Source organism: Suricata suricatta, chromosome 12, assembly GCF_006229205.1.
Source record: "Suricata suricatta isolate VVHF042 chromosome 12, meerkat_22Aug2017_6uvM2_HiC, whole genome shotgun sequence".
NCBI classification, from domain to species: domain Eukaryota; kingdom Metazoa; phylum Chordata; class Mammalia; order Carnivora; family Herpestidae; genus Suricata; species Suricata suricatta.
Genome location: NC_043711.1, coordinates 60,501,023 through 60,645,201, shown reverse-complemented (window position 1 = coordinate 60,645,201; position 144,179 = coordinate 60,501,023). Strand labels below are relative to the sequence as shown.

At 42.0% G+C, this 144,179-nt stretch overlaps 1 protein-coding gene, 1 long non-coding RNA gene and 1 pseudogene across 5 annotated transcripts; all 3 read right to left on the bottom strand.

The window, feature by feature from the left end:
• Positions 1 to 27,214: 27,214 nt before the first annotated feature.
• Positions 27,215 to 69,696, bottom strand: LOC115275222. 3 transcript variants are annotated; one of them, XR_003901430.1, is made up of 3 exons: positions 69,621 to 69,696; positions 38,819 to 38,911; positions 27,215 to 27,434 (listed from the first exon to the last, which is right to left on the bottom strand). It is a non-coding gene; the product is annotated as an uncharacterized LOC115275222 (long non-coding RNA). The 3 variants fall into 3 exon arrangements; XR_003901431.1 differs by lacking the exon at positions 69,621 to 69,696 and adding an exon at positions 51,308 to 51,381; XR_003901432.1 differs by lacking the exon at positions 69,621 to 69,696 and adding an exon at positions 48,079 to 48,131.
• A 2,851-nt stretch (positions 69,697 to 72,547) lies between these two features.
• Positions 72,548 to 75,783, bottom strand: FOXA2 (forkhead box A2). 2 transcript variants are annotated; one of them, XM_029917726.1, is made up of 2 exons: positions 75,632 to 75,783; positions 72,548 to 74,633 (listed from the first exon to the last, which is right to left on the bottom strand). In XM_029917726.1, exons 1-2 carry the CDS (start codon positions 75,716 to 75,718, stop codon positions 73,329 to 73,331), a joined length of 1,392 nt encoding a protein of 463 aa, XP_029773586.1. In that variant the 5' UTR covers positions 75,719 to 75,783; the 3' UTR covers positions 72,548 to 73,328. The 2 variants fall into 2 exon arrangements, with proteins under 2 accessions (XP_029773586.1, XP_029773587.1); XM_029917727.1 differs by lacking the exon at positions 75,632 to 75,783 and adding an exon at positions 75,020 to 75,082.
• A 54,985-nt stretch (positions 75,784 to 130,768) lies between these two features.
• Positions 130,769 to 131,287, bottom strand: LOC115274251 (annotated as a pseudogene).
• Positions 131,288 to 144,179: the final 12,892 nt, after the last annotated feature.

Below are 144,179 nucleotides of genomic sequence, written 5' to 3'. Positions count from 1 at the left end.
CCTTCTGTATGCTCAGCAGATGTTTTACCAATGCTGTTTTCACAGTGACAGCTCCTTTCTTTTTCTTCCTTCCTTCCTTCCTTCCTTCCTTCCTTCCTTCCTTCCTTACCTCTGTCTCTTTCTTTCTTTCTTTCTTTCTTTCTTTCTTTCTTTCTTTCTTTCTTTCTTTCTTTCTTTCTTTCTTTCTCTTTTGTTCTGTCTTCCTCAGATCAAGGACTTCTAAATAGCTGTCCAATGGGATGCTTGCTTTTAAGAATACATTTCTTTTTCAAACAACAGCTTCAATTGGAACAACCCTCAGACCTAATAGCCTCTCTCAATGCCTGATCCCATTTTTTGCTTGTCAAAAGTTTCTCCAGAGGAACACCAGAGAAAGTAAAGTTAAAATGTGTTTTTGATAGTGACTAAGTTCTGCATCCCCCGGAAGCTCAGTAGTACTCTTTGAGAAGCTCCAACCAACCCAGCATGGGGAGCCTCTATCTTCCTCTCCACGTGGTGATCTTGGTGACTGAAATGGTCATCCTTGCCACTGAAGGAAACTGAAATAAACTCCAGGAACCTTGAATGACCTTAATTTAATATTTTTGTCATATATTTACAGTTGTCTATTTTACCCACAAAAACTCTGCCTGTCTCTAAGGGTGTAGAGATGCTCATGAGGGGCCCCAAACCATGAATCCTCCCTACATTGTCCTTTGAAATGGCTGCCACTTTCCTCCTGCACCTTGAACAAGCCTTCTTCTCCATTCACTCTTTGGAGTTGTTGCTTCTTTCCATCACTACTTATCTTACACTGACCCAGGGACTCAATGCTCTCCACTTAGGAGACCCAAGAGGCTGTGCTATACATAGTCTTTGTCTTGATCTCTTATGGGAGACAATTAATTCAGCCCCAAAAGGCCTTCTGTTACTTTTGTGGTTGCAACATTGGCCAATCTATAATGGGCATTATAAGAAAAATATGGATGAGATCATAATAATCCATTCTCAGGAAAACCAACTCCAAAATCATGCTCCCTATACTGGGTGTTTATAGATTATTGAATACATATTAAATAAATATTGTTGCTTTGGGATACAGCAGACAGAAGACAATAATTGCTAAGTCCTTGTACCTAGTGAAATGAACAGAGCATTAGACTTTGAATCACAACACATAAGTTCGAGTTCCAGCTTTGCTAATGGCCAATGTCTTGGGAAAGTCACTGAGCTTTCCTCTTTAACCACCTCAAAAATAATAGACATAATCATAATAACCACCTATGCATTTTAGTTGGGAGTTAGGTATCTGTATTTCAAATGTAGACATTAAGGGACCCAAAGTTGGGGAGTAGAGAATGGGATTATTAGAATCTGCTATTCCTATGGGGATTTCTCCATAGCCACACCTCCAGAAGACCATGGATTTGTCTTACAAAAGAAACCACCTATGGTCAGCTCAAGTCACTTGCCTTCAAGCTGTCACCTTCATTGGTGTCCCATGCTCCATTTGAAACATAAAGACACACACTTATGGCCTTGGCTTTGCACTACTCTTCTCAGACCCAAACTCCTTCCTGTTTTTGTCTGCCTTCCCTGCACTCCCAGCTGGTGCTCTGCATCATGTTCTCACCTTTTCCAGTGGCTCCTCTCAGCCACAGTTCTTTTTCCATTACAGCTCTGCTGTTCAGGGCAAGCAGGTCTCCTGATTCAACACAGCTGTAGTGGTTTACACTGTGTCAACCTGCTCACCTTGGGAGTTATTTTCTCCAGAATCCCTTTCCCTGTATTGCTATGGGTTAGCATTGACAAAAAGAGGGATTAATACAGGTCTGAGGCTGCAGAAGCAAAGCAAATCCCTCAGGGGATTGCCAAGAGTGGCATACAAGGGTGGACAGAGGCAGAAGTGCCTGGTGGGGTTTGATTTGTCCTGGTTCTTCTCTGCTCTGTGTCCAGTTCATCTTCCAAACACTTAGCCCTGCTGACCAAGAACTGAATTGGACACCCAAAGTGGTAGCTACGCAGAGGGAACAGCTTCCCACAGACCAATCTCCAAGCTGCCCCATCACAGTCTCTCTTCGAGGGCAGGTTGTGCTTGTCTCCTTGGATTGACTGGCTGGTGATATTCCTCTGATCTTCCAATTTCCTCTTCCAAATTTTCACTCCCCCAGGTATGGTCAGTAATATAAACAGTCCACTTCTTTTCATAAATCCCTTTTTCCTTAAGATTCATCATATGCTTTTTTCCTGCTCAAATACCACATTCTTGTGGCATTCATACTTCAGGTTTCCCAGGACCATGAAATGCAAAATGAGTAAAGAACATCTTGGGAGCCTGTGGGTACCAAAAATCATTTTATTCAGCTACATGATTTTTATAATAGAAAGCCTTATCTTGAATTCTTTGTCACTAAATTTTTTTAATGCAGGAATCCTTTCCCAAGAATGGCAGAGGCATTTATTAGCACCTTATTTTCTGAAACCGTCAGGGTGATCAGTCATAGCAAACAAAACAAAACAAAACGAAACAAAATGAAAACAAAAAAAAAAAAACAAAACAAAAAACTCAGAATGGGTGTCTAAAGCCTAAATCAGGGACTCCCAGAAGGGGTTAATGATTTCTGACACCCCTGTGGATCTCCATAAACGTGAAGTCATGTTTCTAAATTCTCATATGACAAGTACCATAAGTCTACCCTAAACACAAAAAGTCGGGAAAAGAGATGGCCAATGGGAAATGAAGCACGAGTCATTACAAAGTCAAATGATCAAGAATTTAACCTTTCCTGGGAGGTTATGAGGTGGGTTATGGAAAAGGTGGGATTACTCTCTAGAAGTGTTGCTAGAAGCAACGCCCAGGATCTGGATGGCCAGCACCCAGGCTGTCATGGCTATAAAGATAGCGTGTCAGGTGACAGATGGGCTCCAACACTCCTTGGTGACATTACCTGGTGCCTGGGGAGAGACCTGTGCAGAGGGGCCTTGAGGAGCAAGGATCAGCAAACAGGAAGGAATTAAAATGTCTCCTACCAGCAGCAAAGATAAGCCTTTTATAGGGGGCAGGCAGAGCAAGATTAAAAAAAAAAATTTGCCCTAGCAGAACAAAGAAATCATTCTTTTCCTTTGTTAGGTGGTGGGGAGGGTGTAGGGGCAGAGGAAGGAAACTTCTACTCAAAGCCTTTCAGGAAACTAAGGCAACCTTTGAAATTCCCATTTTGAATTTAACAACCAACATTTGATGCCTGCTTAGTGTTCTAGCTGGGAGACAGAGGAACCCAAAATTGGACCTCTGGGAAACATAGGATGGAGCCACGAATTGGGTGTCCAGGGAGTGGGCAGACTGACAGCAAATGCTGAGTGGGGGGCAAATAAGGTTCTGAACCAAGAGGAGGCATTGAATAAGGAAAGGGAGCCCAGCCCAGCCAGATGACACAACAGAGGGGCAGCATTTCTGGGGAAACAATAGTTTGGTTTGCCCAGTGCAAGGTGACAGAATGCAACCACTGATTTGTTGTAGACTCTGGGGGTCCCTTATCAGAAATGGATCTGCAGGGCTATATTACATGAGCCTAACAAATGCATGATTTAAAACAATCATTGTCGGGTGTCTGGATGGCTCAGTAGGTTAATCAACTGACTCTTGGTTTCAACTCAGGTCATGATTTCATGGTTTGTAAGTTCAAGCCCCACATCAGGCTCCACAGCTGGCAGTGTGGAACCTGCTTGGGATTCTCTCTCTCTCTCTCTCTCTCTCTCTCTTTCTGCCCCTCCCCTGCCTACACTGTCTCTGCCTCTCTCAAAATAAATTTTAAAAACTTAAAAAAAAAAAAAAACACTGTCTTGGTGCACCTAGGTAGCTCCATCAGTTGAATGTTCAACTCTTGATTTGGGTTCAGACCACGACCCCAGGGTTGTGGGATCCAGCCCTGCATCAGGCTCCACACTAAGCATGGAGCCTGCATGAGATTCCCACTCTCTCTCTCTCTTTTTCAAATAATAATAATAAATAATAAATAAGTAAATATATTAAAGATTTTTTAAAAGTCACTGTCTTAATGCTTTCTACATAGTGTATAAAGTACCAATGTCAAAATATTTTCATATTTCCATCCAGATGTTTGCTGTCTAGATCAGTTTTTAAGGGCAGCTCAGGAGGTTAATAATCTTCTGTTTATCTTGCTTTCCTAGCATGTGTTTTAGGGGCCAGAAGACATTTGCTTGGGTGTTTTCTTTATATTCTTTCTTTTATATTCTGAGAATGATTTTGAGATTGGAATTAAAAATGGCATGCATATTCCACTGACTTGGAGCTCACTGGAGTCACCACCTAATGAAGACATATTGGCACCAGCCTCAGAATACAGCTTCACCTGCTCTTTCCTGCCACTGAGGAAGACATGGAGATTGCAGACAGATTGTTCTTTGAAAGGTATTACTTACAACTGTCCAGTGCTGTGAACCAAAATTTCATGCAGGCTGTGAAACCAATAAAGTTGTTTTTAAAAATAGAGCACTAAATTTGCTATGATATAACTTTTTATAAAATAAAAGCTATATGTTTATATGTTAACCATAAATCATCATAGTTGACTTTAGGATAAGCAAATGTTACCAATTTAAACGAATAATCTGTATACCAGTTAGTTATTAAACTAATAAACTATCTCCATTTTGAATTTTATAGATTGAGATCTGTGGCATAAGAATTTATTTGAAAATAGAGCCAGTTATTTTTCTGAAACAAGCTCAAGAACCATAAGGATCATCCAAGCTCCCCATAGTACAGGAGAGAAAAATGATGCCCAGAGCGGTGAATTAGTAAGTCATGGACCAATTTATCAGCAGATATGAGAAAAGTGTGGTATCTTCTCTTCTAGATCCACTAAAGTTTTTATTTTAATTTACTGCTTCTCTCCCCTCAACAAGCTCAAAAATAAATTGGAATTTCCAATTCACTTCTGAAGTAAAAGTACACAGAGAAGCTCTGTGGTATGGCTAACCACTGGTAAATATAGTTTTTAAAATAAAATAAAATAAAATAATGTTTTCAAAAATTATAAAAGCTAATTGAGATCCCAGCTCTTCAAACAGCATGTGAACAGCTGGCCATGTCTCTTGCCAGCACAGGTAAATCACCCTGGGGACAGCCACCCAGCAGGCTCAGAGTACACATTTGTGACTGGCCTCTGATAGAATGGATCTAGGCTGGCAGGCAGGGGTCAATGTCCCCAGTTTCCTCACCAACTTACTGGCCACCTAAGTCCACCCAAACATATTTTGATCTAGATTTATTAACAACATAAAGCAGAATGGGCCATGAGGGAAAAGGTCATTTGGCCTCTGAACAGGAGAAGGGGTGTCTGGGAGTAGGAGAGGGAAATAAGAAGAGAAATTAAAATGGCAGCAGTGGCTAATAACGCTGTGTATATAAGTGGTCCTTCTACACCCTTGCAGAAATCTCATACCTACTGGTTCCCACCATGTGTGAGAGGTGTCAGGGTGCTGTGACCACAGCCCTCCTGGAGTTAGTACACCCAGCCTGTGGGCTGGCTCTGGGACAAAGGGACCTGTGGACCCCCAGCCCATTAAGTAACAGGAGGCTAAGAATTTAAAAGGTTTAAAAGATGCCTTTTAGGGCAGTGATTCCATCTTGCTGTATGTGTTCAGCCACCAGGCAAGGAAGGCAAAAGAGAAATAGCTGTTTGCTCTACAGGCCAGAGAAGCTATGGAAATTTGCTAAGGTCATCTGGATAGTTTTCAATAAAACAAGACAAGCCCCCAGCTCTCCAGAATCCTATTAGTGCTCTTTCCACCACAATCACCATTTCTGAGGAGGAAGCTCTAATTGACAAGGAGCTTGAAGCTTATCAACCTACTGAATTTATCTGTAGGCCAGAGTGCATGGGGGAACTTTTGCCAAACAAGCAAAGAAGCAAACAATCAACAGAAAAACTCCACAAGTGAGAGGCAGTTTTCCCCATGCTCACTGATTTCTCTATGACCATCCAGGTGGGCTCTAGATACCACTGGCAACCTGTCTCGTTGGCTTATGTTCTGTCCCTGCTTACCTGTTTTATGAAGAAGGAGGCAGTGTGTCAGTGACTTACAGGGCATTAATAAAGATAAGAGAGCCCCTAACTACCAAACAGAGTTTTCAAAAACCGTCCCCAGTTTCCCTGGCTGCAGGGCTGCGTGCACAGACACACAGAGCCACTGATGCAGGAACTATTATTGCCATCTGATTATTGTCATTGTAATGCCTATTCAACTGCCCCTTTGTAAGTTCCTAGAGGGCAGGGACCGTGTCTTGGGCGGCTTTTCATGAATTCATGCCTTCCTGCTTCCATTCACGCATCCTACAAACATTTATTGAGTGCAGCCCTCACTGTGCCCACACAGTGCTGTGGACACAGAAAATACATCACATCCTGTGTGTCCTCAGCAACACAGCCCTGCCCTGGCTGCCAGCCCTCATACACCCTTCTAGGAATGGAGACCCAGGAATGTAGCACGGGCTGCACCATCTACAGTAGCCTCAAGGCCACAGAAAACCAGATGGCATCTTCCCCCAGCATCTTTGTTCCATCCAAACTTCTACAGTGTGCCCATATTCCTTTAATAATAGAAACAGCAATCTAATAAAGTCTATTTTTATACCTACTATTTTTAAGCCTACTATTTTAAACCTAAAATTCTAGTTTTCTCATCCTTGGCTACCCATTTGAATCACCTGAAGAATGTTGAAATCCTGGTGGGATTTCATAAATCATAGTGGGTCTGATTTCTTGGCCTGGGCTTTGGGGGTTTTCAAAGCTTCCCAGGTGATTCTAATGTGTGGCCAAATTGAGAAATATCATTCAAATCCTAAAGAGTGGAAAGAAAGCTACACGATCATACACAAAGATTGCTCTTGGGTTTGTTTCCCTGTGAACCTGCCATGTGTTTTGGACCCCAAGATCCTGACTTTTTCTGTCCTGATCCCACACTACTGACCTGCCCCTCTGTACTTGAGATGTCACTGGGCTCCATGCCTTCCTGTCTGCTCTGGAATCAGGATGCCCCCCATTTGCCTGGTAACTCAGGACACACTCTGGGCTCTCTGGTCCAGATAAGGTTCCAGGACTCTGGCCCAAAATAGGGTTGTCTGCCTCACAACATGCTCTGGCTCTCAAAAGTCTGCTCACCTCCACTCCATGGACTCCAGGACTCCACTCCATCTCAGCCTGGAATGAAGACCCCTTTTGATCCCCCTCAAGGTCAGGTACATACCACTCTGCCTCCTGGTGGCAATGATGTCTTTTGGGAGGGGGGATCCCATTGAAGTATCAGCACAGGCAGCCATTTGTTGGTTTCAGGAGATGCCAGGAGGGCCTGTGGAGGGCTCCAAAGGGCAGTTCTGACAAATGCCAGAAGGTCGTTCCCTTCCTTGTGCTTGAAGTCTTTCCAAAGGTTGTGCACACAAAGATGACTCCTTGAATGTGGAAATCAAAACCACCATAAGATCCACTTCACACCCCCTAGGAAAGCCATAATTGTTTTTTAGAAAAAGGAAAACAAGTATTGATGAGGATGTGGAAAAATTGGAACTCTTGTACACGGCTTCTGGGAAAGTAAAATAGTGTCGCCGCCATGGAGGGCAGTTTGGTGGCTCCTCAAAAAAAAATTTAACATGGAATTCCCATATGACTCAGCAATTTCACTAAGGCTATATACCCCCAAAACTGAAAACATGTACTCAAATACATGTACCAGTAAATAATAGCAGCATTATTTACCACAGCCAAAAGGTGAAAACAGCCCAGATGTCAGATGAATAGATACAATCATGAATGAGTATTATATAGAGAGAGATAGATGGGGCCTACCAATCTTCTAGACCACTCCCACAATTGTTTCCTTTTGCTAAGATATTCCAGAAGTTAAAATCTGAAGAGAATTCCCACCCTCCATCTCTGCTTTCTGTCCTAGCTTGAAGATTTAGATTTAAGGACAAGACTGGTTATGCAGCTGTTTTTAAGGTAACTTTCGTTTTCCAAATTTTTTTCTGGAAAGACAGTTTCCTTCAATTTGATCTGTCTGCTCTAAAGACAAAACTGTGTTTGAGATGTGCCCATGGACATGATGAAATAAAGATGGGGAGGTCTGGTGCTAGAATATGAGTACAAACACATACATTTGAAGATCTCCAAACCCATAGCTGTTTTTAACTTCATACTCTATGCTTCTTAAAGCACCATGTGCATCTAACTTGGTGTTTACCTCTTATCAAATCCAGTCCCTTTGGTAGATAACAAGCTTGCTTGAGTCTTGAGAGTCCAAGTTAGGGCTAGAGATAAGGCAGCTGGGTGGTGACTGGCATCCAGGCCTGAGGTCTCCACCCGCTGGCGTGAGGGCTTGAAGGGTGAGTTTCAAGGACGGCATCACAGTGAACCTGATTCCTACTGCTGCCATTGTGAAGATGTGCCTGAGACAGTTGTAATTACAGTTGACCCTTGAAAAAAACAGGGGTTAGGGTGTGAGTCCCCCACTTACAGTGCTGACTCCCCCAGAACTTAGCCTGTTACCAGAAAACTTTCTGATAACCAAACTGTTGATTAACACACATCATGTATGTTGTATGTATTACGCACTGTGTTCTTACAATAGAGTAAGCTAGGGTAAGAAAGTGTTATTAAGCAAATCATAAGGAAGAGAAAATACATTTACAGTCCTCTACTGCTTTCATCAGAAAAAAAAATCCACATAGAAGTGTATCCACACAGTTCAAATCATGTTGTTCAGGGGTCTATTGTATGTCTACATTGTGATATCTGGAAAATTAACATGGAAACACATTACCTCTGAGCAGTGCAAGGCAGAACAGGAGAAATCAATTCTGAAAGGAGAATTTTGCTTGATTAAAAAATTTTGTTTACAAAATAAAATCCACAAACTGCTTTAATTATCTTCTTACACATCTACTCTAAAGCACAGTGGAAAAGTTAAAAAGGAAATCTATATACATTGAACCATATGAAGATCCCAGTATCTGACTCTTCTAGACCTACAAAAGCACAAAGTTCAAATAGTTCAATCTAACTCTTAGGTAACATAATCAGTAGTGTGATATTTAAGCAGAAAATCTTCTACTGGGTTATAAAAAGTATATCTGGGAGGGGGAGAGGTTCTAATTTATGAACAATTAACCAAGGAAGAACATTAAATCAGCAATAGTTACATTTGAACAAATATGGAAATTCCTCTTAAAAGAAGAAAAACCAGGGGAAAATCAAATGGGCAAGTAAAGCTTTTACAGACATTGTGATATGTAAAGTGGTAAGTGAACAGACAGAAAATCCATACCCCCTTTCAAAACTATTCTCTGGCAGGAGCCACTCTATAGAAGGAAAAACCATCATCAAGAGCATTGGGAAACTGATTTAATGCACCGAGAAGGTGCAGTGTCACTTGCTTGTGAGCAGACAGCAGACATGCTGGATGGGGCCAGGATTCAGACAAAGGCTCCTGTTCCTGTGCGGTGGGAACAGGTACAAGACAGATGGTTTGTTAAACATTGCCAGCATACTTGAGCAGTGCCATTCGGCGGTCAGAGCCTGGATAATGGTCACAAGGACATTGTGTAGCCGCCCGTTGGCTAATTTCAACCCAGCTAAAGCTATTGCTTATCTTTGTTGGTTTTGCAAAGATTAAGGCAGTTTCTCTGCTTTGAATGCACCACAGCTGCCTGGCAAAGCATTCCTGAAGTTTTGTCTGGATTCCTGCTAAGAGGGGTCAAGCAGAACTTGGCACATGCAGAGACATGTTTTGCTAGCTGTTGAAGTTGCTTCTCCAAAGATCTGGCCTGGTCTTTACACTTCTGGGGGGCGATACTCTGGAATAACTGTGGTTTCCTCTGAAATCTCCCCTGTGGGCCTAGAAATGCATCTGCTATAGATTTATATTTCCTATTAGGACTGATTCATTGGCTACTTTTATGGAAAATAGTAAACACTATCGTAAATTCCATCCGGCAAATCAAGGGGAGGCGGGGGTTCAAATTTACCATGTTTGCTTTCGGAAGGGGGCCCTTGGCTTCTTATCTTTATGTACAGAAGAAAATAGAGCTCACCCTGGCCCCTGCAGCCAATGGAAATGCACCTGGCTTGGTCAGCTGGTGAGGTTGGACCTCTAACCTGCTGTTCCTCTGTGCTGTTTGCAAAGGATGTAATGCAGAGGGGCTGGCCAGGTGGCTGTGCCAACAGCCCCAAACCCAAGAGATTATGGCCATTATCCGAGTATGTTAGGAGAAAGCGGTGCCTTCAACAGTTGAGCATTTCTGACAACTCAGATGGTTTTATCTTCTTTTATAGATGGTGTGTGGACACCCCACCTCACTGAATAAGTGTTGTATTTACTTTAGGCAGCCTCTTTGGAATAAATCAGATTGTTTCCAGCTATAAAAGTGAGATACTGTGCCCAGCAGATAAGCCCTAAAATTAACCTTTTTGACTACATTTACAGAATGAAAGAGAAAGCCAAGAAAAGTTATCCTCCTTCTCAATCTCTCTGTCTCTGTCTCTGTCTCACATACACACATACACACACTCACATACACACTTGGGTAGGTATCTACACTTAGCGTCAGGTACTGTAATGAAGACTCAATCACCTCACCGGCAGCAAAGCACTACTGATCTTGTGATCATTTCTAATGAGCTTTCCATTTGGAAACAGCGGAACAGGAGATCCCAGTAGGAAACAATGTGCTAAATTTTGTATTGCCTTATTTTTGGAATTCAAGAAAGAAGGAGAGAAGCATGGGGTGAGAAGGACACCTCAAAATTCTTCACAACATTTAAAGGAGCTTTGTACATCTCCTTAAGTACAAAGAATTGAAATAATAATCATAGCACATGATGTTCACATGAGACACCTCTTTTGATTTATTTTATTTTGTCCTTTCCCCATAACCCTCCCTTTGTATTCTGGCTCCCAAAACCACTGGTCACAAAGGCACCACACAAATGCATTTCATCTGCAATTTGGGAGACCCTGGAAGAATGTGTGGGGCCCTCTGTGCTAACAGTGTTTGTCTGAGAGTGGAAGCACCTCTGTTGATTTCATGTCAACTTTGTTCCTTGGATTCCTCCAGTAAAGGATTGCTATTTTCCCCTTTATTATTGTCCATTTTTACTTAGTTTCTTTAATTTTTTCAAATGTATATATATTTTTGAGATAGAAAGAGAGAGAGTATGTGAGGGGGAGAGGGCCTGAGAGAGGGAGACAGAATCCAAAGCAGCATCCAGGCTCCACAGAGCCCAATGTGGGGCTTGAGCTCACAAATGGAAGATCATGGCCTGAACTGAAGTCAGAGGGCTTAACAGACTGAACCAGCCAGGTGCACCTCCTTTTTTAAAAAATGTTTTTCACATTTATTTATTTTTTAGAAATACAAAGAAAGAGCATGAATGGGGAGGGACACAGAGAGAGAAACACAGACTCTGAAGCAGCTCCAGGCTCTGAGCTTCAGCACAGAGTCCAATGCAGGGTTTGAACACACAAGCCATGGAATCATGACCTGAGCCAAAGTCAGATGCTTAATGAATTGAGCCCCCGAGTCACCACCCAGGTGCCCCTTTTTAACCTAGTTTCAATATGCATTGGTGTATAGAATGTTGCATCCATCTTTTTGTCATATCACTTTTCAAAGAATCACGTTTTAGTAGGGATTTGGGGCTGTCTTGTTGATTTCTCTTCTTACCTCTTTTATGTTCTTGCTTCTTATTGTTTTGGCTTTATAGTTTTAGTCTTTTCTCTTTTTTTCTAATATGCTTAATAATGCATGTAGGTCTTTAGTTTTCAGTATATCTTGCTGTTAATGTATTCAAAATTATACAGGACTTTAAGTGCTACTTTAGCTATGGGCCACAACATTTGACATTTGACACTGTCATTCTTGTTGGATTCTTAGATATGTTGTAATACCTTCTAAAATCTCCTTTAAACTAATACAGTTTGGTGGTTCAGTTGGTTAAGCACCCGACTTCAGCTCAGGCCATGATCTTATGGCTTGTGAGTTCAAGCCCCACAGCATGCTCTGTGGTAACATGTAAGAGCCTGGAGCCTGCTTCAGATTCTGTGTCTCCCTCTCTCTCTGTCCCTCCCCACTCATACTCTGTCTCTCTCTCTTAAAAATAAACATTAAAAAGAATTAAAAAACATCCTTTTAACCAACCATTGTGTGGTATGTGTAAAGTTTTATACATATATATATATTTTTATTTTTTGAGAGAGAACAAGTGCAATCAGAGGAAGGGCAGAGGGAGAGGAAGGGAGAGGGGCGTGGAGCCTGAGACAGTGCTCGATCCCATGACCTGAGCCCAAATCAAGAATCTGATGCTGACCTGGCTGAGCCACCCAAGTGCTCCAGCATATGTTGTTTTATGGGCCTAGAAGACATTTGAAGTTTCTCGTTGTTATTCATTTTTATTTATTTTGTTATGATCAGGAAGCACAATCTGTGTATATTGATTATTTCTTATTTATTGAATCTTCCTTTGTTCTGTAAGAATTGAAATGAATACTCTGTGGGTATATGTTCAATGTATACCTATTAAGTCAGTGTTGTCAATAGAGATATAATGCAAGCCATATATATAATTTCTTTTATTTTCTAACAGGAATATTACAAGGTAAACATATGTAGGTGAAATTAATTTTAATTATATACTTCATTTAACCCAATAGATCAAAAACAGCATAATTTCAACATATAACCAACATAAGAGTATTAGTGAGATATTTTACATTATTTTTTCTATATTAAGTATTAGAAATCTGGAGTGAATTTTACACTTAGGGTATATCTCAATATAAATACTAAATTCACATCAGATACACTTGATCTTTATTTAGATTTCAACTTGCAATTGAGAGCATGGATTCATATACCCAAGTTGTTCCAAACACTCTTAAAATTTTTCTAATACTTGAATCAAATATCTTTTTAATTTAAATTTAAATCACTTAAAATTACATAAGACCTGAAATCACAAAGCTCCTAAGAGAAAACATAGGCAATAATCTGTTGAACATTTGCCTTACACTTATTGATATGTCTCCTAAAACAAGAGAAACAAAAGCAAAAATAAACTACCAGGACTACATCAAAAAAAATTTTTTTCTACAAAAACAAAAACCATCAACAAAGCCAAAAGGCAATGGGATTGAAAGGGAGAGTAAATGGGAGAAAATATTTGTAAATGATGTATCTGATAAGGGGTAGCATCCAAAATATATAAAGAACTCATACAACTCAATACCAAAAACAAACAAAAAACACTAGACAATCTGATTTTACAATGGGCAGAGAAGCTGAATAGACATTTTCCCAAAGAAGACATATAGAGAGCCAACAGACACACAAAAAGGTCTTCAACATCACTCATCATCAAGGAAATGCAAATTAAAACCACAATGAATTATCACCCCACCTGTCAGAATGGCTAATATCAAAAAGACAAGAAATAACAGGTGTTGGTGAGGATGTGGAGAAAAATGAAGAACCCTTGTGCACAGTTGATAGGAATGCAAACTGGTGCAAACACTGTGGAAAACAGTATGGAGGTTCCCCAAAAATTAAAAATAGAAATGACACATGACCCCATAATGCCACTATTGGATATTTACCCAAAGAGAATGAAAACACTTTATCAAAAAAAGATATTTGGATCCCTACATTTATTGTAACATTATTTACAATAACAAAGATATGGAAGCAACCCAAGTGTCCAACTATAGAAAAATGGATAAAGAAGGTGTGGTGTATATATACAATGGAACATTACTCAGTCATAAAAAAGAATAAAATCTTGCCATTTGAGACAACATGGGTGGACCTAGAAGATGTTAGGCTAAGTGAAGTAAGTTAAACAGAGAAAGACAAATACCACATGATTTCACTTACACGTGAAATCTAAAAATAAAACAAAAGAACAAACAAACAAAAAACAGACTTACATACACAGAACAAACTGGTGGTTGCCAGAGGGGAGATAGGTGGGTATTTAGGAGAAATAGGTAAAGGGGATTAAGAGGTACAAACTTCCAGTTATGAAATAAATAAGGGACAGAGATGGAAAGTATACCAAAGAGAATATAGTTAATAATATTGTAATAATATTATATGCTGACATATGGTGACTACACTTACCATGGTGAGCTATGAATAATGTATAGAATGGTAGAATCTCTATGTTGTACATCTGAAACTAAAATAACATTATATGTCAGTTATACTTCAATTTAAATATATTTTCAAGAATAGTGAAAATTAAATAGAATTAAAATTCTGTGCCTCACTGTATTACCATCTTTCAAATACTGAAGAACCACATGTGGTTTCCCACTACCATATTGGAGAACACAGCATTAAATTATGGTTATTACTGCTTTTTGCACATTTCATGCTTTTGCTAATTTTTGTCTCCTTGATCATATAGTTTTATTTTAAGACATCTCCTGCTATAATTGACTATCTATGAAACCTTACATATATTTTCACCTCTGTTTATTTTTTCTCTTTCTGGTGTTCTTGTTATATGGAGAGTGACACTTCCATTCTTCATGTTCTTTTCTTTTGTATTTTCATCTTTTTAACTTCCTGTGGTTCTCAGAGGTTCTTAATGTGACCTTCTGCTCCCTAATTTGTTCTTCCACTGTATCCCTCCTGCTATTCAGTCCCTCTATTGAGCTCTTTATTTCAACAATTGAAGTTTGTGTCTGTGTGTTCCTGTTTTGTGTTTCCTGGTTTCTTTAAGGTTATTTATTAAGCTTTTGACCTACCAATCCTGTGTTATCCAGTGGATGTCACTCACTTATCAGGGATGCTCCCAATAAATCCTTTTATTTTCCTAGTGAGCCCACCAGCACTTGGCAGCTGCGTTGTGGATCAGGTCTCCCTTGATAGTGGAACAAGACCCAAGCCCAGACTCTCCCTGCTTCCTGGTGAGGACACAAGGCAGGCATGATGTCAAGATGGAGGATTTCAGTGCTTATAGTCAGCTAGACCACTCCCAGAGTTACCTACCTTGTGCCAGGGGCCTGAGTCACTCTGGAGAGCTCCTGGGGCCCTATGCTTTTTTTTTTTTTTTTTTTTTACAGCTGTCTCCTTTAAAAATTATCACCCACCTGGCCTAGTTGGGAACTGGAGAAAAGAGTGGCTCAAGGACCAGCCAGTGTGCTGCTGCCTGTTATTGTCTCTGCATCCTGGCTGGCCCTGTGCTAACACCAGGCTGGTGGAATTAGTTCCCCGGCAAGGTGGTGGGGTAGCCATGGTCCTCTCCGAGGAAGTGTGAAGAAAGAAAACAACATAATGGGGAAACCTCAACCAACCTCCCTTTGGTACCTGGCCCTCTGCTCCTCTGTTGCTGTTTCCTTGATTCACTGAAAGAACCAACCACCTTCTGCTTCCTGTCTGTGGCTCACCATGTTTAAGACCCATCTACATTTTGTTAGCTCTCCATTTGTCCAGAATCTTGGAAAATAATGTTTTAAAATGAACATAAAAATATTGGTGAAAATGATCAACTTGATATTATTGCATAATTTTGCTATATTTCCTTTCACCATGATTTCCAACAAATTCTGGAAATTGAAGTCAAGATCAGAGAGATCTTGCTAAGTTCTTTAACCTTCCCAAACCTCATCAGTGGAATGAGAAAAAGAAAGGACTCTCCCTCTTTGAGTTTGGGGAGGGTCAATAAAATAATGCACTACGGGGCCCAGCACATAGTAAATCCTCATTAAATAAGGAAGAAGATCCCAATTCTCTGAGCCTCAAATTCCATTGACCCATTGACTTGTTGAACGGTTAAATGCCTAGCACCATGACCAGTTCAGCAATGCTTCCCTGAGTGTGATGGGGTGGAGGTGGGGGGGAATCTCAGGTAATCAATGTATCAAGTTCTTAAAGTCAAGGTAACACATGACCTCTCATGGTTCAACTTTATTGCTAACAATTTGACAATGCAGAATAATTATGGGAAAATGATACAATTGTTTGACTCGAGGCTCTCAGGATATTTTCCAGGCTAACACCAGCAGTCCTGAATCAATTAACCATGCACACTTACAAATGGGTAGGAGGGAAGAGTCATCAAGGAAAACCCTTCTCCTCACACATTGCTTCTCAACTTTGAAACCATGGTGCCAGGGGAATAGGGTTCCCGGCCTAGCCAGATGAGTTCTTATGCAAAATCTCTGCTACTAAGGCCTGCTATAAGCCTGGACTCTGGTGTTGAAAGCAATAGGCATCACCTTGACAGCAGTAGTTAGATGTAATGAAGAATTAACAGTCAGATGTATGAGTCACTAACAGGATTTATGTAAGCTGCTCTAAAAACTACCTCATTTATGGCACTAGTATTTACAATTTATTTCCAGTCATTTATTCATTACAAAAGCAAGCAAACAAAGTCAATCTTTCAGACAAGACCTTTTCCAAAACTGGGAACTGTTTAGAGCTATGATGTTCAGTATGGTAGCCATGACCCATATGTGGCTCTTAAGCATTTGAAAGGCACTTGTCCAAATTGAGATGTGCTTTGAGTGTAAAATACACACTAGAGTTTGATGACTTAATATGCAAAAAATAATGTAAATTATCTCATTAATATGTTTATATTTGATTAACTGCTGACATAATGTTGGGATATATTAGGTTAAGTAAAATATTATTATAGTTTTACCTGTTTTATTTTCTATGATTATATTTTTATAATTTGGCTGGTTGTATAAATCTATCCTTATCAAATAAGTATCAAATGTTTACTCTTATTTGATCAGTGTAAAGGCCATTTTAACCAGGATTCTAACAAGAGACCTTGTTTCTGAGTCATATCATTTGCAATTGGTTCTTAGACACCTAACATGACATTTAGGCTTTTTCAAAGAGATTGTATCCATTCATTGATTTATTCAGTTGGTAAAAGCTACTGACCACCTTCTGAGTGCCAGACACTACTCCCAGCAGTCAGTTCTCTGCCACTCTGAGTTATATTTTCTCATGAGCTAAGGCAGTAAGTAAGCAATAGAAGTAAGAAATTAAGTGAATTTTAGATCATTCTCAATGCTCCAGAAAGTCATATGGACCAGAGGTCCATGGGACAGGAGAAGATGACCAAGGAGGAGAGCAGTACATGGTCTCAGTGTGGGAGTGGGGCTGAGCCTGTAGGAACTTCTACTTTAATCTCAGGGAAATGGAGAGGTCATTGGTAACTGTTAAGGTGATCAGTGGCTTAAACCACCTTACATTTTTAGAGAATGGCTCTTCCTGCTTTGTTGAAAATAATCTATAGACAGGCAGTGTGAACCTGGTAAGGTGGCTCCTGCAATAATCCAGAAGCAAGGTTGTAGAGAGTCACATTGGTAATAGTGCAGGTGGTGGGAAGTGGTAGTATCTTCTATGTATAATCCTGCACTTTTGAGGTAGAACTAACAGGATGTCTTGATGGTTGAGTCTGTGAAGTATAAAAAAAGAGGAATCAAGGATGAATAGGATGAATACCAGCTTTTGACCTAAGCACCTGGAAGGACACAACTATTGTGTATCCACTTCTTGTGTCAGGCAGTAATTATGCAGGAACTACAAGAAACCAAATGTTCTCTGCACTGAAAGAACCCACAGCAGAGTGGAAAAACAAGCACATGCATGTGAGAATACACTGCCACCCCCAAATGATAGTGCATGTATGACAGGAAAGAAAGACCACCACTTTAATGCAGCTGTCAGGGGCAAGCAGGTAAGGTTTCAAATTGGTTATTTGGGGATGTATCAAAATCCATCAAACCAAAAAAAGAAGTGAACAGGCATTCTAAGGTCAAGAAATAGCATGGGCAAAGCCCAATGTTGACCAAGAAGGTGCATTATTTGGGGACTTGTAAGTAGAGCGTGGGTGGTAGGTTGGTCATGCAAAGCAGACCAGCTAGAGAAGAGAGATCTAGAACAGGGGCTTTTATGGTGAGGATGTGTGCAAATTTGGGAGCTAGGACCTTCTGTAAGCAGTGTGAGAGATCAGAATTTTTAGCACAGTATAGCACATGTTCAAATTTGGGTTTTCAAAGGATAAGTCATGAAAATCTATGAAGAATGCATTAGAGAGAAGATAAAGATACACAGAACTGTAAAAAAAAAAAACTATTAAAATTGCCCAAGGTTTTGTGAAAGGCTTTAACTAAAGGTAATTGGAAGTAAAAAAGGTACTGATTGAGGGGCTTTTTCGAGGTTTAATTCATAGAAATTAGTGACCAATTAAAAGGTAGGCTTTCCAATATGGAAGAATGAGAATAAAAATGAGCTCTTAGGGTGTTGTTACCAACTGGGAAGGAAACACTACAAGGAAGAGAACGATGTTTCAAGCATGTTGAGTTTGAAGTACATCTTAGTTTGGGTTCTCCCAAAAACTGGCTCTGAAAAAGGGATTCATTTATAAGCATTGTTTGGAAGGTAACCTTGTGAAAAACTGTAGGGCAGTGGGGAAGCAAACCAGGGAAGGGACGACACCAACACAAGGTTGTGGAGAGTCCTGCTGTGTCTGTGGGGGTTTGTCCTGCTGGGAGAAGCCAAGAACAAGCCTCAGAATCCTCCACCTGGGCTAGAAGAAGCTGGAGTATTTATTCACCAGTTCTCAGAGAAGCCTTGATTCCTGACATCTGTGTAATGCCAGAAGCTAGAGAGCCCTGTGAGCAGAAAGGAAAGTGCACTGGGGAGGAAGCTCCCATGCTTTGTGCATGCCAAATGGAAGCCAAGTGCAGAGAGGAAACCTGTGGGAAACAGAAAGCAGAAGTGAAAAGGTGCCCATTGAGTGAGATATTTAGAAGGATCTGCATGAGGAGATGCCAACCATACAGAATACAAATCTGAAGTTCCAATAAGAAGTCAAACAAGAGACAGTGGTTTGGGAACTCCAATGTATTTGGCTAATATTAACATAAGCTTTTTCAAAGTAGCTTATTTTTCTTCTATTTTTTAAGTCTTTAATTATTTAAGTAACTTCTATGCCCCATGTGGGGCTCAAATTTATGACCCTGAGATCAAGAGTGGCCTACTCCTCTGACTGAGCCAGGTGGTCACCCCAAAGTAGCTTCTTTCCCAAAAATCCCTTCCAGGGAAGACACCCCTCTCTGTAAGACTTACTGGCGCATGCTCCGTCTGCTAGGCCCCAGCAGCAGTGACCTGGGTGAGAGGCTGGATCCAATTTGGAACTCTGCCTCCCCTCCAGTGATAAAATTTCACTCTGTTGGACAAGCAGCCATGAGATTTTATTCCTAACTCTTCTGAGAGGAATATTTTTCTCAGATTCCATGTCTTAAAAGTGATTTTACTCTATTACACAAGTAGGTGTTCAATAAATGAGGCCAGCAACTGTTTCATGGACTAGTGTTATAAGCATTCCTGAATTGGAGCTGGAATTTTAGTTTTAGAAGAAAAGCTAAAGACTTGACAATAGAAAAAAAAAAGAATAAAGAAAGGAAAGTCAGAACTCCCCTTTATAGCAGGACAGGAGTACTGTGTAGAAATAAACATATCTTCATGTTCCTTTTTGAAAGGAAAGTTCCCTCCTGGAGCAGGGAGCTTTCAGAGTGTTTAAAGCATACACATTGAATTCCCAGTCTGTCTTCCATAGCCATAAGATCCCACATGTATAAGAACTACCTTTCAAAGATTATGAGTAGAACCTTGGAACCATGTTAGATGCTAGCCTAAGTTCAAATTCCATCTCCTTCCCATCAATAGTGGGCCCTTGGATGGGTCATTTGGTCTTTCAAAGTTCCAACTTCCTCATTTGTGCAGTGACAATAGACCCATCACACAAATTTTTCAGGGTTGGATGGGAATGGGAAACTGCAAAAAATACTTAAAAACTCTCAACAGTATTAAATTTTTGGTTTAGAATGACATTTACTGCTATCACAACTCTGAATCACCCTTAGTCTTCCTATGGCTCTGGTTGTAGAATGACGCTCAAGAATAAAAGACAGACACCCACCTCCAGGATCCCCCAGCTCCTGGCTCAGAGTGACTCAAACATTAGAGGCCCTGCTGGGTTCTGTCTTATGAAAAGCACTGGACCATTGAGAGACCCTGAGCTCCCTTAGTCATATGACCTTAGGTAGGTGACTCTGTCCCTCTGCATAAAGGAAAGGAATGAATTGGATGGGTCTAACTCCTCTAGCTCAAGGCTTCTAAGCCTACATTTAAGACTCTGTCCTTGGGGCACCTGGGTGTTTCAGTTGGTTGAGGTCCAACTTCAGCTCAGGTCATGACCTCACGGTTTGTGGGTTTGAGCCCTGCATCAGGCTTTGTGCTGACAGCTCAGAGCTTGGAGCCTGTTTCCCATTCTGTGTGTGTCTCTCTCTCTGCCCCTCCCTTCCTCATGATATGTCTCTCTCTGTCTCTCAAAAATAAATAAATGTTAAGAAAAAAAAAAGGACTCTGTCCTTAACTAGTCCATACTTCCATCATTCTGCTTGACTAAGACACTGAGGTAAAGGGAGCTTCATTAGCCATTATTTTCCTAATGAGTGCTAAGTGTCCATCCTCAGGAACTTCCCAGTTTTCTCAGCCCCTGAGCATGTAACTCTATGCCTCATCCTCACCCTTTCCCTTCAGGCTCTCTTGCCTGGGGGGTTAAAAGAAAGGGGCACCCTTTTGGATGCACCTCCAAGTCACAGCAGGAAATCTTTAAACTAAACTAGGATTGACTTCATTTTCAACTCAGAGGGAACTTGCAGACTGGTAAACAAAGAATATGGATTAAAAATGTAACCCTTTGTTTAAATTCATATCCCTGAGGGCCTGTGAGGACGAGCACTGTGCAGGACCCTAGAAGAAGTGATTGGAGTTGAATATGGTCTAGTAAAACAAAGTACATTTTTTAAAAATGTCATTTGGATATGACTAACAGATGCACACTCCCTATATATGGTTTTATGTTTTTAATCATTCTGCTTTGAACTGTAAGACAAGTTTCCTCTGACCTACCCCTACCTTGGCCCCGGAAAGCATATGTTATGTAGAATGATGGTGATTCCGGCAAGCACGATGAGTCAGGAACATATGGCTTCCCCAAGCTCTCTGTTTACTCTTGTACCTGAGATTAGTCAGCCAGAGGCACAGAATCAGCCTGAATGCCATCTGGCCATTCCCTGATGTAGGCTGAAGGTGACAAGTCACCCCTACATACCTGGATCGTTGGACATGGATCATTCCAAGTGAGAACTTGATATTGCAGCCCTGAACTGAAAGCAAAGCTTATGTCAGACCCACTGTCAGACCATGATTTCTTTTGCAAGACAAGAACCGCATTCTGGAGAAAAAAGCCTACCCTTCAGTGGTGGTTCCAGTTCATTTGGGGTTCCGGTGTGGACCTCTTCCCAGCCCCAAAACACTAGGTGGCTACCATCACACCTTCCCCCTGGTGGTCTACAGGCCTTAGGAGTTGGTCTAAGAGTTATAGGTATTCTGTATTGAAGCTAGAGCTTTGTAAGTGGAATGATTCTAGACTTTGGCCCTGCTGGTCTTGAGGCGTTGGGTAACTTTTCCAACCCCCTTAAATCTTTCTTTGTTGAATGACAATTGTCATAGGGCTGTTGCCTAGGATGAACTTATCTGAGATAAACTATGTAAAGTATCTGGATTTAGGAAGAGTGCAATAAAAGTGAGTGCCCTCCCCTGCCCTGGGATTATTGGGTTTGATTCCCCTCTGGCAGAGAGTCCTTGGTGAGCAGAAAGTTCTTACATTATTTGCCTGTGATCCTCATGATGAAATTAAATTCTCATCAAAATGATGTTGACATCTCATTGTGTGTCTGGGACATAAAAATAATGATGTGATAATGAAGTTGAAGTCATTGGCTGAAGAAAGAGGTTAGCAAGTCACAGTGTGAACAGAAAGAGGCTGGCACTCAGGGCTCCTGGATCCTTCTCTGTGAAGAGTAAAATCACACCTGACCTTCTAAGAAAGTTCTGGACTTTCTGTGGGCTTTCACAAGAGTTGCTTTAAACAAAATCCTCCACAGGCTCTCATATTCCATGTTCATCATGGGGACTCCTTGAATCTGTAGAATTGATGGCATTTTCCAACCAACCCACCCACTCCAAAGTAAGACCAACTTGGCAGTGAATTTCCTTACCAATCCCAAATGGAGAGCTTCTCCATCATATAGCTTGGAACTATTGAGTGAGGAATTTCCAAATTTTGAAGGCACCACCACTGGATTTCTATGGTGTGATGGCTTTTGTTACAGAATTTCCATTTGTTTCTAAGAAGAGACGTGTTGTCTCTAAAAAAAAAAATCTCTGCATGGAATAACCCCTCACTGCTTATTCATTCAAGCTCCTGGGTGCTATTATCACTGTTAGAACTTCCCCAGTGCTGCTATGGTAAATTGTGACAACATCGGGCCAGCTTCAGAGAAATTGATTAGGGCTGGAAGGGTGGACCTTGCTCACTCATGGTGTTCCCCAATGAATATTTTCAAGCTTAAGGAACTGACTGTCCAAAAATCAAATTCACTGATTTTTTTCCAAAGGGCAAGTCCAAGCAGATGCCCCCCCCATTAAAAAAGGTCTCCCCAATGGTTTTCTAGAACTTGGTCTTTATTCTTTATGTTGAACAGACGCTCTTATGGAAACTGAAAAGAAACACACACAAACACCCCTAAGTTTGGCTGCTATGGAATATGCAAAGAGCAGAGGGCATTTTCTGTAGAAAAAGCTGACTGGTTATAGACAACCAGTTTGCAAAGCTCATGCCAATTTCAGCCTCTCTTGGGGCTCCCACACCTGGTGGACCTTGTGATTGCAACTTCTGGTATATATTTCCACACCAGCACAAGACCACTATGACCAGGACAGCTCTGTCCCCATTAGATGAGAGCAGGTCCTGGAGTCTGGCTAAAGGAGTGCTTAACTGCAAAAGCACAGAAGTTCCTCATATGCACAAAGTGGGACCCGTGGCCCATCAAAGAAGAAAGGACTTCACAGCAGAAAGAATGGGTTTAGGCCTAGCTAGAGATGAGTTGATCTTTTCTGAGATGGTCACACTTCATTTTACCCAGGCTCAGTTTCTTCATCCATAAAAGGGACTAATGGTGCCTCTGTTGGCAGTGGGCTTTCAGTGTGTGAAATATGTTATTTAAGCAAGGATGGAGCAGCCTGTGAGATCCAGTGACAATTCCTCCTGCTCCAACCTCAGGGTACTTTGCTATATCAGAGGGAAGCAGCAGATCCAACGTCTAGCTGTGTTCTTAAACACTGATCCTTTTGTCCCTAAGGTGGAAGGAATATTGAAACCCAAAGCATTGAGTTGCCCCAGAGAAATCCCCACTAATGGTAAAAACCTACATTTGAGCTGCAGGCAAGGACATTGGTCTTTGCTAGTCTCTGCACAAAACTTGGATGGACAGTGTTGGTATTTATTTTCCCAGAATGAACCCCTGACCTCCCAAACTATCCAGATTCTTCTTGGATTCTTCTCTCCAAGGGAGAAACACAGCATATGCATACACTTGCTTTTTAGGTCTAATTGCTGTCCAAATTAACCCTACTTGTATAGACAAAGAGAAATTATATCTTTAGAAAAGTGTTGGCATCGGTGGAGCTTTTGAACTCCCTTTGTAGCTGGTACGTAATCCTCATATTGGCATTTCTGGTGGCTGGACTACTGTGAATACATGCCCCTGCCTTTATAGCTTAAAAAGATTTAAAGCCACAGATAAGCAAAATCAGAGAGCTAAGAAGGCCATAGAAAACTTGTAATCAATTAATTGATTAATTAAGGGGAAGCATTTCTGTAAGAGTATGGTTCAACTGAGAGCAAAAAACTGGTATTTCAGTGAACCTCTCCTATTGTGTGACCTTGGGCAGTCCCCCTAACCTGTCTGATGAAGTTTCCTCATCTATTGATATACAAATGACATCTGGCAACAACTGTCTTGGCTATACCTTAAGGATGTTGAGGATCCAGCAAAAAAATGGACCAGAAGCTATTTTGAAAAATACTAAAGACTATAAAATATTATAATAAATTGACATAATTATTAAGTCCAAAGACCACTAGCTGGAAGATGATACACATTTCTCTGTATGCTGTTTAATTTCTGCTCATCATCTTCAAAGTCATGTATTTATGCTCAAAAGTGACCCTGAATTAGAATATGGATATCCATTATAAAATTCTATTAACTTTTTGTATGTTTGAAATTTATCATAATAAATGTTGACAAAGGTCCCTGAATGGCTCAGTCAGTTAAGCATCCAATTTCTGATTTTGGCTCAGGTCATGATTTCACTGTCATGAGATTAAGCCCCACATTGGGCTCTGTGCTGAGCATGGAGCCTCCTTGAGATTCTCTCTCCCTCTTTCCCTCCTCTTTTTGTGTGTGCATGCTCTCTCCCTCTCTAAAATAATAATTTTTAAAATGTTGACAGATTAAAAATAAAAACTGTCTTAACTGAAAACTGCAGTCTCACACATGTTTAAAGGCAATGAGTTTAGAGTTTCCATTTTGGGGAAAAGAGAAAAGAAAAGAAAAGAAGAGAAGAGAAAAGAAAGGAAGGAAAGGAAAGAAAAAGAGAAGAGTAAAGGAAAGAAGAATAGAAAAGAGAGAAAGGAAGAGAAAGAGGAAAGGAAAGGAAAAGAAATAAAAGAAAGCAAAGGAAGAAAAGAGCAAAGGAGGGGGAGGAAGGAATGAAGGAAGGAAACTGGTGGTATGATTAAATGCAGTTAAAACAAAAAAGCCATCAATTCTGATCTAGCAAGACATGCTATAGTTTCTGGATATTTATTACAATCTTATTTATAAAAGCATATCATTCTCAAAAAAAAAGAAATGTTTGAATTTGCTATGGCACAGTACTTGAAGGGAATGCTCTACACCCACTAAAACAATAAAAAAATGATACAGCAGCTTTCTGCCTATTATAGTGCTATGTAAAACAAGCAACAGAAAGGCAAATTCTTACATGCTGATTACTACCAGATTAAATAAAAAAGAAAACAGAAAGACTAGAAGTAGAAGCACCCAAAAGATCGTGGTGATTAGATAAAAGGACTAAGAATTCTAGGAAGATTTTTCTTTTAAGTATTTTTTCCTTTGACATGGTGATATTACATTTATTTTTTTAAAAAAAGAAAAGGAAGAATTTTTTTTATTAATGTCATTTAGTATAACTCTTTGATTTTGAAAAAAAAGGAAATGGAGGTTTTTGTACCAGAGCCCTCTGCTTGGCATGGCTGGCAAGAAGAATTTTGTTTTGAAAGAAGACCTTATTGGGTTGCCAAATGCATTGTTCACCTGTAGCTGCATCAATGACTTTGAACACAATAGTTGCCAGGTTAAGGGGCCCCCGCTGGGCAGCCCTACCCAGTGCTGGTTCAAGTCCATTGTTGCTTCCAGTACTCCTGCGAGGAGATCCTGTCACCAAGCTTTGAAGTTAGGTTCACAGAGCCTGTTTTCTCAGAGCTTGAAGTTTACCATGGAGCCAGATTTGGGGATGTGGGACAAGATGTTTCAAAATGATCCTGAAGATCAGCATGATCCCCCTGAAATGTGTCAGGAAGAACTGGGGGGAATGGGTGGGATGTTACTGATAAGGACACAACACAGGCAAGACCTTTATTTCAGAAATAGAGCCCTTGTTAAGGGCAGCCTTTGGTGAACCAGCCCCTTGGCTTCCACTTAAACTGCTTCTCACAAAAGAGCCATAATTGCCCTTTGTTTTTAGGCAGCATGAATCAGGGTCACATCTCAGAAGATCACCTCTAAAGCTCCTGGTTTCCCAACCGGGGCTGGACAAGGCTGAAAGGTCATAATTCAAGGGCAGCGTTGCTCTGTGCACTTTGTCCAGGTCGCAGACCTGGGATCCCACTTCTGTTCTGTTCCCAGGTGCGTTGCCTGTCGTCTCAAATTCTCAGTCTCGGCTCTGGCGCCAGCCACTGTGGGAAAAGGTCTTAGGTGCCCATTTTGTTTTAGAGAATCTTAGATTTTTTTTTCCAGGCCATTGAGCTCAATGAGGCAACAACAGTATTTCTTGAAGAATTTCTATGTATAAAGGAGCTACAGTGGTGAATATAAATAGGACCCATTCTGGCCCTCAAGGAATTCATAGAGATTTATGCTGTTGGGTTTCACTACTTACTTGACTTTGCTTCTAGGAACTTTGCCTGTATTAACTCATTTAATCCCCACAACAGTCCTGTGACGTTGTTATGACAGCTCTATGGTATTGTGATTACGTACATTTTACAAAGAAGGAAACTGAGGCATGGGGACACAAACACAAGCATTCTGGCTCCAGAGCCTGGGGTCATAGCCACATGTACTTCCAAGGCTACCTCTCTTTGACATCTCTCAGTGACAGATGCCACATGTGTCATTAACTTGGGAAGGGGAGTCAATAGCACCTACCCACATGTTTGGAAAGTTTGCTACTCCAATGTGGGCTTTTCAGTATTGTCAGATCAAGGATTCAAAGAGTTAAGGTCTTATATATTCAAATTTTCACACTATACATACATATATATGTATTTTGTTTTACACAAATATAAATATTTCTTCATCATTATTAAAATGATATAAATAAGGGTGCCTGGGTGGCTCAGTCTGTTAAGCATCTGACTCATGATGTCAGCTGGAGTCATGATCTCGAGGTTTGTAAGTTCAAGCTCTGAGTCAGGATCTGTGCTGACAGCACAGAGTCTGCTTGAGATCCTCTCTCTGTCTGCCCCTCCCTCTATTTGCGTGCACTCTACCTCTCTCTCAAAATAAGTAAATAAACTTTTAAAAAATAATATAAACTACCTACAGAATGTTTCTTAATTCAAGAAAAAGCATCTTCCTTTAATCTCAGTATCCCAACCCATTTAGAGTGATGTTTCAGGGCTTTTTCTTTGCCTTTTTCCCACCACTTAGCAGGTGCAATAATGCAACAAATAACAGTTTTCCTCCTTTGTGTTCCTGTTACGTAAATGTGCAGCAGGCACAAAGTTGCTCCATCATTTTTATATTTATTTCTTTAACATATTCCTCCTAGTGGGTGGTCAATAATTGACCATTATCTTATTTTGTAGAACATTCCTCATTGTTCTACCACAAATAACATTGTGATGGGCATCTCTAGGTCTAAAGCATGTTTCACATACTGTATATTACTTCCCTCACCTGAGTTCTCAGAGGTAGATTTACAGAATCAAAAGGTAGAAACATTTTTATTTATTTTGATTCACACTGCATATTATCCACCCAATTGTACCACAAGGCTGAATGTTTCTCTTGTCAACATTTGAATACTTGTGAAGCAGAATTCTGAAGAATGAATTAAGCATATGTGTGGACAAGGATATAGGAGAGTCCAGGCTGAAGGAAGGGAGAGTTTGAAGCTCACGGAGCCACTGGCAGGTGGTCAGGATGGCCTGGAAGAGAACACAGGGGGAGGCAGAGGTGGGTTTGATTCTGGAGATATGGGGAATCCCTCCAGAAGTGCTAAACAGGATCTCTAGGGTTAGATTTGCATGTGTGAAGCTCTCTGTGGAAGGAAGCAACAGGGGAGATGGGCAGGGTCTTTGGTGATGAGAAAGCAGAGCTCACAGAGGCCAGACAGAAAGGTGGGTGTGCTATCTAATAACAAAAGAAAAGTAAGACTTGAAGAAGGGTCTAGAAAGAGGTGTTCAGTGTAGCTTGAACATGAGGCACTGAGTGTCCCGGGAGGGCTATTGAAAAACTAGGGTTTGAGCCCAGGAAAGGGGTCTGGAGGAGAGGGGCTGGACTTGAATATCCCCACTGCTCAGAGTAAGCTGAAGCTGTCTGAGTGATGTGATCATTCAGGGAGGAGTGCCAAAGCGGGAAAAGACTGGAAGAAATGCAGACATTTCTGGGAAAAGATGGATGACAAAGATTCAGAAAAAGGGGATGAGAATGAGGAGTGGTCTGGAAAATGGAAAGGGACCATGACATGGTGCAGCCAGGTCACAGGAGGATTTATTTTATTTTGTTTTATTTTATTTATTTTATTTTATTATTTTATATGTTATTTTGTCTTACTTTATTTTTAAATAATTTAAAAATATGTATCTCCTCTGATCCTGGGAAAAGATTTTTAAAAAAAGGAAAAGAGGGAGGGAGGGAGGAGTGAAGGAAGGAAAGAAGGAAAGAAGGAAAGAAGGAAAGAAGAGGAAAGAAAGGAGGGAGTGAGGGTTAACTACATCAGATATTGCAGACATCCAAAGATTAATACTATTTACTATTAATATTATTTGATGATAATTTTACAAACTCCCCGACTCTCAGTTTTCCTATCTGTAAAATGGAAAATGTCACTCTGTCATTACAAAATTGTTGTGAAGTGTGGTTGAAAAAATACAACTGTGACAATTTCCTGTAAGCCAGCATTCCCCAAGGCATATTTTGTAGAGCGTTCTGGGGTTGTGAGCTGTGAGATGGAAAATAAGTGTGTTCACAGTCTGATGGAAGAAGGACACATGATGTTAGAGAACATTCAACTGGCTTCCCTGGTGCAATTCCTCTCTCCCTTTAATGGACTCACGTGCATAGTGAGTTTCCAAGACAGTGGTACAGTTTTCCCAAATGTTAAATACTTTTCACAGAGCACCTTGAGAGATCAGTGCCTGCAAAACCCACTCTAGGAAAGCCAGTGACTTAGGTACAAGGACACCTACTCTACCAAGCTGGGAGGATTGGGAGTGCGAATGTGTGCAGAGTCCCTGGCAAAGTTGGTGGTCAGTGAGCACCAGTTCCTTCCCCACATCAGGCAGGGAAAGCAGGGAAATCATTCTAGAAAACTGGAGCTAAAATTCATAAAGGCGCCTCTGGGTGGCTCAGTCGGTTAAAGCATCCAACTTCAGCTCATATCATGACCTCACAGCTCATAAGTTCGAGCCCTGTGTCAGGCTCTGTGCTGACAGCTAGAAGCCTGGATCCAGCTTTGGAATCTATGTTTCCCTCTCTCTGCCCCTTCCCCAATTGTATGCTCTCTCTTGCTCTCTCTGCTTCTTTCCCTCTCTCTCTCTCTCAAATAAATAAACATTAAAAAATGCAAAAAGGGAAGCATAGAAGACAATCTGGGGCACTACATTCTGCAATCTCTTCTGAGAAGTAATGATGAGGTAGGTTCAGTTACCAGGTCTACTACTTCCTAGCTTTGTGATCTGGCAGGTGTGACTTCACCTTTCTTAGAAATGATGTAAAGAAGTCAGATAACTTGGTGTGTGTTATTAGTTACCTCCTGCTGTGTAATGAATTATCCAAAAGCTTAGTGGCTTACTCAGCACAGATTTATCCCAAGTTTCTGCTGGTAGGAAAGCAGATATGGTGTAGCTGGTTCTCTGCTTCAGAGTCTCTCGTAAGACATTGACTAGGTTTGTGGTCTCATCTGAAAGCTCAACTGGAACAAGATCTTCTTCCAAGCTCACGTGTGTGGTGTTTGATAGGATTCAGTTTCTATAGGGCCTCGGTTCCTCTCCAGCTAGTGGCGTGAAGGCCACCCTCAGATTCCTTACCGTGAGGCCCTCTCCAACATGGTAGCAGCTTGCCCCACCAAAGCAGACAGACAGAGAGGCTACTGACAAGATGGAGTCACAGTCTGGTGTAACTTAGTCATGGAAGAGACATACCCTCCTTGCACCCATGCTCTGTTAGTCAGGGGCAAGTTACTCAAGGATAGCTATAACAAAGGGACATGAATGCCAGGAGCTGAGTCACTAGCAGTCATCTTAGAGACTGCATGCCACATACTCAGGAGCATTTGTATATTGTAAGTTCATATATAATGTTTAGTTATTTGTACTCATTTAAAAAAATTTTTTGTAATGTTTGTTTATTTCTGAGAAAGAGAGAGAGAAAGTCAGAGTATGAGTAGGGGAGGAGCAGAAAAAGAGGGAGACACAGAATTGAACGCAGGCACCAGCCTCTGAGCTGTCAGTACAGAGCCCCATGCAAGGCTTGAACTCATGAGCTGTGAGATCATGACCTGAGTCAAAGTTGGACGCTTGACCAACTGAGCCACTCAGGTGCCCCTGGTTATTTGTACTCTTCTAAAAAAAAAATCCTGTTAAAATTGAATAGTCAGTGATATTAGCTGATTACCACCTTAGAGAGATAAAACAGCTAGGAAACATGCTAGTGAAGAAATACAAAGGAAAACAACATAGAACACAAGATTCTCACACAGCCAGCTGTGGTAATGGTAACCTGCACTCTAAAATGACCTTAGAAGTCAAAGGGTCCAGAAAGTCACTGCTCCACAGTTTGGATGCTTGGGAATGAAAATTCTTAGAATTATACCACTAACCACTTTTTTGTTTGTCTATCTTTTGAAAGGCAAAGATAATGAAAATTTATTTTTTTACACATAGTAACTCATTTAGTCCACAGGACAACCATGCAAATTAGGTTCTTTTATCTCTATTTATAGATGAGGAAAGTGAGGCACAAAATAGGTCACTGGATGGAGGCCATCATGCTGCAGCTAGTGAGAGTTAAGTGGGGATTCCCAGCCATCTGTGTGATGGAGGTATGGGCACCTCCATCCTAACCTCCACAGCTAATGGCCTTGTAAGAATGGGCCTGCAGTGACTCTGGTCACTCAGTGCAAATTAATTTAGGAGAAATCAGGCTCCAGACAAACACTACAGATTAGGTGGAGGTGGGTGAAGGATGAGAGGCGGCTGGGCAACAGACATATTCACTCCTGCATGGATTTGCCTAAGGTTCTTGTATTGGTTCTGCATATCTGTGAGTGTCAGTTGGCCCAAACTGGCTGGGTTCCTGCAATAAATCACAGGCGATCAGGGTCCTGGTTGCTCTGCTGTGAGCTCTGATGAGTTTTTTGGCTTTCCTGAACCACAAGGTAAGAAAGGAAGATACTTAAACTAAAAAAAAAAAAATCTCTAAGAGCCTTTCCTATTATCAAAAGTCCACAAATAAATAGGCTGAAGTGACCTAGAGAGGCAGCATTGGGGAAAGGGCCATGCCCCAGCTGGTAAAGATCACAATGGACCTTTTTCAGACTGATGATTTGTGTAAGTATAGCACAAAGCTTGGAAGCCTGACAACATGAGTGCATGTTCTGCACTTGGACAAACTGGGGCCCCACCACATGAGCTTCTGGGATTCTTATGAGATAAAGGATGTTATTGTGGGGTATCTGGTAGACCCTGCTGGTCCCCAGAGAAAGGCAGTTTCCCTTCCCAGAAAAAAAGAACAAAAAGTTTAGTTTTCTCACAAAGGAATCCTGGTGGTCACAGGGACAGCCCATGGCCATACTGAGACTATCAAAGCACTGACAGGTAAGTTCAGAAGGAGCAGTTAGCAATCACCATGTGATTGAGGAAATTGCTTGGAAGAGGGGCTGAGAAAGTGAGACCCCCCCACCACCACAGCTACAATTACTCACCTCCTAAAAAATGAGAAGGCAGAAAGGGAGGAAACCACTGGTACCTCTGCCATTGTTCTCCTTAACTTTGGGGCCTGCTAATTAACCACTGAGCCAAATTAGCTGGGCCAGGAACAAAGACTGGTGGAGGCAGGGAGTAAAGAACAAGGTACTCTCCAGGGACGTGAGTTCATTCTCCAGGCCCTATGCCTGGAAAGCTAACCGGAGAGGCGCCTGCTGCCTGCAGCACTGGCATCGGGCTCCCACGAGGATCCTGCCATAAGATGCTCTCCAAACTCATCCCAGGAAAAATTCTCCAGAGCACCCTTGGAGAATAATGCAGCCAGCACAAATACTCACAGGTACACACATATCACCTTCACCACCACCCTGCCATTTTGAGTCACAGTCCCTCAGTGATTCCAAACATTGCTCTAACTTCTGGGAATAATTCCAATCACACCCAGAGATGCAGAGATTATTAGAATCTGATCAAGGAACAAGATCCAAGAGATAAAAACTTTCTTCCCCTCCAGCTGAGTTCCCCAGCAACAAAAACACTCCCTTGATTATAAATCAATATATTTTCTCTGGTGTTGCTTTCTCTGTGGACAAAAGGAGAGTTTTAAATTTTATGACCTGAGAAACTTTCCTCTCTTTTCTTGCCAGTAGGAGGAATTTATGCAAGCTCCCTGTTTCTGAGCTGTGAGATCCCAGACTAAATGTTCAACCTCTTGGGGCTTCACAATCATTCATGAAAGTCAGAATCATCACAGAGATTTGGCGTGTTTGCTGTGAGCACTGAGTCATATAATGTAGAAGACGAGCTTTGTTTTTGACCCTTCATTTTCAAAGCATTTCTGAGATGATTCTCAATGGTGCCCTTGTCTTACCTTGTCCAGTTAGATGTTAAGGTAGATGTTTCTAGTCATCCCTGTGTTGAGCCTTTACTCCCCGCATCCACATTTCCCTCTGGTTCTTGTCCCTGAACTGGACTCCTGGCCTTGTGCCCCTACCCTGCTCTTCCTTGTCTTGCTGGTGACTGCTTGGCTCCCATTTCCAGGCTCCAGAGCTGACTCCTGTTGGAGATTTCATAATTGCAGCTCAGAAAACTCAGAAACTCAGACCAGGAAAGGGTCTCAGAGCACAGATACCATGTCTAACATCTTAGCATAAGAAGTTGTTCTAAAACGAGCTGGCTGGCACACCTTACTGAGTTCCCATTATATTCCAGGCTCTATAGCAAGTCAGGATATATTTTTAAAAATTAACAGACCTTCAAGAAAATCATCCTCCAGTGAGGGATACAAGCACATAGACACATTATTACAACATGAAGTAGTTGTTCCTTCTGGAGGCTATTCATTCAGGCTATGACAGAACGTCCCATGTCAGGGACCTCCCTACTTTGTGATAGGGCTTAGTGCATCATTGGGTATTTGTAATTACTAAAATGTTCTTTCTAATTTTGAGCCCATGTCTCCTCTTTTCTACCTTCACCTACTGGATTTAGCATTTGAGCCAAGTCAGTCTGAGATCAGACTCCATTCTTACCAGCTGTGTGACCCTGAGCAAGTCTCACAACCTCTTTGAACCTCAGTTTGCTCCACTGTAAAGTGAGTATGATGATACCCATCTGGATGTGCTATATCACATGAGATGGGATGTTTTGCCCTATAGCCTTGTTTTAAATAGTTATCAGTACAGATATCATCTTCTCTGTCTTGTCTGAGCTAAGAATTCATTTGACTGTACTCCTTCAGTTCTCCTTCCCCAACTCCAGCCTCTGCCACCAGGCTCCCTACCCCACTAGAGATGCCAATGGCCTCCTGGTTGTCTAACCCAGTGGACTCTTCTCAGCTTCTCTCTGGAGCTTTGGAAATGGAGCCTCTCTTTCATCAAAGAGTCTACTCACATGGTTTCTATATCACCATGTTCTGAAGTCTCTCTCTCTCTCTCTCTCTCTCTCTCTCTCTCTCTCTCTCTCTCTCCTGGAAGACTACTCTTCTCAGTATCTGTCACATACTCTCTTCCTCAGCCTTTCCTTTATCACTCATGGCTGCTCCTTGGCCCTTCCCTCAGCCCTCTGCCTTTCTTGTAAAAATTGTAGCAGTGAAGACTATCGAATGCTTTGTGTCAGATGCTGCTCTGAACACCTTGCATACATGTATCCATTTCATTCCCAAATAAGGCCACACATACTTGACTTTCAGTTTATAGGTGAGGAGCCTGAGGCTTGGAGTAATTAAGAAATGTGTCCAAGATAGGTCAGTCTGACCTCACATGCAGAAGTGGGCTGCCTGGCTGTCTCCTGACTAGTCTGTCTCTGAGTGAGTCTGTTTCTGCTAAAAGCTCTGTCTGCCAACCTGTTGGCATCTGCCATGTGGGAATCTCTAGGACAGATCCTTCTTTTGGGCTCTAGACTTAAATGCTAGCTCTTCACATGCTATCCCATTTAAGGGCTTGCAGCTACCTCAATATGACTCACTTTTTCCCCTACAAACCCATTCTATCCCATCTTCTCTCATTTCACCCAAGTCAGACACCAAGAAGTCACCTGCCCCTCTGCCTCTTACTTGCCTCTTGCAGCCAACTAGGCTACTAGTGCTGTGTCTTGCAAACTCCTCACCTCTGCCCTCCACTCCATCCCCTCTGCCATTCCCTCACTTTTTGAAGCCTTCATTCCTTCCCTGGATTTCTGTAAAGTTTCTCCAACTCTTCTCCCAGTCTCCTGTTTGATCTCCTGCAATTTGTTGTCCTCCCTGTTGCCCAAGTGCCTCTTCTAAAATTCCCTACTCCTGGCTTGCGACCCTTCCCTGGCTAATCATTACATTGGAGATAACATCCACATTCCTTAGCATGCAATCCCAGCCATCTCATTCTCTGTTCCACTGCCTCGCCACCAGCCCCTGCTACACCCCTGGTTCCTGGCTCACTGGATAGCTTGAGCTTTGAGGAAACCTGTGAAAACAGTGCAGAGCAGAAACATCAATGTTTCTTGTAATCCTTGAAACTAACTGGGATGAAGAAATTATTGATGCCTCACAAGTGAGGCCACTGGAGTTCAAGAAGGCTAAGTCACTTACCCAGAATTTTCAAAATTAGGTCTGTCTAGCTCCAAAGTCCATGATCTTCACCACCATGCTCTAGCAAACTAGCTGATTGCTCAGTGTGGATCACCTTCTATGTCCTCCCTGCATGCCCCCTCCCTGCAATTCCAGATTGGCCTATTCTTTTAGGTCTTAATTCAAGGGTCAGCCTTCTGGAAATCCATGGTTGGCCTCTGGTCCCAGCTGACACCTTTATGTATTATAGTCCTTTAAATTAAAGATTCCATTAGGGACACCTGAGTGGTTCAGTGGGTTGAGAATCTGACTCTTGGTTTTGGTTCTGGTCATGATCTCAAGGTTTCATGAGTTCAAACCCCGTGTTGGGCTCTGTGCTGGCAGCATGAAGCCTTCTTGGGATTCTCAATCTCTTTCCCTCTTTCTCTCTGCCCCGCCCCCACTCATGTTGTCTCTGTCTCTCTCAAATTAAATAAATAAACTTAAAAAAATAGATTCCATTATTTATAAGATCCATCCTTGGCTTACTATTATCTTTTTTGGAAAAGAAAAATCCCACCATGGTGAATGTACACATCCTCAATCATATCTCACACGGTATACACCATATACACACATACAAGATAACTCCCATGCAAACACCTGGCTCATCTCTACTAGGCTGTTTACCCCCTCCATTTCCAATTCTAGTAGGCTAAGCCTCTTTAGGGCTTGTTAATGCATTGTGATACCCCAATAATGGATACAAGGTGAAGCTCAGTGAAGGAGACATGAGTAGATAAATAGTAAGTGGCAAGAAAAATGGCTAGCATTTTCTAAGCACACACAATACCAGGCATTGATATAGATATTTGGCATGGATTGTCTTATTTTATTTACTCCCACTAAAAACTGTGAAGTGCAGAGTTTTCTTGTCCACATTTTATGAATGTGGAAACAAAAGTCAGAGAAGTTAAGCAAGTCACTTAAAATCCACAGCTGGAGTGAAAAAAAAATAGAGATTTTAAACTAGTTTGGTTGATGTCAAAGTTTGAATTCCTAACCCTAGCCTGACTTTTCAAAGACTGAAGACTCTTATTTTTCCTCAGAAGTGATGTTCATTTAGTTTCTTACTCTCTCACCTTTGGGCCCATCCCCAACACCCACCCACCTGAAACCAAACCCACCAAGATCATTCTCATCCTTTATTCTTATGTCAGTACCCCTCTTTTGAAAATGAGACAAAAATTTAAGAACAATTCAAACATAGCTTGACCTATATGAAAAACAATAAGATTAATGACTCTTTTGACCTGGTTATCATGATTTCCACTTATTTTAGCAGCTGAGGCACAGTGTCCATTGTTAGAGAAGCATGTGGTTCATCTTCACATCTAGATCTTTCTCCCAAAAATTAAGCCAGGCTGCATCAACCTTCCATTTATTTCCATTGATCACTTTATTACTGGTAAAATACATCTTTCACTTAATATTATCTTTGCAAAACAAACAAAAAAGTCACCATACCAAATATACACAATGTCAATCCATATCTCATGCCATATATAAAAGGAAACTCAAGAAAAACCATAGACCTAAATGTAAAATTATAACACTTCTAGAATAAAACATAGCAAAAACTCATTGTGACCTTGGATAGGCAAATTCTTCTTACCTTTGACACCAAAAATAAACACATGAAAGGAGAAATTAAAAAATTGGAATTCACCAAAATGAAAAACTGTTCTTAAAAAGGTACTGTTAATAAAATGAAAAGAAGTGTGCCTGGCAGGCTCAGTCAGTGGAGTGTGTGTGACTCTTGGTCTCGAGGTTGCAGGTTCAAGCTTTATGTTGAGTGTAGAAATTACTTAAAATAAAGTCTTTAAAAAATAGAAAGAAAATTAAAATAGAAGCCACAAATCAGAGGTTGGGGCCAATATTTGAAAAACACATAAAGAACTTACTCATAATTCATAAAACAAAAAAACAAAAACAAAAACAAAATACTTTCAAATGTAATATAAAGAAAACACATAATCCAACACATTTCAAAGAGGATGATTTATGGGCAAATTAGCATCTGATAAAATGCCCAACATCATTTGTCACTAAAGATTTGCAAATTTAAACAACCAATATGCTCATATTAGAATCTGTAAAACATGCCAGCAACACCAAAATGTGCAGCATTTGTGTATTGTTGTTGGAGTGCCAACCAGTACAGCAACTTTAGAAAACAGTTTCCTAAAACATTAAACACATACTTATATGACTATTTACAGAAGAAATGAAAATACATGCTCACACAAAAACCTGTATGTGAATGTTTATAATGGCGTTATTCATAATAACCAAGACTTGGAAACAACATAAAGGTTCTTTAAATGTTGAATGGGTGAACATTGTATGGGACATCCCTGCAATGGAATACAACTCAACAATAAAAAGGAGAGGACTATTAATACATACAAAAACACGGTTTAATTTCAAATACATTCCCTAAGCAAAAGAGGCCAGACTCAGAAAGTCTACATAAAAGTAATTTCATTTATATAACCTAGGCATAACTATATGAATACAAAACCAATTGCAGAGGAGAGGTTTGACTACAAAGGGGCACAAAGGAACTTTTTTGAAGGTGGTGCCTTTCTGTGCCTTGATTTTGTTGTCTATTACATGACTGCATGTATTTGTTGATACTCCTGGAACTGTAGAGTAAAAAGGACACAATTTTTTAAATTTTTATTTATTTTAAGATAGACAGAGAGAGTGAGTGGAGCTGCGGAAGAGAGAGAGGGAAAGAGAGAATCCCAAACAAGTTCTGCACTGTCAGCACAGAGCCTGAGAGGCCCTCGAACTCACAAAGTGTGAGATCATGACCTGAGTCAAAGTTGGATGCTTAAACTGACCGAACCACACAGGCATCCCACCTTGATAAAAAATTTATTTCTGTGTGGTGTAACCAATGGTGGAGAAAAACCTAGGAGGCAATTAGGTGGACCTTCATTGACATACAAGTAAGTTTTCTATTTACAATTGTCTTACCTATTAAAAAGCTAGTTGCCTCTGACATAGATTTTAAGGGGTATCTGAAGTTCAGAAACAATAAGAGGTAGAGAGAAGTGTCTTAGAACCAAGGATAATAATACAGTAGTAATCTTATGATTTTATAATATACATTATCTATTTAATCTGGTAAAGGTCCAGTTTATCAAGATCTTTTCTGACCCAAAGACTATGTTAGCCACCCCTTCCCAATCAGTATCCCTGACTGTGGAGTGAACATCTCTTCTGTTTCTTTAGCAAAGCAGAAAGTAAAAATATTAGACAAGGCAACACCCAGGGCAAGACAGCAGACATCCCTCTATGTCCATCTATGTGGGCATGTTTCAGCCAACATTCCTCTTCAGGAATATCTTAATTGCTGGAGAATAAATGCAGAACCATCCATCTCCTAAAGCTTAGCATCAGATGTTGAGCCTCCCCCTGTGTCTAAGACCCAAGCTTGGGGTGCGTTTAGGAGGAAATAAGAAATATTTAGGAGGAAAGAATTATGATATGTGCACCTACCTTTCTCTAAAATGGTTCAGGAAATAAATATTACTTTTTGAAATTATCATTATTATTGTCAAAATTATTTGCAAGTAAAAAGTTTTCTAAAATGCAGTCCTGAAAGCATATCATTTTAAACATACATTCAACACTGTGAACATTGTTTAATTAAGGACAATAGGAAGGAAGAAGAATGAAAAATGTGGTTTTCCAAGCCCTGTGAAAACCCTCTACAGACTGGATCCTTATGAAAATGTCAGCTCTAAATATCACTTAACAGACATTTTTCCCCGGCTTCTCATTAGGAAGGACGTCAGGCACCCTGTCTCCTCCAGACACAGTGTTCCGTGGTGTGGTAGACCCCGGCAGACACTCACCTGCCACTCATCTCCAACACAACACTCTCCCTTCTCTCCAAGATCCTCCAAAGAAAGATGGAATATTTATCGCATTCATGTTAACATTTCACCCTTTCCACTGTTTGTCTTGGCTAAGACCGTTTTGGATATGGCCAGTGATCCTGTTGTTCAATGATCTAGGCAGTCCCATGATCTCCTTCTTTGTTTTCCCAGTCATTTTACTACTCACTACAACTTGGAGTGGGGGTAGGTGCACATACAACAAGGTGGAAGAAGAAACTAATCCCAGGTCCCTACTTACATCATGGATGTGTGGTTCTGATGGATGTGCTGGTAAGATAAGAAGAGGAATATATTGGCTCAGATGAACTTTGAGGCTATAGTTAAAATTCTTACAGGAATCACCAAATTTCAGAGGATTAATACACTAAAAGTTTAACCATCACACTTACAAACGTTGATATGGGTTGGGTAGTCCTTCTTGACTTTTCTATCACTGCCATTTTCAGTATGGATGAAGTTGCCACTGCATGGCACAGTTCCCACTGCATGGAAGGAAAGAGTGAGTGGCATGTGAATATTTATGCATAGGTCCAGAAGTGGCTTACATCACTTTAGCCCATATGATAAAATCGATGATCAATAGCAGACATTGACACTCCTCAACTGAGAAGTGGGGCCTACATCCCTTCCTTTGAAATGAAGTGGACCTTTAAAACTGCCTCTACCAGTTGATCATGGTGGAAGTGACACTGTAAGACTCCCAAGGTTGGATTGTAAAGGACAATATGGCTTTGTCTTGGTTCATTCTCTGTCTCTGAATGTTCACTCTTTTGACTCTACCACCATGTTGTCAGGAGGCCCAAGTCAAAAGGCAATGACTTCTGTGTGTTCCAGCTGACAACCCCAAATAATTCCCCAGTCAACAGCCAGGGGCAACTGCCAGACCTATAAGTGAGAGGGGTTTCAGCCTTCTAAGGCTGGCCCTAGACATCATAGAGTAGAATTTAGCTGTCCTGCTATAACTGGGTGAATTCCTGATCTACAAAAATGATAAGAAATGGGGGCACGTGGGTGGCTCTGTTGCCTGAGCATCTGAATCTTGGTTTCAGCTCTGGTCATGATCTTACGGTTTGTGAGATTGAGCCCCACATCATGCTCTTCACTGTCAGTGCAGAGCTTTTTTGGAATTCTCTCCCTCCCCACTCATTGTCTTTCTCTCTCTCTTTCTTTCTCTAATAAACCTTAAAAATGATAAGAAATAATAAATTATGGTTATTATTTTAATCCACTAGTTTTGAGAGTGACTTATGCAGCAATACAGTGAACATCATGCTAGTGTCTGCCATGATTCTCTAACTTCTCTGCATACAGTTACTCATTAGGACTTTCAGACAACCAGCTGGGAGAATAAAATCATCACAACCACTATCACTACGGCCATCCCCATCAGTTATTGTCTAGTTAAGGTCTTCTCAAGAAATGAAGATGCCATGCTGAAAAGAAATTATAGAGAGTTTTTAAAGGTGGTTAGGGCAGAGTTAAGGGAAGTTATTAGTGACACTCAGAACTGCCAACAATGGGGGGACACTGCCATCCTAGGCTTCAAAGGACAAGTTGGGGAGTGGTGACTAGAGTCTGGCAGGAGCACAAATTACAAGCTGGAGGACTACCTGAAAGGGATTGTGACCTTAGAATGGCACCACTGTCACACTGAGACCCAGCAAAGACAACCAGCACAATAAATACACAAACTCCCCTCTCACTCTGATTTTCCATTCATATTTCTTGTTTGCTGAACCCAACAAAAAATCTAAGGGCAAGGGAACCTGGCTGATGCACTCCATAAGAGTCAGTCTCCGAGGGGACATAGTGGGATGATAAAGGTGGAGAGTAGACCTGAAGGCGGAAGGCAAATGTCCTGAACATTCACCTTCATCAACACCAACTTCACCATCATCATCATGCTTATACTCTTCAAATGGGTATACTGCTTCTGAAATTTACAGGATAATTCCTCATACTTTCTCTTGTATGGTCCTGAGAAGGTCACCCTTGCAGTATCCTCTGAATCTGACAGAAGGCTTGGTACATAATTGGTGCTGAGTTCAGTCCCACAAATATTTAGAATGCTGACTCTATTCAAGGCTATGGGCTTATAAACATGGGTACAGATAATAAAATTCCAAGATAAATACGTTGAATATCATTTGAAGGACACAGAGTGTTAGGAAGGCTTAATCTGAACAGACTCGTGATGCTCAAGGTTGACCTTTGGCAATGGGCAGATCTCAACAGGTACACTTGAAAAGATGGAGAGTTTTTACATCCTGGAGTCACATGAAGAAAATGTTGAAGGTGAAAAAATAGAAAGTGTGCTCTCGGAACAGGAAATATTTCCATTTTGCTGGAGCATAGAACTTATGGAGATAAGAGGTACATTATGAGGTCAATGGCAACTCAAAAATGTTGAGTGCCAAAGAAGAGACCAAAAAAATAAAATCCCCTCTCTGTTGTCTGTACATAGTGGTGTCAGCAATGACACAGATAAGGTATTCAGTAAAAACAAGCTTTTATCTGAGAAGGAGAAGGAGAAGAAGGGGAAGAAGAAGGAGAAGAAGAGGAGAAAGTAGTACCATTTGCACAAGCAGAGCAAGTGTCCAGATATGTTGTATAAAAGAAAAAACGTTGTAGTACAGAAAGTTTTCTTTCAATTTCAGTGTTTGGCATACACATAAAATCAGTTTAGAAATTATGTTTCACAGCAGATTTGGAAAGGGGAAAGGTAGCTTAATTGAGAGATGTTGGAGAAGGGCGGGCTAAAGGGCTCAGACTTGGGTATTTATATGCAGAGATCCACACATCTTCCTATCTCCACCCACTCAGTCCTCCCTGTAGGTCCCCACACCCACCTCAAGTTGCCTAGGACAGTGAAGGATGTCATCTAGACAGTTCCAGTCCATGCAAACCAGAAGTGTGTCCCACTTAGTGATATTTTTTTAAACCAAGAAATACAAGTACACAGCACACCAAAAGATGCTCAACATCGCTTATCAGCATGGAAATGCAAATCAAAACCATGGTGATATATCATCTCACACCTGTCAGATACACTATTAGCAAAAAGACAAAAATTAACAAGTATTGGCGAGGATGTGAAGAAGAGAGAACGCTTGTGCACTGTTGATGGGAATGTATACTGGTGCAGTTATGGAAAACAGTATAAGAAGTTCCTCAAAAAATTAAAAATAGAATGATAATATGATCCAATAATTCTAGTTCTGAGTATTTATCTAAATAAAACAAAAACATCAGTCCAGAAAGATATATGGACTCCTACCTATGATCACTTCAACATTATTTACAATAGCCAAGACATGGAAACAACTCAGTGTCCATCAATAGATAAATGGATAAAGAAGATGTGTTATAAATATGCAATGGAATATTACTCAGCCATTAAAAAATGGGATCATACCATTTGCAACAACAGAGATGGACCTAGAGGGTTTTATGCTAACTGGAATCAGTTAAGCAGAAAAAGACAAATGCTATATGGCTTCACTTACAGGTAGAAACTAAAAAAAAAAAAAAAAAAAAACCAAATACACAAACAAAACAAACAGAAACAGACTCATAAATAATAGAAACAAACTGATAGTTACCAGAGGGGGAGAAGGGGGAGGGGAAGGTGACCTAGACAAAAGACATTAAGAGGTATAAACTTTGGGCTATTAAAAAAAGAAAGAAAGAAAAAGAAAAGAGAGAACTACAAGTACAGATGTGACAAGTGTACTTATTAAGGGGAAAAATGGTAGAGCATTTGAAAGTGGGCATCTCCCAGAAAATCTGCTGACATGAACAGGTTTGTAGGTAGGTATCTGTACACCAGTGACTGTGAGTAGGGGGTTGGATTTAGGATTGGGTGAGGGGGAAAAGGTCATGAATGATTGGTTTACTCAACTATCTTTATTGAACACTTTATGTTCTCAACATTGTGCCAGCCATGAGATGAACTAGACAGCCTCAACCTTAAAATGTTTGTATTCTCATCCAAGGAAAAGAAAATACCTGTAGAGAAATTAATGAGTTAGTTGTTATAAGTTCTGATGGCCCAGCACAGTATCCAACATCCTTTAGTCAGGTGGGCAACCAAGTTAGGTTTATCTTCATTTTTAAATGGGCAAGAGAAGTTGAACACCTGTTTAAGATCAAACACAGTACAGGACTAGCCAGCTTAGAGTGATCTATCCATTACATGCCAAGCTAACAATTTCAGAATATGGAGACACCATCTCTGATTTCTAGTAATTGGGTCTTAAAACATAGGTAGGACTCACCCTTGCCCTGCCTCACCCCAGGGAGGAGGGAGCTGGGAAGGTTCAGAACTGGGGGAAGATGCTGTCTGTGAGGAAGTTAGTGTAGAATCTGGTAATTGAACTAGTAATTGATATCAGATAGAGAATGTTGGAGAAATCAATTGAGAATTTCATCTTGCAGGGAACAGGAATTCTCTGATAGCCTTTGAGGGATGGGAGCAGGAACAGAAGGGCTTGGGGATGCTTTCGAGATGTGAGGCCACAGAGTGAAAGGTGCTGGGAAAACCAGAAAAAAAGTGAAACAGGTGTCTGAACATGAATGACGGAGATGAGGATGGAAACAGATATGAATGTGAGAGGTGAGGCATTATAAAGAGGAGCTGACAATAAAGCTGATACTTCAAGAAATGTGAAAGGGGAGCATGAGGGAAGGAATTTATTTTGTGGAAAGGCTGGGTATGAGGGGAATGATGTCAAGGGACGTCAGAAAAAAATGTATGACAAGAATCTGAAGAGGTAAGACTACAGAACTCAGGAGGGAGGCAAGGTTAGAGGCTGAGTGGAGATTTCTCTACACAAAGATGATGGGGAGCATGTGTGACTTCTTCGATGGAAAAGTTGAGAGAAAGAAAAAGCAGATAGCTGATGAGGAGCTTCCATGAATGAATAGGAGGAGGATGTGCAGTTAAGGAAATGATTACAACATTAGAAAAAAACCAGTAGCTGCATCATCATTGAAAAGAAGGAAAAGAATTTCAAGAAGGGAAAGCTTGGGGCACTTGGGTGACTCAGTCGATTAAGCATCCAACTCTTGGTTTTGGCTAAGGTCATGATCTCACTGTTCATGAGTCTGAGACCTACATCAGGCTCTGAGCTGACAGTTTGGAGCCTGCTTGGGATTCTCTGTCTCCCTTTCTCTCTGCCCCTACACCACTCTTTTTTTCTGAAAATAAATAAACTTTAAAAAATTTGTAATAGAAGGAAGAGCTGTCAAAGCCACACTCAGAAAGAGATGGCTGTTGGGGTTTGTGATCCCAGAGATGAACCATGGCATGTGTTCTGGTAGCAAACAAACAGGTGAGGAATTGGAAAGGACATGAGGAGCAAGCTAGTCACAGCATACCCCACAGAGAACTTCTTGGACTAGGTCAGCAGTCACCACTAAGAAGGACCTTGACAAGAGTCTAGGAGACTGGCATGTGGTCTCAGTGGCTAGGCAGATGGTTGCTCAGATTCCAGGCTGTCTCTCATATGAAATGGTTGAGTATTCTCAGGGGTCAATAGCTTCATGAACATGAACCCCATTTTTCCACTTTTTATTTTGGAAATTTTCTTTTTTTAACAATTTAAATTTTTTATCTTTATTTATTTATTTTGAGAGAGAGAGAGAGAGAGGAGAGTAAATACACGAATGGGTGAGGGGCAGAGAGAGGGGGAGAGAAGAAGATCCCAAGCAGGCTCCAAGCTCTCAGCTCAGAGCCTGACATGGGGCTTGATCTTGCCAACCATGAGATCATGACCTGAGCTAAAATCAAAAGTCAGATGCTTAACCCACTGAGACATCCAGGTGCCCCTATTTTGGAAATTTTCAAACATGTTAGAGACAACAGTGTATCATATCACTCCACATCCAGAGTTATCAACCCATAGCCAATCCTGATTTACCTTTACACCTCACACTGTGTACCCCAACTGCTTCATTTGAAAGTAAGTTCTACATATTAAATCACTCCTTCCTTCAATAATTTTTTGAATGTTACCCTAAAAGATACAGACTTGTAAAAAAAATAGCCACATGTCATTGCTACATCTAAAAAGTTGACAGTAATTCCTGAGTAGCATATATGTGTTTAAATTTTTTTCATTAAAAATCTCATACTATATTGCAAGGACTGGTAGAGGAGTGGAGGAGGGAGTTTTTTTGACATCAAGATCCAGACAATGTCCACGTGTAGCAATTAGTTAACATACATTTTCTGTGAGTTTGAATCTATAAGTTCCCTCTCTTTTTCTTAATGATTATTTGTTAAAGAAACAAGGCATTGTGTCTAATGTGTTCTGTTTCCCACCATCTGGATTTTACTGATAATACCCAAATGATACCATTCAGTTTTTTCAGTTCTCTACATTTCTGGGAGTTAGATCCAGAGGTCTGATGTTCATATTTGATTTTTGTCAAAAAAAAAAGTTGTTTTCTATTGTATCACATCAGTAGGTACAAATGTCTTGTGGCCTCTCTTTATGTGATGTCAAGATTGATGTGTGCATCCAGAGCCATCTACCCCACCCATCTATGGTGAATTGGAAAGGAATTTCCAAAACCTTTCACTATGGTGGTAGGGAAATACATGTTCTTACTTACTTACAGAAAATCTAATCTATTTTGATCAGCAGAAAATTCAAGATTCTATACATGAAAGATCAATATATATAAAAATCAGTATTTATTAAATTTAAAAATATGCATACTCATATCCATGAAAAACTATAGTCGATTTTTCTAAAATGAAAGCAACATTCAGAATGTGGTCTGTCATTGACATTAAAATAATAGGAATAGAATGTCTCATAACAAATATGATAGTTGGGTATAAGTGGCTTGTTCAAGCTTCCCCTCTCTGGAAGTATGAGCACAAACTTCTAGAATCTATTGGTCACAACACAGGTGGTATAGAAAGCTGATTTTTCTTGTCATAAAGGGCCTATATGAAGGTGCTGGCAGGGAGAATGGAAAAGCAGTGATAAATGTGACATTACGAAAGAAGAATTAACAGGAGTTGGTAAATAATTAAAGAAAGGGAGAGTTGAGATATTGCCAATACCTTGACCAACTGACTCTCAAGTAACAAAGGAATGTGATTTGGAAATTCACAAGAGCATGAAAGCTGTCCTGCTGGGTTAGGCCAATGGACATCTCAGCTGGTATTGCTCTAACTTTGCAGATAACTGGTGTTCTCAGATAACCCTAGAAATTTCCCTAAGCCATCAGAATCTACCCTTTAATCTCTAGATATTTCTTAGAAAACTACTAATAAATAACAAGTAGACCCATTGCTCAGAGATATCCTAAAGTGCTGAGTCATGTGTCAAACAGCATTTTAAGAGAATAAAATATTAAGCTATTTATCTGGAAAATACTCAATATTTCGGTTAAGCAAATACACAGGAGGTGGGGGAGCTGTTGACACCCCTGTACATAAAAAAAGTTCTGTAGAATAAGTAAGAATTATGCTTTCTGGTATGTAGTTGATGTTATTAATGATGCAGTGCATGGCAGAGCCCAAGGGGAGGGAAGCTTGAGCACTGACAAAAGAGGCAGGAGACACGGAGGAGCCCAAACCTGGGTCCTGGAAGTGAGGAAGAAGGAAAGAGGGGAACTGACAATGAAACTTAGAAAAAAGGTCTGAGAGAAACCACTCAGTCCTGGAGCTGGCCCTCCAATGCTTATTGGAAACAATGATAATAAAAATCTCAATGGTTTAATTTAGACTTTCAATGGAGAATTTTCCCAGCCCATCACTGAACCTATATATCAGTGGACATTCCCAGACCCAAAAAAAGCCTGTCTGCCAACCCATTTATACCCATGTTGGTGCATAATAACCTTTGATGCAGGGCAAGGGTCTCACCCCTCCAGCTACTCACTAAGAAGAAACCTAGCACAGACACTGGCACTTGACAAGGAACAGCCCACATGGGACTGCAGAGCTAGGTGTCCATTGGGATGACAATATAGGCCTGCCAGATTTTGGAAAGAGCCTTCTACAAACAACCAGGCCGTCTCAGTTACCTGCCTGCTGTGGACGGGCCATGGGCTCTGTCCAGGGGGCCCTTGTGGTCTGCCATAGAAGGAATCAGTGTTTCCTGGGAACAGAGAATACTTAAAGGTGACAAGAACATTTTGTCATCTCTGTTTAAGAAGAAATCAGTGGAGGGGTGCCTGGGTGGCTCAGTCAGTTAAGCATCCCACCTCAGCTCAGGTCATGATCTCACAGTTCATGAGTTTGAGCGCCATGTCAGGCTCTGTGCTGACAGCTCAGAGCCTGGAGCCTGCTTCAGATTCTGTGCCTCCTTCTCTCTATGCCCCTTCCCCACTCATGCTCTGTCTCTGTGTCTCTGTCTATCTGTCTGTCTGTCTGTCTCTCTCTCAAAAATAAATAAACATTTTTTAAAAAAACATTAAAAAAGGGGTGCCTGGGTGGCTCAGTCAATTAAGCATCCGGCTTCAGCTCAGGTCATGACCTCATAGTTCATGGGTTCGAGACCTGCATTAGGCTCTGTGCTGACAGCTAGCTCAGAGCCTGAAGCTGTGTCAGACTCTGTGTCTCCCTCTTTCTCTGACCCTCCCCTGCTCACACTCTCTTTCTCTGTCTCTCAAAAATGAATAAAAAACATTTTTAAAAGTTTTAAAAAAACATTTTAAAAAAGAAATCGGTGGAGGTTTCTGGGCACAGGGTTACATGGCAGATCCTGGCTCCTGTGAAAAAGCAAGTTTTGTGAGGCAGAGGCAGCGGTCGCAATGCAGGAGATAGGAAGGGAGAAAGGGGCGAATGTGTGCGGAGCTGAGTGAGACCTCAGCACCTTCCCCTGGCAATAGTCAAGCCTCACTTGAGACAAATTCTTAAGATAATCATAAAAAACCATAGCAACCTTGTTGGTGTTGGGATTTGCACCAGGATTCCAAATCAAGAGGTAGGGCAAGAGAAACAGGTTTGGATTTCTTTCACAGGGCAGGCAAAAGAATGTGAGTCCTTCTCTGAAGGTGTGGAGCTGACTCCTGACAGCCCACTGGCCTTGCTCACACCCAGTTGTGCCTCGTGTTTCTGTAACAAGAAATGAGTCCAACAGGCATCACTGACATCATTTATTTCCAGGAAACTTTGTGAAGCCAACTTAAAAAAAAATTTTTTTAAACAATGCTCTGTGAAATTGTTCTCTGGCAGAGAAAGAAAGACTGAGGCCAAAACAGATGGGTTGGCATTTCCAAGCCTTCACCCATGTTACCTGATGGTGAAGGTGAAAATGCCAACCATACCAGTCAATTCTGCATCAGTGCAAAAAAAGAATAAGATGCTTCTGAGAGTATATGGCAAGCAAGCTCAGAAGCAGGAGTCTCCAGATTTATGGCGAGAAGGACAAAATGCAGGAGACAGCGAGATGGTTCTCCCATATTGCTCCTCAGACATGAACCCGCTAGGCAGCCACAGCAAGCACAGGGAGATCCTGGAGGACAGCTCTCTAGGCAGCAAATGGGAGGTGTGTGCATGTGGCTTCCCAGGAAGGGGGCGTCAGGAAGCAGGAGAAAGGGACAGGGGACGAGGGGGCAGGGCGAAGGAGATGAACCACTGGGCTACCCACCGCCATCCCCATGAAAAGCTGAGCTCAACACTTACCAGAGCTGTCCCCAGAGGAACAGCTCCCATGAGTAGTGACTTTGCCACATAGGCCAAGCAGGGTGGTGCCTCCCAAGGGCAGAAATCAACACTCTGTGTCAATGCCAGGTGCTTCACAGCCCTTGGGGATTGCTCTCCAGAGTCAGAGCAGGCATCAAAGGTGAGGGGAAGAGTGTGAATCAGTCCCCAAACCTGGGAGGCCCCCAAAGTCATCACTCAGCAACTGTTTTCCTTACATCATTCTGGAAAGCACTATGACATGCCAGGCTGGCCCTGCAACACTTCTCGCCTTCCCTCCCCCGTCCCACTATGCTCTTTGCTGCTTCTCCTCCAGCAGAAGGAAAGAAGAGCCTGCTTGCTGCGTGCCCTGCACGCAGTGTGACAGCCTCAGTCCTGTGGCTGTTGAGCCACCTCTCAATCCAATTCTTCTCACCTTCTCCCAAAGTCAGAATGCCAAAGGGAGTCTGTCTGTTTTGAACCAGAGAATACGAACCCTGTTATTTTCAGAATCACCCTCCTTGCAGCTGTGAGTCACATGGATGCTTTTTCAGTTCATTGTTTTTAATTCCAGAGGGATGAAAATTACCAGCTCTCCCTTCCTCTCATAAGCATATTTAGAGGAAGGGTTTTCCTCAGGTAACATATCTGAAGTGGAGTCTTCCCAAACAATGCTGACAGTCCACTGGACCACCACAGAGGAAGAGGTAGCAGAGAAAGGGGCAGTGGCTCCTTGCGAGGGGGACATGTCCCTCATGGGGCCGAGGCCCAGGGCAGGGGACATGGGCTCCAGGCTTGGAGTGGGCTGGCTCTGCCTCACTGCCTAAGTGACCTTAACAGCATGACTTATTTGCCAGGTATAAGATCCATCACCACATAGGTGGTGCCAGCATCAAGGTCATTGTTCAGCCGTTCTCCCCAAAATTTGAATCTTCAGTTTTCCCTTACCTTATGTCCTTGCCTAAGTTGCATAAGGTGAGTGACCGTGAAAATCACTGTTAGGAGCATTTTCACAGTGCTTTACATTTGATGCCTTTTTTTCTAAATTGTTTTGTGCTCTTCTTTGGAGTAAGTATTAAAAACACACCTCTGTACAAATTCTTCCCTAGAAGATATATCATCAACATGATCTGGAACAGTCAGATTACAATTCAGAGAATTTAGGATGCCCTCACCTTCCTATCCAGTTGCCACTAGTAAAAGTGCTGAGACCCTAGGATATGCCTTAACTCATTTTTCCTTCCAAGAGCTGTGACAGAGTTCGTTGCTATTTTGTTTTGTTTCCAATACACAAGGTCTCCCCAGCCCTGGAACTGGGTAGCTGGCATTTTAATTCACATTAATGCCTGGGCTGACTACCCTCCTCCCCTAATGATTTTTTGTAAGGAAAATAAACTAGCAAACCTGAGAAAAGCCATGTATGAGTGTGTGAGTTCCGCTTGGACATTGAACGCCCCCAGAGTAGTCAGGTTTTCCTTCCCAGCTCTGACTCTGTCCTCACCACCCCAGTGAATTTGGAACATTTCAGTTGTGGCGGGGAGTGGTCCTTTGGGGGGGGGGGCGGTTGTGGAAGGTTGGAGGATATTTCTCCTTTTAATAAAATAAATACTACTTGGGACTCTGAATCAACTTAGAGTCCCCATTTTCTCATTACCAGGATCATTTTTATTCTGAGATCAATAATACCAGAATGCATTAAACCATAATTTCACAACAAAAAAAAGATACATGGCAAATGCCCTCAAATTCCTAGAATCTGGCCCTGCAATCACCTTAATATTTAAATCAGTGTGGATAACTGTTGGGTCAAAGTATAGTCACAGTTTCCCCAGAGATATTGTGTTTCTTTTATCTTTTCCAGTAAATTTCTATTTTTCCCCCCAACCTTCATGGTTAAGCATTTTATCCAGTTTAAACGACGGGGATTTAAATTGCTATTTTAGTGGAAGAGGCTTGATTAAAACCTGTGTCCTCATCAAATTATTGGACAGTGGTTCTTGGGCTCTGTTTACATTAGTGTCAACCTTAATTTAAATTCTGCATAACTATATTTGCTTCGCTAAATGCATTCACCAGGAACACACCACAATTACTTTGCATTATGAGCAGAGTCTCTTTGTCTATTGCAAAGTGTTTTGAAATTAGCACCATAAGTAACTAGCTGTAAGTGTCACTCGATCTCCTTAATGCCTCATTAATCAAACCCTGTGACAGCTGGTGTGATGTCCAAGCCCGCCTCATATAAGATCAGTATCCCTTGCTCCTTGCTTCTGACCACAGTCTTTTAAACTTGATTCATTATTTGTGCCTTTGCCCTCCATTATGGCATTCCTTCTCCCTCCGAGGCCTCCCAACACGTGCAGCTGTGTACTGCATACCAGTTGCATGTGCATTATTTGCAGAAATTGCCAATGAAAAACCATTGACCCTCTTCTGGAAATCCATGATCTCGAAAGGAGAAAAGTCATTTCCCTGAGTTATCCACAATGATTCAGTATAATTTTCAGATCACTCTTAAAATGCCAGGTGGAAAATTTTCCTTAGACAAGTTTTTCTTTATGTCAAGAGTTAGAAAGAAGAGAAGAAATATATTTACCCAAGTAGATTATGATTCCTTCACCTGGTCTCAGTTTCATAAAGGTGGTATACATTTAATCTTAGCACCTAATCAGAAAAAAATGTGTTTGTCCTTTATTATGTGGTAATGTTTCAGTACTAAATACAAAATTTTTAAACTTATGCTTGCAAAAGAAATGCAGAACATCTTGTACTTGATAGTTTTATTAAAATCTTGATAGAAAAAAAGGGTATCCATCCATGCATGTCTATACAAAATCGTAAGCGAAAAAGATATATTTTAAGGAATCTTTTTTGTCATGGTTCCATCACACATTTACAAATGTCTAAATGGAACCCTTCCCCCATATTTTATCCCGACTTCCCTGACTTCCCTGACTTCCCTACATCCTATGCTGGGCAGAACACACACACACACACACACACACACACACACACACACACACCCCTTTAAATCAAATTAAATACTCACTGACATTAACACTACTCAGCAGCTCAACTGGACAGCGGTCACACGGACATTTTACGGGATGCCTTGAACCCGCGTTGGCACATCGGTGGACGGTTCCCGGTAAAGGAGCCCGATCCTCGCCGTGTGGGTGCTGCGTAGCCATTCAGACCGCGACCCTCCACCCTCCTCACGAGCAAACCTCACCAACGAGTGGCAGAGACCGACAGGTGCTTTCATCTCCCGCGGTGGTGGCACGTGAGGTCAGCTCTCCGCAGAGCGCTGTCTCAATGGGAGGCCTTTGGCTTCGTGGCCTTTCCTTCTGACCACCCAGCAGGAAAAATATACAGAAGGTTTTTTTTTTCCCCTGGGAGTGTTGTCAGTGTGAGAAAAAACAAAACAGCCTTGAAACTTTGTACTTGCCGCAGGTGGACTTCTGGCCGGCGAACAATTAATGCAATCATAGTAAACCACGAATTTTCTTGGGTGTTAAACTTTTTGCCTTTTCACCTTATAAAACCATTCAGGCTAACTAAACCTTATTACAATAGAATTAAGCATTGTGGCCTGGCTCCCAAAACCAACATTGGTGGCAAAGCCCACTGAGTCGGAACACACACAGGACAAGGCAAACCCCTGTTAGATTTTGACTTTAAAATAAATTTAATGTAAACCATACTTTGTGCTTATTTTTATATTATTGCCATGTCTACTGTCTCTTATGGCATTTAAAATAGGCTCTGACTTTAAAAGAGCAAATGTGAGAGACCATTTTATTATATTTTAGGTGACATTTACTCTGATTAGAGGTTTAATTTATGGCAATTACAAAAGTACATTTTATGTTCATTTCCAGATCATCCTATTTTTAACTCTGATTCCAGCAACCTGTATTTGTTAAGATTCTGAACAAAATAAGTTTGGAGAGGAGGAGTCCAGTGATTTTCAGAAGCGACAGATCATCATCAAACAAAATTTTTAAATTGACAATTCAAAACTTTCCCCTCTTTCCAGCAGCCAGAGATTTTAAACCTGGTTATTTAAACAAAACTTCTGCCTCAAAATCTCCCTCTTCCCTTCCCTGGACATATACCTCCTTTGGCTCCATTCCCGAAAAGGCGATATTTTGGTCTAGCAACTGGTACAAATCACTGAACCCTTCTATTTAAATGCCCCACAAAGATTGTATCTGATCACAGCTTGGATTTAAGAAAGAAAGGGAAAAAAAATCATGAATCAGATACAAGCAATGTCACAGTCCTATCTGCCCCCCTTGCCGCCCTCCCTCCATTTGTCCATTCTCTCCTTCACCATCCCCTTGTAAAATAAAAGAGAGCCGAACCAAACCCATTACAGTAAAGGCACCCCGAGATTTAAGGGGATAAGTACAGCCTTACTTAGCCGCAATGCTGCAGCTGTGCTCTTATCTGGCCAAAGGAGACAGGGGATAACAAAAGACCCCAAAGAAGGGACGGGGGATGGATGGGAAAACCACTGCCCTAGCATTGTGGTGCCCTTCTGCTGAGCAAATAGTTCAAACTGTTCATTCCCATCTTCTATTCTCTCCCTGGTACATTGTTTGTGCCCTTGCATTTCATTCTGCAAGGAAGGTTGCTCTCTGGGCCTATAAGCAAACAGTCCAGAAAAGAGCTAGCCAGCCTCTTCTCTTCCCGGGAGAACTAGCATTTTTATTTCGGCTCCAAGCTGTCAAAGACCTGGAGAGTTTATGTCAGTGTCCTGAATTAATTGCTTTAAGCTGAAGCAAGCTCCACGGGCTACCAAATGTCCAGAAGATGTTTATTAATAACGTTTCCTCCAGGATTCTGGTTCCAAGCTGTCCCTTGGTGGTGGCCTTTATCTGACTACCACCCTCTCGCCCCTGGCCTCTTCATGCTGGGGGTGGGGGGTGGGGTGGGCAGAGAGCGCTTGCCTTTTTCAGTCATCGTGACAAAACTTAGAATTGCCTGGATTGGAAAAAATATCCACTCATCGAGAAGGACTTGTATGGTGGACATCTTTGTTCAGGCCCAGAAAGGTCCTGGAGTTACAGAAACTGTGTGTGTGACCCTGCCGTGGGAAGGTAGAGAATCTGCAAGGATACTCAGCTACAGAAGCTTATTTAGCCAATAAAATTAGCAAAGGGAGCAGAATAAATCACTTCCCTCAGCTCCCCTTCCCTACCTCCTCTTCTAAAAGAAAATTCTGTGAGGCTGACAACATGATGCATGTTGAAGTTTTCCTGGTTAAAAAAAAAAAAGCCTCTTTTAATAGAATGAAATAATAAACCAATTTATATACCGATATAAGACTAGGATCGTGAGTGCCATTGTGTAATTTTCCACTTGACTTTTCATTATCTACCTGAACAAAATCAATCTATATGTATGGGATCAACATACAATTCCGGAGATAAAAGCTGAAAATAAATGTGCTTTGCATATCCTGGAGATAAAAGACACAGTCCTTCCTACTGCCTTTTCTTTTCCAGCAGATGCATTTATAAAATAAATTGTATGTCAAGGGAAAAAATGGGACATACATAGTGGTGTATCTTGAGTGTTGGCTCCTTTGCTGGAAATATTGATCCCACAAATGAGCAGTGGTTAATAAGTACCCTGCAGATGATATCAGGTCTTTTCCCCTAGTTTACCCAGAGTGCAGTCTGGGTCAATGTTTCTCCCAAACAAAATCTCAACTTAAAAAAAAAAAAAAAAAAAAAAAAAAAAGGACTTCCCCTATTAACATGGAATTAAGGCTGAGGACTTCAAGGGCTTTCTGAAGCCTCTCTACAGAGACAAAGCACACTAAAAAATCACATTATGTTGGAAACCCCCTGCAGCAAATGGCCAGCTTGTGAAAGACACTCAGTTTCCAAAAGGACAGAAGTGTGACATGGATGGAATTGACTTTTTTAACTTGAAACAGGCTAAACTCTGTCCCTTGTATGCCTTCCTCATCCCAATATTTGAAAATGGCACTAAGAATAGTGCAAATTTCCCCATGATGGTCATACCTAAGACCTGCAATTCCCTTCCTTTTGGAATGTGTCATGGTCAGCATGGCACATGTGTGCCACAGTGGGCAGATGGCAGAGGCATTGGTGTGTGTGCCCTGGGCTGTTGATGTGCCCCTTCGGGTTCAGGGCTCCTTGGGTAAAGTGCACCTGCTCTGCCTATCTCAGGGAGGTCAGAGAACCTGTCTACATGCTGGCCCAACTTTCTATGAGGCAGGGGCCACAAAATTGTATCAGCCAGCAAAGAAAGCCCCATAAGGGATGAGTACTGTACCATGTTTCACTCCAAGCAAGTACTCTGAGTCCATGGACTCTTTCTGGTCATTGAAAAGTAATGATGTCTTAAAACTCACTTTTAAGCCAGGGATTTATAAAACATGGCCACTCATCGTTATTTACTCATGGTAAGCTTTAGTAACTTCATGGAAGGTTAAATGTCTACTTGGACAACCTGACTGTCACAACTTCAAATTACACTACAGAACAAATCAACACTTTCATATTCTTCCCATCTTTGTGTTGACAAATTCTTTTAAAAATTTTTTTAGTGTTTATTTATTTTTTAGAGAGAGAGAGAGAGAGAGAGAGTTGGGGAGGAGCAGAGAGATAGGGAGACACAAAATCTGAAGCAGCCACCAAGCTCTGAGCTATCAGCACAGAGCCCAACACAGGGCTTGAACCCACAAATTGTGTGATTATGACCTGAACTGATGTTGGACACTAAACTGACTGAACCACCCAGGCACCCCTGTGTTGACATATTCTAATGCATGTTGGTCTGGTGGTTTAATCCAAGGCTGCAAGTCTCAGTTTTCATGTGTCTCCTTCCCTTTATTCTGAAAGCTCCATATTCATGCACAACACCCATCTGGACTTGAACCATTGCCTGTCTATTAACAGTCTGTTTTTTTTGTCTCATTCCTCAGTTGATATTCATTGAAAACTCAGAGGAAAGCATCCAGGAGCAATCTGAATCTGACAGTAAAGTTAAGCCCTTTTGGGGACACTCTTGTGATGGTCCAAGTTCAGCCTGGGGAGAAGTTCATGTGCATTCTGTCACATGTTCTTAGGAAAACAACATTCTTCCTCCATCTCATCTTTTTGCTCTGGTAGCTGGAAATAAACAAATCTAGAGAAAACATAAGAATGCGACCAAGGAGAGTAAGGCAGTCATTTGAATTTTGTTTGAAAAATGAACTACATCCTGATGGCATGTTTTGAAAAGTCTCTATATTCTATTAGAAAATTGATGGCTTCCATGCCAGAACATTTCACCTCAGTGAACTCAAGCTATATTTTATATATGTTTTAATTACTCCATGATTTGGACACATGAACTTCACCCATCATACAGAAAATCCTTTAGGATTTTCCATGAGGAAAGAGAACACATCAGAACACATGCTTCTCCTTCCAAGCCGTATTTGTTCATGCTGGAAAATGTTATTGCTGAGTGACTTTATAACCACTTTCTTAGTCAGGGACAAGGCTCCATGCAAAAGCAGAATCCTAACACAGATTCAGAACACAATCCATGTTTATAAAATAAATATTTACTAAATGGAAGAAATTGAGTTTTTTAAAAGGTATTTTTAGTAATTGTGTCAGGGTTATTCTGTCCTGATGTTATTCCCAGGGAAGAAAAATGGACAGTTAGAAATCCAGCAAATATACATAAATGCATACATTCAGAGAAATAGAATAAGACAGAAAGTTATCATCAACGTTTGCTAGGTCTGGCATTTTAAAAACCATATATCAAGAGTTAAAAGCTTTAAAGGAGGTGACAAAGAATGTAAACAAATTCAGGAATGAGGGTGAAAACATGCACATGTCAGGTCTTCCCAGCTGGGGTAAAAATGGGAAAGACACCCAGGCTGTTCACAAACTGGAGTTACCAAAAGCCTACAAGGACCTGGAAAATAGAAGAAATTATATACATAAGGGCAGGCTGGCTTGATAATACATCTGCCGGTATCATAAGCTACCCTATTTTTCAACTTAGTAATTGCCTCATTTTTCCCTTCCAGTGTGTGCACAGCATCTTGAAAAATAACCAACATGAACAGTGCTGTTGAACTCCATCAATGACAAGAGGCACAGTCACAAAGCCTCACTGTGTCCCTTTATATCAGACTTAATGGAGAAATAAGAAACCCATTTTACAGATGAGGAATTAAAATGTCATTCCTGACCTCCCCCCCCTCCCATCCTACTGTACTACGGTAGGTATTTTTTAATTCTTTATAAAGGCCACTTGGGAATGCTTTTCAAAGATGTTGGTTTTACTTTTGATTTTTGGTGGGCAGGGGGAAGAGGGAATAGGAACTGGATGAAATGCGACCCTAACTCAGAATCTCTTGCACAGGCTTCTAGAACCATCTGCTTAAGCTCAGTGAAGATTAAAAAAAAAAAACAAAAAGAAAACAAAACAAAACAAAACAAACCCTCCTCCTGGCTTTCTGAATTGTCAACACAGAAATCCATTCAGAAGAGGGGAGAGATCTAGAAAGATAGCCAGGAGTGGGCTTTGCTTTGCCCTAAGGATGCTGCAAACTTGCCACAGTACTTACAATTGCCCTCAGGTGGTCCTAGATCAAGACTGTTGTTTTTTTAAGATGAAAAGAAAATAACTGTCACTTATCTGCCATGACAGTTTGGACAGTGAATTAAATTTTCATTTTGAACACACACTGTCACTGTGGAAAAATTACTATATTACAATACTATAGAATGCTAGAGAGAGTCCAGGCATGCTATGAGAAACCCATATAATTGCTTCTCTGTCTTCTTATCAACATCAAGTTGTTCCAAAAAATTTTCCAAATGTGGAGAAATAAGTGAAAAATCTATAAAATGAAATTAACATTTGGCCCGTCACAGGCTGCATTTTGCACAGGGAACTTACAGGGAGGTGGATCTCAGCTCATTTCATATGTGTTGTAACTTTTCTTGATTTGCAAATGCTTTTAAACTTTATTCCTTAAGTATGAACTTATTATTTAACAAAAAGAACATGTATCCTTACTCATTTTTTTTTGCCATGTTACTGTACACAAAAAGCACATAATACCAAAGAGGGAAATGAGTTTCTTTTGAAGAAATATGAAAGCAATTGTTTTGTTATACAACGTGAGTAATAATGGTTTTATGACAAACTCCTTTAAAATAGTACTTGTATTCTGCCAGAGATGGCGTGTCGGACCCTCTGTTTTGCACATGACTCCAAGCCGCAATGGCAGCACTGTGTTAAATGGGTCAATATAATGTGGGATCCATTAGAATCCAACTAGGTATTCAAATGCACTTTATTTCTTTTCCCCAGAAATTCTACAAAATAGAGGTGTGGATTCACACAGCCTAACAGAGAGAGGTTACTTAGTTCTCAATGAAGCCATGGTGTGTTTATTTAAAAGGAACTGTACATTCTCTGCCGAAATAATGAAATTTTTTGTTGAAAGCACCACTTAAAAGTTCAAAAGAAGCATTTGTAGCCCAGCCTGGGAATATGTTTTACTTCCCAATTTACTCACCCTTTTAAAATGGTTAATGTTGGCTGTGGACATAGTAGACAGATCAGGAAAAGCATCGGCGTATCTTGGCACAATGATTGTGACATTGTAAAACCAAAGAACATTTTCTCTGTTCTTGCTTTCCTCTAGAGGTTAAGGACAGAGTGAATGGACAGTAGAAAATACACTGGGAGTCTTTTGACTTTGAGGAAAGATAAGCAAACATTTTTAAGGAATTTGAAGACTGAAAATTCTGATCCTGAAGAATTTCAATGCCGGCTTTCCTGGAAACTTAAACCCGGTTCAAATAGCAAATACTCAGATGCAATTTCCTTACTGTTGTGAGTTTCTTTTTCCTATTGAGTAAGAAAATAATGAAATTAAGGAAAGTGAAGAAGAGGAGGAGGAGGAAAAAAAGAAGAAGAGGAGGATAGGGAGATGGGGAGAATAGGAGGAGTAGGGGGAGGAGAAAAGTGAGAAGATTATTAAACATTTTGTTTGACATCACATAAAGTAATTTCACTAATTCAAATATTACTGTCCTAGGTAAAAAGTCATGCCATGCCCCCAAACAGGCCTGAGTTGATATGAAATTTTGTAAAGATTTTAGGACAGGTAAAAGAACTTTCTGGAAACCTGTGCCATGGCTGGGGGTGGAGGAATTAAATAATGTGCTTAATTCCATGTCTATTTTGAGCTAATTTATGTTTACAACTTTCTCCTGTTTTTGCCCGCTTTCTGCAGCTCCTATATGCACACACAGATGGTTACATTCTCATACTGGGCACCCAGGGAAGGTCACATGCTTTACATCAATGGCAATTAGTTCCCTTTTTAAAATGGAAAATGTCATTAAGTTCTTGAATAATTCAAGAGTAGAGGTCACAATACAGTGTCCCTTTTGGGGGTCTTTATGGTGCAAATGGCAAAACAAGGCGATCCTATCAGTAAGAGTAGATCTAAGGTTTACAATGTAGCTCTATTTAGTGTGACAGGAAAATTAAATTACACGAGGCACTCATTCATTGTCACCCGTTAACAGGCTTGGGAAAATTGTGGATCCCCGGGGGCAAATCACTGACAATGTTGGAGGCAAATAAAAATATTTCATTTTAATTGGCTGCTGTTTCCTTTGCTTGGTTTTGAAAATAACAAACATAAGCATGCCTCCGACAACTCTCCTTGGAAATAGGATCCCGAATCTCCAAAACACGACCACAACTTATGGGAAGCTTTAAAACTCTGGGGAACATTAGTTGTTTTCTCGGCCATAGTTGAGCTAGTCTTGATCCATGGAAAGCAGTAGGTTTCAAATATAAATTGGCTTCTGCTACTCCCCATCCGCCCCACCCCCATCTGGGTTCGTGAGACTGGACTTACTGCGTTTCTGGAACCGCGTCTGTCCTTCAAATCTACAAAAACTAAGTTGGAGGCCCAGAGGGAGATTGCGTGACGCGGAGGCCACCAGTTGTCTCTGCTCCCCAGGGGAGAAAAAGCCAGACCAACCTTGGCCATCCCGGACCTGAACATTCTTGGTGGATGGATGTTCGAACTAGAGGAAGGCAGGTTGGGGGGGCGAAATGAACATCCTCGGGGGGTCACCAAATGAGATGAAAGTTTTTCAAGGCCACGCCAGCACATCCTAGCCATTGCTAGCATCCCCACAGTCCGAGTTAACGCTGTGGGCGTGGCTGCCTGGGTCCTGCTCCCACCCGAACTGGGCCCGGCAGCCACCCTTGACCCTAAACCGGGTCTGTGCAGAGCGCCGCCGGCGGTTCCGCCTGCACTTCCTGCCGCGCCACGCGTGCCCTTCGGGCTCTCTCCAGACGGGGCTGTATTTGGCACCTGCTGAAGAAAGGCTCGCGCGCTGGATTTCTCCTAAGCTGGAGAGAGATGGGGGAGGGGCAGGAGAGGAGTAAAGTTTGCAGCACCCTGGCGGCTGGGGGTGAGATTGGCCCCATCTGATGGGTTGGCAGCTTAGCGTTTGTTGCCTGCGCTTTAGAACTTGGAAAAAGACAAGAGTGACCGCCCCCGCACCCCCCTACCGTCTCTGCCTATTTCTTTTTAGACCTCTCTCTCTCTTCTAAAAAGTAGATTTTTGACACTTCCCTTTTTCGTCCTCCTCCATCAAGACCCTAGGAACTCCTGCGTTAGCGAAGTGAGCGCCTAGAAGGGGCCCAGCAAAGTGCCACGTTTCCGTATTTCAGGCTTTCCTGATGTGGGAAAGCGCAACGAATGCGCGCCGCGGCGGCTCCCGGGCTTGGCCCGCTGCTCTGCGAACGCAGCGGCTGGATAGCTCGGGTTGCGCTGACCCGGGTGTGGGGCTGGGGCCCCCAGCACCGCTGCCGGCCGCCCTCCCGGACCAGCGCCGGCGGTGCCCCGAGAGCACAGCTCGGGTGGCTTCGGCTCGGCAGCGGCACCGGGCTACCCCGCCGTTCGCCGGGAGAAAAACCTGACAGCCAACGGCTTGGGGCTCATTTCGGTATGAGGAAAGAGGGTTCCACCCGACTTTAGTGACACTAAGTGAAAAGAAACAATTAAGTTTTAAGAAAAAGTTCTGTTTCAACGTGGTTGATGCCTAGGACGAACGATTGATGGCTGAGCCTCAGTCCATTTCTGGTAGAATTAAAAAACAAATTTCATAAGGCGGGGGACGGGAGGACAGAGAGGGGCAATTTAGGGTTTTTCATTTTCTAACCGCTTCAGTTTAAGCAAACACTTGGGGTCTCCAGGCCACTGTAATTCCAAAGACAATTTCCCCTGCTTTTAATTTGATTTGCATTTTTCAACTTTGATAATATTCAATTTCATGGCTGAATACACATGTAAACACTGTTAGGTCGCGTTTTCGCCCCTTGCATCAAACAGAATGTCGCTTGTCTCAAAGAGCCAGGGGAGGTTACATACACCCTGAGTCCCAATATCTGCGAGTTTCTTTGAATTATTTTTCAAAACTTAGCACAGCTTTGCCTGGGCTCCAGAGGTGGTGAACTATTTTACAAAATACTTACAAATACAAAATACCAGGTGTGGGGAGATCTGCACAAACATTGCACAAAGGAAAGAGGCAAATAGAACAAATTCCTCTTCTACGTAGGATCTGTTCTATTTTAACCCAGAAACATTTAAAATATATTTTAACAGTCTTAATCCAGAAATGATCAATATACTCTCTAACCCCAGAAATCTTTTTAGATAAATTTCATAGTCAGAAAGCCAAACCTTGAGAAATACAAAGAAATCATCTTTGTAAGGAGAAATTTAATTAGCATCATTTAGCTATTTTATCAAGTATAAAATTTAGAAGCAGAAATGAAGTGGAATTGCGTAGTTAGCTTTCGTCATAGCCAAGCTCATATTTAACAAAATAGGACTATTGATAACAATGGAACTCGAATACTGTGAACTGAAGAGTAACACAAGTGGTGGAGGGACCGGCAGTCTGTTATTCTTTCGTTTCTTCAGGACATAGCATACATAGGCCGTACATTGTGCAGAGAAATGGTTGAGCCTCATCACATATGCAGATGGATTGGCACACAATAAATATATCAAAATTCCACATGCATTTTACCCTCCTTCCCAAAATTGAACTAGGAAAAGGGGCAGAGAAATAGCGTACTTTATTGCTTTGTACCTTGTATAATAAAATGGCAATCTAATTGCAAGAACTACCCCCCCCCTTGTTTTAAAAAAATGTATTTGCTTAATGTGCAAAATGTTGTGGAACGTTCAGAACTGTGGAATACCTCCCTACCTTAAGTCTTAAGAGTTTACACATTACAATATTTGTTTTCATTTTTTTCTGGATTTTTCTAAGATTGGGGAGGTCACAGACAAAATTAGGGACTTAAAATAAAAGATATCAGAGTTTTGGCATCTTGGGAAGAATAGAACCAGGAATTAGATTTGCAAGACTTTTAAAAAGCTTTCTGCTTGAGGCTGGCTGATATTGCAAAGATGCCCTTTAAGTTGAGGTGATCTGATTTGATTTTTTTCATGTGAAAGGCATTTTAAACAAGTAAAAGAATTCCATCTGAAATAGTACCAACTTGGAAAAAGAAAGTTTCTTAATTTTTAAACACACACCCATTGCAGGCTCCTTGTGTCTAACAGCTTCAAGGAAACTGTGCTTTATCATTTGACTCCTTTTTCTAAGAATTATTGAATTTTAAATGATCATTGTTTAGGATTTGCACTAATCTTTTATATTGTGATGACTGGCAATTATGTCTTTCTATTTATTTTACACAAATAGATGGCAGAGTACGCATGATCAACACAATCACTTCAGAGCAAACCTGCTCCTGCAGATAGAACTAAATGAAGGGGACCTAATTAAAACAAATGGTCTATTCAGAGAATGGCAAATTGTGGACAATAAGGAAGCATCTTTCTCTTTTTCTACTAGTAATTGAGGACTAACTGGGGATCTTGCTAAGAACTGCAGAAGTTTGAGCATCAGAGTAGAGTTTGCCAATTTAATTTGCCTTTACCCCCAAAGAGATCGGTATCCAGGACCCTGTAGCCCAGCCCCGAAGTAGCGCCTCAGCATTGCAGACAGGGAGTCTGTCCCTCCCTCTCAACTTCGTTGCAGCTGGGTCTGAGCTGCAGTAAGCTTCTCAAAGGCAAGCTAAGCTCAGGGAAGCACTGGGGTGAGGAAGGAAGGCCAACGAGAAATAGCCCCAGGAAGTCCCTGGCAAGTATTTTAGCCAGGTGGGGACTTTCAGAGATGGCAGTGTAAGGGGCCTAAAGGCACAGCCCTTTCTCAAGAGCTTTCCCTACAGATTTAAGAATGTGGGCGACTGTGCCTTTGGGGAGAGATGTGAGTTCTTGGAGGAAGGTATAGCACCCCTGCCCCCCACCAAAGACTCGGCAGCTGAGGGTATTCTAAAGGGACCTTGGTCTGACTGTCCCTTCCTGATTAACAGGAGCCTGAGTGAGGGGAGGAGTGTATGTCGGGTGTGTGTGTGAGTGTGTGTGTGTGTGTGTGTGTGTGTGTTTGAGAGAGAGAGAGAGAGAGAGAGAGAGAGAGGGAGAGAGAGAGAGAAAGAGAGGGATTCAACTGAATGTAAGGCAGAAATCCCGCAGTTACTTTTGGTTGTTTACTGAGTGAGGACAAAATCTAAACAGCGCTTTCCACAATCAATGAAGGGATCGCCTTGGGTTCCAGAGTTGAGCTCCCTAAATGAGTCTGGCATTCTGATAACTGCAGGTTAGCACCTGAGATCAGCTCCTTCCCACTGCTTGATGCTGGCAAGAGATAGGGAAGCATCTTGTTCGTGAGCTCTGGGAAGGGAGAGGCGAGAGGGGGATTTAATTGTTTAGCTGGGTGAACCGAAATGTCCTTTTAAAGCAGAGAAATCAAGAGAGATTGGCCTTTAATTGGCAAACTGCTGGTGGGAGGGGAGTGGTCATTAGATGGAGGGTGGACAAAATATAGATTGGATGTCGGCCCCTGCTTGTCCCCATAAGCAGCTAGAAAACTGTATTCGCCCCTTTTCAGGCAGTTTCTAGGAGGCTCAGCACTCAACCTGAGCGTGGGTAACTGTCATTCTGGATACATCATTCCCACATCAACCTAACACCGCAGTTGTCCAGTTTGGAGTGGCGAGTATGGTTCAATTTAGAACTCTGTGTTCTTCCAAGAGTCAGTTATCCCCATGCCCTACACATCATTGTGTGTGGCGCTGGTTTTAGAATCCTGTTATCCAGAGCTTACCCCCAAACCCTAAAATGGAAGATGCTAAGTCTGCAGGAAGCCCCACAAAACTAAAAACCATGGGCACCCAGGGAACTTATCTTCCAACAAGCGGAAAAGAAAAGGAGGTCTCCAGTCCAACCCTGTGTCCAGGAGGGCCCTGTTCATTCCACACTGTGTCGTGGGGCCTGGCGCAAGCAGGTGTCAGCCAGTGTCCCCTCCACATCCATGTACCATGTGCAGCTCAGATGTGAAACCTGGCCGGGGTGTGCTCTCCTGTCAGACCACAGGCCTACATCCTATCCTCCTTCTGTGACAGAAACAGGGCAGTCCTCCTGGGCCAGCATCCCCTTCAGGGGCAACCCTCTGAGGCAGAGTTTATCCAGATCTGCATTTGTATATTTGTGGGGAAGAGATGTTGGGGGGAGCTGGGGCCTTTTGCTGTTCTTGCAGCTGGGGCTGGGCAAGGGCAGCCCAGAAGCCCAGCTGTGGGTGGTGTGTGCATTCCAGCTGTGCTGTCACCTATGCAGTAGGGCCACCAGGTGTGGGTCAGAGGGAGGTCAGAAGCAGGAGTCTCTCAGAATATTTCTGCCCTCCTTGCCTCCCCCACCGCCACCGCTCCAGAATCCCCAGTAAGGTATATGGCTGGCAGGCTACATCTCAAGAAATAATTGGGTTATATGCATTGTTCAAGCCTGGATGTCAGGTCATTGTTTCTGCCCCTGAGATTTTTTTTCTTCTTCCCTGGCATTTTCTCTCCTAATCACAGGCTGCCAATTCTCTCCCTGTCTCTTTCCCTCCAGCATTAGCCAGCCGGCTGCATCAGCCTCAGTGGGGTACAGTTGTGGCCCAGTTCTGACCGAATCTCTGCCGGCTTTGAGAAACAATGGTCACATAGGAATATTGCGTTGCTCCAAAAGTGAAAATAAGAACCCAGCCTGATCCCAGAAAATGCATCCTAATCCCTTCTAAGATGGGAGGTGAAGTCTCTGCCATCCTTCTTCCTGAGATCTTTCTGGTTTCTTATCACTCAGCTTTCTCTAAATATTCAGTCTCCCGTTTACCAACAGCAACCCACAGTGAAAGTTGAGGTTCTGGAGAAAGCAGGTTTCCTACTGCATTAGAATCAAAGAGTTCTGTGCCCTGGGTCATAGGAGACCAACAGAAGTTGAAAAAACATAGAGTGGCAAGACTTGAATTCAATGCTTAGCTCTGAAATCTGAGCAGTTCCCTAACTTCTCTCCTCCCCAGGTCCATTACCCATAAATTCTGACATCTACCAGTGGGGCGTGGAACAGCTTAAATGAGGTCATTTCAATGAAGACACCTAGCACAGTGTCTGGCACATGGGGGACTTTACACAATGGTGGTTGAAGTGAATACAATTGTGATAAACAACAGAGAGGTAGAGACATGGGGGGGGGGTGCGGGAGATGAGAAACACCAAGAAGGTAGAATGAAAGGCAAAAGTTTTGCCAAGAAATTGACTCTTCTTCATAGAGGGTGCATTTTCTCAGCTAACAAGCAGTTGAAATTACAACTTCTTTCTGTGTGTGAAGAGATCAGTTAAACTGTACTAATACAGAGTTGCAGATTAAATAAAAATATATATAATGGAGTGGTCTTTTTTGTTTTAAATTCCTTAAATTAGGTTTTAGAAGACAAAGCAAGCAGAAAGTTTGAGCAGATGGTTGCATATTTTGTACCAGGGGTGTTCCACATATTGACATCTTGATTTCTTTGCCTCCATACAGAAGTTCTTATGACCCAGGTCCTGCCCTAGCTGACCTGTCACCCTGTTTCTTCACGGAAAAAGAAACATAATCATCCTCTGCCCTTCCCAGTTCCCCAGCTGCCCACTTCATGCCTTAACTCTTCTCAAGCCTTCTCCAGACACTTCTCAGTATTGTTTCCTCTTCTAAGTAATGTGCTCTTAACATCCATGTCTTGAAATTAGGAGTGTGTGCCTTTTTCACATGAGCAAAAATTTCCCAACAAAATCCAATATGTGAAAAAAGAAAGGATAATGAATGGAGATCATCTTTCTAATGAAATAATAAGTCAAAATTCACACACAACACACACACACACACACACACACACACACACACAATCTTATTTTGATTTGCTGAGGTCACTACCAACTCTGGTCCAAAAACCTTCCTGCTTACTCTTGAACTTTGTGGTTTTATTCTTTTCAGATAAATGAAACAATGGAAGAACTGATTTACCTGTGAGAGAAATATGGTCCTCAACCACTTAAGCAAGCAGAAGCAGAACCCTTTCTGCAAGGGGAACTAAACCACAGCAAAGAATTTCTCATTCCGAAGTTCTAAAGGCATTGGCATCGTACTCCAGCATTTCTTCCTCACTCATATTGGTGGTGCTGAAATTTTACCTGTCAGTTAATTTGATGTGTTAAAGTTAAATAAATATGATGTGGCTTAAATGGTGTCCTGACATCAGAGGGAATATTACTGCCTCTAATTGCTTCAAGAGAAGGGTAAACCCCAGGCAGTTACTCTAATGAGAACCTGAGACCTCTAGTTTTGCATGAATGAAAGCAACTGAATTTATATTGCTTCTGTTAGCATTCCCAGCTATCAGCTGTGTTATCTGACAGTAAAATACCCTTCCTTCTTTGGTGGGGGGAGAGGAAAAGGGGGGACAAAAGAGGAAGAGGAGGAAGAGGCAGAAGGAGGGGGAGAGTGTAAAGGGTAAGTAGTTAATGTTTTTTAATGGGAACCTGGTGAGGAGGATGGGGCATGTGTGACAGTGACATCTGACCAGTCCACATCTTGCTGGCAGTGAGCTCAGAGCTCTGAAAAACAGCCACTGATGTGAAAAATAGGCATACTGTTGTGAGTAAGTGCTGCTCTTTCCACCTGTGCAGGAGAGGGACTTGGGGGGCCATTTCTTCTGCAGAGGATGTACAAAGAATCAGGATTAGCCCCAAGGGTGCAGGGGCTGAGGGGGAGGGGAGAATAGGAATCACCTCCAGTCTGGCAATAGGGACCAGGACGGAATGACAGCTTGTAAAATAAGCCTCCATCAGTCTCCCAGGAGACAGCCGGCCTCAACTTGGGTGTTCCCCGCTTGTTAGCCTCAATCATAATTGGTCTCTCCTCCCATCCCACGTTGTTGGTTTTCTGTGTGTGGCTTTTGGTGTGAGCGTGTTAGGTCATCAACAAATACAATGGCGGGAGGGGGTGAGGGGGGACACACATGATTGTTTTAAAGAAGAAAGGAGAAAAAGGATAAGAGAGTGGGCAGGAAGGCCGTGAACAGAATGGGGAAGATGCCCCAGGATTTAGGCTTTCGAGGCAACCCCTGGAGCGTTCTGGGGTAGGGAGCTCTCTGGGAGTTTTGTCAAAGGGAGAAGCCAAGCCTGCCTGGAGGTGGGGACCCTGCTGAGCTCCACTGGGGACTCACATCTATTCTGTGCAATTTATGTTTGCTTGTCTCTGGAGGTGCCTGCAACATCCTGCCCATATCCGGTGAATCTTATCAAAAAGTAATTTTTCAAAAAAATCCCAATCTTTGTGGAATGCCCTAGAAAGGCTGTGGATATGAAGTCAAAGGCCTAAAGTTCAGCCCAGCATCCTCTGGGGACATCCGGCACACAGGCGTGTTCCAGTCACCCTTTCTCCATCTCTCTATATTTTTAAAAAGTTTTTCCCACTCTCTTCATGATTTCCCCCCACCCCCAATCCTTCATGCCTTCTATTCTCCTCTTCTAAGAGGCAAACCAGTCCGGGGGTAGAGGTTATGAGAAACTTGTGATCTGAACTCTGTAAAGCTGTGAGTGTACAGCGCACTGTTTTTGGTTTAAGGAGGCATTCAAGGTTCTGAGACCTTCAGAATTTATTTACTGTAAGAAGAACTTTCGATGGGGTTTTGGGGGTAGGAAGCAGCAGAAACCTAATTAAATCAAGCTACAAACTTTGGAAAAGTTTTCTCTTGTGTTTTTGTTTTTGTTTTAATTCCACTCCGCCACCCTTTGGTTGGCCAGGGTTGTCATGGTGCTGTGGCCAAGGCTGGTCTCCACAGCGTCCCTGACCCAGCAAAGGCATTTGGGGTCTGAAATCGTGCTCCTGTGCTAAGACAGGAACAGCTTATTGGGGATTGATGCCTCTAAGGCGTGCGTGTTGGGCGCCTCTTCTGGGCGGCAAGACTTGGTGCCTACAAGTCCGTGGGCATCACCTGGCACCCACAATTTTGCGATGTCTGCCATGTTGGGTGGGGGACTCTGATAATGTTCCCTGTCTTATCACCTCTTGCAGGGTGAAGATGCACTGCCTGAAACCGTCCTGCCGCTTTCTCCGGACGGTTTTGCTTTATACATTCCAGAAGACTTGTTCCGGCGCACCCCGCCTTGAAACCCGGCGGCCAGTACTTCCAGGTCCCTGATGTTTAGAAGGATGCGCTAGAAAACTAGTTACCCCGAAGTACCTCCAGGAACCTTCTTGAACAAACACCTGCCCTGTGCCCTATTAAGCCTCATCTTTCGCTTCTCCTCGCCCCACCCCCACATTAGAAGTCCCCAAAAGCACTGAGGACCGGCTTTTCTCTATAAAGCCGGGAGAAGGCGGGCGATAAAGATCAGGCGTTTAAATTGGCCATTTGGAAGATTACATCTCTTCAGCTAAGGTCTTTCTTTCAAAACTCGCACTGAATTGAGGGCAGCGGCTATGCCGCACCCGGCTCTTCAAGGCCGGGCACTTTTTCATTCGGCCATGAGTGGGCTTGGCTAGGTGACCGGGTGCCATCAAAGGCCCGAGGGAAGGCCGAGGGGCGACACTCGTCTAATGACAAGTAATTGACGGATTCGAGGCCGCGCATTACCAGCGGAACGGCGAGGCATTAATTATTTAAAAACGATTAGCCTAGCGGTGTGTCCTGCAGGCGTTCCATCTTGTTTAGGGAAGACAACGAGTCGCCGGTCGGAACCGCGGCTTGAAGGGCTGCGGGTGCGCTCCCCAGACGGCCTCGGGTGCTTGCACAAAGGTGCGTAACCCCGGACGCCAAGGAAGGTGGCAGGGTGTGGGGGGGCGCATGGTCCCCACACAGAGGTGCCCACCTAACAGACCGACCCTGCCAGTCACAGTCGATTTCGATTTCTGCCCTCTGGGGCCCGGGATCTGGTGACCGCGGGGCGGACGGGAAGAGCGCCTGTGTCCCCGCCTGGCGAAGTACCTAGAAGTCTGCGCGGGCTTCAAACAAGGCCGGATGCTTAGCCCTTTAAAGTAAACATTCCAGGGGAATGCTAATTTCAGGGGATACCTGGAAAATCCCCGAAGAAAGACACCTTCTCTGTACCCTGTACCCTGGCCTCGGAACCCGAGGGTCCTGCAGTTTCAACTGGCAGCTCTGGAACTTTCAGTTTTCCAAGCCAGTGCCTTCCTGCAGGCGGGAGAAAGATGCGATGGTTTCTGTGTGGTCCTCCAAATTCCTTTCCTCCCGCATCTCCGCGCGCCCCTGCCGGGCCAGCCTCTGGGAGAATGAGGACAAATTGCCTGGTGGCATGCTTCTATCACCACCCTCGTCACGCCAGGCCCCGCTTGTAACCCCCAAAGTTCCCGAAACTGTCTGCAGCCTTGAGCGTCTGTGTGTAAATGGCACCAGCCGCTTCTTGCAGTGAGAACGAAAGTGTACTCCTTTCTCGGGAAGGCCCTACCCCGCTCGAGGCGTCGACCCCCAAACTGCCCGGTCTATGGGATTCTAGGGAAACGCCTAGACCAGACTAGAGCCCCCGCGCGCCGCCGGGGATGGCGGGGAGGGCTTCGCCACTCTCGGGCCTCAGCTGATGCAGCCACGGGATACTAGCACGAAGTTTTCTGCTGCCTCCACCCCAGACCCTTGGGCCAAGGGCCTTCCCCCATCCCCTACCCCCTCACTGTCCTTGGGAAACGCGCAGCCATCGGATCGAATCCCGGTCCCGGAGGGGCTGCCGGAGCCTGTAACGACCTCCCGTAGCTTCGGCGCTCCAACCAAACTCTATGTGGCCAGAGCCCAGATTGAATCTGTTTGCAACTCTTAGCCCCCTCGTCCACCCACACCGTGTATTCTCAGAAATCTCCGCAAAAAAAAAAAAAAAAAAAAAGCCACCTTCCGAACCTCAGGGTCTTCAGCGATTTAGCTTCTCACTCCCTACCTCCCCACCCCCAACCCCTAGCGTCGGGGCCCTTGGGAAGGAAAAGGACTGGCTCGGGGAGGGGTGGCGCGCGGAAGGGAATCGGGGGCGGACGCTGCCCAGGGGACCCGGCGGGGCCCCCGAATGGGCGCGCTCCCTACCTGTGTTGCGGCAGGCTGGCGGGCGGCAGAGCGTCCAGCGCTCGGAGGGAGGTGGCCGACTGCTCCCAGCCGAGGCATCTCCGCATTTATTTGAGCTCAAACCGAGCGACTGTTGACTTTAGCACACAAAGCAAAGATTTCACTGCCCGCTAGTTTAAAAATGAATATTTTACCAAGATATCGATCAGCGTTATAAAATTCAGTTAAGTACAATGGGATCCTAGCAAAAAAAAAATAATAATAAAGGAGGGGGAGGCAATATAATATCTGTGCAAATTTGCTGAAGTGTGACGTGGCATGGAAAGTTTACCCTCCTGGAATTCGGATCTAGAATGTTTTTTTCGGTTGTTTACTGACTTTGTTTATTCACAGATCACGGTTGCTTAAACCAGCGCGCGGATGGCGCGGGGAAAAGGAAGAAAAAGAGAGAGGGGGAGGAAAAAAGAAACGCCGCACCCTACTCTACTTCGAGATGCGGAAAGCGGGCGGAGGATGCTCGGTGAGCTAGCGAGCCAGGAGCCGGGCTGGGGGAGGGGTCTGAGGCGTGGTGGGTGTGTGTGTGAAAGACACAAGAAGCGCAGAAAAGGCTCCGAAAGCGCCCCGCTCCCCGACATCCTTTTTATGTATTCGGACAGAACTATATCTTATCGGCCGGGATCAGTGGAGGGGGGAGCGCTAAGTAGTTTAAAACGACCCTCGCACAATGGGCGTGCGATACGAAACATAGCAGGTTAGGGCAGCGCTTTCAGCCTCCATTGTCCCCCACTCGGCCCCCGGCCCTGCCTCTCGGCTCCTTCGCCACGGGAGCCTTTTATGTGATAATGAAACACATTTCAGGCCGAGCTCGCGACGTGTGTGTCCTTCCCGGGGGGAGAGACGGGCCTGATTGCTGGCTGCGGCCTCCGGACCCCCTCCACCCCGCCCCAATTTCTCTTCCTTGTGTTCCTCGGGACAATGTGGTGTGTTAAAAAGGGATTTGGAGATGGGGGGGGCGGGGAGCAGGGGAGGGCAAACCCACCTCAAGCGCGTGGGAAGGCCAGGGTTTGAGGGAACAGAGACACTGCAAGGTGGCAGAGGGTGAAGTGAGGTGGGGGGGGGGTCCTAAAGGTTGGGACGAACCTGGGATATTCTACATTTGGATGGTCAAAAGACCAAAACGCTAGCCCCTAAAAACAGGGCCCTGGGCTGTAAAACTTTGAGACAAAATGTCCCCACTTAAGAAGCCCTTGGAGAACCCACAGTAAGCTAGCTGTGCATGGATCATGGATGGCATGTCCTTAAGTCTGCAGGGACACTGGATCCAGTGCCCAGCCAGCTCCTCCGCCAGCACATGCCCCAGGCAAAGCCAAAGCCGGGTCTCCATTGAGCGCCTAAGCCTTGTGTGGCCTGTGGGGTTTCCACTTCCTTTGGCTGCCTATTTAGGGTCGTCTGTGGGGAGATACAACAAGATTTGTAAGAATTTATTCTAAGTCTTTCTTGGGGCACCTGGGTGGCTCAGTCGGTTGGGCGTCCGGCTTCAGATCAGGTCATGATCTCACGGTTCATGGGTTCTAGCCCTGCGTTGGGCTCTGTACTGACAGCTAGCTCAGAGCCTGGAGCCTGCTTCAGATTCTGTGTCTCCCTTTCTCGAATTCTGTGACTCCCTCTCTCGGATTCTGTGTCTCCCTCTGTCCCTGACCTTCCCCTGCTCGTGCTGTCTCTCTCTCTGTCTCTCATAAATAAATAAAAAGACATTTAAAAATTTTGTTCTATGTCTTTCTTTATACTTTTGGATTTTCTCTTAAGGCTCACAAAACACCTCCTCATTTCCTTGGCCCTATAATCCTGGCTTGTCAACCTGGGCTACCTGGAGGCTGTCAAAGGCGTGGATGTTTGGGGCGAGGGAGGGGTAGGCAGTCTGCAGACCCTGGGATCTTACCACTGGCCAGGATCATTTGACAAGCGGCGCAGGATATCCCCCCCTTACCTGCGGTTCATCCCCCCAAATACCTTATTTTTAAAAGGAGATTTGAAATATCATCCAGAGCGATCCTTGTCAACACCAGTGTCAGGAGCAAGTCTGTTTCTCCAGATCAGGTTCCAGAAAAGGTGGGCTCAGAGGCGTTACTGCTCTCATGCTACAGCTAAGTCTACCAAGGCTATGCAGAACACCTAAGTGAAGGAGGGTGGGATAAGGTCGTGGTGTGCAGACAGAGACCTGAGGCTGTAGGATCCAGGCAGAGCTCCAATTCCACGGGAGGGTAAAAGAGGTGCCAGGGACACAGAGATGAAAGAGCTGAGCCAGAAATGTGCAGATCCAATCTGGGTTCACTGACTTGAAGGGAGGCCGAAGACTGGAAATACAGTAAAAACACATAAACTCTAGGCTTCTCCCCAGAGAAGTCAGTTCTCTGGGGCTCACAAGACATCAACACTGAATCTTCACATGGCCCAGATGGGAAATTAAGATATGTAGTTTTCTCCTTACTTTAAAGATAAACCTGCATCAAACACAGGGAATGGTCCACCTGAGATCTGTGTTTCATTGTGTGTAAACTCAAAATCCAAAATTAATAATAAACAATATTGAATTCTGTTTCCTGATGTGCTTGCTGAAGTGTTTAGGGGTAAGTGTACTGGTGTCTGCAATTTACTTTGAAATGCATCTAAGTCTATGGTCATACCACCCGGAATAGTGCCCGATCTCCTCTGACATGCATTTAGAAAAAATAACCTGAATGGACCAATAGAGCTGTAGATACATGAACAGATATGTGATGTAACAACTATAGTGAGACAATAGGATTTGGGCAATGGGTACATGTGTATTTTCTGTAAAATCTGTCCAACTTCAGTATGTCTGAAAGTTGTAATAATAAAATGTTATTAAAACCACAAACACGATGGTCCCTCCCCTTCGCCGAAATAAAATGAAGCCTGCAAACCAGTCAGGATCTCTTTCCCCCGACTTTTTAATAATTTCTGGACCTGTTTATTTTTTAAGCCAGGCAAAGGGGGAAAAAATCTTGAAGATTCAAGGGGTAAAACTGGCAATAACACTTTAATATAGATTTGTGGAACTCTGGCCCCTCCAGCCAGAACACACATTTATAAGCCATAAATAAAACACGCAGAAACCATAAATTAATCAGACCCGAGACCTGAATTTCACCGTGTCAAGAAAGGAAATGCATTTTTTTCTTTTCCTTGGTCATTTACAACAGACCCTTACAACATTTTTTTTCTTTTTGAACAATAATACAACTCTGCTTCTCTGTTAAAACTACATGGTTTTACACTGAGTCACTCACAAAAGTTTGTAGGGGTTTCTTTGTTTTTGTTTTTGTTTGTTTTGTTTTTTAATAAAGTAAGACTTCCCTGCAACAGCATCAATGGAGGAAAAAGACAACAAAAAGTCAGAACTCTCAAATGCTTAAGCAGGCGTCTACACAGTAGTGGAAACCGGAGGCTCTTTTCACTTTTCTTCCGCTTTCCCTCCCCCCCTCTTTTTTGACTGTTTATCTCTTTGCCTTCCCTCCTCATATAGAATAATAGATATCAGTGTGGCCCGTCTGTTTGGGAAGGAAGAGCTGCAGAAGGTGAGGGGAGCTGTCTTGGGGTGGGGAGTAATGGATTTCTCCCTCGGCTCCCTCCAACACCCCTTCCTCAAATTTTCCCCACTTGCTCTCTCTCATTCTTGTCCCTGGCTAGCTAGCTGCAGCCTTCTTCTTAAGAAGAGTTCATTATGGGCCTGGAGTACACCCCCTGGTAGTAGGAAGTATCTGCGGCCAGGGGCGAGGCATCTAGGCCCGCTTTGTTCGTGACCGGACCCATGGCCAGGCTACCCGGCATAGGGGAACCATAGCCAGGGTAGTGCATCACCTGTTCATAGGCCTTGAGGTCCATTTTGTGGGGCTGGTGGTGATGGTGGCTGTGGTGGTGCTGCTGCTCTGAGGACATGAGGTTGTTGATGGAGAAGGGGTGATTGAAGGCGTAGTGGTGCTCCGGCTTAAGGTGGGCTTCGGGCGGCAGGCCAGGGTGATGAGGAGGGCCCAGCAGGTGGGCCGCCGCCTGCTGCTGCTGCCCGGGCGAGGGCGCCGGCTCCGGGGGGCTCAGGGCCGAAGCCGGCGTCCCCTTCAGCTCCCCCAGGCCCCCTCGCTTGTGCTCCTGGCACGGAGAGGCGCTCGAGTGGGGCGATTCGGTGCCCGCCGGAGTCTCGGAGGCCGGCCCGGAGGCCTCCCCGAGCTGACCCTGCGAGGCTTGGGCCCCGGTGGCGGCCTTCTTGCCGCCTCCCGTGGCGCCTGAGGCTTCCTTCAGGGCCAGCTGCTTCTCGCACTTGAAGCGCTTCTGGCGGCGCAGGTAGCAGCCGTTCTCGAACATGTTGCCCGAGTCGGGGTGCAGGGTCCAGAAGGAGCCCTTGCCGGGCTTGTCGGGCGAGCGGGGCACCTTGAGGAAGCAGTCATTGAAGGACAGAGAGTGGCGGATAGAGTTCTGCCAGCGCTGCTGGTTCTGCCGGTAGAAGGGGAAGAGGTCCATGATCCACTGGTAGATCTCGCTCAGTGTCAGCATCTTGTTGGGGCTCTGCTGGATGGCCATGGTGATGAGCGAGATGTAGGAGTAGGGAGGCTTGGCGTGCGTGTAGCTGCGCCGGTACGTCTTGGGGTCGCGCGCGCGGCTCAGGCCCGCCTGCCCGTACATGGGGCTCATGGAGTTCATGTTGGCGTAGGGGGTCAGGCCGCCCATGGCCCCGGCCGCCTGCCCCCCGAGCGGGCTCAGACTGGGACTCAGGTGCGGCCCCATGCCCGCCACGCCTGCCGCCCCGGCCGAGCCGCCCATGCTAGCCATGGCGCCCGCCCCGGGGGACATGCCGGCCAGGGACGGACTCATGCCCGCGCCCACGTACGACGACATGTTCATGGAGCCGGCGCTCATGTTGCCGGAGCCGCTGCCCATGGCGGCTGCGGACATGCTCATGTACGTGTTCATGCCGTTCATCCCCAGGCCGGCGTTCATGTTGCTCACAGAAGAGTAGCCCTGCGGACAGAGCCCGGGGAGGGAGGCGCACAGCGTTAGCTTCGCGGCTCGAGCGTGCCCTGACCTCCCACCCACCCGGGCAGCCCAGGCCCCCGCCTCCGGGGAGGCCTCTGGGGAGTCCTTCCCTAGCTTGGCCCCGGCCCCCGAATACTGAGTGCGTTTCACTCGGAGCGCACCGGGATCGGCCCTAGAAGGTGGAGAGTAAGCTGCTGTTGTTTGCGTGTGGCCAGATCCTAGCCCTTCGTCTCGGTTCGATTCTAAATCAAGGGTCCTCTGGAGTACCCCTGGGCCAGGCACCCCAAATGCATCTCCTCTCCTCAACTCTCCAGCCAGCACAACGAATCGGCGCCGCGGGCTCGGACACCACCTCCGACCCTAGAAACAACCTGTGGGGCACAGCCTAAGACGCCCCAGCGGTCTCACGCGGAGATTGTCCCGCGGTTCATCCTTCCTCCTGGGACCCCATCCTTGTCCTCAGGGGAACCGAAACCCAGTGTCTGCGCAGAGTCTGGGGCCAGCTGGAGGCACTAAGAGGAGGGACAGGGAGGAGACCAAGAAGTGAACTACACGCGGCCAGTCTTTGCAGCCACAAACTTTCGTTCTCTTTGTCCCTAGTCTTTGAATCTACCTCTACCTCAGCCCCCAACTCCTTCCCACCTTCTCCTCTTCAGCTCCCCACCCCCTCGCCGGCCAACCTCCCACCCCTCCCCAGCCGCGCGCTGCCAAACATAACTCTGTTAGGATAGTGCGTGGCTCGGCCACGAAGAGGATTTGGAGGCGCCGCAAGTCAATATTTGATCACAAAGTTAATATTATCTCAAGGCTAACAGTGTGTCGTATAAAAAAGAGACCCATTTGAGTCGAAGGAGGGTGGAAAAGGCAGCTGCCCAGAGCGGCTGAGGGTGGGGGGCGGGGGCGGGCGAGGGAAGCGGTCCTGAGGTTGGGGAGCAGAGCGAACTCCGCCACCCTACTTCCCCTTGGAAAAGGCGAGTGCCTACCTCCGGCTCGGCATAGTAGCTGCTCCAGTCAGACGGCTCGTGCCCTTCCATCTTCACCGCTCCCAGCATACTGGAAGCCGAGTGCATGGCAGTTTAAAATTTAACAGCCACAACAAACGACCAGCAATCACCCCCCACCCCCACCCTCTTAAAAAAAAAAAAAGCCAAGGCACCGTCCCCTCCCTCCTTCTCTCGCGCTCCCTCTCTCCGGCTCCACTCCCTCTCTTTTCCTTGGCAGGACGGAGGCGGTAGTTGGAAAGAGTGGGAGGAGTGAGCCTCGGGAGGAGGGGACCGAGGATGGGAGGAGGCCCGGACCAGAGCCCCGCGGCAGGGAGCGCCTGCCTCCAGCCGCCGCCGCGCTCGCGGGCTGCCGGGCGGAGGCCGAGGTTGGCAGTGCTGAGCTGCCGGGAGGTGGCGGGAAGCGCGCAGCGCAGGGGCGAGGCGGGAGGGGGGAGGTAGGGAGAGGGAGGAGGAGGAGAAGGAGGAGGTGGAGAAGGTGGAGGAGGTGGAGGAGGTGGAGGAGGAGGTGGAGGAGGAGGAGGTGTGGACAGCGGAGCGGACAAGTGCCGCAGTGACGTGGGCGGCTGGTGATATAGCGCGGCGCGCCGGCGCGGGCCTCCAATCCCCAGACCCGGGGCAGCCCATTTGAATAATCAGCTCACACCTAGGTGCTAGGGAGACTCCGCCGGCGCCCGGCACCTGCCCCTCGGCGCCCGGAGCCCGCTCCTCTGCAGCCGCGCCCCGCACCAGTACCCAGCCAGGCAAACGGGCGAGTGGGCGCGCAGGCTCTCTGCTCCAGCCCCCTTTCCCCCCCACCCCCCACTCCCTCAGGGAGTACCCGCGAGCGGAGGGACCTGGGAGACAACCACCCTAGAGCGGCCCAGGGCGCTGACCCCCGCCGGGTCCCATAAAGCCCGGCTCCTGTTGCGCCTGTCGGAGCACGCGCCCTGCCTCCGCGCCCCGTTGCCCCTCTGCAGAGCAGAAATGCCGCATTTACCCATCTCGGGTTTCTTCTATCTCAGTGCTCATTCTCTGTCAAAACGACAAGACGGGGACAGAGCCAATTTGCAAAGCGCTGTCGTATTTAGAAAAACGGTGTACACACCTTGAACTTGCTTGCCGCTGCTCCTGGGAGGCCGCTCCCTGTTACAGTTAAGACCTCGAGCGGCTCCGGAAGGCGCGCGGGGTGCGCCTGGTCTGGCCGCCGGGGCTTTTGCTTCTCCGAGCCGAGCCTCCTCGGAGCCCAGCCTCCGGTGACCGACAAGGGGCGGCTGGCGGCCAAGAGCACTGTCGGATCGCCGAGGGCAGGGCGCACGCGGCCCCGCCAGCTTCAGCTGACGGTTGGGAGACTATTTGTCTCTGACATTCAGGACTCCGTGTTTCAAGGTTACTTTGCAGTCACAACCGAGGTGCCCACAGCATTTCGTAACTAAAACAAACAGGGCAGGAGGTGGGGGTTGAGGCGGGAGAAGCGAGGGGAATAAAGGAATCAATAATCGGACACATGGAATTTACTTCAGGAGGGTCTCTGTTTTCTCTGCTTTCTTGAAGGTTTGTTTTATAAGAATTAGACTCCTCAAAACGATATACTTGCTTTTTATTTTTGCTCCGGCTTCTAGGTTCAGATTATCATCCGTCCTGGGCCAGCCACCAATACCCCAGTGAGCCCAGATTGCAGGCATGGAATATTACAGGTGTTTGATGTGGACTTCTTTTCTTGGTTCTGTAAACTGGCTGGGCCATGAGGATCCAACCCTATGCCCCCCACCTCAGAGGTAAAGAAATAGGAAATCGTGGTTATCTGGCCTACCTGTCCAGAGTGATGGGTAATGGTGTCAAAAGACGGGGGGGGGGGCGGAGGGGGGGTTGGCAGGCACAGAGCACTGAAAACAGAAGGGCTGGGTGAGAGTCAGGCTAGAAGACCAGCAAGCAAGGACAATTCGTGGAGGAAAGCCACTTGCTTACTCTACCCTAGGTATTTCGGGCCTATATCGCTTTGAACCAGATACAACCGATGGCAGCACCTTTTCTGCTGAACCGTGCAAATGGTTTTACCAATGTATAGTGAGGGGTTAATGAACCTACTGAGTGAATGCGGGGATGGGATGGGGGCTGGATACCCAAAAGCTATAGTCTAACTCGCTTACAAAGCCTCAGCTGCGCTGAGGGATACTGGGAGGGACAGGCTGACCCAGTGCAACCGCATTAGGGAAGTGTGTCATGAGGTGTATACACATTTAGTGTAGGTGGGTGTGCGGTGGGAAGCCAAAGGGACCAGATCCCCAGCGTCTCTCACCAGGTCTCAGAGCATGAGGAAGCAATTTGATGTTCTGCCCAAGGCTTAGGAAAGACGGGTGCGCACTGGCGCTCAAAGATACGTTGTTTTTTCAAAGTTTTCAGCATAGGCCCAGGGCAGAAATGCAGGTACACATCACACACACACACACACACACACACACACACACACACCAAAACACACTGTCAACCTCACCCTCTGTGGGGCGCTTCTCACAATCAGTAGAAAAGTGACGCCCAGACAAACCTGCCAAACGATGACAAACAGCTTTCTGGTGTGTATGGAATTGAACATGCTGGTTAACCTAATCTCTGCGTGTATGTGTTTCACTTCCTTTTCTCTTTTTCCTACCCATTGAAAGTATGGTTCTAGAAATTATTTTACGAGCGAAAGGAGCGAGTGGCACGGGGAGAGGAGGTCCTCTGGAGAAAGGGGAGCTACCTTCCTAAAGAGCGGACCTTGCAAGTTCTTGCCACAGTTGGTGGTCGGGATCCGGGCTCACCCAGGAGCGCTCCGCACGGGCTTCCGCAGTGACAGGACGCCCCCTATCGGCCGCGCGGTCCTCGGGCCCGACCCGAGCCCTCTTTACCCCAGCGTTCCTAACCCCGAAACCCCGGCATCGGAGCGCCCGGGCACCTTTCCCTGGCCTCTCCGACATGGGGATGGCATTTCTTTGGAGTCCCCGAGGTTCTACACAAACCCAGACTGCCTCCTGCCTCCTCGGAGTCGCCGAGGGTTTGGGTCGGGTCGGAGCTGCGGGTCTGGCACCCTCCTTGCGCTCACCGTCCCTCCGAGGGAGGCGAGGGCGGGCTGCAGTGCGAGTCAGGCAGCGCGGAGCGGGGCACCGGCGGCTGCGAGGAAGCAGGAACGTTCACACAGCTCGGAGTTCGCTTGCCGTCCTCAGCGCAGAGGTCTTTGGAAGCGCCTCCCCTGCACGCTCCTGTTCCTCCCCGGCAGCTTCGTTTTCTAAAGGTTTATTCAGAGCGTCTGGCACGAAAGCCTCAGGCTGGAATGCTGTAAATTGCTCCAGGAGCTTCTCTCCAGGAAAAAGTTCTCGGGTAACTCGGGTTGAAAACAGATGTTTCCCCTGACACCCCCTTAGTTTAAACCCCTAGGACGGAGACCTGCAAATCTTTCCTTTGCCCGTGTCCTACCTGTTTCCCTTTCTTTCCGTTCGGTGCTGTCCTGTTTCCGTATAAAGCCGCCTGATAACCGAAGACTGTGTTTGGGGTTAGCACGCTGTTTTTATTCTGGATGCTGCCCCAGCGGATTTGATTTGGGCGCAAATCTGGGCCTTCGCAGCTCCTGAATTCCTCTAGCAAAACCCCTTTCACCCGGGAGCTCTCTCTGGCATATGAAACTAGCCTGTGGGGAAAGGATATCAATGAACAGAGTTCAACTTCCCTAAGAAGTAACCTGTAAAATAACAGGGGTGTAGAGTGAAGGGTGGCATTTGGTTTATTAATCCTCCAATTCCTGAAGTCCTTCACAGAATAAATGTCCAGGGCAAGCCTTGCTTTAGGGCATTATCAGGCAAATCTGCAGGTGAGGTTAAGACAGAGGAGATGGAAAGGTGATTTAGGGAAGTCTTGTGGAAATACACGTTTTACTTTTAAGTAAGCTTTTGGGTTGACAGAAATCAGGCATGCACACCTCTCTGAATATTCACAGAGTGGAACTTTCAGGGTCAGTCTCAGTTCTTCATAAAGAAAAGGCAGATAGTTATGCATAAGCATTTCACCTTCTGTGGGTAGGTTGTTATTTCTGAAATTTTATTTAAAAAAAAACCCTGACCATCAAAATTAGTCTATTTGGTACTGAACACACCCTCAGATACTCTTGCTGGCTTTCATAGTTCTTTGATGGCCCAAACACTAGTTGTTTATGGAGAGGTCAATTGGAAAGGTAATTAGCTCAGAATAAGTTATCCAGGGAGATTTATGTGAAAGACTGAAGAAAAGATTGAGCATGTCTCGGTCTTCTGAAAATACACATGCTAATAAAAGTGGAAAGAAAGCATAATACAACAGTATACATTTAATACACAATCCACCTGGATACAATGTAATTTTACTTTCCTGGGAAAGATTCACAGGAAAAGATGGGAAATAAGAAATAATAAATGATTATAAAATAAAATGAAATAAATATGATGTGAATATGATGTCTCTGAGTGGTAGAATCTTACTTTCAATCTACATCTTTTCTGCAGTACAGTGTGTCATTTTATATCATCATTATATTTTTGTTAAATAGCTTTTTTATTATTTTATGGTGAAATATGTAATAAGATTATTAGATCTGATATCATGGAAACTTTAGCAAACCAACTTACACATATTTATTCAATTCTCACACTTGAAAGGAGATGATGAAGCCATCACTCAAATAGACCAAGGGTTTGAGTTATGAAAAGCAAACTAACATTTTTTTCTCACCTGTGTCAGAAAATAGACTGTGCTCTTCCTTGTATTGAGGAAGGGAGAGAAGCGATATTCATGCCAACCACAGATCATGGCTTCCTAGCATGGAACAGGAGACGAAAGGAGACAGTCCTTGGGATACCCCTAAAATGAATTTGGCACTTGGCTCTCTCTCTGTGCACATGGAATTTGATTGCTGTTTGGGAAGTTGGTTTAGTTATGGATTGTTTATCTTTTACAGGCTTTCTCAGTGATTGGTTTGTGTGGTTGTCAACTTCACTTCCATCTGTGTGGGTCTGTGTAGAAGGTCAGTGCTTTGCCTTTTGGGTCTAGGGTTCAACAAATATTTCTGGAATATACTTAGCATCCTGTCCACCATTCTTGAGCTTTTGATTACAATTCTGGTATGTGAGACTATTATAGCAGGTAATTAACATAATTGGAAGACATAAAAATAAAGAAATGACAACTTTTAGTAGCAATAATAACATGTCAATGTGAGTGAGAATAAACTCCTTTTTGAGGGGTGCCTAAATTAGATGCATCTGCATTTGTAGCCCTGGGAGCTGTTTCATATATTTGAATGTAATTCTTGGAGCAAATCTCAGTTATTCCTGCCAAAAACACAAGTAGTAAATGTTGGTAGGGACAGGAGTCCTGAAGAGTCAGTCACAGACCTGAGGAATCAGACCCTGGGCATTTCTTCTTAGGAATCCTTTGCTACACAGGCAGATAACATTTTTTCTTTTAAGTTTTTAATTCCAGTTAGTTAACATAGTGTTGTATTAGTTTCAGGTATACAATTTAACAGTTGCATACATCACCCAGCGCTCATCACAAGTGCACTCTTTAATCTCTATCACCTATTTCACCCATCCACCTACTCCCTCCAGTCTAGTAACCATCAGTTTGTTCTGTATTTCTTGATTTGTCTTTCTTTCTTCCCTTTGCTCATTTCTTAAATTCCACATATGAGGATATCATATGGTATTTGTTTTTCTCTGACTGACTTATTTCATTTAGCACTGTACTCTATCTCCATCCATGCCATTGCATAATGGCAAGATTTCATTATTTTTTATGGCTAAGTAATATTCCATTGTATACATACACCACATCTTCTTTATCCACTCACCAGTTGGTAAACACTTGAGGTACATCCATGATTTAGCTGTTTCTTAAAGTTTATTATTTTGAGAGAGAGAGAGTGCGAGAGAGAGCATAATGGAGCAAGGTAGGGAGAGAGAGCGAGAGTGAGAGAGAGGGAGAGAGAGAGAGAGAGAGAGAGAGAGAGAGGATCCCAAGAAGGCTCTGCACTGTCAGTGCAGAGGCTGATGCAGGGCTTCAAGTCACAAACTGTGAGATCATGATCCAAGCTGAAATCAAGAGTCAGACACTCAACTGACTGAGCTACCCCTCCCATAATTTGGAAATTAGTAAATAATGCTGGTATAAACATAGGGTGCATGTATCCCTTTGAATTAGTGTTCTTGTATTCTTTGCGTAAATACTCATTACTGTAATCTAGGGCAGTTCTATTTTTAACTTTTCAAGAAATCTTATACTATCTTCCAGAGTGGCTACACCAGTTTGCATTCCCAACAGCAGTGCACAAAAGTTCCTTTTTCTCCACAACCTTGCCAATATCTTTTGTTTCTTGTATTTTTTATTTTAGCCATTCTGACAGGTGTGAGGTGATATCTCCTTGTAGTTTTGATTTGCATTTTCCTGATAATAAGTGATGTTGAGCATCTTTTAATATTCCATTGGCCATCTGGATGTCTTATTTGGAGAAATATCTGTTCATGTCTTCTGACCAGTTTTAATGGGATTATTTGTTTTTTTGGGTGCTGAGTTGTATAAGTTCCTTTTCTATTTTGGATACTAACCCTTTACTGTCATTTGCAAATATCTTCTCCTATTCTGTACATTGCTTTTTAGTTTTATTGATTGTTTCCTTCACTGTGCATCTCTCACATGGTGCCAGCAGAATGAATCTGGCCAGAGTGCAGCCAGACAAGAGCAATGTGCTGTCCAAATTACCTGTTACAAATTGGTCATTTGCAATCTCCCTAGAGTATGGCATATTAGGAGGTTCTGGCTTTGGAAAGAAAATAGCAGGTGTCAGAGAAATGCTCCTCCTGTTGGTGAGTCCTAGCTTGAGAACCTTGTCCTGGGGGTGTGAGAACAAGAATTGGCACAGAGAGTGAGCAGCCCTCAAGTGTTTGCAGTATGTGTGTCGGTATTCATTGTAGGTTTTACTTCTAAAAATAATTCTGGAAGGTGGAGGGTGGAGCTTCATGAAAAATGGGAGCTTTATTTTAGAGGGAAGGGTGGCAAAACACAGTAACAGTGACCCACTGGGACTGAGGTAATTGACCAGGCCTGGGACCTCCCCTCAAATTTTGATGTGTATAAGAATACCTTGGGGATCTTGTTAAAATGCAGATTCTGGTTCAGCAGGTCTGGGGAGGAGTTCTAGAGTTTGCAACCTAACAAGCTTCAAGGTGAAGCCACTGCAAGTCCAATGACCACAGATCGGCCAGCAGTCTTTTAGAGGCCTGTTTCTCACTCAGGGGGCAGTCTGTCTCGGAGACGGATGGCGGGATGTGACTCAATACAAGAACTGGTGTTAAGTCCATCTTCTCCTTCTATCAGTTCTCCCTTGCTGGCCTGTGGCCACACTGACCCACCCCGAAGCTGGGATTTACCTTCCCCACTCACAGGATTCAGAAGCTGGGTAGCCCCACTCCAGGCTGAGCCCACTCCTGCCATCAGGCATTGTTAGGTCCCTCCACCGTCTCACACCTCCTATGCTCTGAAGGGTCTTCCAGAGACAGGGTCCTCCTCCTGGAAAAGACCTAGACCTCTCATACTCTTGACTGAAAGTGGAAATTTTCTTCCAGAGTTTGATCCGATGCTGGACTGGTGCTGCCCACCAGTGCAGAAGAAAAACAGCACAGCCAGAAGTAATTAAAACTGAACCCACAGACAGCACCAAAATGAACACACCGTGTTAAGAAACACAAAGTTTCCCTGGCTTTGCCACTAGTGTTTATAATAGGAAATGTTTAGGAATTAAAATGTGAGTCTCAAAGGTGAGAGGAATTTCAAAATTCAGGATGTCTCTTCTTCTACTTGCAATATGCACTCCTAATTAGCGCTTAGACCACCATTCCCTTGTGGGGATTTAAATAAGGCATTCATTCTGAAGAGGACTCCTGCCTTCCATGTAGGAACTGCTCAAAAGAAGGGAACATATTTTTTCCTGACGGTCAATTCTTATTTCTCTTGCATTTATAAAAGCGCACGGAGAATTAATGTCAACACAATAAGAATTGTAGACCAAGTACTTAATCTGCATTTGATCTGAAAGCAGTGTGGCCTGCAGATAGTGAAGCTGGTGAGGGAATAGTATAAAGCTGCCTGGAATCAGTTATAGAATACAAACTGGTTTAGCAACTGCCTCCTTCACCCCCAGCTACTCAGCCACCCACAGCTTGCCTTTGTCAGCCTGAAGCCCAGAATATGTATTGTCTTATACCATATAAAGAATTATAAGGGTAGCATACTGTTCTCCAAAGTAGTTTACATAAATGGATCTATAGCTTTCAAAATCCTGAGAGGTTAGCTCTTCCCTTTAAGAGTGAAACCTGGTGAATTCATTCCTCTAAGTCTTCAAAATAAAGTGCTAAGTAGATGCTAATGATGGGGAACATCTGGTCTTAGTGGGAGTCCTCTGCGCCTCACAGTTCCCTAGAAATTGGAAAGGGCAGACTTCTTTCCTCTTCCCTGTTTGTTTTATTCATTACTCCTGCTTGACATGTTGGATTTAGGAATATGGAATTTTTCTTCATGTTTCTTCCTGGAGTTCCCCCAACTGACATTGATTTTGGAAAATAGGGAGGTTGTGGAAGGGCTAACATTTGCATCAGCCTCAGGGGTCACATGCAGGCCTGTCTCCAGTGGGAGCTCATGTTGTCACTGCAGTCTTGGGAGTGAGAGATGTTGAGGATCTGCCTCAGGTCCCCCAGCCCTTCCATCCGACCCAGATCTTGACCCATTTCCTCTTGTCACAGTCTCTTGCTTCACAACGGACCTTTCTCTAGTGAGATGGGACAGTTCTCAAAAGCATGGAAGGAATAGGAAATGCTATAGGGAAGAGTGTCCAGTTATTGCACCGTGTGTGTGTGTGTGTGTGTGTGTGTGTGTCATTTTTTGACAACATGCCCAATATCGAAAGTTTTGGGGAACCTGGGTGGCTCAGTCAGTCAGCTGAGTTTCTGACTTAAGCTCAGGTCATGATCTCATGGTTTGTGAGCTTGAACTCTGTATAGGGCTCTGTGCTAACAGCTCAGATCCTGGAGGTTGTTTCAAAATCTGTGTGTCTCCTCCCCCCCCCCCCGCCCCAGACCCTTCCCCACTCATTCCATGTCTCTCTCTCTCACAAATAAATAAACACAAAAAAAGATTTTTTTAAAGAAAATCTAGAGGAATGGAGTTAAATAAACATCAAGCCAACTTTATTGTGAAATATTATGCAGCTGTTATACAGAATGGCCTAAATGTCTATAAAAGCATGTAAATTTTATATCTGTTTATGATGAAGGGTTAAATAGTTGCAGGATGTGGGTAGCTTGATTTAGTTTCGATGAAAATAAACCCTAACTCTGTCGGTGCATAGGAAAGATTTGAAGGTCACACACAAAACTGTTAACAATGACACCCTCAGAAGCTGGACCTTGGGGATGTTGGGAGAAGAAGTCCACTTGCCTTTTACATATTCCTCAGTGTTTACAATAATCTCTTTTGGGGTTTTTTGGCCAGTAAATACTATTAAATGAACAAGTCTTGATAAGTGCAGTTTTGGGGCGCCTGGGTGGCTGAGTCGGTTAAGTGTCTGACTTCGGCTCAGGTCATGATCTCATGGTTCGTGAGTTTGAGCCCTGTGTCAGGCTCTGTGCTGACGGCATGGAGTCTGCTTGGGATTCTCTCTCTCTCTCTGTCTCTCTCTCCCTCCCACTCTCTCTCTCTCTCTCTCTCTCTCTCTCTCTGCCCCTCCCCCACTCACATATGTGCATGCTCTCTCTTTCTCAAAAAATAAGTAAAATGAGCTTAAAAAAGTGCAGTTCTATCAGTGGATAGCTGATAGGATGCATGCAAGTATTTCTGGTTCTTTTTAATCAAGACATAACCCTTCTCTGCATGTTGCCTCAGAGAAAATGAACAGGTTTGTTGGAGAAACATAGATTATATTTGCAAGAAGAGAATCAAATTGGGAATACCCACGTGCCAAGAGAGGTTAGGCAGAAAAAAAGAAACCACTGAGATTTAGTAAATCTGACCAAATTAAAAAAATTTAAAAGTGGATGTCACAGGGCCGACTTCAAGAACCAGTTAGTCCTTAAATGACTGTGGCTCTTAATTGCTTATGGACCTCAGGAAGTGAATGGATCAGAATGCAGGTTGTCTGTGGTTTAGCTTAATTAATATTTATGATTGCAGAAGAAAATTAAATAAGGCAAACGGTATAATTTCAAACAGCCTGTGGTCATGGTCATCAGGCCTCATAATAAATTCAGAAGCAAAAATGAGGGAGCTGTGGGAAGGTGTGATTTCAGTTTTTTTCATGGCCCTGTTCTGTGTTTTAGGCTTGTGAGACCTCCTATAGTGGCATCTCAGAACACCATGGTGACCATTTCCATTCATCATCTTTGCTCGATTTCTTTATCTTTGTGACTGGTTGTCTGAAGGAAGATTTTGTTGTTTGGTGGGGGAGGGGTTATGTCCAAAGATATTAGCTCTGGAATCATCTAAATTGCTCTGTTGGGCACTTTTAGAGTGTGTATCTGCCATTTACTGATTCTTTGCAAGGATGGATGATTTGAGTTTTTCTGGTAGCTAAGCATTGATGAGATACTATCAGTTCCTGTGATGGAGAATCTGGAAATTGATTCAACTTCTGCATGCTAATAAATGTTTATTGTATAGATGGATGGATGGTGGATAGATGGATAGATGGTAAATAGATAGATGGATGGATGGCGGATGGTTTGTGGATCGTTGGTGGATGGATGGATGGATGGATGGATGAATGGATGGATGGTGAGTGGATGGATGATGGATGGATAGATGGATGATAGATGGCTGGTGGGTGGATGGCTAGTGAATGGATGGTGGATGAATGGATGGATGGATGATGGGTGGATGGATAGATGGTAAATGGATGGTGGTTGGATGGTGGACAGTGGATGAATGAGTGAATGGAAGAGTGGAGGGCTGATGCTATGCAAAGTTAATTTGAAGCTCATACTTTATCTGGGAAGACTGGTTTTGGAGGGATCAAATCAGATTACAACAAATCCTAGCCAAGTCCTTTTCAAATTTCAATTCAGAGCTCATTAATATGCAGTGACAGCAATATACTCCATTAAAAGTATCATTAAATAAAGGAAAGAAATAGAATAGAATCTCTCAGTATATCTCACATAGAAAAAATTGTGTAATTTTGAAAAACCCAGTTCCATTATAAATGTGTGTGTATCTGCTTCAGGATAGAAAATATACTTCTTACTGTTGGTTCTCACTCCCAAAACTTGAAAAACTGGGTATACTCAGGGCTGAAGACTCATTAGTACTCCCTTGAAAGAAACTTCAGATTTCTCATCTGTAAAACCAGGAGAATAGCAGAAGCCACCTCCACAGACTGGGTGTGGATGAAATCTGTTGAGGCCCATGATGATGGCTTAGACCACTGCTTGTATATTAGGAATGCCAGTCAATGTTGCTTTTCCTCCATGCATCCTGTGCAGTTTCTCAGCATCATACTGGTGGAAAAGCTCAATGTTCTGCATAAAGAGATGCTTTATACTATGATTTAAATTTTCTCCTCTCAACTGTAACCCAAAACACCCCCCTTAGAAGAAAATTATATGAGATCATATCTTTGTTCTGATGTAAATATCGTGCTTAACTCTGGGACAAGGACAGCTCAAGTTTTAGCAAATGAGTTTTCCCCCTTTCTGACTTTTCTTAGCAAAGAGCTAGAAGCTGAAGAGTCTGCCTCAGTCAACAGTCTGAAACTTCAGTTGGGTTTAATTCCATGACTTTCTCTTTCTTTGAAGGCTAAATTCAGTGTTTCATTTTTTGTGCAGACAATAACCCCAACCATTCCCAAACCCTTAACCACATGGTGAAATAATCCCTTCTTCATCCCTGACCTCATTCTGAAGTCCAGAAGGCCCCAGCTTCCAAATGATTTTGCAACTCCCCTCTTTATCTTCATGGAGATGTGTTGCTTACCATTCTTTCTGATTCCTTTCCTGTTCCCTTAAATTGTACACTTCTCTGATCTTCTCATCTATAAAGCTATCTTCCACTAAAGTGATGTTCTTTGGGTACCCCAAATCTGGCAGAAGCCTCCTTCATTCATTTTTCCAGGAGAGTCCTCAGCTGCCATCTCCAGGCTGCCACTCCTCTCCCACCAATTGTTTCAGTCCAGCCTAGGGAACCTGCTTTGGAGTAGAACATTTGCCAACTTCCACCCATTAGATTAAAAGAAAAGCAAAACAAAAAAGCAAAAATTTCCACTTGGATTAATTTCAGGGAACTTGAAAGACCTCATTCTCTTAAGTTAACCAATATAGCCACCTGTTTCATAAGAAAATGAAAACCTTGCTCTTAGCAATTGAAAATTCTCCCTTTTTCCATGGGACCTGCTTAGTTGCAAGTGGGAGCAGAAGTCCCCATGATCAGCAACTGGTTTATTCATTACTTGGAAAAGCAGAAGTCAGGCTGGCAAAAAAGAAAGCAGAGGCACATGGTGGTGTGTTAGGAGAGAATTATGCCTTTGTTAACTTTCTTACAGTATTGCTCAGTGCCATTCTTTAATTTTTTTTAAGTTTATTTATTTATTTTGAGAAAGTCCACACATACATGTGCACAAGTGGGGAAGGGGCATAGAGAAGGAGAGATAGAATCCCAAGTAGGCTCCTCTCTGTCAGTGCAGAGCCCAACATGGGTCTCGAACTCACAATCCATAAGACCATGACCTGAGCCTAAATCAAGAATTGGATACTTAATGGATTGAGCCACCCAGGCACCCCTGATCAGTGTTACTCTTCTCCTAAAATAGTGTTTTAGCACACACATACAGATTATGTTTCAATTTGCTTTTCCCACACAGATGTATGTCTCTCCATCATTCCATGTTAATATATACAGAGCCATCTCTTATTTTTCACTATAGTTTAATATATATATTCCACTGATCTTTAGTTAATCTACTACTGCTGGTGTCTCAGGTAAGCTCCCCAGAAGCAGAGCCTGGAGGGCTGGGGCTCATATGCATGTGATTTATTAAGCTAGTGGTCCCAGGTAAGGGATAGTGAAAGGAGGAGAAGACTAGCAAGGAGCCATCTCAGGCAAAGCCCCTTGGACAGGAGCTGCAGGCTGACTTCAAAGAGACTTTAAAGTATGAATCCTCACTCCTATGCTCATCATTTGTTAGGGGACCCACTGTGGTTGGGTCATACATTCCTAGGCACTTGGAACTCTCTATGGGAGCATATTGAGTGGCTCTCAGATCCCAAGAGCAGGCTTTGGTGGAGCAGGATTTTCAAAAGCTCCACATCAAATAATAAAAGAGGAAAGAGGGAAGCTGGGTAGCCTACCAATGGTATATGTTATGGGAGGATTGCAAATTTTGCTATATAGAGAGTACCATGATGAACATTCTTCTACAGGTCCATGTGTACATGAATGTGTTTTTATAGTGCACAAAGGATCTGGCTAGATCCATACCATACTTTTCTGTGGAGGTAAAAATGTGCACTGGGGTGAGGCGAATGTTAAAGGGGACTTTGCCCTTTTTTGTAATGTTTTTAATTTTTTTTCAAGAAGAATGTATCCATGTGTTGTTTTTGTGTTTAAATTATGCTAAAATATCCCCAAGAGGACCAACCAATTAAATACTAGCAATTCTAGTCAAGAGGCTAGTCAAGTGCCTGCTCTGAGCCTCCTCCTTTTGGGTGGCAGCCAGAGATAGCAGTGATGGGAGCTAATTCTTCCTTCCTTGCTTGCAACCTCAGAAATTAGGAATTCTGTGACCCTGAGGCTCCTGAATGAGGCCCTCATTCTTTTCCTGCCCCAAATGTGGCAGGGGTGTGCATTAATCTTGGTCTTAGCTCTCATTTGAAGGCACATTTATCCATGCTCTGGGAGCAGCTCTGCCAATATGCATTGGACAAACATGTACTGAATCCCCAGTATTTCTGTGGATCCATAGCTCATGGGCACCACATATGTCTTCAAGGAGTTCACAGGATTGGGATTAGGCCAGAAACAAACTGCATGTAATGCATTGTGTTACTGTAGCAGCAGGCCATGTGCCCCCAAGATAGGAGTAATATGCTTTTCCTTGAATGGGAAGGCTAGGTTGCCTTCTGTCTGAGAAGTTGATATTTATGTCAAACCTAGGGGGAAGAGGAAGAGTTTGTTCCCCAGGCTGAAAGAAACCAAGAGGTCCTCTAGTTGACAGGAAACACCAGTGCAGGGGTGTGGGCATGGTTCAACAGGGAGGACTGGGGAGCATCCTGGGAGAAAGAAACAGAATGGTGGTGGGAGACAGGAGGGTTGCCAGAGGAGCTGAAGGCTAAGAAGTTTGGCTTCTTTCCTTGAGGATGGGGCATCACTGAGGGTTTGGAATGGTTGTTCTCTTAGCAGTGTGGAGGAAAGTGAAGTGGGACCCAAGATCACTACTCAATTGGCCCTTGTCAAAGAAGGACTGGTTGGTCAGCTGTCAGTCCTTTTGGGGTCACCTTATCTACAAACATAACCTCCCTTGAGGTCATGTCTTTTCCTGGGTAATCCAAAACCCATGACCTGGCCATCTCAACACAATTCCAGACAACCCTGAAGGCCACACAAGATTTGGGTCTCTCTCTGGGGTTAACCAAGCCTGTTTGGGGCCAGTTTCTCCCCCTCCCACTCTTTCCTCCTCTCCCCACACCAGGTATTGATACTTAATAACCATGGCACATGCTTGGTTATGGAAGGAGAGATCTGCTTCTGACTTCTGATGGTCCCTCCAGAAAACTGTAAACTGATTAGAGAGCCAGGAAAACATCAAATGAAATGAAAATACAGAACTTGGGATCAAAAGGTCTATATTTTAGTTTTGATAGCCTCAGGAATAGATGCAAGCATCCAAGTACAAATAAGGTGTTTGGCCAGTAAACATTCTGAAAGGTATGCAGAAGTGAGACTAGGAAGGGAAGGTGGCCAATAAAGGGCATGTCATCAAGTTATTTACTGCTAAGGGCAACTGAAGCTTAATCTTGCTTGGGACCCTGGGAGACACAGTAGAAAAAGCACCTCAGGGGGCTTCCTACCAATGGGAGAGAAAGCTGGGGTATTTATACACCAGTTCCTGTCAGTCATTGATTGACAGTGCTGCTGCTGGGCAGTCTTAATTCTCTAGGCACTTCCAGTCCTTTGTGGGGAAGGTAGAATTCTGCTGCCAGCATATAACAGCAGGTGGAAGGTAGGCTTAGGGAGTATATTTGGGGGCTCTGACATCATTCATTTAAGTCTTACTGTCTCCATTTCCAAGTGTCAAGATTTTTGAGGTCTCATCTTAAGTCATAAAACAAGGATAATGATAAGTGTCTCATCATCATTGGAAAGTTTTAATAATGGCTGAAAGGGAAGGGAAAGGCAAGCAGATGTATAATAATAAGAGTTATTGCATGCTCTGGATGCTAGAACTGCATTCCCAAAGATGGAGAGAACTCCTCCTTTAAGACTGGATCAAACTTCCAAATTTGAATTTTCAGAATAGTGTGTAATCAGTCACCTGCATTCACCAAAAGTTATATTCTGCCAACGAGCACTAGAACTAGGAACTGTGCTACTCAGAAAAATGGCTCAGAACTCAGTAATGTGATTTCCCTACTTTTTAGGGATAACATTTTGGAACAGTGAGGACAAGTTAGCTTGACAGTTAACAGGATTATACCTCCACTGCAATGCTTGCGAACCACAAGGCCTTTTCATTACTTGAAGAAAGGCAGGTTGAAGTGTCAAATTTGAGCAGAAATATTAGAAAACTAGGCATTTCCAACACTCAGCAGTGCAAGAGTAAGCTCAAGTATTGAGTAATAATGAACTTTGTTCTCTAGTAAATAGAAGGTAAACTATTGCCCTGCTTCTTGTTTCCTGGTGAGATGATTCACTTGCAGTAATTCACTTGTAGTAAGTGGAGATTCAAGATAAAATTATCTCATCATGGAAAATCCTCATAGTGAAGACTGGATATTTAGCTACTCCCTAAACCCTGAGACCAGAAAGTACATTGTACTGAGGACTCAAATAGAGTATAGATCACAGAGGAAAACTCTTACAATTTGACCCTAAACACTTTTGTGCAAAAACTGGGACTGTGATAATTCCCACTATCTGTGAGAAAAAGGACATCCCATTTTCAGGGCCATTTCTACAAAGTACTAATGGAATTTCACCTGTCCTTGCAAGAACTCTCACTCCCTGAGTCTCAGATTTACTTTTAACAGAAAGCCTTTGATTAGATCCCCATGAGGTTAATGGGACTTTACATCAGTCACAAGACTCTTCAGAATTTATCTGGAAATTCCACCCTCTCTTTATTTTTATCACCATCCCAATGGTCTTTCTTATAATTGAGTTTTATGTTCTAGACATTAATCATTTTAATTTTTAAATCTGGATAACATCTGAAGGACTAACTTCCCACTTCCTAATCTCTTTTTGGACAGCACTGAATAATAACTAAAGCCTTAACTTCCTCTGGTTAAAAAAAAAACATCCACACATACACAAACTTGAGATGTTTCAGACTTTATGATCTGAGCAAAAAAAGAAAGAGCTGAGCCTTTGATTCATATTCTATTCAACCATGAGTACAGCAGTGCTGAAGGGATTTGCATGTTTAAAAAGAGTATTCAGAAGAACAACCCACATAATTAATTCTCCAAGGGTCTTCACAGAGCAATTGGTATTCATCTCAATTGCTGATGTCTGCTGCAGGGTCTGTATTCCCTGGGTGCACTGATTGGACACCAGTGTTGAACAGCAGCCAATAGTATGGTGACAGAGAAGAGGCCTCCATTTTGGTTGGACTTGGGAAGGTAGAAAAGGATCAGTTGAGTGGCCCCAGGCTACCCCAACAGGTGGAGGTGTGTGTGTGTGTGTGTGTGTGTGTGTGTGTGTGTGTGTGTGTGTGTGTGTAGCCATTGAGAGGTAGGTGGTGGAGTTGGTTCCTTTGCTCAAACTATCTCTTTATCCGGAAGCACCCTCTTTCCTAGGGTTTGAAAACCCAGAGGTATTCTTTTCTCGATTTTATGTAGGCAATTGCATGGATTATCTCTTGTTGGAAAACATGCTGGAAAATGAAATGGGAAGGGGATCTTTGACAATTATCATTGGTAGGAAATTCTAAAATAAAATGTTTCATGGTCTGTACTAAAACTGCAGCATATCCCCAGTACCTGGAATAGCTATGGTTGAGCTTATTTAAAATTTTACAAGAAAAAGTGAAAGCACACCACTAGTCCATATTGAAATCACTGCTTCTCAAAGGGGTATGGAGAAGGAGCTGGAATGGGGGCTGGGAAAAACTCAGCTTTGCCTTAGCTTAACCTTACTCATCAGCACAACCATTTCTCTCCAACTGTGTCAACATGATGGGCAGGACCTTCTCTGTTAGTCACCATCTTTGATGTCTGGGTGATTCTTGCCTCTCTATCCCCACAGATGCCTCATAGGCCCCCCGCAGAGTGTTCTTTTCCCTCAGGGGCTCTGCCAGTGAGGCTTAACATTCAATCTAACAGGCGGTCTAGATCAAAGGTTTTCATTGGTTAAGGAGACAAATTGATGGATAGTAGTGGAAAAGAGCAAGGTAGTGGGAAAGAGCAAGAGCTTTAGAATCAATACCTTGACTTGAGTCTCTGATTTCACCACTTATGAGCTAGATAGCCTTATACAGGTAATTTAGCTTCTCTGAGACTCTGTTTCTTCATTTTTCAAGGATGGTGATGATTATCCCTTTCTCTAGGCATTGCAGAGATCATGGCTGTCATGCATCCGGTGATGGCTCACAGTGAGCACACTCTCTATACTAATCATGACCTGTAAAAATACAGTAATATTTTTCTATATGATGGACATTCCCAGTTGTGGAAACAGATGAATGGATTTCTTTTTACTGAATTTGGAAGTAATCTCACTTACAATACAGGCTGCAAAGTGCCTGAGAAACTCCCTTTGAGAAACTCTGAGAGACATTATCCAGGACAGCTGCAAGCCTTACCTTGCATTTCCCATGATGCCTACCTCCTTCCAGGGGAATGATAAGGATGTAAACATCTTGAGGATTGTTAATTCTACTTCCAGTAAAACTGGGCACTTAACAAGTTATGTTCCCCTCCTCCTCTTTCTTTCCTCTTTTTGTCATCATTATGGGTGCAGGGATCCTAATGTTTGAGGTAGGTATCTTGGAGATAAATCCTACTCTCCCACAGAAGACCCGGTTGTTCTTATTCAAGGAAAACATTGTGTGTTTGTGTGTGTGTGTGTGGTTATTTTCAAAACCAGAGAAATAAGCTTTTTTACTCATTCTATTCCTCTCAACAGCTTGGGAAAGACATTGGATGTATTTCCAACTGGAATGACCCAGTTCTGCCCCCACTCTGTCTCTTAGGGGTTAGATGACCTTGAGTGAGTTGGCTAATTTCACTGAACCTTGGGAGCTTAACCTTTAAAATAGGGCAAGGACACACATGATCAGAGACTGTCAAGGTGACATGAGATCATAAGATACAGTCTCTGCCCCCCACACTAGTGCTCAGGGACATTGGAAAGTTTAAGCTGAAAGGGTCTGAGAATTCCTTCCATAAACCAGTTACCATTTTTCAGGGCTTAGAAAGCGTTTAGTTCTTCCCAAGTGTTTTTTTTTCTTTTCTCTTTCTTTTTTTTTTAAAGGGTACGCTAATCATTTGAGGGTCAAAGGTGATTCGAAGGCACATTCTAATTCAGAAAGTTCATGAGGGCCCAAGCTTCTACATTTCTGATAAGCTCCCAGGCAATGCCTATCTACCATTTTAGGGACCAGTCTTAGAGCATGAAAAGTCAAGACCAAAGTGGCCATTAACCTGCTGTGAGGCTTGAAGCTCTTTTTCTTGAATCTTTTCTTGAGCAAGGAAATTATTTTGAAAGTCAAGTTTGGGGAAAAGGGAAAAAGATATTTTAAACTCCAAAACTTCATTTAATTTCAAGAATGAGGATTGACAGATTTGGACCTTAGAGCTTTACCGTAAGGCAAAGTGTGGCTGCAGGATATGATATAAAACCATTGCCCAACAAACAGCATGTGGTTCCCAGAAGAATCAGAGGGAGCCTAACAATAGACGAGGCTCTAGCTGTTCCTCCTTAGGGCTGAATCTTAAGATAATAGCAGGATATGGAAACATCTAGAAGGGGTTTCTGAGACTCCAAAGATGTCTGGGTGCTTGTACCTTTTTGTAATGTGGTAGGTCAGCTGTAGAAGATCATGGAAAGAAGTGGATTTGGGTTGGCATGTCCTGACCTGGTATTTTGAGTCTTCCTCATCAGAAGGCTAATGAAGAGAGCAAGGCATTCCAGTGGGAGCTGTGAGAGGAATTGCATCATGGCTGAGGGATGAGATCCATCTTGCCTGCTGTTGGGTTTCCAGAGTGAGGGGTGGCAGGCCCCTGGCAGCAAAAGTTGTTTGGTGAGAAGTTCAAGCTGAACCTGAAGGTGAACATGGCAGGGACTCAAGTTCTGTGGCCCCCATAGGTGAAAGTCAGCCATGTGTGTAGACCTCCAGGCCTGATCCAGGTGTGTGCTCTGCAGACATGGCAGCACAGGGAGCTCACACAGTCTGCTGAGGAAGCTGAACAGGGCCAGCACTCTGCAGGGGCACCAGGAGCTATTGTGTAGACTAAGTGAGAAGAGATGTCCCTCACCTGGGAGCTAGTCAGACCTAGAGGAGTTCCTGCAGGGAACCAGAGGCTTCCCCCAACACCTGAAGTCATGTGAGCATTTCTTGAAACTGAAGGCATCTTGGAGAGGCAAAGGGAAAGGGGTAAACAGCTCTGGTGGGAATGTGGCTTTAGAATGGATGAGATAATTAGCTGTCAGAGGCTGCTTAGAGGATATGGTGTGACTTTTAATTAGCAGGCTTGCTCAGACTCTGGTCTTCAGAGGGAATGCAGGTGGGAGGGACTTCAAGGTTTAGTTCAATTATAAGAAATAAAGAAACCACTTGTTGCTTGGCACATGGGAATAGTAATGTATACTGTCAGTCCCACTACAGTATCATTTAATCAATTCAGCAATAAACTAAATTTCACCACTCTACAAAACCATTTATTTTTTCAATTTTTTAATGTTTATTTATTTTTGAGAGAGATAGACAGAATGTGAGTGGAGGAGGGGCAGAGAGAGAGGGAGGCACAGAATCTGAAGCAGGCTCCAGGCTCTGAGCTGTCAGCACAGATCCTGATGCGGGGTTCAAATTCACAAACCATGAGATCATGACCTGAGCCGAAGTTGGCGTTTAACCAGCTGAGTCACTCTGGTGCCCCTCCATAAAACCATTTAATTCCTATGTTCTTTCTTCTAGATTATACCTTATAAATACATGTTTTATCTAATAGCGATAATAGTAAACTTGATATTTCAGTCTTTTAAAATTGGGCATTGTTATATATATTTCAATGCTTTGCCTAGACTTCTTCATCTTTATTTTTATATATTCAAAGTTGCTGTCATTTACTGAAAAAAGTGGCAAATATGTGTATCGGCTTTAGTATACATGTAAATAATAATATATAAATTAAGTATCTATGTAAATCTTCCTTTTATGGTGAATGGTAAATCCAGATAGTAATCTAATAAGTTAGAATGGCTGCCAATTGAAAATTGTTCTTGCTAACCCATCTAACAAATACTTACTTACTAAGTGCCTTCTGTTGTAAGACACAAGAGATGTTATGAGGCACATAGATGACTATAATGTGTGACCCAGCCCTTGCCCTAAGGGCACTACATACATGTAAATTCCCCCAGTACCTGGCAATGTGGGAGGTCAAATGGAAAGTATACAAATTGTTGAAGGGGTTCTACGGGGGAAGGTCCAGGAAGGGGCATCTCAGCTGGTTTTGGTGGGAAGGGCAGGAGAACATTCTATTTGGGAGGAATGGTGTGAGCAATAATGGGTAGGCCGGAAAGTCAAGAGACGATCTGGAAATAGTGATTAGACAGTAGGATGGGAATATGGGCAGAGAAGGGAGCAAGTGGGGCAGGGAGCTCAGATACTGGTTAGAGTGTGCTGGGCCCAAATGTCTGTCCCAGAATCCTGAATTTTATTCAGTGGGAAACGGGGAATAACTGTCATTCTTTTTTTTTTCTCTCCATAATATTTTATTGTCAAATTGTTTTCCATACAACACCCAGTGCTCTTCCCTGTAACTGAACCTCCACAATCACCACCATCTCTTTTCCCCCCTCCCCCTTCCCCCTCAACCCTCAGTTCATTCTCAGCATTCAATAGTCTCTCAAGTTTTGCATCCTTCTCTCTCCCCAACTCTCTCTCCCTCCTCCGTTCCCCCTGGTTCTCCATTAGGTCTCTCTTGTTTTCCTGCTAGACCTATGAGTGCAAACATATGGTTTCTGTCCTTCTCTGCCTGGCTTACTTCACTCAGCATGACACCCTCAAGGTCCCACTTTCCTACGAAGGGCCATATGTCATTCCCTCTCATTGCCATGTAGTACTCCATCGTGAATATATACCACATCTTCTTGATCCATTCGTCATGTGATGGACATTTAGGCTCCTTCCATGTTTTGGCTATTGTTGAATAACTGTCATTCTTAAGTGGAGAGGTCATAAGATGAAAGTGGCAAGTTGACCAATAGCCAAATTATGAAACAAGCCCAAAATGTCCATCAACTGGTGAATGGATAAAGAAGATGTGGTATATACATACAATGGAATACTACTTGACAATGAGAAAGAATGAAATCTTGCCATTTGCAACAATGTGGGTGGAACATAGGGTATTATGCTAAGTGTAATAAGTCAGTCAGAGAAAGACAGATATGTTTTCATTCATATGTGGAATTTGAGGAAGTTAACGGAAGACCATAAGGGAAGGGAAGGGAAAAAATTGTTTCTAACAGAGAGAAAGGCAAGCCATATGACACTCTTAAATACAGAGAACAAACTGAGGGCTGATCGGGAAAGCAGAGGAAAGAGAAAAATGGGCAATGGACATTGAGGAAGGCACTTGTTGGTATGAGCACTGGGTGTTGTATGTAAGCATTGAATCATGGAAATCTACTCCCAAAGCCAAGAGCACACTGTATATACTGTTAGCTAACTTGACAATAAATTATATTTTTAAAAAGTGGTAGATTGACCATCTAGAAACATCCAGGATGTAGAGTGATGTAGTAGAAATAGGAACTTAGTTGGGCATTGCAACACTTCGAGGCACAGAGCATCAGAGAAGAGGACATGATGGAGCCTGGGAAGAGAGGTTATGCAGGTGTACACATTTTGGATTATCTACCTAAACTCTGACCTTGGCACCCATTCAAATGAATGTTCTGTTCTGAGCCTTAACTCTAGGGCCACTGAGGTGCCCACCATGGTGGTACATGCTTCCCCATGGAACTTGTCTAGAACAACAATGTAGAACTTTGGTGGTGGCAGAGCAGGGGAAGTAGGGCTCCACTTACTCTACCTTTCACTGGTGTTTAGGCCATTGGGACTCCCTTGGACACTCAAGATTATTTTTCTTTTTTAGCTATAGGTCACATACTTAGAAATCCATAGACCTATAAGCTGTACTGGTTGTTGATAATACTGTAGTTGAGGTACAAATATTTGAAAAGCTTTGTTCACTTTATTTCATTTTTCCTAACAATTCCACATAGTGCCCCAGTTCTTAATACCATATAGTGAATCCAACCTGAACCACTTGAAAATGACCTATTTGGTTATATTTGACTCCTGTTCCAATGCCAATTGATCTATCCCTGTAAGAGTGGCTGCTGGTGAGCAGTGACAAATATGAAGCAGAGGCTATCATTGGGTAACTCCATAAGCCCTTTTATTTCCACTGATTCGAGGGTGTGTTTTTAAAAAGAGGAATAGGGCCCAAAATCTCTAGTTGGCTCTCTGTAAGAACCTGTGTGGTGAAACACAAATACTAAATGCTTATAGATTTAGGTCAGTGGAAAGTATGGGCACTCTCTGAGTTTTTCTTTGGATTCTCATTTTTCATGAATACAGGACAGCTTTTCTCCATTTTAGTATGTGATGTAGGCAGTACACATAAAAAATCCAGTAGATACACTGTATTTGGGGAGGGGTTGGATGGAGAGAGAAAAATGCAGCCCGAGGGAGGCAGACCTCTAAGATAGCCCCCATGACTGCCACCCACTGGTGTTCGTGGCCCATAGTGTCTGCTCCACTTGAGTGTGGGAGGGACCACTCACTTGCTTCTAGCCAAAAGAATATGGCAAAGAAAAAAAAAAAGACTTTGTAGATGTAATTAAGGTCCCAAATCAACTAACTTTGTGTTGATCAAAAGGAAGGTGATCCCAGCTGAGCGTGACTTCATCAGCTGAGTCTGAACAGATAGCCTGGGCCCTTGCTGAGGTCAGTGGCTCTCCCTTGCTGGTTTGAAGAAGTGAGCTGCCATGTGATGAGCTGGTCTATGCGGGAGACCACTTGCCAAGGCTCAGCGAACCACAACCTGATAACATCGATCTGCCCTTGGATCCTGGGGGCAGCTTGGTCAAAGCTAGAGACAGAGTGGCTGGGACAGGTCTATAGTTGTTGATCTTTGGGTGAGCAAGGTGAGTGGAGAGATTTCAGGAAGGCCTCCTATTGAAGTAGCCCTAAACTCAGTGACCCCAGAAATCATCTGGCTACTCTGGGGCCTGCCCAGGTTTGGGGAATGGTGGGACTATCAGAAGTCCTGGCCCACCCTGTTCTTTCTTACTTAGGGATGTCCTTTCTAGATGAATAGGCCCCATGACATCCATTTCCTGGTCAATTCTTAGTAACTCTGTATTGTAATTATCCATTCCTATTCCGTGTGGTCCTTACATTTGGGGGATGCTAATGTCTATGTTTGGCTCTGGCAAGTGTCTTGGGGTTCAGGCCTGAGCAATTAGCTCAACTTTACCTTATGGCCAGGGGTATGAGTTCAGGGGTGGGCTCTGTACTGGCTGTGGGTCTCAGGGGACATGTGCTGGTGGTATCTGGAAAGGAGCGGGGGAACAAGCTGCTTTGTTCTTCTGAGAAATGATTTCTGCTCTCCATCCTGGATGTGTCAGAAGAAACATATTTTTAAGGTGCTGGGGTCTGTTTGCAGACCTGTATGAAGCTGACCACACAGAGGGAAGGTAAGAAAAACAGAATGAAACCAGGATCTTGTCTTTCTTACTGTATTCCTGAAACTAACAAACTTGAATACTTCTCTCCCATAGGCCTCCAGTGATGTGATCCCTGAAGCTCATTCTGGTGTGAACCAGAAGCATTTTGGCTTGGGGGGGGGGCTTTCCCAATAACGGCTTATTTAGGTCTGCTAAAATGTTAGTAAAGTAGAATCTTATTGACAGAATCGCCTTTTGCTATATTTGTTTCTTTCAAAGACCTAACTCACAGCCCAGCAGAACACACAAGTGCTGGTTAATTTCCCTCCAACCATTGTCAAGTAAAAATGCCCATTTCTAATTTGCAAAATGTTTCTGTTCTAAAAGACTTTGGTGAGGCTTACACCAAAGCAGCATTATTCTTCCCAAAATATCTACACCAGGATTACAATAATTATAAGGATTACTAAAAAGAAAAAGTTCTGAAACTTTTGGTACTGGGATTTGCATTTGCAAAATGATTTGCAACCAGACCTGCTGGGTAGCACTTCATGGAAATCAAGAAGTGGGTTTTGAATATCCAGGTCATTTTTCCCCCCAGCACCCAAATTCATAGTAAAATCAACTTTCTAGCTGTCTGGAATCAATGGAGCTAAATGCACAGAATAGCTCTTCTACAAATGCTGAATAATTGTGGTAAAATGAATGTGGCTGAGACAGTCATATTTAATTGACTTACCTTAATTCTCTAAATCAGTGGATTTTTTGGTCCAAAAACCTTCTCAATTCAGTTGTCCTCATCTGTGGCCACCTTTTGTGCTTGCCAAAGTTGAGTCCTCCACCTTAAATAGCTCTGAACCGGCAGCATTGGCCTTTAGGTTGGTTTGAAATCGCAGTATTTTCCCACCCTTTTCTTCATTCAGGATTTCTTTCCTTCAAAGGATGCTTTGTGTTTTCTATGTTTCCTTCCCCGAGTTGTATGAATCTAAAATGAATCTGAACTAAAAGTACTTGTTGAGTGGTTATACTCCCAACTGTAATTTGGAGTCAAGGTATGAATATTTTATACTCAAAGAGTCACTGAAGATTTGTAGGAGGTTTTTAAAAATAAATGAATACACTCATTTTTGTTGGCACGGGTAGTCTATAGCTGGGGGAAAACAAAAATATAGGACAAGCACTCAGTCATTCGTCTTTAAAAAATGAATCTGGATTTGTGTTTGGGGATGACCAGGCGTAAGTGTGGTGAGTACATAGTGTCCTTTGGAAGAAAGAAAAAACCAGAATGAAGGAAAACCAGGTAGGAAAAACACAAAAGCCACCCAAATGCTCCGATCTCATTTTGAACCCACCCAAATTCCCAAGGTGCAGTTTTAGAAGGTGCTCTTCATGCCCTGGCAGAAATTAGGTGTCGGGCTGGGGAGCCAGTGTCCAGATGCCTGTGGCTTCCTTTCACTGCAAAAATAGATTTAAAAAATAATCCAGCCTCTGGCAAAGTCTCTTCTAGGATGGAGAGACCTCAGTAGCTCCTTTAATTTCACTGTGTTTGCTGTTGCAGTGAGCCCACAGCCTTGTGAGCTCATCGGCTACTTCAAAGCTGTTGAACTCAGTTGAAACAGAATATTAATACATATTAACTAAGCATTTCCCCCCTTTTTTTCTTCTATAAATCTGTGAGGTTTATTCTCTTAATAACATCTATTGGTTTACAGAGAGGGTCTTGTTAAATAAGTTTGTTGGGGTGGAGCATTAGCTTTAAAGAACTAGAAAGTGGAGAGAAAGGGTTTGGGCTCTTTTAGCCTTCAAATATGACCACATTTAAGACAATTACCTGAGAAATGCAAGCTCTCCTTTACGGAAGATTTCTGTAGAAGGACTTTCCAGCCAAAGTCCTCTCTGATGTTCATGAAATACTCAATATATGTTTTTATTGTGTTTGATGCATATTGTTTCTCTTATAATGATATAGACTTACCAAAGCCAAGTATGTGGGGGCTTGGAGTGAAGAAAAGGAAGTTTCTAGACTTTTATGGTGTAACTGACTGCCTGTGGGTTGTTGGGGACAGTGCCTTTAGAGAGTCTTCATGAATGACAACTCTTTCTTCTTTCCATCCATCCCTGAGGGTTTCACTCCTAATGTTTAACCTCTGTCCTGGATTCTGGATCCTCCAAGTGGATTCAAACTATGAGGAGCTTCTAAAATTTAAGGTGTCTGCAAAAAAACTAGATGCCATTTTTATCTACTAAATTGTCAAAGATTTTCAAATGTATTTAACATGTATTGCTGGTCAAAGTGTGGCTAAAAATGTGGCTTTTTAGATTGGGTGTGAAGATAAAGTGTGTGCAACCTTGAAGATATATTTGGCAGTACATCCTACCCGAAATTTCACTTCTAGTTAGTTATTTTACAGCTGTAGAAGTGAGCAAAGATTTACATGTTGCATTTGTTGTGATAGCAAAAACATGGGTACAACTCCTATGCTAATCACCAGGGGACTAGTTACATAAACTAAGGTAAATTCATACACATGAATATTAGGCAGCCATATAAATGATGAGCTAATTTGAATGTATAGATATTGAAAGATCTTTGAGAAAGTGCTTGAAAAAAACCAAGAGACAGAACAGGATAGGTGATCTTTGAACAACTTGGGGGTTAGGAGCACTGACTGCCCCCCTACAGTAAACAATCCATGTATAATTTTCGACTCCTCCCAAACTTAACTAATAGAGTCCTGTTGATCAGAAGGCTTACCAATAACATAAATAATCAAAAGACACATATTTTACATGTTATATATATTATATACTGTACTTAAAATACGTAAGCTAGAGAAAGGAAAATGTCATTAAGAAAATCATAAGGAAGAGACAATGCATTTACAGTATTGCACTGTAAAAAGTCTGTATAAGGGGACCCATAGAGTTTAAAACCATGTTGTTCAAAGATCAACTGTATATATAATTTAACCCCATTGGTACCAAAAAAAAAGGTGGACATGGGCAATGTATGAGTGTAGAAAATTTCTGAAAGGACCAATAAGAAATTGTATTGACTGCTACTCTTCTGGGTATGAAATCAGGGATCTGAGGAGAGAGGAAGGGAGAATCTGTTTTTTATTTTATACCCTTTGGTATTGCTTTGTTGTTTTTGTTTTTAAATCATTACATGTGTGTTATTTTCTTTTTTTAAAGTAAGCAACACACTTCAGCAGTGTCTATGACTACACCTCTCCTAAATTAATCTAGGCCATTTCCTGTTTACACCATCGATGGCTCCGCCCCCACTTCAGCTTTTCTGACAACTTCTTGTTGGCTGAGTTCCTTAAGCACAGGGGACATGTCTTCCATCTCAGTATTCCCGTGCTCCAGTCCTACCTGTCTTATAAAATATTTTAAATAAATATTCTGTGAAACCCCAGGGATTGATGGTGCTCCTGACAATTTCATTCCCAAGTGATGTTTTCCTGAGTTCTCCATACACTGGAGTGATCCTGCTAACTTTCATTAATGTCATTTGTTTTCTATTGCTGCATAATAAATCACCACAAATTTAGTAGCTTACCACAGACACATTCAGTATCTCGCAGCTTCTATGGGCAGGCGTCCAGGCACAGTTAACTGATCTTTGTCTTAGGCTGGCTCACAAGGCTGAATTCAGTGTTAGCTGGGGCTGTGACCTATCTCAAGGTCCAAATGGGAAAGATCCCCTCCAAGTTCAGGAGGTTGTTGGCAGAATTTGGTTGCTTATTGCCTATTGGATGGAGGGCTTCCATTTTTAGCTGGTTGCTGGCCAGAGGCTGTCTCTGGGAATGTGCTTCACCAAAATCAGAAGGGAGAATGTCTGACAGATATGACAGTCATAACAAGATCATGGCCGTGACAGCTCACCACCCATTCACTGGTTAGCAACAAGTCACAGGTTCTGCCCACACTCCAGGGGAGGAAATTATGTAAAGGTGTGAATACCAGCAGGTGGGGACATTGGACCTTAGAGTCCACCACAGTCATGAAATTGTCTGGTTGACATTTGGCTATCCTCAAAGGAACTCCATCAGAAAAGCCTTATAACCACAGATGATTCTTCCTAATTGTCTCCTTATTTTTCCAGTTACTTACAGCTTCCTTGAGGTCTTTCCAGACCACTTTTCACTTATTTTGTGTTCACTCCTGTATCTCCTTTCTGTCTAGGTTTTGTCTGATGATGGCAACCTGTACTGAAAGATTAATTCTATTATTTTCTCATTTGAGTTTCTTATGTCTAATCCTGAGGGTTGAGAGGAAGTGACTTGGGAGCAGTGGGGTTGGTAAGTAATCCTGATTCCTCTGCATTCTGCTTCCCAGCTTGCATGCCACTTTCCTGCCAGCAGTTGCAGCCAGCCTACTGCACATGCCACCATCCTGTTACTCACTATGTATCACATTTCTTTCTGTCTTCTTCATAAGAGTAGTCACCATCAGAAGTCCTCTGATCTGATTGTTTGTTTTCTTCCTTATTATCTGCTGCCCCCCAGGTGGTAAGATGCAGGGGTACAGAGGTCTTCTTTCTGTAGTATCTCCAAGATGGGAAATGGATGCCGCCACATGGTAAACATTTAACAAGTATGTGTACAGTACAATAATTGCACTAGTCAGTGCAGACTCAAATGCACCATGTGAATCTTCTATGTGGAGGAAGCACTGTTGCTGCCTTGGCCCTAATCATTTCTCACACTGATTTCCTGGGTGCACTTGGTTGTGAGTCTAAATTTCACCATCCTAGTGTTATTGATTTTTGCTTTGGCAATCCCTAAGCATTCTCCACCTCTCACTCTCTTGTCACTGGTCATTGAGCATTACAAAGGCTAGACTAAGACATGTTCCAGTAAGCATCTGGAAGCTGCTTCCCATGTCTAGGCTGTATTGGTCAATGACTACCAAATATCAGGTGCCAGGAAATCCTGACAATCTGCCCTCTTTACTTGCTTATTTATTATCATAGGTGATGTAATTATAGGTAGAGATGGGTAATGGCAATGATAATAAGACTAAGAGCTAACCTTTTAAAGTGCTTGCTATGTGTCAGGCAGTCAGCTGTGTGCTTTCTCTGTAGTAGTGCCTCTTTTCTGTCTCACTGCAGCCCCATCAAGAATAGGAGACAGGATCCATTCCCACTAGAGAATGACCACTTCTGAAAACAACTAACTGGTTAAGTGTAAATGTAGTTTCTAAGCCAGCTGATTAGGAGAATGTCAATGTAAATAATTTTAATAGCATTTTTGCATTAGGAAGAAGGCTTAATAAAAACACAATTTTACTATAATTAGATTGAAATAGTTCAGCACTGTATACATAATCTGAAATGATCTTACTTAAGCTCACCTAGTACATTGACAAGTCACTATTGTAAGCTTTTAAGAAATGGATTTCTAATATTTGATTTTTCATAGTGTTTATTCAAAATTTAATTTTACCATTAAAATTTGCATTATATGACTCATTAAGGCAACACCTTTCTCATTACTGTAACAAGAAGACACATTCAAACAAAGGCATTTCAGAGTGCTTAGTGCTTGCTGAAAGTCCATAAGGCTTTCTCTGAGCTGGTCAGTGCTTTTTGCTCTTGGGAAAACTTCTCTCCTATTGGTAAGAATGACAATTTTTACATCAAATTATAAAGATTTTTTTCCTATGATATCTTTTGATTGACTTCTTCTCCAGTGTCTTTCTCTAAAAATCAATGCTCTCTTTCAATATTTGTGTACCTGCTCTGGACTATTTGTGGCAGAGGATTGAAAGCAAAGGAAGTGGGGGTAGCAGTCTATTCGAAGTCTTTCTAATGAAGGAGAAAACATGACTGGTAATGCCATTCCCAAAAGGACGTGTTCCAGACTGCCAGGGGGCAGGGATGGTGAGTATGCAAGAAAAATTTTTGCCACTGGATTGGGATGTCCCAGGTGGTCATGTAGATGGGGCAATTAGACTCTGGTTCAGGTAACATCACTAAAACATTCTCACAGACTTGGAGGGATCTTGGGGCAGTGAGTGATGTGTGCTGGATCAACACTGACTCTGGAATAAGTCAAGACAGCTTTGTGTTTCTGGGCCATGTCACAAAGGGCTGCCTTCTTAGTTTCTTTGTCTATGAATTGAAGGCAAAATGGCAATCTCACCAGGTGTTTGGATATTTAATATTTAGTGAAGGAATTCATACATAATATCACTCCTTAACACAAGGTTAATAAAGTTGTGGTTCCTCCTTGTCCTTCCATCATGATCTTTTACCAATTTCTAACACAGACCAATGCCTCTTCCTAAAAGTCAAAAAAAGTTGGGGCTCTGTTAGCAAGGGAAAGGAATGGTGACATTACCCAATGTGTAGACAACCACATCTCCTCAACTTGCAGAAATAAGGGAGAGATAAAGAATCCATTTCTTTGTTAGTTCTCAGGACTATTTTAGGAGTTACTAGGTAGGCTTTCTGATTCTATGTGTATGACCCACAGTGAACAGAGGAATTCTTTAAATGCGTACAAATCTGAACCTACCTCTTTTATCCTTGAAGCCTTACAATGGCTTCCCATTAAGCTTAGAATACAGTTTCTGCAGAAATGTAGATTTATTGCAATCCTCAGCCTATAAATTATAACTCAAAGGGGAGGTTTCAAATAAAAGTTGGAAAGAGTTCAAAGAAGTTAGTTATATTGGGTCAGAGGAAGTAGAAAACTTAGACAGAACACTCACTTTAAGCATAAGCAAAATTAAAAGTGACAAAGCAACTGTGCAAATTAACTTGAACAAAAAAGAAATATAAAGAGATAGAGTATGCTTTGTCCATTAGGATATGTCTAACTGCAACTATCAGAACATTTGGCTAGAGATGTCTTAAAGAAGTGGGGATTTCCTCCCCCCCTCATATAACAAGACTGGATATAGGGAGCTCTTGACTTAGTTTAAGGCTCATTGACAACAGGGCTATGGGTCAACGGCTTTGCAATTCTCTCAGCCTTTCCCTCATGAGTTCAAACCGACTGCAGGAGTTTAAAGCATCATATCCTCACAGTGTTCTCAGACGCAGGACATGGAGGGGAGGGCAGGGCTTGCTCTTCTTATTAATTACCATCTTCTTACTACAGAGCATCACTCCTTCTCTGAATTTTTCCCAGCAAAGCCCAGACTTTACCCTAAGTCTCTGGCCAGGACTGTGTTGCAATGCCACTCCAGCCCACCAGTCTGGTACATCTTCCCAGAATTTAAGAGTTTCTATTCAACACTTGAACAAGGTTGGGGTTCTGTAAAAAAAAAATCTGAGAAAAAGGAGGGTATAGGGTGAGCAGCCACCATGTCTGCACAATATGCCAAAAAGAGAGATGGATAATCCAGTTTGGAAGAAGGCATCCTTCAAAGAGGAGGATATTTCCTGGAGATGAATGCTTCATGTTATTGAGGAACTTATAAAAACATGAATTAAAGACAAAAAAAGATACTCAATAACTAAATGCAGTTTGAAATCCTAGATTGGCTTCTAGGCTACATAAATTATAGTAATGAGAAAAAGGGTGAGCTTGGGAGGTTAGCTAATAGTATTGCATTAATTTTGTGCCTTTGATTATTATACTATGATTCTATAAGACATTGACATTTGGGGATGCAGGGTGCAGGGTCAATGGAAATTCTCTGTACTATTTTTGTAACTTTTCAGTAAGTCCGAAACCATTTCAAAGTGAAAATTGAAAAATTTAAAAAACTTTCAAAATGATGCAAATAAAGAAATAGTATGAGATGAAAAGTTTCTTTAAAGCTAAGTACAAAAATTGATGAAATATGCATATTTATAGCACAAGGAATACAACTGACAGAGCTAAAGCTAAGTGACATAGAAAGAAACCTTGTTCTAATTACAGTGAACTATAATTAGATGGTAGAAATATTATGGAGGACAAAAATATATACAGAAGTCCTGCAATTTCTTTATCCTTCATAGCAGAAGTCAGATAGTATTCAAAGTTGAAATGTAATTACAAAAATAATGTCTATAGGGGCACCTGGGTGGCTCAGTCAGCTAAGTGTCTGACTCTTGGTTTCAGTTCTGGTCATGATCTTGAGGTTTGTAAGTTCAAGCCCTGCAAAGTTCTCTGTGCTGACAGTGCAGAGACTGCTCGGATTCTCTCTTTGAACCCCTCCTTCTCAAAATAAATAAATTAATTAAAAAGTTAAAACAATAATATCTATAATCTCATAGAAAGTTTTTATATTCCTTTGATGTTGACTTTTAGAAGGACTGTTTAGAAATTATCACTTCCTGCAGTGGGAAAATATCTGAATTCTAGCCATTTCTCAGATTGTACCTCATCATCTTTTTCTTTGGTTAAAGTAAAAGTGCTTTAATTAATCCCATTAAAATATGATAAGTAATATGATGCAATTTTTCTAAAGTCATGTATTTCTCTCATCTGGCTATCTATCTCTCTGCCTGTCTACCTATCTATTTGTCTATGTATCTTTCTGCCTATTTGTCCATCTATCTTTCTGTCTGTCTGCCTATACACAGAGATGGATGTCTTGTGGTGTTTACCAAGCTATAGCATGAAATGTTTGAATTGTAGAATTTTCTGGATTTCTCTTACTTTCTTTGTCCTGTTCTGAATTTTTAAAATTCAGAAATTTTGAAGTGAGCATGTATTTTATTCTTTAAAAAGTCAAAAGAACAAATGATTTTTTAAAAAATTACATATTTTGAGTTACAATAAATGAAAACATTGCGTGATGCATGTTTCCCCATGAACTAAACATTAGATCTCGAAATAGTGATTCTTTTCATCATCCTCTTTTGTAAGTCCCCATACCTACCATGATGGTTTGTTTATGTTATAAGACAGATAATTGATATGTCCCAGATTTGAGCAGGTCATCAGAAAGCAGGGGAATGTCACTGAAGGGAGACAATAATGCAAAATGAGCTTGAATTGAAACACGAATAAATATAAATATTTGCAGTTTATGGGGTGCTTGTGACAAAGGGTGCCTCATATGCATTCACCGGGAGGACGGAGGCTGGAGGATAGATTGGAACAAAGTCTATAGACACATGCTTTTAAAACTGATGGAGGTAGCCAGCACAGTCCCCAGCATACAGTGGAGTTTATCAAATGTTGGTTTGTTTTCCCAGCTTGTGGAAGCATCTTGCTTAGGGGCACAACATGCTATTGTATTAAAGACATGGGAGTGCATGCAAAGCAAATTAGCACTCATCCTCGAGGGGTTACCTGATACCACTGAGTGGTGCTCAAAGGGCAGTGGCTACCCTGGACAAACCAGGGTTAAGAACCTCATTTCCTTACTTCCAAGCAGGCTGTCATTTGTCCTGTGTAAGTTGGAGTTAATATTATGGTGACTCATATTGTAGGCTGGTTGTGAAGACAGAAGTAAAGTAATAGCCTAGAGGAAATTCTTCAACATCAGACCTCAGCAACAACTAGTTACTGTTAATACCTTAAGAACATTTTCAGCCCAATTTGTTTTTTTTTTAATTTTTTTAATGTTTTATTTATTTTTGATACAGACAGAGACAGAGCATGAGAGGGGGAGGGGCAGAGAGAGAAGGAGACACAGAACCGGAAGCAGGCTCCAGGCTCTGAGCTAGCTGTCAGCACAGAGCCTGACGCGGGGTTCGAACCCACGAACGTGAGATCTGACCTGAGCCGAAGTCGGAGGCTTAACCGACTGAGCCACCCAGGTGCCCCTCAGCCCAATTTGTAATACCATTGACTGGTTCTTTGTTGCTTCACTGTTTCTTTGGTTTAGATGGAATCTGTTAATCCTTTTGTGCCTCTGTTTCCCCAGTTGTAAACTTGGGATGATGACGTGTCCTGTCGGTATCAAATGCCACGTGTGCACAAATAATCCGTACCAGGAAGCTGAAGTCTGCTCCTGGGCCATTCAGCTGATACCTGGCAGAGTTGCTGACTTTCTCCTCTGTGGAGTTCTTTCCTTATCTCTACAATGGGCACCACCAAGTTGGCCTTCCTTCCCAAGGCTGCTTCTTGGCAGAGCTCATAGCTGATGATAAAGTACTTGACAAACATGGCATGCTGAATGGTATCTGGTGGGGGTGTTTGAACCAAAGGTGAGGTGTTGATAAGGAGGGGAATGGTGACATATTTCGTATGGACAAAGTGGGCTCTTATGAACACAATCTTTCTTGGGTACTGTCATGCAGAACCATACACTAATACGATTAACCATAATACTAACTAGCATTTGTTGAGAGCTTATTCTATTCCAGACAATAGAATACCTGGTGGATTTGCTACCATAAGCAGGCCATTGTTCAACAACCCATCATATGATACAATTATTTTCAGTAAAAAATCATTCAGGGAATGATTTGTGCATAAAGTGAAGTCATTCTAGAATGTCCTGTTTTTTTGGCTTCATAATCATTTTGCTATTACCCCTTACCACCTCCATTCACCATTTAAATGCAAGGGGCAGGGTAAGCTCAAACAATACTAAAGCCTAACAAGTTTATTGTAGAGACAAGTGCATATAGCTGAGTCCATGCATGTCCATGATCAACTGTCTACTAGGCTGACTGTATCATTTTTGTGTAAAATAAAATGTTTAATAAAGAATGGATAATAAAAATGTACTAATGTGAAGCTCACATATGTGATAAATCCACAGTAACCATAACAATTGTTTAAAATATTTTTAGACCAGCAGGGAAATTTTGTTTGTTTTTGTTTTTTCAGGGACGAGTATTTTATCCCAGACCACGTTTAGAATTGCCAATGCAGGGGATAATAATCTCAGGTTCTTGTGCTCTTAAATTCTCTACAAGTGCTCTTAAATTCTCTGAGTCCCCTAGTGGCTTATACCCTGGTCTCAGGCCTTGTCCTAAGTGCTTGGCATTCATTAACTCATTGAATTTTCAGGACTTACTATTATTATCCCCACTTGACACATAAGACTCAGAAAGGGTAGGGAACTTGTCCACTGGCCAGGCCAGTATGGATTTGCATCCAGGCAATCTCTTTTCTGAGACTGCCCTCATGGTCAGGGTGGCTGCACTATCTTCAAAAAACACACGGCACAGTTATGTGGAAATAACTCACATTTTCATTGTAGTCTATGTAGCTTTTCCCTCTTTTTTTTCTTTTCTTTTTTAGTTCTGAATGAACTTGGGGAAGCATAAGTGATCTGAATTCCTGGTCTCCAGGGAGCTGCTATAGGCACTGACATTTGCAATTCTCTGAAACCACATTTGAGAAGATACATTTTGATAAAGAACTTGTGTAAGACAGATGGCGGTAGGGACAAGGACTGTAAAAGAAACATTCTAAATTCTTCCTCTGAAAAGAATATTAAAAGCACAGGAAGCAGGGGATACTAATAGAAAAATTCCAGAAAGATTTAGCAGAACAACTCAGCAAAATATCCCATAAATGATTACTTTAGACTCTCAGGAAGTTTCTTGCAAGTAAGGGAAGCCATTGAGTTGTTCATATGTTTTTGTTTTTACTCCTGTGAACTAGTCATTAAAATTTTAAGGGAACCTTTGCTCAGGGGCACATTGAGTTGGGAGAAGAAAAGTGCCTTCTTGTCTATCACCCACACACGTCGTTGTTTGGGAGCTATAAGTCAGGATGTTAAAAAACCCTGCTCTTTCCCTCACATAATCCCAACTGTATGCATCACACAGATGAAATTAGCTTCCTGTAATTTAGCAGTTTTGCTCACATATCTCAAGTCAAGCTTCCTCCAGGAAGTCATTCCCCAAAAAGGGTGGGCAGCACACTCAGTTTTGCTAAGTTTCTTTAAATTCATGACAGTCTTTGTTGACCAGGTGTCTAATCATTCTTTCTAGTTTAGGTGTTAAGGGCACTGTAAGAAATAATATCAGCTGTATGATTCTGTTGCAATATAATATACCAGTGATACACAGGGCAGATTGGGTAAGTAAGCCACCTAAAAATGAATGGAAAATCATTGATGTTTGGGTGTAATATTACTCCATTCATGATGAGCGTTTCTGATACAAACTCATTTTTCCGCTATGAAAAATATAAGATTTCCCAGTTATATGAAATAATTGATACACTTAATTTCACTTTTCAGCTGTTTTTCTGAGACTCTGTAGAGAGCCACAAACTCATTAACTCTTCACAAAGGTGACAAATGGAACCATTACTCATTTTGTAAACAGTCCTATCTCAGTACTGGAGAATTACTCTTCATGTCTGCAATCTAACAGGGCTGCTCCACCTTCCAAACAAAAAAGAAAAAGAGACCTAAAAGCTGAAGCAAAGGCATTAGGCATTAGTTCCTTGACATATATACTTTTTATGTGTTAGGTTTTTGCAATAAATGCCAAGTTGTGGCTTGAGTTGTAAACTGTGCAGGTAGTGGGAGCACAAGGGAGGTTAGAAAAAAATAAATGTGCAGTGAACACCTAGAGTTTATCTTGAATTAATAACAAAATCCACTTTTCAAAGCTCCAAGTTGGTGAATTAATGAGAGAGATAACGAGAGAGAGAGAGAGAGAGAGAGAGAGAGAGAGAGAGAGTGTGTGTGTGTGTGTGTGTGTGTGTGTGTGTGTATGTTTTAAGTCAGTCTGGGTCCCAACAGAAGCACAGAGTATCTGATTTTCTTTATTTCCATTAAACCCCAAAACAATAAGGAATTGACAAATCATTCCTCAAAGGATTAAGGTTCAACACAAAGGGAGCATCCTGACAGTGGATCTGGTGCAAATACTAGAGATGGTTACCTAGGTGAGTTGGAGAATTTCTCTTCTGGGGCTAGGGCTTAGGGGGTAGGAGTAAAGAGGGGGGACTCACCTCTAGGTGATTTTTGGTGCAGTCTTGCCCTGAGTAGATGAGAAGTATTCAGTCTTCCAAGATCCAGCCCATCCTTGGGTTCAAAGATAATAAAGACAGAGCAAACCACTAGTGCCAGGGCAGGGTCACATTTTGGCCAAACTGTCTCAGTAAGATAGTGTTTGCCTTTCCAGAAGGCCTCTAACTGATATTGTCATCAGGGCAGAGTCAAGCAATATAAAGTTCTTTTCAAATGATGTTAAATTTAGTATTCACCTAATGTCATTCTTCAGAGAAGCACATTCTGCCCTTCCAAAGGAGCTCATTCATCTTGACAACATTCTTGGTCAGCAGGTATTATTATGATAATACCTTGAGTTTATTTAGCACCCTTTCTCCTTTTCAGGCGACGTTGAAGCCCATTGGGCAGTCAGTCAACAACATTTATTGAAGTCTCTTAGTTTGTAGAGCTTGTATTAAATCACTGTCAGACACCAGCCAGCCCTGTCCTCACCACACACTGAAAGCTCCTCTGAGCTGGCCAGCAGTGAGCCCACACACTCATCCTGCTCAGGGCTGCACCCTGGCCTGTCTGATTTTCACTCAACAGCTTTTATTTGCTTACATTTACTTAGGGTTGTAGCAAACCTCTCTACATACAAACTTTTGGAGATTTCCTCCCTGCAGGTTCTGTCTGGGCCTGACAAGCCACAAATATCCTTTCCAGGGCTCAGACTGCTTAAGCTGCCCAAGTAGTTAAAAGCAGGAAGCACAAAGTTGCCCTGAAATGAAAAAGAGCAGAGTGACAAACTCCATTGAAAGTTTCTAACCTAAGGAAAAAAGTAGGTAGCTTTCTGGGAGTTGGGAGTTGGTCCTCCCAAACCTGTTTGCCTGTGCCAGTTGGAGCGGACATTGGACTTTGGCCAAAGCTCAACTCCCTGCATTTTTTCCAGGAGAACAGGGAAGGGTCAGGGCTCTAGGGGAACGACTATATGTTGTGAAAGTTTTCAAATGACACAGGAAACATGATTTTCCAAAAATTAGGAAATAGAGCTTGGCAAAAAGAAAATAAAAAGCATCACTGATAAGCACCTAAATGAGTTGTGACATCCATTTTCACTTTGGCCAATGCCCACTTATAAATCCAACTTTATTATCTGTGTGCGTTTCTTTGTGTAACTAAATTGGTATTATTCAAAATATGAGTATTTTGCATACATATCATCACTTGAAGCCAATGGTCACATTTTAGAGGGCCCTCTGAACTTCTGTATTTTCCCATACATAGCATTAGATTTCTAAAACTGTATGCCAAGAAACACTGGCCTTAACTGAAAAACATTTAAGTATCACATTTTAAAAAATTTGGTTTTAAGACAAATTATGAAATGCCAAAACATAAATTTATTTCTTTCCAAAGATGCATAAATTATTTTGTATCACTTTCATAATTAAATTTTTATTCATTTTTCACATAAAGAACATTGTACTTTTGTGTTCTGAGTTGAGTCTGTTGGTATCTACCATGAGCTGTGAGTAGCAATGGTCCCCAAAGCAGTAGCCTAGATACCGATGTTGTAAGTTTCTCATGTAAAGCAATAGGAAGATCTGGCCAGTTCAAGGCTGGTAAGGGAACTTCATAAAGTCTTCTGGGACCATGGTTTCTTGTAGCTGACTCCAGTGGGTAGTCTTGTCCTCACTTCTCAGAATGGGGCCCTTTTGTCATTCTTGGCAGGGGAAAGGAGAAAAGAAGAACTTAACCCTTCTGTGAGGTTTCTTTTCACGCTTTATTAACCTGAAATTAGTTACATGGTTACTGCTGACTGTTAAGGAGTTTGGAACATGTAGCTTTGGACTGAGTGACAAGATGGACTGATAAAAATTGGGATTTTCCTACTATGGGAGGCCGGGAAATGGGTATTAGAGAGTCCACTCCATTGAGTATCCAAAAGTGTAAAAAAATTTTGAATTGGAATGTCACCCAATTTTACTCCTTGTCAGAAATCAGATTTAAAAATTATTACTTATTCAAATCTACAGAAAATCCCAAAACTTCATTTTAATCCACTTAATTTATTTCCCTACTCTATTAACAGTATAATCAAATATGGTGGTGCTCTAGCTCCATGTGTCAGTATTTCGGAGCTCATGGTATAGGAAGGAGTCTCCATGAGGTATGGAGATGAGACACATGTCATCGGTTGGGGCTATCTGCCATAAGAGCCTGAGTTGGGTGGCTGAGAAGTTGGACATCTATGAGCCCCCCTCTTATTTTGACCCTTGAGAATGGCAAAGAGAAAGGAAACTTCTTGGAAATAGTTTTGGTGAAATAAAACCAGCATGCAAACAGTTTTTGATGTCTATTAGCATGAATCGAGCTTTCCCTGGTTTGGATATTTTTTTTCAATTTTTTTATTTAAATTCTAGTTAGTTAACATATAGTGTCATATTGGTCTCAGGAGTAGAATTTAGTGATTTATCACTTACATATTACACCCAGTGCTCATTTCTAGTACCCTCCTTAATATCCATCATCCATTAGTTTACCCCCCACCCACCTCCCTCCATCAACTCTCGGTTTGTTCTCTCTCTTTTTTAAAAACTGGTTTTTAAATTTTTTATTTGCTTATTTATTTTTGAAAGAGACAGAGACAGAGTGTGAGTAGGAGAGGGGCCGAGAGAGAGGGAGACACAGAATCCAAAGCAGGCTTCAGGCTCTAAGCTGTCAGCACAGAGCCCAACACAGGGCTCGAACACACAAACTGTGAGGTCATGTCCTGAGCTGAAGTCAGATGCTTAACCAACTGAGCCACCCAAGTGCCCCCTGTTCTCTATCTTAAACAGTCTCTTATGGTTTGTTTCCCTGTCTCTTTTTTCCCCTTTCCCATATGTTCATTTGTTTTGTTTCTTAAATCCCACATATAAATGAAATCATATGGTATTTCTCTGACTTTTTTTTTGCTTATTTGCTTAGTGTAATACACAGTAACTTCATCCATGTCATTGCAAATGGCATGATTTCATTGTTTTTGATGGCTGAGTAATATTCCATTTTGTATATATGCCACATCTTTATCAATTCATCTGTTGATGAACACTGGGCTCTTTTCATAGTTTGGCTATTGTTGATAATGCTGCTATAAACATTGGGGTGCATGTACCCCTTTGAATCTATGTTTTTCTATCATTTGGGTAAATACCCAGTAGTACAATTGCTAGGTTGTAGGGTAGTTTTATTTTTAATATTTTGAAGAACCTTCCCACTGTTTTCCAGAGTGGCTGCATCAGTTTGCATTCCCACCAACAGTGTGAGAATTAATACTTAATTCAAAATATTAATAATTTGGAATTCTAGTCATCATATGCAAGCCTATAAAGGATACTAAAGCACTAAAATTAGGTTAGAATATTTGCTGTTGTTAGAAATAAGTAATCAGCAACTTTTCCATATACTTTTTATCCATTTATATTCGTCTTTCTCTTTGGCACAGTGAAAACCTAGGCTTTATTTATTTATTTATTTATTTATTTATTTATTTATATGTTTATTCATTGGATAAGTCTTTATGGAGCACTTCCCATGGGTTACTGATTGGCTTCTTCAAGAAACATGTGAGATAGGGTTTATTACAAACAATGCTTATTAAGGGGCACTCGTGGGACCCACCACCTGTGGAAAGGTGGGGAGGAAATCTGTAGTAGTCAGAGTGTGTCTTTGAGCTGTGATGCAGAGTTAGCCAACACCCAGGGACTGCTGGGGCTACTAAGAGGAATCTAGATAGCTAGCCCTCTGTAATTCCACCACCATCAGTCACTGGTTTCTTTGGGATTGACCATGACCTTGGACTGGTCGGTACTCTGCAGGGTTCCATGGGCATATTTATTATACTAGCTTAGCAAACCATAAGAGTTGAGAAGTGCATTTGTCTCTCATGTGACAGTCCTGATGGGATTAATCTATGTGGTGATGGTGGTGATGGTCTTAGTTCTTTCCATTTGTGCTTATGTCATTCCCAGGGTTATTGTCAACAGCTCCATGGTCAAAGCTCTGTTGCTACTGTGGTTGCATTTCAGACAGTGGGAAAGGGAAGAACACAGCAGAGGAGTACAGCTTACTGTCCTAAGGCCCAGACCCACAGTGGTGCATATCATGGCCTCCACTCACATTCCATGCTCAACGCCAAGTCATGTGACCATGCATAGCTCCAAAGGAGGCTGGGAAATGTATCCAGCTGGGCAACCATGTGCCCAGTCATAGCTCCATTACTGTGGAAGAAAGCAAATGGTTGACAGTAACAGTCTTTGTTGCAGCATGTCAGCAATTCTACTTCACAGTAGTTCCTGCAGGCATTTTGGACATATACTATGGGGGTTTCCATCTCACAGACTGTAGCTCTTTACATGTCATTAGTCTCACTTACCCAGTAACAGAGCATTGCCTGGAGTCAGTTATCTCAGTTGCATATTGGTATGAATTGGTGAGTTTTAAACTTGCTCTTACTGAGCTTCTGATTTCATTGGTTTGAGATCTGGCCTGGGCACTGGGGTTTGTAAAGCTCCCCAAATGATTATCTGATGCTGCCAATGTCAGTAACAACTGGTTTAGTAGGAAAAATAAATTCTGTATCTGTGTGTGTGTGTGTGTGTGTGTGTGTGTGTGTGTGTGTGGCAGGGTGCAACTTTCTCCTCATCTTTTAGTTCAAATGAGGAAAGTTAATGCCTCAGATGACTGAAATATCCATGAAGGTAGATCTGGCTTTAGGAAAGACTTGATTCAGAAATGGGAATGAGGTCACCAGAACAGGATATGCCCTGATTTTTCTTTTTCTAACTCTCCCCTCCTTCAACCCCCTCCCCTCAATATTCCTGTTTCTTAGCTGTATTTCCTACATAGTGTATTCTTTCCCAGCCTAGCTATTATGGTACAGTGCTATATAGCCAACCTCCTCTTCAGGTTTAGTCCAGCAGAAAAATAATGGACATCCTCTTGCCTTTTTTGGTTTATTTTCAATCAAATATGTCACATATACAAAAGAATGTGTGTGATGTAAATGTACAATTGGAAAGAATAATAGTAAAACCAAATTCTGTCTATCTACCTCACAGGTTATAAAACAGAACACCACCAACACTTCATAGACCCCATTCTTTGCAACCTGTCACACTACCTTTCCATCACACACAGAGCACCACGAGACACGTAGCTCATATGTCTCTTATTTTTATGCTGTTTTTGACTTTACCTAAATGGATTCATACCATACACATTTTTCTGTAAGTGAATCTTTAACACAAAATGGGGTTTCTCAAACTGATCTCATTGACACATCTCTGTGTGATTTTTTCCATTGCTGGATGTTGCTATATAACAACATGTATGACTTTACCCAACTCACCATCCATCCTCCATCCTGTGGGCATTTAGGTTTTTGTTCTTACAGGAATGTCACTGCAAACATTTTTATATGAGTTTCTCCAGGGTGTTTAACTGAGAATGGATTTACTGGGATGTAAAATATGAATGTCTTCAAATGGTTTCAGGGTAGGAGACCTAGTAGAGCTGACTTTCAGAGTGCTGCACTACTTTATATTCCCACTAGCAGAATATGAGAGAGCTGCCAGGACTTAGAAATCCCAGAACATTAAATATTTATTAATATGTTTGGTACAAATTTTATTTTATTGTGGTTTAAACTTCTATTTTCCTTGTTGCTATTTTGTTGAGCATCTTTTCTTTGATATTTAACATAATATTAAAGTTTATTTATTCATAGTTATATCAAATACTAAATATTATGTGTTTATTAATATGTAATAATAATCCTTTTCTATGTCTTTTGAGGAAAGTCTGTTCATGACTGTGACTTCTTTTCTGTCTACTGTGTTTTGCATTATCTTATTAATTTATATATTTATGCTACTCTCCCTCTGTCAGTTATATGTGTTGTCAAGATCTTTGCTCAGTAGGCAGTTTGTTGTATAGAGAAGTATTGAACTTAATGGATTTGAATTCATCAAACTTTTCCTTAATGATATTTAGTTTTTGCATTCTGTTCCAAAAATTTCATATTCTGTAGTTGTATCTTTTTCTGTAGGTTTTTCTCCTTAATTTTAATGTTTGCCATTTTCATTTAGGTGTTTAACTCAGCTGTAATTGGTTTTTGTGAGTGATATGTGGGAGGAAATAAAAATCCCTGCCTAAATGGATATATAGTTTTCTCATCCTATTTATTAGATGATTCAATGATGGGTGACCAGTTTCATTGTCTATAAAATGAGTATGATACTAGGCCCCATTTGTATTTGTAACTCTTTGCTGCGTGACAAGTTATCCCTGAACTCTGCAGCTTAAAAGAACACCTGTTACCTCACATATTTTGCAGGTAAGGAATTAGGTTGTCTCTGGTTCACTTTCTATCGTGAGGCTGCAAGCAAGGTGCTGATGGGGCTACAGTCTCATCCAAAGTCTCTGTTAGGGGAGGATCTCCTTCCAACCTCACTCGTGTGGTTCCTCAAGGGCAGCAGTGCTAACGGCCTCAGTTCCCTCCTGACTGCTGACCTGAAATCTCCCTCAGTCATCCGCCACCCCGGCCTCTCCACAGCGCAGCACATGGTGGTTTCCTTCAGAATAAGCCAGCCACAGCCTTAAAGCAGACATCTCAGATAGCATCCACAGTAGCTTGTAACCTACTCTTGGAAGTGGCATCCCATCACTTCTTCCATAGTCTCTTCCTCACTAAGCCCAGGCCCTGTTCAAGGAGAAAGAATTCCACAAGAATGCAAATACCAGGAGGTGGGGATCATCAGAAGCCTCCTCATAGGCTGCCTACCACACAGGTTCATGGACCTTTGTGAAAATTCAAGGAGTTAGACTATGGAAAACATCCAATTAGCTTATGGGATATAGTACTAGGCACTGAAATTAGTGGTTGCTGCTCTCATATATCGGTGGGCCAATTTCTAGGCTCCCATAGGTCCACTTGTCTATTTTTTTATTCCTGTGGCAATATTAAGGATTTTAGGAGTGCCTGGCTGGCTCGGTTGGTAGAGTGTATGAATCTTGATCTTGAGGTTGTTAGCTGGAGGCCAGCATTGGGTGTAGAGGTTACTTAAAAATAAAATCTTAAAAAATAGGGAATTTTAGTTACTTTGCATCATAAGCCTGGATAGCTGGGATCTCTTTTTTCAAGAGCTGCTTGACTAATCTTGGCCCTTTGATTCTTCCTTTGCATGTCAGAGTCTGGTTGCCTTCAGCTCATGCCAAGGCTCTATTTCTCTTCCTCAGGAGGAGGAAAATCTAGGATTGAGGATATACAATTCCTCTATCAGAAACATGGCAGGGGGGCACCTGGGTGGCCCAGTTGGTTAAGAGTCTGAGCTCGGGTCATGATCTCATGGTTTGTGGGTTGAAGCCCTGTGTCAGGCTTTATTCTGACATCTCAGAGCCTGGAGCCTGCTTCAGATTCAGGGTCTCTATCTCTCTCTCTGTTTCTCCCCAGCTTGCACTCTGTCTCTCTCTCTCAAAAATAAATAAGCATTAAAGAAAGAAAAAAGGACTAAAGAAGGAAGGAAGGAAGGAAGGAAGGAAGGAAGGAAGGAAGGAAGGAAAAAAGGAAGGAAGGAAGAAAGAAAGATGGCAGGGAGCTCTGCTAATAGAGGGCAGCATGAAAGGTGGCCTCTGTTTCAGCCCCCACTCCCAAAAGACTATGGAGGACAGTGGCAGCCTGTGGGTTCAGGTACCCGCCCCTTGTTTCCCAGCAAAGGAGTTACAGAATCTGTGCAGGCGTATGTCAGGGACGACACAAAGTATTAGTGATGTGTGTTGCTCACTGGACTCCTCTGGCATTCTCTTCTCTCTGTTCCCTGTCCCAGCACTTTGTGGTGCTAATGGCCAGGAGGATGGATGGGGAAGGCTAGAAGAACAATCTCTGGATAATAGACTTATTCTGAAAAACTGGCTCTAAAATTTCACTGAATTTTAAAATCTCTAAACATAGAGTTGTTGTAAGATCCACCTATACACAAAGGAGAATTTCTTTGCAAAACTTTCTTTTTCCCACCCTGAGAATTGACCCTAGAAAAGATTTCAGTTTTACCCTATCTGTAAAATCAAAAAGCACTAAAGGACTGGAGATTATTGGATCTGTTTCAGATGTTTCTTACAAAACACAAATAGGAAAGCAATTGCCATACAACCTCAAATCTTCTTTTGGAAGGACATAAAACTTCAAATAAATGCATAGTAGTTTAGAGGAATCTTAGATTTTCAACACGCAGGTGCTACATGTTTGAACATGAACAGATGAAATGGAGATTTGTTTTGCAGGGGAAAGACACCCCTCCTAACACACAACTTCAGGAAATGGTATTTGAAGAAATGATGCTCTTTATTTTGAACAGAATGTCCTCTGGTCTGTGAAGTTATCTCCATAGTACTAACCATGTATGAGAAGGCATAATAGGGAATTATCACAATTACACTGGATAATATTTACTCAGCTATTTGAAGAACTCCATAGCCAAATCTTTGCTAATTAGATTCTCCACCTAATGGCTATTCTTAATTCATGAAAAATATTTTCAAAGGATTTAATGATCCGGATAAAGCAGGAACGCAGTGTCTTATTCACATATTTAAATGATTCCTCAAAAATTGAGGTTGAGTCTGGAAGATTTATGACCCAAATCCCATTTGGCCTATCAACATCAGAGCCACCCCCTCAACTTCTATATTTCTGCTCTGTTCAGTAATAGGGACTAAACATGATAAAAACAATTTTGGAAAAAAACAACAAACACTTCTATATACTATTTTATATACCAGTTATACCAGTCTGAATTTTTAATTAGGTTTGCTGGAGAAAACCAAGGAAGGGAAAGTAATAGGGAAGAGATAGATTTTTATATATAATGTTTTTATTTTAGGAAGTCAAGTTTTCTTTAATGTTTATTCATTCTTAAGAGAGACAGACAGACAGATAGAACTCAAAGCAGGCTTCAGGCCTGCTGTTAGCACAGAGCCGATGTGGGACTTGAACTCACAAACCTTGAAATCATGACCTGAACAGAAGTCAGACGCTTAACCAATTGAGCCTCCCTGGTGCCCCAAGTCAAGTTTTTTTTCTTAAACTTTTAGGGGGCGCCTGGGTGGCTCAGTCGGTTAAGCGTCTGGCTTCAGCTCAGGTCATGATCTCACAGTTTGTGGGCTTGGGCTCTGCGTCAGGCTCTGTGCTGACAGCTAGCTCAGAGCCTGGAGCCTGCTTCCAATTCTGTATCTCCCTCTCTCTCTGGCCCTCCCCTGATTGTGCTGTCTCTGTCTGTCTCTCAAAAATGACTAAAAAACATTAAAAAAACAACTTAACCTTTTAGAACCCTACCTCTATTTGTTTTTATGGGGAAGAATAAAGAAATGGGGAAATTTCAGACCAGGGGAAGCATTGCCCCTGCCCCATAGATGGTAGCCTCCCTGAGGTCATGGAGTATGTCTTGTAGGTTTCTGTCTCTCTAGAAGCTGCACAGAGAGCAGCTTCCTCAGTGCTGTGCAGCCTTGAATGGCACTTGAATGCTTAACAAAAGTTATGTGTATAGCCAAAGAAAAATGAGCCCAGAGAAATAGGTTTCAAGTAGACAGGAAGAGCTTTTGATAGAGACAAATTTTTCTGTTTGTCAGGGAATTAAGCAATGAAATGGACAGGTGAAGGAGCCATAATTCTTAAGAATGTGCAGATTTTACAAATGGGTAAAGCCTCTCTCTCCATTTGTGCAGAGGTTAGGGAGGAGGTGAGATGTGTAGGGATGTCTTGGATGGTGTGGCATGACTGGCTGTACCTGCTTTTGTTTCTCCTGGTCTTTCCAGATTGTTTCGTTTTATGAGGCATCTAAGAGAACACTGTGTGGCTGGTATGGGTGTTCTCTATTTCATTTCCAAAACTGATACAATTTTTCTGTCCCTTGACCTTTCAAATACCATCAGCCTCCCACTTCTGATGCATTTATAAAATGTGTCATCCAAGGCATTTTTATGCTAATGTAGTTGTTAATGGTGCTAGACAGGAAATATTTCCTTCTCCTTCACAGACAATTTGATGATTTGACACTTCCTCCAAGGTAAAAAGTTACCACTTAGTTACATATTCACATATCTATATTTTACATAACGTGTGTGTATATATGTGTGTGATGTATGTGGGTGTGTGTATATATATGCATATATATTTGTATATGTATAAGTAAATATTCTGTATTTATGCCTCTCTGTATTTTTTTATTTTTAGGATTTCTAGAGTTGATGAGCTTATGGTTGATAAGCAGTCATTTAAAAGCCAATTGAGCTAAATATTATGATGATCAATTCAGTCTTTTCTCCCTGGCTATGAGAAATTATATCTTTCATCCTCTATTAGTTAGTTTAATGCCTCACTGAATTAAACTTGTCAGCTAGATGACCATAATAATAAGTTCACTGCTGGTTCCAATCTTCTTATCAAGCCAAAGAAACTAAGGAAATAGCATTGTTTGATGATTTGATCAACCATGTCAATAGGTTAACATGCCTACTAAGACACGGCTGTAGACTGAAGGTGAAGGTGGCCTGTGTGGGATCTTATTGGTTACTAATCTGGATGATGTTCTCTCATCCTGTGCATTTATCTCTAAATGTCTGAAGATGCAGAAGAAAAATAAAGTGAAATAAATATTTGGAGTGGGTTTTATGTGTTCATCAGGGTGCTCTTTAAGCTAAAATTCAGGAAGGCAGCTCCATGTGTCTCCAGTTCCTCTCCCCCCAGGTCCTCGCCATAATTATTTGTTGTCCTGCCGCTCTGCATACTGGAATCAGGGCTGGCGTGTTCGGGGTAAATAAAGCAGGGGCACATTTGGCAGGGGCTGGGGTGTGAATACACATTGCAGAAAGGCCAGCTGGGCCCTGCCACCTGCCACTCCTGGTACTGTTGTTTGCTTCAGCCACCTCCGACTTGAGGGGTGACTGGATGTGGCTGGAGAGAAAATGAAGCCTGGCAAAATGTTTTGACATCCTGGAGGACTTGTGAATTCACCTGGCTCTTTTATTTCTTTTGTGACTTCATTTGCTTTTGTATGTTTCCCCTTTCTCAAACATTCATTTTCAACCCACTATAAACACTGTAATTATATGTACATTATTAATGTTGTTGTAAAACATGCAACAAAGGGCTAGGGGTAGGTTTGGCCCATTAGAACACAGGGACCATCAATCTGACAAATGGAAAGCAGAAAATACTGAGTGTGTGATTCCTTGAATGTTGCCCTCTATTCTGTAAAGTTTGCTCAATTTTTAACCATTGCAAAATTCAAAATGTTCAAAACTGTGTTTCCACAAGAATATTGTAGCTTAGAGCAGTTAGTTGCATTCTGGCTGAGTCAGTCCTCCGCCTGCACTCATGACCCCTAGAGCTGCAGGGGTGCCGAACCATGAATGATGCGCCCATGCATGGATCTGAAACTCTGAGCATGGAGGAACTCTTAAATGCAAATCAACGCTTTCAATACTCAAGAAACTTCCTTTTGGAAATTTTCATTAAATTACTTGTCTCCAATTCTGAGTCTTCATATACACCATATTCTTCATTTGATATTATTCTTAGGCTTTGAACACACGGAAGAAAGCAGGGACTATTTTATATAAAAGCATGTGTGATTTTTTAAAGCAAATAGTCCTATTTCCAGAGAGATTTCAGAAGAAGTTAGCAATGAGATGGTTTGGAGTTTCAGGGAGGACCAAAGTAAGCACCATGAAGGTATCGTGCAGTGTGGGAGCTGAGAATCTGTACATGTCAGTGAACGTTGCTATGGAAATGCATGACAGTGTACAGATTCTTGCTAATAGTGACTTATAGACAGCCTAGTCAGTAACTTAGGAAACATGCCTCAGTAAAGATTAATCTGGGATAGCCTATAAGCAAAATGACTATGAAAAAATATGAAAAGACTAAAAAACAAAATAAATAGCATGCATCTGTTGACTGTTTGCTGTAGTACTCACGTGCTCGCCTAGGGTCTGATACCAGCGCCTTGAACATTTAGTTAGGTAAACAGGATTGCAGAGGCCCAAAGACAGCTCCGGAACCGAACATTTGGCATTAAAAATCAAAGATCATGTAATCACTAAAGTGACCCCCTCTGGCTCTGGTTTTATTTTTAAGCACCAGTCTATTGTTTCTTAACAGTTTCATTGGGTATTTCACAAACATTTAATCTCAACAGGTGGGCCTGTATCCACAGAGTATTTTCAGGCAATGCTGTTAAAAGCAGTTTGTCTCCCTTCTTCAGTGCTAAGCGGGCTCCCAGAGGCAGTGCCAGAGATAGACACTCAGATGTTTGGCATTTATTGAGGAAAAATTCTTAGGAGAAGGGAGTCAAGCAGACTAAGGAAGGGAGGGAGACAAGAAGAGGTGTGATCTCAGGTACATCTAAGACAAAGAATAGAGCAAGCTGAAGGGTAGAGAATAATGCGCTAGTGGGCAGTGATTTTAGATGAAGAAATTCTTCCTGAAAAGGTGGTATCTAAGCAGGGACCAGATGGTGTGACTATCTGGGCAGAGAACATTCCAGGCATAGAAGACAACATTTAAAAAGGCCCTAAGGAGAGAGCCTGTTTGGTATGTTCAAGGACCAGCAAAGAGAACCGCCGGACTGAAACAGAATGAACCAGAGAACAGTAGGGGTGGGGATGAGACAGAACAAGTATCCAAGGTGCAGTTTGTGCAGACCTGGTGAAGTCGTGGCGGAAGCAGGTGGAAGGTGGAATTCCACCCTGAGTCACCAGAGGCCACGCAGTTGCCTTTGTGGTCCTGTACATCTCCAGGTGCTGGTATTGTCATCTGTAAAATAAGGTAAAGGACCAGAGACACTCTCCCAAGCCCTAAAGTTCTATGATTTTAAAATGATTGACCTCGTATGTCATGCCTTATTTCCTCGCCTGTCTACCAAGAATAAATTGCTATTACACCTGAAGAAAAATTAATAAGCACCATGAATTCTTGCAGAAGAGTCCATAACATCTAGAAGGATGGGGGAATTGTTTTTAAGGGATTAATCAATTTAAGAATTAAGTTCGGGGAGCTCAAAATCCCAGGGACTGTGCTAGCTGTCAAGGCATGTCATAGGCATGGTTTTTATTCCTGTCTTTAAATGTGAGCTGCTAGAGATTGCATAAATGGAGGTTCACATCCAGTTGTTTGATTTCATGGTTCTGTGGTAGCAGAAAGTATGAGAAGGCAGTGTATTTGGGGCTGCTTTGGGCAGAATGTGTGGACTAAGTGAAAAGAATAGAAATAAATGATTACTAGTTTTTTAATAGTATACGAGCATGGAAGCTGCTGGAGGAATGAGTGACTAGACCACAACGTAAAGTGCGCTGGGGTAGAATTTAAAAGGAAGGAAACACAAAACAGCTCATACAACCTTCACCTTTCAATGCAAGATTGCAGCTGAAGGTCAAGATTGGGCTATTTCAAGTCCATGAAGTGTCCATGATCCTTTTCATTGAGATATAATTTAAATACCATAGTTTATCCTTTTAAAGTGCAAATTCAGGAGCAGCTGTAACTCAGTTGGTTAAGCTCAGATTATGGTCTAATGGTTCATGGGTTGGAATCCCTCCAACAGGCTCTGCCTTCACAGCAGGGAGTCTGTTTGGGATTCTCTCTCTCGCTCTTTCTGCCTTTTCTCCACTTATGCTCTCTCTCTCTGTGTCTCTCAAATAAATAAATTTAAAGAAAATAGAGTGTAAATTCAGTGGTTTTTCATAAATTCACAAGTTTGTGAGACCACTCTCTAATCCCAAAACATTTCCATCACTCCAAAAAGAAACTTTTTATCTATTAGTAATGCTTCCACATTTCTAGAAACCAGAAATCTACTTTGCTTATTTTGAATATTTCATATAAATGAAATCGTGCATGATGTGGTTTGTGCCTGGCTCCTTTCACCTATTTTTTTCAGGGTACATGCATGTTATAGTATATATCAGTACTCTATTCTGTTTTATGGCTAACTGATATTTCATTGTTTGGATGGTACAGCACTTTGTTTACCCATTTATCAGTTGATGGGCATTTGAGTTATATCTATCCTTTGGCTACTAAGAATAATTATCCCATAAGTATTCATGTACATGTATTTGTATGGACATTACTTTCAACTCTTTTCATGTGCATATTGGATATTTGTTTATTATCTTTGGAAAATGTCTATTCAAGTCCTTTGCCAATTTTTCTATATTGGGTTAATTGGCTTTGTATTATTGAGTTGTAGGAGTTCTGTAGATATAAGCTCCTTATCAAAGATATTATTTGTAAATATTTGCTCCCATTTGTAGCTGTCTTTTCACTTTCTTGATAGTATTATTTCAAGTAAAATTTATTTAATTTTGATGAAGTACATCTATTTATGTATTTTTTCATTCCTTTTGCTTGTGACTTACATGTTGTATATAAGAAAACATCAACTAATCCAAGATCACCAAGATTTACACCTATGTTTTGTCCTAGCATTAAAAAAATTTTTTAATGTTTATTTATTTTTGAGAGAGAGAGAGAGAGAGAGAGAGAGAGAGAGAGAGAGAGAGAGAGAATCCAAAGCAAGCTTCAGGCTCTGAGCTGTTGCACTGTGCCTGACTCAAGACTTGAACTCATGAACCACAAGCTCATAACCTGAGCTGAATAACCGACTGAGACATCCAGTCTCCCCGTATTCTAACATTTTTATATATTTGGTGTTTGCCTTTATCCATTTTGAGCGTTTTTGTTTTTGTTTTTGTTTTGTTTGTTTGTTTTTTTTATATAGTGTGAGGTAAGGATCTAACTTCACTCTTTCTGCATGTGACTTTCTGGCTGTCCCATCACCATTTTTTGAAAATACTTTTTTTGCTGTATCGGGGTAGCTCAGTCAGTTAAGCAACTGATTTCAGCTCAGGTCATGATCTCTCGGTTTGTGGGTTTGAGCTCCGCATCAGGCTCTGCGCTATTAGTGTGAAGTCTGCTAGGGAGTCTCTCTCCCTCTTTCTCTGCCCTACCCCATGCCAGCCCCACTGCCCCCACCCTTGCTCAAAATAAATTTTTTTTCATATTGAATAGTCTTGCATTGTTGTTGAAAATCAACAGATCATATTCATAAAGGTTGTTTCCAGGACTCTCAATTCTATTCTATGGATCTACGTGTTTATCCTTTAAAAAATGCAAGGTGATCCTGCATACTATAGGTTTTTTCGTCAATTTTGAAACTGAAAATAAAAGCCTTTCAATTTGTTTTTCTGTTTCAAGATTGTTTTGGTCATTCTGAGTACTTTGCGTTTCCATATGAAATTTTTCAGTCTGTCAGTTTTCGCAAAAAAAAAAAGAAAGAAAGAAAAAGAAAGAAAGAAAAAAGAGAAGAGAAGAGAAAAGAAAAGAAAAGAAAAGAAAAGAAAAGAAAAGAAAAGAAAAGAAAAGAAAAGAAAAGAAAAAAGAAAAGAAAAAGAATAAAACACATGGAAATAAATGTAACAAAGGATGCAAGTCATATACACCAAAAACTACAAGACCGTGTTGAAGGAAAATAGGAAGACATGCTGTGTTCGTGGATTGGAATTCAATATTGTTAAGCTGGCAATTCCCCCAAACTGATTTACACATGCAGCATAATCTCCATTAAAATTCAGTTTTCTTTTTTTGCAAAAAAAATTTGACAAGATGAAATTTTCCTTCTCTCTGAATAACATTTTTTAAAAGTAATATTCACATTCAACATGGAGCTTGAACTCACAACACCAAGATTAAGAGTTGCCGGCTTTATCAACTGAGCCAGCTAGATTGCTTCAATGTGTTTTATTCTTTTTGATTCTATAGTAAAAGAAATCATTCTCTTAATTTTATTTTTAAATTGCTCATTGAGGTATATGAAATACAACTGATTTTTGTATATTGATCTTATATCCTGCAAATTTGCTAAACTCATGTATTTGCTCTGCTAGTATTTTTGTTAATTCCTTGGGATTTTTTTATATACGAGATCATGTTATCTTCAGATAGAAACAGTTTTATTTCTTTTTTTCCAAACTGATTTTTAAAATATCTTTCTCTTGCCTAATTTCCTTGGCCAAAACCTCCAGTACATTATTACTTAGAAGTGGTGAAAACAAGCATCTTTGTCTTGTTGTTGATCATAAGGGAAAAGCTTTTAGTCTTTCATCTTAAATATGATATCGTTTGTTTTCTGAAGATGCCATTTATTATGTGGAAAAAGTTTTATTCTATTCCTACTTTGTTGAATGATTTTTTAATCAGGAAAGGGTCTTGGGATTTCTTTATTAAATTTCTGTATCTACTGAGATTATCATATTATTTTTATCCTGTATTCAGTTACTAAGGTGTACTACATTGATAGAATTATTTGCTGTTGAACCATCTTTGCATTCCTAGGATAAATGCCAATTATCATGATATATAATTCTTATCATATGTTACTGGATTTGGTTTACTAGTGCTTTAAAAATAGTTTCGCATCTATATTCATAAGGCATGTTAGACAGTAGGATTCTTCTCTTGTGGTATCTTTGTCTGGATTTGGAATTGGAGTAATGATAACCTCTGAGATGAGACGGGCAGCATTCCATTTTCATATATTTTTGGAAGAGTTTGTGAAGAGTTTTGGAAGAGTTTTTGGAAGAGTTTCTTTAAACATTTGGTAGAATTTACCAGGAAAGAAATCTGGTCCTGGGTTCTTTCTTGTGGGGCATTCATTTGTTGGCTATTTAAGTATTTCTCTTTTATACAATACAGATCTTTTCAGATTTTAATTTCTTCTTGAGACATTTTTGGTAGTTTGTGTCTTTCAAGGAATTTGTCCATTTTATGTAAGTCATCTAATTTATTAACATAACTATTTGTATTATTCTCTTATAATCTTTTTTAATTTCAGTGAGGTTTGTAGCAATCTTCCTGTTTCATTCCTGATTTTGGTAATATTAATCTTCTCTTCTCTTTGATCCATTCATGACTAGTTTACCTAAAAATCAGTCCATTTTGTTGATTTTCTAAAAGATCCAATTTTTTATTTCATTATATTTCTCTACTGATTTTCTAGTCTTCATTTCATTTATTTCTACTTTAAAATTTCTTTATTTCTGCTTGCTTTGAGTTTAATTCACCCAACTTTTTCTGTATTCTTAAGGTAGAAGGTTATTTACTTAAGAACTTTCTTCTTTTTTAATGTGGATGATTATAGCTATAAGTTTTCCTTTAAGAACTGCTTTAGCATCATCCTGTAAGTTTTAGTATGTTGGGTTTTTGTTTCCTTCATCCCAAGAAATTTCCCAGTTTCCCTTGTGATTATTTTTTCTTAGCCCATTTGTTATTTAAAAGTGTGTTGTTTAATTTCCACATATTTGTGGATTTCCCAAGTTTTCTTCTATTACGAATTTCTAAATTCATTCTATTGTGATCAGATAATATATTTTGCATTCCTTTAAATTATTGAGACTTATTTTATGGCTCAATATGTGATCTATCTTAGAGAATGTTTCATGTGCACTTAAGAAGAATGTGCATTATGTGTATTATGTTGTTGAATGTAGTGTTCTAAATGTGTCTATTAGGTATAGTCGTTTACAGTGTTGTTCAAATTTTCTATTTCCCTAATCTAATTGTGGATATAATTCTTGCTATATTACTGAAATGAAGTATTGATGTCTCAAAATATTATTTTTCAATTGTTTATTCTTCAGTTTTGTTGATTTCTGCCTCACGTGTTTGTTAAGTAAATGCACATTTATAATTCTTAGATGTTCTTGAATGATTGACCTTTTTATCATCATAAATGCCCCTTTTTAATCTTTTAATACTTTTGTCTTCAAACCTATTCCACTTCATATTAATATAGTCACTTCAGCTATCTTTTGGCTATATCTTTTTCCATTCACTTGATTTTTAAGTTTATTTATTTATTTGAGAGAGAGAGAGAAAATGAGAGAGGTGGGAGGAGGGGCAGAGGGAGAATCCCAAGCAGGCTCTGCACCACCAGCAGAGCCCAAAACGGGGCTTGATCTCATGAACCATGAGATTATGACCTGAGCCAAGATCAAGAGTCCAAGGCTTAATTGACTGAGCCACCCAGGTTCCCCACTATCCATTTACTTTTTTTTTTTTCAAACAACCAGACACATAAAAGTTCTTAGTTTATTAATCCTCTCATGAAAAATATGCACAATCACCAGAGAACCACAGCAGAATCTTTACTCCTTCTGTTGTCCAATCTCCAGCTCACTTTTTGCCAGCACCAACGTTGGCTTTTGTGGTTCCCCTGACTTTCTTCATTCTGTTCTTGTGTTCCTCTCGCTGTTTTCTTGATGTCTTTTTCTTCTGACACAGGCCATGTCTTGCAGGTCTATGTTTGGGTTCGTTTTTCTTTGCATAATCCAAGGAATCATAAATCATGCCAAAGCCAGTTGTCTTGCCACCTCCGAAATGGGTTCTGAATCCAAATACAAAGATGATGTCTGGTGTGGTCTTGTACATTTTGGCTAGTTTTTCCCGAATTTCTGTCTTAGGTACTGTTGCCTTTCCAGGGTGAAGGACATCAATGACCATCTGTTTCCACTGAAGTAGTCGGTTGGTCATGAACATCCTGGTCCGGATAGTTATGGTGTCATTCATGATGGCGGTGGAGCTTCAAGCAGCTGGGGAGGAAAAGAGCTCCATTTACTTTTAAAGTTGTTATTGTCGGGGCGCCTGGGTGGCTCAGTCGGTTAAGCCTCCGACTTCGGCTCAGGTCAGATCTCACGTTCGTGGGTTCGAGCCTCACGTCAGACTCTGTGCTGACAGCTAGCTCAGAGCCTGGAGTCTGCTTCCGGTTCTGTGTCCTTCTCTCTCTGCCCCTCCCCCTCTCATGCTCTGTCTCTCTCTATATCAAAAATAAATAAAACTTAAGAAAAAAAAGACTCCTGATGGAGTCAGGAGCCAAAAAAAAAAAAAAAGTTGTTATTGTCATCGTCGTCGTTGTTGTTGTTGTTTTAGTAATCCCTACACCAACATGGGGCTCTAACTTACAACCTGGAGATCAAGAGTCTCATGCTCTACCAACTGAGGCAGCCAGACACCCCTCAATTCCTTTACTTTTAATTCATTTGTATCTTTGAATATAAAGTTTGTTTCTTTTAGAGAGCACATTATTAGATCAGTTTTATCCATTCTACCAATATCTGCCTTTCTGAATGGATTAATTCATTCATGTTTAATGCTATTGTTAATGTAATTGGATTTACATCTGCCATTAAATTTTTTTTTGTATCATATCTGTTTTGTTCCTCTATTTTTCCATTACTGCCATTTTAATGTTAAATAAATATTTTCTAGTAAGCCACTTTAGCTTTCTTACCATTTCTTTTGCTATGTTATTTTGAGTTGTTTTCTTAGTGGCTGTCCTGAGGATTACAACTAACAACTTATAAAGATCTTGTTCAAGTTAATATTAACTTAATTTCAATATTATACAAAAACATTGTCCCTTTATAGCTCTATTCCCCCATTCTTCTTTATGCTATTTTTGTCATGCAAATTGGATTTTTATGCATTGTGCACGTCCCTCAACATGGATTTTTTTTTAATTTTTTAATGTTTTTATTTATTATTGAGACAGAGAGAAACAGAGCATGAGCAGGGGACGGGTAGAGAGAGAAGGAAACACAGAATCGGAAGCAGGCTCCAGGCTCTGAGCTGTCAGCACAAAGCCTGATGTGAGGCTTGAACTCACGAACCATGAGATCATGACCTGAACTGAAGTCAGATGCTTAACCAACTGAGCCACCCAAGTGCCCCCCAACATGGATTTATAATTAGTGCTTACTTCAGTTGCCTTTTAAATTAGATAGGAGAAAAAAAGCACTATGACAAAAAATGTTTATACTGTATTTTATATTTGCCAACATATATTTTCTGGTGCTCTTTGTTCAGTCATACAGATTTGTTTATTCACTTGGATTTTATATGTCCTTTTACATCAGCCTTGAGGACTCCCTTGTATTTCTTATAAGGGCTAGAAACAAATTAGGTTTATGTTTATCTAGGTATGTCTTCATTTAGCCTTTATTTTTGAAAGATACTTTTGCTGAATATAGAATTTTTATTTTATAGGTTTTTTTTCTCCTTTCAACTCTCTGAGTGTAATCAGTTTCCATAGTTTCTGATAAGAAATTCGGTTTTAATCTCATGAGGATCCCTTATTCATAGTGAATAGTTTCTCCTTTTCTGTTTGAAGAGTCTCTATCTTTGGATTTTGACCATTTAATTATGATGTGTCTAGATATAGAACTCTGAGTTCTGATACTTGTTCATTGAGCTTCTTGGAAGCATATATTAATATATTTCATCAAGTTTTGCAAGTTTTGGCCACTATTTTTTCAAATTGTCCTTCTGGAACTTTCTTTCTTCACCTTCTGGGTTTCCCAATATGCATATGTTGGTAGGCCTGATCATGTTCATGTTTAAGTCTCTGAGGCTCTGTTCATTTTTATTTATTCCTTTTCTTTCTATTCTTCTAACTAGGTAATCTCAGTTGGCCTATTTTCTAGTTTGTTGATTCTTTTCTTTGCCAGCTCAAAATTGTCAATACACATTTAGTAAATTTTTCATTTCAACTATTTTACTTTTCAACTCCAGAGTTTCCCCTTGGTTCTTTAGTATTATTTTCTTTTTTTTTTAATTGATATTCTCTATTTAATGAACAACATTTTCATACTTTCCTTCAGCATGAGGCACAGTGACACAAAGTTTCCTTTAGTTCTTTAAATATCTTTAAAATACTGATTTAAAGGTTTTTTTTTTAATCCAATAAATCTAACATTAAACATCTGGGCAAATAAACTTCCCAGCCCTTTGTGAGTGGCTCTGTGTATGTTGTTGGGCATGTCTTCTGTGCTCAGATGGGCATTTTACACCTGTGACTTAAACTTCATTTTCAGCTTGTGCAGAGCCTCAACATCGGCCAAATGTGGGAAATTAGGCCCTTCTCAGGTTTTTCCTGGGCACGTGCTCATCCCTAAACATAAATGTGCCTTCTGGATTCCCAGGTTTATGAAGGAGTTTTCAGAGCCATTTCTGACCATTTCATGACCCAGTTAATACTTTTAAGTTTTTTGGTCACCTTGTTGTTTGCCTCAACTTTTCTCATTGCCTCGTTCAGCTGCAATGTTTAAAATCGTCACTGATTGTTTTTGACAAATATGTCAGGGAAAAGTCACTTTCATTGGTAGACCACTGAGTCAGGGTTAATAAAGACAAGCCTGTGAGTATGCTTTTCCAGAGAACTGCCAGAGAAATCAAATAATAATGCTTTTCACAAAATGGAGTTTTACAAGAGTTCCAACCCCATTTTACTTCCTCCTGTGTCTGCTAGGCTTCTGGTATTCACTGTGATTATGAGGCTGTTGGTTTTTCAATGTTCCCACAGAGCTGGAAAGATGTGGATGAAGAAGAATCAGTTGAAAAGTCTCAAAGCACTCTTGTTATTCCTGCAATAAGCTATCTGAATAAATATCTAATAAATGCTCCTCACATTGTTCCAAACATTGGATTAATTTCTATAGTTCTGAAAAAGTTTATTCTGATAAGATTTGCCAGTGTTCTTGTTGTTTTTATGGAGGAGAGGATTTCCATCAGATCTTGCTCCACCATTCTTGTTGACATCATTCTGTAACACGTTTTATTAGAAGCATGTTTTCAGGCAATTATTTGTTATCCAAACGTTTTTTCATTAGTGGGGAAGCCAATTACAGAGGTAGGGAAAACAGAGGCAAATAGCCCATTTATGGGTCTCTCAGGATCAACAAGGCTTAGGAAAGAAAAAAAAAGATAACGAGTATGCACAATCATCGTGCAGAAACACCAAGTCATTTTTGGGGAAAGAAATGCACAAAATTCCTTCAAGTAACCTAGAAGTTTCTCATTTTGAAAGAAATAAGGATAATAGTCATACCTATCTTATAGAAGAACTGTAAATTTTTGAAAAACCAATAGGGAACGTGGATAAGACTTTGGGGTAAATGTACTCAATGGATGTTAGTTTTTATTTTATAAAATGAAAAAATTAAGTAACAAATTCAATAGAAAATAGAATGGTAACAAAATTGTTTCCTAATATTTGTAGTTGCATGACTATAAGCTAATGATTTATGTTCTGAGAGAAAAGTCACCTAATAGTCATGGGGTATATTTTAAAATATGTTTCTCATGATGGGCTGGTGGTCAGTGTAGTGAATAAGTGATTTTACCCAGCTTGAGAGACTAGAAGTGTTGGGGTTGCAAACTTATTTGCATAAACTTTAGTTAAAGACTGCCGAAGTACTTCCAATAGACAAATCAGAATATCATTCGGTCATCATTAAAAAGTAGAGGTGGTGAGAGAAAGGATATTCTAGGAATTCCTGCTGGGGAGTTTGGGATGACAGGCAATGCATAGGTGATAGGAAAGGAACAGAGTAAGAAGATGGGTTTAATGCCATCTTGGTCCAATGGGATGTTAAGGTTTTGGAATGGATCAAGCTGTCCAATAGCTGTTTCTGCCTTGATCTTGTCTATGTTGTCTAGAGTAGTTACATGACATCCTGCCGGAGCTGCTCAAACTGCCCGCAGTTTGAAGAACTGACGACACCGGGATTCGGGATTCGTTGCAGAGACTTTTGTTGGTTCTTTTCTTCCTTCTTCCTTCCCCCTCCCCGCTGCTTGCTCCCCCATATATACCTGCCGCCCAGGCTGCGCAGCAGCTCATGATAGGCTGGCAGAGGCAGGGCTGACCCATTCCATGGCCTCGCATTGGTCGCTCACTCATCGCGGTATCTGGCGGGGGGCGGGAGCACTAGAGGCCGGCAGGCCGTACCTCGCCATGTGCTCGGGCAGGGTCTTGCATCCGCCTCCTACAACATCCAACTGCCTAAATCTTCTCAATTGTAATTTGGGGTGCTTATAATACGATTAGTAGCCTTAACTGATTTTTATCAACGTGGTGGAATCAGAGGTTTTGTTTTGTTGATGTTCTTTTAGTCTTCAAGTATCCTAAAGTGGTTGCTTTTTATGAATTTAAAGAAAATAATAGTAACTCCTATTGAAAGATTTCTTATTATTATATGTCATTCTGAAAATCTATGAATAGCTTTTTATTAATTTAGCACTTAAGATATGAAGATTTACCTAAATTAACAATTGTTTGCTTACATAAGTAAAATTCAACAGAATCACTCATGTTCTAACTGCCTTTCACAGAACATTTAGAGGAAAGTTTATGATGAATTACTTGCTTTTTCTTGATTTTAGGCTAATAAACAGCAAACTAATAATGCTTAGATGCCCACTTTAAAGTGAAATAGGGCGTGTTAAATGCAAAGTAAATTGTGCCTTTACTTCTGACCCTGCACTGTCTTAGTCTTCAAAGGAAGCCCATCCATCACCAGTTTCATAGCTGTTCAGCTTGTTTTTTCTTCACCCACATACTACAAAGTTTGTTTTTCACACCACACAGACATAGACTCAGACACACACATTTACCCAAGTATCACACCCTATATTTTGGTTCTTAAATAAAAATATAATCATATTATACACTAACACTAGCCTCAGAGCCCTCCAGTGCTTCCACATCTTACTCAGAATAAAAGTTGGAGTCCTTATAACAGCTTACAAAGCCCTATAAGGTCTACATCTCCTCCTCATCTGGCCACATCACTGTTTCCGAGCTTAATTCATCTCTATACATGGTGGACTCTGTGCTGTTCCTCAAACACACTGAGCATGCTCCTACCTAGGGCCTTTGCGGTTGCTGTTCCTGTTGTCTGGAGCACTTGCCCTAGATATTCATATGACTCTCTCTCTCTCCCTTCTTCTTCAGGTCTTTGTCCAAGTGCTACTTATCATTGAGAACTTCCTTGCCCATTCCTTTTATTAATAAGTAGCAATTCCACTCTGACTCCCATTCACTGTCTCCTTTACCTGATATATATATTTTTCCAAAACATTTAATACAATCTGGTAAACTATGTAGTTTACTTTCTTATTCTTGGTTTCTTCAGCAAGAGTGACAGCTCTGTAATGACTATTTGGTCTATTTCATTCTTTTCTGCATCATTACTACCTAGACCAGTGCCTGGTATATAACAGGTATACAATACATACTTGATGAATAAATAATAAATGGAAGTTTCTTAAATTTTCTCAGTAACTTCTCAAGATTGGAATGTGGTAAGAATCTTTACAAATTACTATAGAAAGGTTAATATTAGTTAGATGGCATTTAGACCAATGGAAAAGGCCACTTGTGTGAGGATAAATCATGAACTGATGCTGGAGTAGGAAACAAAACTATCCAAGGATGTTTGTTTGGTGCTATGTGTAGGTTTGAAACTTCTGCTCACTTGATTTCTGACAATTTTCTTATTTTTCCTAGAAACATGAATTTGACAAACTGATATATCCTACAAATCACAAATTATATATTTAAAACTCTGCCTTCTTGTTACTTCAATACTTGAAGTGCTGCTCCACATTAGGACCTTTACCTAGAATTTCACTGCTGGATTCCATCCCCATCTGCTTCTTTACTGGCTGGCTCAGCCCTCTCCCTCCAATCTCAGCTGGTTTGTACTTGGTTACATGGTTTGTAGTCACTTCATTTACTTATTGACTTATATGTTTGTCTGTTTGCACAGAGTAGCATGTAAACTCTATGAGATCAGAGATCTTGTTACAGTGCCTAACCATAGCATTTATTAGCTCAATAATTATTTATTGAATCATTGAATGCACCAGACTTTCAGAAATAATTCTTGGTTGTGCACCAGGGTCGCAAAACACTTGGCTCCCTGCAAGTGACTATTAATTTAAACATCTATGCTATATGTATGATGGAACTATGGTGTCTTTGTATCCTTTTACTTATATTTTTCCCTGATTATAGACATTATATTCTAGTAGTTGTAAAAATAAAACAAAACTTCATAAATTGTAAAATAGAAAATAAATGTCCTATAATCTCATCTTCTAAAAATAACTGTTTATTGACAACCCTTCCAGATGAAAAATGAGATCATCTTGTATACACAAATTGTACTTATTTTTTTAACTTAAAATATGCAATGGGCACATTTTCATGTTGCCATTTTGTGATAGACTGAATTCTTTCTAATAAAATTTTATTATGGGAATATACTATAATTTATTTAATCAGTTTCATATTAGTGGGCATTTTGCTTGCTGCCAATGTGTTTTGAAGTCACTATTAGAAAGTCCAATAAATATATCTTCATATACATCTGTGTAATTTTTTTGTAGGACAAAGTCAGAAAATTGATATAAAAGATGTGTTATAAGTTTATATTACTAATAGTTTTAAAACAAGAACAGGTAAGGCTGGAGAGGGAAGACGATGTTTACCAAAAAGAAAGAAAGAAAGAAAGAGAGAGAGAAAGAAAGAAAGAAAGAAAGAAAGAAAGAAAGAAAGAAAGGAAGGAAGGAAGGAAGGAAGGAAGGAAGGAAGGAAGGAAGGAAGAGAGAAGGAAGAGAGAAAGAAAGAAATGCTTAGGGAATGGTGGGACTTTCAGGAGGATGTGCCTGTAGGGCACTAGCTGGGCTTTTATTGTGGCTGATACATGATACTCATGACAATAACTAATCTAATGGAAGAATATATTTGACCTGCTGTGGAATGAAATATTTTATAAAATTATACACACATCATGGTGGCAACTATTGAAAATTATGCATACCTGTAAATTATGATGGAAAAGAAACTATTTGGTGGACTTTGATTAATGAGGAAGGATGAGGGGCGCCTGGGTTGCTCAGTCCATTAAGTGTTTGACATTGGCTCAGGTAATGACCTCACGGTTCGTGAGCTCAAGCCCTGTGTCAGGCTCTGTGCTGACAGCTCACAGCTCGGAGCGTGTATGCTGTTTTGGATTCGGCCTCTGTCTCTTTGCCTCTCTCCCCTGTTCAGTCTCTCTCCCCCCCTCCCCTCCTCCCTCCCTCTCTCTCTCTCTCTCTTTCAAATATAAATAAGCATTAAAATTTTTTTCTAATTAGGAGGGATGAATCAGGTTGCTATTTTTCTTGTTTTTATTGCCCTTATGGTTGAAGTAACCATAAATGTGGCCCAATTTCCAACCAGGTTCTGAACTGAGGGTGTGACAAGGACTAAATCAGAGATGAATCCATGAATTCAAGGAAAACAGAAGAATCACTAAACATGAATGCAATAGATCCACCCAGGGCTGAGGAGAAGATGCCAGCGGAAGTACCCAAGAATGCCAGGCCCCAGAGAAGGGAGATACTAAAGGCATGGATGAGATATTGAAGTTAGTTTGAAACTGAGTATACTAGCAAAGATTTGTTATACGATCAGTGTTGTTTCTCCTTTAAAATATGGAAGAATTCACTGGAGAAACAGTGGGGGTTTGAGGTGTTTTTTTACAGAAAGGTTTTTAATAATGGATGCGATGTCTTTAATAAAAACATAGGACTATTAAAGAAGGAGGTTTTGGCTTTGTTTACTTTCTTGAATTGTACTTTTAAGAACCCCAGCTCCTTAGTAGCTGACACAATGATTCTGTCATTGCAAGACTATGGAAAGCAGAAAGGTCGAAGAAATATCTCTAAAGAAGAACTAGGAGAAAAAGAAATCACAACTCCGATAAAACTACATCCACTCATCCTATTTTCTCAGAGCAGAGGTGACAGAGAGCAAGTACATCACAGATGTTTAATACATGTAACAAAGATATGAGTTATATAAACACTATTCTGGTTAAATTATGAGACTTATACTATTTCTCTGGTTCTTTGGGCCTCTCTTATGAGATTTAGAACAATGCTTCCCAATTTTTCATGAGGGGGAGCATGTGGAAGGACTGCGAATCCACAGTAGCTCCTCTTCTCTCAACATTTTTGCACCTTTATTACTGAGGGGCTAAGAGTCTGGGCCCTGCAATCATTTCTCCTGAGTTGGTCAGCTACTCTCTAACTATGTGACATTGGAGGACCAACACATAGAAGTTTAGAAACAAGTACCTGGTTAGTATTTCTGGGTCAAAATTCTTCAGATTTAGTTCAGACCATTTGAGTGTTTCAGAGATCCACAATCCTCCATTTCTCATAGACAATACTGGTCTTCTTTTTAAATAAGGCTTAATGTTGGCATAGGCAAGGAAATTTAAATTGGTACAGGACCAGCAGCTTACCTGTTTATATATAGCAATCCGATCTCCTTGTTTGCAGGTGACCAGGTATAATTTCAAGTCTGATTTGAAAATTGCAGGTATTTCAAAGATCATAAAATAGTTGAAAGATTGCTACTGAATAAGTCATTTATTTCACATAGACCATTTGGCCGATGAAATGCTATTTAACAAATACCTTTAAGGTGATAGTTTTTCAAACTGGTATCAGGGACCAAGTTACTATGAGATGTTCAGTAGAAAAAAAATTTTCATGGTCAGGTATATTTCTAAAGTACAGAGTTCTCAATGCCTACACTGGGAGTTCTCAAACTTTAGTGTATCTATCTCCGAAGAATTGTACAGAAAAACTAGAAAAATAGTGTAGAGACCCAATGTAGTCTAGAGGTCCAGAAATAAGGCTTCACTTGCAAGTAGTTATTGGATAGGTGATGCCAGGAAGCACAGATAAGGACACAGGGAAGGGAGATATTACAGAGTAAGTGCTATTGAGCATATTTCTGCTGAGTAGCCCAGTCTGGTTGGAGACCTCTGAGGAATGGTATAGAAGACCTCAGTGGGTGAGGATGGTACCTTGGCTATCCTTCCCTCAAACCCATCTTTGACTGTAGGATGTTCCTGTAGCTCTTCCAGCCTGCCCTGTGCATGCTGACAGAGAGCGCCCAGGGACAGTATATTGTAAGTGTGCACTGGACAGATGGAGGTTGCAGAGATGCATGTGGGTACCACTATCTCAAGATTTCTCAAATTTGACCATACAGTGTCCTTCCCTTCTCCATCCCTTATGAATTTTCCCCCTTCTTTTCATATAACCACTAACATCATACTGAACCAAAGTTTTGTATAACCCTGGGAAGTTTTAGTTTTAGGTTATGGTTTTCCCCTCCTTTCTCTCTTTAGGTCTACATCATAACCAGGAAATGAGGGGTTCGTAAGACTTGCTTTTATAAAGAATGTCTGATGGGAGAGAATTAATTTGAAATTCTGTCACCAAGTTTCTGTGATTCAGAACCTTATTTAAAATACTTCTCTTAGGGGTGCCTGGGTGGCTCAGTCGGTTAAGCTCAGGTCAGATCTCACGTTCGTGGGTTCAAGCTCCGTGTTGGGTTCTGTTCTGACTTGTCAACTCAGAGTCTTGAGCCTGCTTCTGGTTCTGTGTCTCCTTCTCTCTCTGCCCCTCCCCCTCTCATGCTCTATCTCTCTCTGTATCAAAAATTAAAAATAAAACATTAAAAAATTTAAAAAAATAAAATACTTCTTTTAGAGAATGTCTTCTGTCATTGCCTATTCCCATTACTTTGGCTGTGTAATAAGCCACCCCAAAACTTAGTCGCTCAAAACAATGATATAGATTAAACTTGGTGGATCAACGACTCAGACAGGGCATGGTAGAGATGACTCACCTCTGCTCCTTGATGTTAGAGTGTCAGATGGAAAATCAAGTCTCTCACTCATATTTTTGATATGTCCATAACGAGGGCCTCCTCGATGTGTCCATCTCCTACACACCTTCCAGCATGGAATTTTCAAGGGAGGCAGGCTTCCTACATGGAAAGTCAGGACTCCTGAGGGGCAAGTCCTGAAAGAAAGAGTCAGGTGGAATCATATCACCTTTTATGACCTTGTCTCAGAAGCGATGCCATCCCTTCCACCATATTCTGCGTGTCAAAATAGTTACACAGGTGCCCAGGTGTGGAAGGAGGGAGCACAGAACTCACCTCTCACAGAGAAGTGGCAGCACTGGATTGGAAAAACAGTATGTGGAAGGAGAGGTGCAAGAAGGCAGCCATCTCTGGAAAACCACAATCCACCACACTGCCCTGGAATCACAGCAGGTGGTGAGGTGCACCTCTCTGTCACTTAGGGAAACTGCTCCCATGTCTTTTCCTGTGCCACATTGGATTATATGCAACCCAAGAGGAATACATTCTTCCTCTTTGTTCCTTGAGGCCTAGAAGTGTCTCATTCATTGTTTCATCTCCAGCATCTGGGGTAATGCTGCACCTAGCACATGTTAAGTAATGTGTTTTGAACATTGTCTTTCATTTTATTTTAACATTGCTTATTAGGAGAAGGCAGAAGAAGAAGCAACACAAATGTCACCCCCTGGGACTCAGTAGGAGAGCTGATGCCATCATTTTTCCCTTAGTATTTGTTGTTCCCCCATGACATCCCATGGAGCAGGTGCCATTAGTTCTCCCATTTTATGGACAGGGGCTCTTATGGCCCAAAGAACCCAAAAGTACATGGTATAGGGGTTGGGAAGGCAGGTCTTCCTGCAGAAGGGTCCACATGCTCCATTATTTACCCATCCTTTAGAAGGATGAAGAAGCACAGCCCTACACACTTTTGTTTCAAACCCTAGCCCTCTGGTTTGCTCCAGACAAATGGTACAGAGGCGTCAGAGAGGCTGGTTGAGTCCCTTCCACTCCCTACTGGATGTAAAACTCCTGCCTTATGAAGCCAATTCCTGCCCTTTCTTCATTCATATGCCACATGTTGAATCTTAACCATCATTTTAACACTCAGGAACTTGGCTTCATTTTAGTGTTTTGCTCAGATAGCAAGTTAATTTACCTGGAGCTGAAGTGACTTCTCCTGCCAAGGTATTTTAGGGCCCCAGGCACTCGGGAAAAGAAAGGCCACGTTTCACCCTGTGAGCCATGGCCTGTAAATAGCCATGGAACATCTGGGTGCCCCTCACGGTTTTCGTCCCTGCCTGAAGACTTCATCTTCCCAATGGGTACTATTTTTTTTTAAGATCGAAGGAGTTTTATAAGATTTAGGAAGTTTATAGCTTTAGGCTAAGTAAGATCAAGCACTAAGAACTCCATTTAAAGTTTTCAAGAGAATCTTTAGACGGGGCTCATAAATTCTGGAACAAGGCAGCCACAGATTCCAGCAGAACTGATCTACTCAAAACTCCCCATGAAACCTTCTCCCTGGTGAACTTTGGAAAATATTTGCTGCCCACAGCCTGGGGTGATGGCAAACATTCCTGCACAGGCCCGGTGTCAGGGCGCCATGGTGTGGCACAGCTGTGACCGCTCCAGTTGGAGTCTGGCTTGTGGCCTGTCACAGGGTGTTTACCTGAGAATGAATGTCAGAGCCACAGGGCCGGTCTTGCGTCTCGTGGGCAGAGGGAACTGTGCACAGCTATTTTAAAGCAGAGGGCTGTACATCTTGTCCACAGGCTGCTGCTCACAAGGACAAACAGGGTTTACCTAACGAGGGGACATTCTCCAAACAAACCCCGTTACACTTCAAGAGTTGCTTTCAGACTGAAAAGAAAGGGGGACAAAAGGGTCTTAAATGCGCCTATGGTAAAGAGAGCACACAATTCTGGAGGCAGAGGCCAGATGCCTGCACATTCCTGTCACTGTGGGGACAGACTCAAGACAGAATCAGGTGGTGGTGCACAAGTGTATGTTCATGTACATGTGCACACACTCCCACACAGATACACACACCACCATGCAGTCGTGTTCACCTGCTCAGACACTAATAAATACACACATTCACACAAATATATGCACAAAGTCACATACATTCATCTACTTACAATGTCACACACGTGTACACAGACCTAAACACACATACATGGTAGACATGCACAGAAGTAAACACAGGCTCACACATGCATGCTCAACACACAGACAACTCACCAACACTTGGACACTTACATGCCCACACTCAGATTTTCACACATACACCCTCATTCTTACCCACACTCAGGAACATGTATTCACACACACTTACTCATGCCCCACTGCACACCCACATAAACATCTGTACACACATTTATTCATGCAAAAAACGTTCTTGCACCATATTCTTGCAAATGTGCAGTCTTGTACACTCACTCATGTACAACTTTCACTCAAATACGCAAGTGTGGTGTCTCTAGTTCCTCTGAAAGTTTTTGGGCAGTGTGGAGACATTTTGCCATCTGTAGTCTGGTGGGCGCCTTCGCCCCTGGGGTCCCAGCTTGGGCCCAGCTCCTCTCAGGTGCCCACTGACGCTGATCGAAGTTTGGATAGAAAGAGATTTCTACTTTCTCCCTCTCGTGTCCCAGCATGAAGGACAATGACTTCTGCGGTACTTTGGGGGTCAACCAGGTGCCTTGGGTAAATTCTCTTTGGTCGGTTGAAACTTCACGGTCAGGTTCATGGACTCTCAGAAGTTAGTGAGAAATTTTGCATTTTCCTGTTTGATTACCTGTATTTTGTCAGCTGAAGTTTATCTTATGCAAACTGATCATGTGTCTGCATCCTTTCCTCCTTTCCGGGTGTTTTTTTTTTTTTTGTGATGCTCACAATGACACAGTATGAAATAACTCATTGAGCGAGTCACC

Bases quoted from the DNA above. Each gene is read 5' to 3' on its own strand.
- FOXA2 (XM_029917726.1), bottom strand. From the start codon at position 75,718: ATGCACTCGGCTTCCAGTATGCTGGGAGCGGTGAAGATGGAAGGGCAC. The intron at 74,634-75,631 runs GTAGGCACTCGC...CTCTGTCCGCAG, and splicing joins GCTACTATGCCGAGCCGGAG to GGCTACTCTTCTGTGAGCAA.